Source organism: Rhinoderma darwinii, chromosome 3, assembly GCF_050947455.1.
Source record: "Rhinoderma darwinii isolate aRhiDar2 chromosome 3, aRhiDar2.hap1, whole genome shotgun sequence".
NCBI classification, from domain to species: Eukaryota; Metazoa; Chordata; class Amphibia; order Anura; family Rhinodermatidae; genus Rhinoderma; species Rhinoderma darwinii.
Window position 1 is genome coordinate 54,130,633 of NC_134689.1, and position 144,179 is coordinate 54,274,811.

The window sequence follows — 144,179 nt, forward strand, 5'->3', positions numbered from 1 at the left end:
GACAGGGTGATGCAGAGTTGTTTTGATCCTTTAATTCAAAAGGGTACTTGGTTAGACAGGCAGATACCGGGCACACACAGATGTGGTAGTTGTAGAGCCTGTGATTTTATCCAAAGTGGGAAAAAATTCAAAAGTGTTACCACCAAGGTTGAGTATGATATCCGAGATTTTGTGAACTGCAAAACGGCTGGTGTAGTCTATTTAATTACATGTCCGTGCCCACTGAATTATGTGGGCAAAACGATACGGCAGTTTCGGCGCCGGATTAGGGAACATGTTGGAGAAGTTACAAATTTAAGAGATACTTCCATATCAAAACATGTGCATGCAAAACATCAAGGCAGGGCAGAATGTTTAAAATTTCAGGCAATTGAATTGGTACGTCCTCCCAAACGGGGAGGGGATTGGGATAACCTCATTCTGCGTAAAGAGGCCCAATGGATTTACAAACTGTCTTGCGTACAGCCTGAAGGTTTAAACGAGCAAACAAATTATACCTGTTTTATTTAATATACAATCCAAACAAAGTCACAGGGTTTTGTCGGTCCTCTGGGTAGGGGTATGGCAAATTAATCCTAGTCCAAGCACAGTTACTTGCAGTATACCATTCAATAGTAACAGGCTTGGCAATTTAGTCCAGGAGTGGTTCAAATGTCCTAAGTGTGGTTGACATTAACATCGTTTTTCCATTCATACAGTATGTATTTCCAGGGTAGGTGCTCCTATCGTGGTAGTCCAATTGCGGTCTTGAGCTGATCCGCAATATGTATCCAACCTAACATTGTTATACTCCGTCCTTGAATAGTAATAGGCTTAGTGTGGCAAGCAGATACTTCTACAGCCTCCCATTTAGTCTGCACGCTCTGTGGTGTTTACAGTGTTGCTTCCGGGTATGTCAGCTGACGGCTGGGAGTCACATGGTTGAGCGTCACGGATGTGGTGGGCTGGTGTGATTGGCTGGTTCGAAGTATGCCGCCGAGGCCAGGGGGAGGAGTATTCAGTTCATAGTAACTCAGAGTCCCCTAGTGAAGCATGCCGCTGACATCTATGCGTGCATGCTTCCGTGTTGTGCAGTAGAATACCTGCTGCTGAAGAAATATCGCTGGCATCCTGGCCAGACTGACAGACCCCTAATGATAAGTATAGAAACGCGTAGGGTCGGGTGAAGTGAGGGAATTTTGCGTAGGGGGCAGTGGCATTGTTGTGCATCTGTACATTTGGAGATTCAGGTGCGGTTTACGCAGGCTCCTGTGTGTACGAGGTTCTAAACCACTGCTACACCAATGTTCAAACGCTGATTCCACAATTTGATATCCATGTTTATATACCCAGTCATAGAGGGTTCGCAAACGAATTAGGACTTGGAGTATTTTGTTTAATACGTTTTTAAATACACGGTTGGGCTTTTCACAGTGGTAATTGTACCCCTGTTTTTAGATAGCTATGAAATAAAAGTTATATATTTTACTCATTTATCACTTCAATAATAAATGAGTTGAACCCTAAAATAGTGTAAAAAACAAAAAGAACAAACAAAAACCCTAACGCCTCATTCATGTGACGCGTTTTGGGCCATTTTTCCCGGCCGGTTTGCATCCGTTTTGCATTCATTCCGATTCTGTTCCGGGCCGTGTTGCCGTTTTTAACGGCCGATTTTGACCCGTTTTGCATCAGTTTTTTTCCCTGTCCATTTTAAAATCGGATGAATTCCATTTAAATTTGTTGCCACACACAGGTCTCTGTAGATAATGCCACATAGTCCCCTGCTGGTAATGCCACCCAGCCCCCTGCAGGTAATGCCACCCAGCCCCCTGCTGGTAATGCCACCCAGCCCCCTGCAGGTAATGCCACCCAGCCCCCTGCAGGTAATGCCACCCAACCCCCTGCAGGTAATGGCACCCAGCTCCCTGTAGGTAATGCCACCAAGTCCCCTGTAGGTAATGCCACCAAGTCCCCTGTAGGTAATGCCACCCAGCCCCCTGCAGGTAATGCCACCCAGCCCCCTGCTGGTAATGCCACCCAGCCCCCTGCAGGTAATGCCACCCAGCCCCCTGTAGGTAATGCCACCCAGCTCCCTGTAGGTAATGCCACCCAGCCCCTGCAGGTAATGGCACCCAGCTCCCTGTAGGTAATGCCACCAAGTCCCCTGTAGGTAATGCCACCAAGTCCCCTGTAGGTAATGCCACCCAGCCCCCTGCAGGTAATGCTACCCTGCCCCCTGCTGGTAATGCCACCCAGCCCCCTGCAGGTAATGCCACCCAGCCCCCTGTAGGTAATGCCACCCAGCTCCCTGTAGGTAATGCCACCCAGCCCCCTGCAGGTAATGGCACCCAGCTCCCTGTAGGTAATGCCACCAAGTCCCCTGTAGGTAATGCCACCAAGTCCCCTGTAGGTAATGCCACCCAGCCCCCTGCAGGTAATGCCACCCAGCTCCCTGCAGGTAATGCCACCCAGCCCCCTGTAGGTAATGCCACCCTGCCGTCTGTAGGTAATGCTACCATGTCCCCTGTAGGTAATGCCACCCAGCTCCCTGTAGGTAATGCCACCAAGTCCCCTGTAGGTAATGCCACCCAGCCCCCTGTAGGTAATGCCACCCTGCCCCCTGTAGGTAATGCCACCTTGCCCCCTGTAGGTAATGCCACCCAGCTCCCTGTAGGTAATGCCACCAAGTCCCCTGTAGGTAATGCCACCCTGCCATCTGTAGGTAATGCCACACAGCCCCCTGTAGGTAATGCCACCCTGCCCCCTGTAGGTAAGGCCACCCAGCTCCCTGTAGGTAATGCCACCAAGTCCCTTGTAGGTAATGCCACCAAGTCCCCTGTAGGTAATGCCACCCAGCCCCCTGTAGGTAATGCCACCCTGCCCCCTTAGGCAATGCCACCCAGCCCCCTGTAGGTAATGCCACCCAGCCCCCTGTAGGTAATGCCACCAAGTCCCCGTAGGTGATGCCACCAAGTCCCCTGTAGGTAATGCCACCCTGCCATCTGTAGGTAATGCCATGCAGCTCCCTGTAGGTAATGCCACCAAGTCCCTTGTAGGTAATGCCACCAAGTCCCCTGTAGGTAATGCCACCCAGCCCCCTGTAGGTAATGCCACCCAGCCCCCTGTAGGTAATGCCACCCTGCCCCCTTAGGCAATGCCACCCAGCCCCCTGTAGGTAATGCCACCCTGCCCCCTGTAGGTAATGCTACCATGCCCCCTGTAGGTAATGCCACCCAGCTCCCTGTAGGTAATGCCACCAAGTACCCTGTAGGTAATGCCACCCAGCCCCCCTGTAGGTAATGCCACCCTGCCCCCTGTAGGTAATGCCACCCTGCCCCCTGTAGGTAATGCCACCTTGCCCCCTGTAGGTAATGCCACCCAGCTCCCTGTAGGTAATGCCACCAAGTCCCCTGTAGGTAATGCCACCCTGCCATCTGTAGGTAATGCCACGCAGCCCCCTGTAGGTAATGCCACCCAGCTCCCTGTAGGTAATGCCACCAAGTCCCTTGTAGGTAATGCCACCAAGTCCCCTGTAGGTAATGCCACCCAGCCCCCTGTAGGTAATGCCACCCAGCCCCCTGTAGGTAATGCCACCCTGCCCCCTTAGGCAATGCCACCCATCCCCCTGTAGGTAATGCCACCCAGCCCCCTGTAGGTAATGCCACCAAGTCCCCTGTAGGTGATGCCACCAAGTCCCCTGTAGGTAATGCCACCCTGCCATCTGTAGGTAATGCCACGCAGCTCCCTGTAGGTAATGCCACCAAGTCCGTTGTAGGTAATGCCACCAAGTCCCCTGTAGGTATTGCCACCCAGCCCCCTGTAGGTAATGCCTCCCAGCCCCCTGTAGGTAATGCCACCCTGCCCCCTTAGGCAATGCCACCCAGCCCCCTGTAGGTAATGCCACCCTGCCCCCTGTAGGTAATGCTACCATGCCCCCTGTAGGTATTGCCACCCAGCTCCCTGTAGGTAATGCCACCAAGTCCCTTGTAGGTAATGCCACCCAGCCCCCTGTAGGTAATGCCACCCTGCCCCCTGTAGGTAATGCCACCTTGCCCCCTGTAGGTAATGCCACCCAGCTCCCTGTAGGTAATGCCACCAAGTCCCCTGTAGGTAATGCCACCCTGCCATCTGTAGGTAATGCCACGCAGCCCCCTGTAGGTAATGCCACCAAGTCCCCTGTAGGTAATGCCACCCAGCCCCCTGTAGGTAATGCCACCCAGCCCCCTGTAGGTAATGCCACCCTGCCCCCTTAGGCAATGCCACCCAGCCCCCTGTAGGTAATGCCACCCTGCCCCCTGTAGGTAATGCTACCATGCCCCCTGTAGGTATTGCCACCCAGCTCCCTGTAGGTAATGCCACCAAGTCCCTTGTAGGTAATGCCACCCAGCCCCCTGTAGGTAATGCCACCCAGCCCCCTGTAGGTAATGCCACCAAGTCCCCTGTAGGTGATGCCACCAAGTCCCCTGTAGGTAATGCCACCCTGCCATCTGTAGGTAATGCCACGCAGCTCCCTGTAGGTAATGCCACCAAGTCCCTTGTAGGTAATGCCACCAAGTCCCCTGTAGGTATTGCCACCCAGCCCCCTGTAGGTAATGCCACCCAGCCCCCTGTAGGTAATGCCACCCTGCCCCCTTAGGCAATGCCACCCAGCCCCCTGTAGGTAATGCCACCCTGCCCCCTGTAGGTAATGCTACCATGCCCCCTGTAGGTATTGCCACCCAGCTCCCTGTAGGTAATGCCACCAAGTCCCTTGTAGGTAATGCCACCCAGCCCCCTGTAGGTAATGCCACCCTGCCCCCTGTAGGTAATGCCACCCTGCCCCCTGTAGGTAATGCCACCTTGCCCCCTGTAGGTAATGCAACCCAGCTCCCTGTAGGTAATGCCACCAAGTCCCCTGTAGGTAATGCCACCCTGCCATCTGTAGGTAATGCCACGCAGCCCCCTGTAGGTAATGCCACCCTGCCCCCTGTAGGTAATGCCACCCAGCTCCCTGTAGGTAATGCCACCAAGTCCCTTGTAGGTAATGCCACCAAGTCCCCTGTAGGTAATGCCACCCAGCCCCCTGTAGGTAATGCCACCCAGCCCCCTGTAGGTAATGCCACCAAGTCCCCTGTAGGTGATGCCACCAAGGCCCCTGTAGGTGATGCCACCAAGGCCCCTGCAGGTAATGCCACACAGCCCCCTGTAGGTTGCACCCATCCCCCCCCTTCCAGGAGAAGTAACTGACTTCAATGTCCATATATGGACAGTTTAGTCACTGACTTTTCCTGGAGAGGAATCCCCGGCCATAGGGTCGAGGATTCCGCTTCTGAAGTGAGTGACGTCACTGTGTCCATATATGGACTGTGTAGTCACTCACTTCTCCTGTAGCGGAATTCCCTGCCACAGGGTCGGGGATTCCGCTTCTGAAGTGAGTGACGTCGCTGTGTCCATAAATGGACAGTGCAGTCACTCACTTCTCCTGTAGCGGAATCCCCTGCCACAGGGTCGGGGATTCCGCTTCTGAAGTGTGACGTCACTGTGTCCATATATGGACAGTGTAGTCACTCACTTCTCCTGTAGCGGAATCCCCGGCCATAGAGTCGGGGATTCCGCTTCAGAAGTGAGTGACGTCGCTGTGTCCATATATGGACAGTGTAGTCATTCACTTCTCCTGTAGCTGAATCCCCAATCCCCGGCCGGGGATTGGGGATTCCGACTCCTACAGGGAGCAAAAAAAGACCCTCCTCCTCCTCACATGCACTCTGAACTGTGAGGAGAGAGAGAGCGCGAGCGACGGAATACATGGCCATCACTCGGGACACACTCCGGTGATGGCCGTGTATTACCCGGCCCCATAGACTTCTATAGGAGCCGGGCGGCCGGGTAAACGGACAAAAATAGGGCACGACCCATTTTTTGACGGCCAGGTTTCTCGGGCCGTCAAAAAATCGCTCGTGTGAATAGCCCCATTAGGGGTCTATTATTCCTAATGCAGCCGGATGACGGCCGATTTATGAACGGCCGTCACCCGGCCGGGAAACCCTGTCGTGTGAATAAGGGCTAAAACTCGGCCTGCAAAAAACAAGCACCCATTCGGCTATGTTGATAGGAACCAAAGAAAAAAAAAAAAAAAGTCTCGGGTCTCGGAATGTGGCGACACAAACATTTATTTTTTTATAGCAAAAGCACTAAACCCAGAAAAAAATATATAACTTTGGTATTGCTATTATTGTACCGACCCATAGAATAAAGTAAACATATTATTTATACTGCACAGAGTATGGCATAAAATAAGCGCAAAGCACAAAGGCAGCTTGCAGTTTTTCCACTCTCTCCAACAAAAAACTAATAAATATGAATAAATAATATGTAGCCCACACAAATAATAACTACGACTCGCCCCACAAGAAACAAGCCCTCATACATCCTTGTAGACTGAATAATGAATACAAGCTATTTCTCTTGGAACGGATCAGTAGGGCAGTAAAGATGTGTCTGTAATCTAGAAAAATCTCCATTGTACAGTAGTCGGCACTCTTTTCTAGCTTGGCGAGGACAGTCTGCAGAGGGAGCGCCTCCTAGATCCATTCCATGCTATCATATCCCCCTAGCAACAAAACCCACACCGTCCGCCTTGCTATTTATGATCATGTGATGCGTACGTCATTACGTCCTTGCGTCGAGCTTCCGCCTGCTTTTGCTGCGTTTCTCGGGGTGGGGGGAAGGGGAGACTATCAGCTTCGGTGTTTGAGATCATGGAGCCTGACTCAGTGATAGAGGATAAAACCATTGAACTAATGGTAAGTAAAGGACACGCAACTTCTACCGCTACGGTGGCGCTTTATGTTCCCTGTCGTTATGTTCCGCCGTGTAGTGTCAGTGACTTCATCCACAGCGGTTCGCTTGTGCTCAGGGCGCTTCTCCAAGGAAGCAGACAGTTTCCGCCTTCCTCCATCTCTAAACAGCCGTCATGTCTCCGGACTATGTTACTGGCGCTCAGTACTAGAGCGGAGTAGAATAGAGAGGTGAAGTAGATAGACTGGGAGCCATCCTTCAGGCCCAGGCTGAGTAGCCATACTCCTAGAGGAGGGGCCGAGCTCTCCTGCCTAGATTGCCGCATAGCGTCCACAATGGATGGCGTCTAGTGACGCCACTTGCGGTTCTACTCGGTGATTTGATTGCTCTTGAGCTTGTTTCTTCTATCGGTACAGAACCCGCAATAGTGTGTATTATGGATCCTGAGTCGTCTGGCTGTTGAAATGAACAAAATAAAGTAGAAGAAAAAATGTCTTTCGTCCCATTATCTGCTGTGGTGCGATGTAGATGTCTATTTGCTAAGATTGACATGGGAAACGCATCAAGTCTCAATGTTGGAGCTGGTGTTTAGTGTTGTGGTGCCTGATGTACATGATGTCTGCTCTACTTCCACACTGGAGGTGCTTTACCTTATGTATCTGAGTAATAAATAATTCCTTCATGTATTACTGACTGAATCCCCCTTTTCGCATCAGCAATCCAATATATAGTAAGAGGGCGGTCTTGTAAACTAGCTGGATGACGCAAAATTGAAAGGCTATGTGCACCATTGAAACCGTGTAATGTTTTTTTTTTTTTTTAATAAAAATGTCGGTGTGTTTGGTGCAACTTCCTAAATACTTTGTATTGATGTTTTTCCTGTATCTAGCGGTGGAACCTGTATCCGTCAGGTCAGCGCGACTGACAGTATCCGTGACCGTGTGATACGCAGAATCAAGCAGTTACCGATCACATCTAAGTTCACAACTAAGGCTATGTTCACATCTGCGTTGGAGGCCCTGTTAGGGGTTTCCGTCGCAGATCCGGTAGAGTTTACCGGAAAAACAATAGTGTAGCATGATGCGCTATTGTGTCCGGTAAAATCTCGGACACACTGGAACCTATTAAAGTCGATGGGTTCAGGCGGCAACCGGCAACATCTGTTGTGCGACGGAACCATTGCTTCCATTATTCCCTTGTTCTGCTCCTCTGACGGAGCAGAACAACGGAACACACAAACGCAGGTGTGAACCCAGTCTTAAAGAGGCTGTCGCCAGATTATAAATGCCCTATCTCCTACATAATCGGATCGGCACTGTAATGTAGATAACAGCAGTGTTTTTTTTATTTTGAAGAAACGATAATTTTTTAGCAAGTTATGAGCTAGTTTAGATTTATGCTAATGAGTTTCTCAATGGACAACTGGGCGTGTTTTTACTTTTTACCAACTGGGCGTTGTACAGAGGAGTGTATGAGGGTGACCAATCAGCCTCATACACTTCTCATTGTTCCAGCCCGGCTTCTTTCACTGCACAAATCACACTGCTGTGGATCATGCTGGGCTGGAACAATGAGAAGTGTATGAGACTGATTGGTCAGCCTCATACACTCCTCTGTACAACGCCCAGTTGGTAAAAAGTAAAAACACGCCCAGTTGTCCATTGAGAAACTCATTAGCATAACTCTAAACTAGCTCATAACTTGCTCAAAAATGATTGTTTTTCAAAATAAAAACCACTGTTATCTACATTACAGCGCCGATCAGATTATGTAGGAGATAGGGCACTTATAATCTGGTGACAGAGCCTCTTTAAATGTGATCGATAACAGGTGGACAAGCAGGACCCCGCTGTCACTGGATCTGTCAGTGCCGCTGACCTGACAGATTTAGGTCTCTGCGCACGTTACAGCTGCTCTGTATACAGGATACAAAGCAGCTGTATCTCCAAGTAAAAAATATTTTTAATAAAAAGGTATTTAGAAAGTTGCACCAAACATACATTTAAAAAAAAAAAAAAAAAAACACCCGAGAAAAACCCCACTATTTCAAAGGCGTACGTTGTCTTTAAGAAAAATGCTCGGTTGACACTTGGGAAAATGTGACTGAAAGGGGGCAAGTTGTCATTTTAGAGAAGATTTCTACTGCATCTCGTGTGAACATTTCTTATTATTAGGTTTACCTATTAAATTATCTGCTAGCCATTTTGAAGTATTCCAGTTTTCACACTAAGCAGTCAGAATAGGCTGACTCTTTCTTGTCAGCTTTGCTGTATAGACTAAGGCCTCGTGCACACAATCGTAAAAATCGTCCGTAATTGGGGACTGCAATTATGGATGCATTCCGGCCGTAGAAGTGTACCGCAAAAGATAGGACATGTCCAATCTTTTGCTTTTTACGGTCCGTGCTCCCATACATTATGGGAGCACGGGCCGAAAATGCGTCCGGCCTTGCCCACAATCGCGGCTCATGATTACGGGCAAGGCCGTGTGCATGGGGGTTAAGACAGGATGATTAGTCATCAAATTATCATCAGAGGACACGCCATGACCCTTTTTATGACTTATCGATACAGTTAAATGTATAGTTTTGTGGAACCTTCTGGGATCCACACAGAGACTCCCCCGTCTGCACCGCGACCCTATTGCACCTTCTAAGCAGCTGAGGAAACCAGCTAGTTTCAAAGCAACGGAGGCCTGTGACGGATGCCATGTAGTAACATCCATCACACGTATGCCCCATGTAAAAAAATAATATATATATATATATATATATATCACACATACACACCGTGGGATGGAAAAGCGATTCCAGGCTATTTTATCCTTAGATAAAACAAATAATTTCGGGATAATGTAGCTTTCCTACATGCTCACTAAACGTATGGCATAAATGCGATGTGAACGGGGCCGAGTTGGTAAGGACTGTCCATAGCAAGCCAAACTATAAAATTATAACACCATTTAAGGCCTCATGCACACGGCTGTGCCCGTAATCCCTGCTCTCTATTGCGGGCATAACAGACGTCCGCAGACAGCTACCCACGTTTTCGGCCCGTCCTCCGGTACAAAGTCTGTAAAAAGCAAAAGATAGGGCGTGGCCTATCTTTTGCGGAGGCTTTCTACGGCCTTGACACCTTCCTGTAAATATACGGGAAGATGTACGTGGTCAATAGAAATTAATAGATCCATAATTACGGTCAAATTCTACGGTCGTGTGCATGGGGCCTTACCTGCACAGTCAACGCTGCAAAAAGAAAATAAAAAATCGCCTGAGTTTAATTCTTTGGTTTCTCGCCTTCTAAAAAACAGAATAATGTATAAATTGTATCCCAAAATGGTATAAATAAAAAACGTCAACTCATCCTACAAAGTCATGACTCTCAAAATATGGCGGCACAAATACAAATGACCGCTTTTAAAAAAGTTTTTATTGTGCAAAAGTTGTAAACCATCAAAAGAAACGATATAAATTTGGCATTGTACTGACCTGCAGAATAAAGTTAACATGTCATTTATACCGCATGGTGGACGGCGTAAAAATAAACCGCCCTCCCCCCCCCCCCCAAAAAAAGAAATGCTTGAATTGCCGTTTTTTTTTTCACCCCTCTCAAACAAAAATGTATAAAAGTTCTTAAATACGTTATATGTACCCCAAAATAGTGCCATTTAAAAATATAACTCGTCCCGTGAAAAAAAGTCGTCCTAGAGACTACATTAAAGTAAAAATAAAAAAGTAATGTCTTTAGGGACTGTGTCCTTATGGGGTTAATGACCACCATTGTACTGCTGGTGGACTAGATAAAGCAGGACAGCGACACTATATACACAGATAAGGCCCCATGCACACGAACGTGCTTTTGTGGGTGGAATTCCCCGGAAAATCCACGGGAGAATTGCGACCCCATTCATTCCTATGGGCCCATGCACACGACCGTGGTTTCCACTGTCCGTGCATGGCCCAGGAGCCTGGACCGCAGAAAGAACGGATATGTCTTATTACGGCCGTGTTCTGCGGTCCAGGCTCATAGAAAATAATGCGGGCGGCTCGCGGGTGTCACTCCGCTGCCGGCCGACCCGAAAATCACGGCCATGCACATGGCTAAGGTCGTGTGCATGAGGCATAAGGCTCTATGCATCTCGCCTGTCCTTCTCTGGGGCAAGGGGCTGTACTCCATTTTTAAAGTATCCGTCTCCCTTGAGATCAATTGTGATTCAAATGGAAGCTATGGTTTCCGTCTGCCTTTCCGTTGAGGGGTTCCCCCGATGGAAAGCTCCGACAGAACCCCTCAAGGGAAAGTTAACGCTGATGTCGACAGGCCCTTACGATGTAAATTTTTTTTTTTTTAAATCTTCCACATACTTAACCCCTTGGCGCTGCAGCCATTTTTGAACATAAATTGCTGTTTGGGCACACAGTAGGGCTCAGAAGGGAAGGAGCACCATATGGAGCACGGATTTTGCTTGGTAGTACTTATTTTTGGGGTTTTACTGGAATTTGAGTTGATAATGTGGAGGCATATGTAAGCTGGGCAGAGTACATCAGGGTATAATAATAGGGTAAATTATTAATCTGTGGCATTTCGCACTGATAAATAATCTTATTCCCCTTTTCAAACATACTCGACGTTTTGTGTCGCCATATTCTGAGATCCAGAATTTTTCATTTTTATTTTTTATTTTGTCAGAGCATTGTAAGGACTTATTTTCTGTGGGACAAGCTGTAATTTTCTTGGTACCATTTAGGGGTACATGCATGTTTTTTTTTTTGTTAACCCCTTCCAGCAAATGGGCGTAACTGTAAGTCCTGATTAACAGTGCATTCTGGCAATAGGGCGTACAGTCACGCCCTGTAGATGAAGCAGGCACAGGAGTTGTGCTTGCTTCGTCTTCAGCGGGCGTTCGCTGTAATATACAGCTGACATCCCGCTGCAACAGTGGTGATTGAGGTTACCGCCGATCACTGCTGTTTAACCCCTTAAATGCGGCAGTCAATAGTAACTGCCGCATCTAAGTGGTTGACAGAGGGAGGGGCCTCTCTTTGTAACCCCCGCCTCCTCACGAGCTATCGCGTTTTTGGATGGTTGCTATGGCAACCAGGAAGCCTAGCAACGGCTTCCTGGTTGGCCAGGTACGGAAGCCTATTAGGTCCTGCACAAGGCAGAACCTAATGGGCTAACTGTCAGATGAAAAATTACAGGCTGAGGCCTCATGCACACGACCGTATTTTTTCCCACCCGTAAATACTGGCGTACATACGGGTCCGGTGTCACACGTATTCCACCCGTTCTGCACCAGTATTTACGAACCCGTGCCAGTAAATATGGGTCCGGTGTCGCACGTATTCCACCCGTATTTATGAGCACGTTTTTGGCGGCAAAATAGCACTGCACTAATCGGCAGCCCCTTCTCTCTATCAGTGCAGGATAGAGAGAAGGGACAGCCTTTTCTGTAATAAAAGTTAAAGAAATTCATACTTACCCGGCCGTTGTCTTGGTGACGCGTCCCTCTCTTCACATCCAGCCCGAAATCCCTGGATGACGCGGCAGTCCATGTGACCGCTGCAGCCTGTGATTGGCTGCAGCGGTCACATGGCCTGAAACGTCATCCAGGACGTCGGGCCGGATGTCGAGAGGGACGCGTCACCAAGGCAACGGGCGGGAGACCGGACTGGAGGAAGCAGGAAGTTGTCGGTAAGTATGAACGTCTTTTATTTTTATTTTTTACAGGTTTATACTGATCGGTAGTCACTGTCCAGGGTGCTGAAAGAGTTACTGCCGATCAGTTAACTCTCTCAGCTCCCTGGACAGTGACTATTTACTGACGTCGCTTAGCAACGCTGCCATAATGACGGGTGCACACATGTAGCCACCCGTTATTACGAGAGCTCCATAGACTTCTATGGACTGTCCGTGCCGTTATTACGGCCTGAAATAGGACATGTTCTATCTTTTTCAACGGCACGGGCACCTTCCCGTGAGAAAACGGGAAGGCACCCGTCGCCAATAGAAGTCTATGAGCCCGTTATTACGGGTCGTGATTACGACCCGTAATAACGGGAGTTTTTACGGTCGTGTGCATGAGGCCTTAGTTGTTTGCCGCGTTTTTCGCTCGCACCCATTGAGTGCCACGGGCAAAAACGCAGCGAAATACGCTTTCTCTGAAATAAAGTATTTGCAGAGGTTAAAAGTTGTGAAGTTACGTACAATAATTATAGCAATATATGTTAAGTTATTTATATAAAGAAAATGTATTTAATTATCTCTTGGTATTACTGTTAAACAGAAAAAAAAACAAAAACCGTCTGAAAATACGGAGCTGTGTTCAAGGGAAAACAGCTCCTCATTTTCAGGCGTTTTTTAAACAAACTCGCGTTTTTTTGCTTCGTGTTTGACAGCCGTTTTTTTATGCTGTTTTTCTATAGTCAATGAAAAACTGCTCCAAAAACATCCCAGGAAGTGACATGCACTTTTTAGCGAGCGTATTTTTACATGCTGTTTTTGTAAAACGAGGAGTAAAAAAACGCCCTGTCGGGACAGAACACCGTATTTTCCATTGAAATCAATGGGCAGATGTTTGGAGGCGTTCTGCTTCTGATTTTTTCAGCCGTTTTTCGGGATGCTTACGGCCTGAAAAACATCTGAAAACACTGCGTGGGCACATACACATACATTAAATGCCTTGCCTGAGCATAAAGGATTGGTTCAAAGCGTACCACACCAATCCATGGATTATACATTTTTATTCATTCATCCCATTATTACATCATCCTATTATGCTCTGATGCACTCCGCCCAGTTTACGTGTACCCTGATGCACTCCGCCCAGTTTACGTGTACCCTGATGCACTCCGCCCAGTTTACGTGTACCCTGATGCACTCCGCCCAGCTTACGTGTACCCTGATGCACTCCGCCCAGCCAAACAAAACTTCTACCAAGCAAAATCTGCGCTCCAAAAGCAAAATGGTGGTCCCTCTGAGCCTGGCAGTGTGCTCAAACAGCAGTTTATGACCACATGTGGGGTATTACTGTACTCTGGAGAACCCGCTGAACAATTTTTGGGGTGTGTCTCCACTGGTACAAGCTGGGCACAACACATTGGGCACTAAAATGGCATATCTGTGGAAAATGGCTATTTTCAATCTGCAACATCTTTTGTGTACTAATTTTTGCAAAACAATTGTGATGTGAAAATGCTCACTACACTTCTAGATGAATTCCTTAAGGGATGTAGTTTTTGAGGGTTTCAACTGTACTGGTACCTCAGCATAATGCAATATGGTGTCCGAAAACTAATCTTGTAAAAGGTCCACTCTAAAAACCAAATAGCGCTCCTTCCCTTTAGAGCCTTGCTTTGTGTCCATATAGCAGTTTATGACCACATATGGGGTGTTTTCTTACTCCGGAGAAATTGCGTGACAAATTTTGTGGTGTCTTTTCGCCTGTATTCCTTGTAAAAATTAAAAATGTTGAGCTAAAACGTCATATTATTAGTAAAAATTTAGGTTTAAATTTGCATGGTCCAATTCTAATAAAATCTATCTGTGGGGTCAAAATATTCACTACAACCCTAACTGAATTCCTTGAGGGGTACAGTCTCGAAAATGGGGTCACATTGGGGAGTTTCTACTGGACTGGTACCTCAGGAAGCTATGTGACCTGGTGCCGAGAAACCAATTCAGCAAAATATGCGCTCAAAAAGTCTAAGCTCCTCCCCTTCTGAGCCCTGCCGTGTTTCCAAACAGCAGTTTGCAATCACATATGGGGTATTGCTGTACTCAGGAGAAAATGCTTTACGAATGTTGAGGTGCTTTTTCTCCTATAGTCCTTGTGAAAATGCTAAATTTTGAGTTAGAACTACATCTTTCTGGAAGAAAAATGTGTATTTTTTTTATTTTCACATTCTAGTTCAGCAAAAACCTGTAAGGTCAAAATGCTCACTACTCCCCTAGATTAATTCCTCAAGGGGTGTAGTTTACCAAATGGAGTCACATTTCTGTTTCTTTTTTTTTTTTACTGAACTCGTAGCTCATGGGCTCTGTAAATGCAACATGGCGCCCAGGAATCAATCCAGAAAAATCTGCGCTCCAAATGGTGCTCCTTCACTTCTGAGCCCTGCCGTGTAGCCAAACAGCAGTTAATGACCACATATGGGGTATTTCCCTGCTCTGAAGAAATTGCTTTACAAATGTTGGGGTGCTTTTTTCTCCTTTATTTGCTGAGAAATTGAAAATGTTTTAACTAAATTTACGTCTTACTGAAAAAAAATTAAATTTTTCATTCTCACTGCCCATTTCTAATAAAATCTATGGAACCCCTGTGGGGTCAAAATGCTCACTACACCCCTAGATGAATTCCTTGTGGCGTGTAGTTTCCAAAATGGGGTCTTTTTGTGGAGTTTCCTTTGTTTTGGCACCGCAAGACCTCTTCTAACCTGACATGGTTCCTAAAATATAATCTTCTAAAAAGAAGGCCCCAAAATCCACTAGGGCCACATGTGGGATATTTCTAAAAACTACAGAATCCTGGCAATAAATATTGAGTTGCGTTTCTCTGGTAAAACCTTCTGTATTACAGAAAAAATGTATTCAAATTGAATTTATCCCAAAAAATAATTAAAAATGAAATTTATAAATTTCAAATTGCTTCAATTCCTGTGAAATGCCTAAGGGTTTAGAAACTTTATAAATGCTATTTTGAATACTTTGAGGGGTGCAGTTTTTTTTAAAATTGGTGATTTATGGGGACTTCCAAAAATATAGGCCCCTCAAAACTACTTTAAAACTGAGCTGGACCCTATAAAAAAAGGCTTTAGAAATTTTCATGAAAATGTGAGAAATTGCTACTAAATTTGCAGGCTCCAAAGGGAAACTTTGTTCTATTCCTTGTTCAGGAGATCTTTTGTTTGGCCCTCCACTGGATGATCTCCTGGAGATGGCATCTGATAGGAGGAAGGGGTTTCCTACCCAGGGCAAACTAGACTCCTTTTGTCCCAGGAAATTTAATAGAAAACCCATTCCCAAGGGACAGGAATTTAGAACAATGACGCCAGAAGGAGTGGTGTAGGAGGTCGCTTATCCCTTTTCTACCAAGAATAGGAAAAGATCTCCTCAAACAAATGGGTTCTAGATATCATAAAAACAGGATACAAACTAGAATTCATGTCCCCTCCTCCAGACAGATTCCTCCCCCAAAGACGCAGAAGGATTCGGAGAAACAGCGGGCTCAAGAATCAGAGGTTATTTCTCTTATCAGGAACGGGGTTCTGGTACCAGTGCCGAGACCAGAAATAGGGAAAGGCTACTATTCACCCCCACCCTTTTTTCTGGTGAAGAAACGAGGTCCGATTCAGGGTCATAATAAACCTAAAGCAGCTTAACTCCTTCCTGATTTACAAAAAAAGTGTATCCCCCATTTTTTTTTTCTTCTTTTGATTTTATGATGGATTGATCTGGAGGATGCTTATTACCATGTTCCTGTCTGTACCACCAGAAGTATCTGAGGGTGACAGTAGTTCTGAACGACTCCCTAATCCACCTCCAATACAGCACGCTCCCGTTTGGCATCTCTCAGGCCCCGAGAGTCTTTACCAAACTTCTATCAGAAATGACATCGTATATACGAATGAAGGACGTTCTGATCATTCCCTACCTAGACGACTTTTTAATAGTGGCACACACCGGCCAGACTTTGACACTCCATCTACAGTCCGTACAATCGACTTTAATAAATCTGGGATGGAATATAAGCAAGTCAAACTTAATACCATCCAACAGATGCATTTTTTGGGGGAATCCTTCTAGATTCCTCGAGACAGATGTCTTTTCTCCCTCAGTGAAAGATCCAGTCTTTCATAGAGAGGGTCTCAGTCCTCTTTTTGGATCACTTGACTTCTTTTAGAAGGACTATGTTGGTCCTGGGCCTTTTGACCAACTGTATCCCGGCCGTAATGTGGGCTCTGTTCAGGTCCAGACCTCTGCGGAGGGACATATTCGAGAGGTGGGACAAGAGCAAGCTCTCACTAGATCAATCCCTACTCCTTTCCTCTGTAGCCAGACTGTCTCTCAGGTGGTGGATGAAGGTAGAAAACCTCAGGAAGGGTGTTTCATGAGAAATGTCCCCAACCCTGAACATTACAGCGGATGCCAGTCCTTGGGGGTGGGGAGCCCATGGCGAATCCTTCTGTCTTCAGGGTCAGTGGGATCCTCAAACCTCCATAAGATCTTCCAGCTACAGGGAGCTGGAGGCAGTACTTCAGACGATGAAAAACACAATTCCTATACTTTCGGGAAGAAGGATAAAGATTCTTTCAGACAGCACGACTACAGTAGCATACATGAATATTCAGGGAGGTACAAGATCAGGGCTTCCGATGAGGTTAGCTACAGAGATCTTTTCCCTAGCTGAGCTACATCTATTGTCCCTTTCAGCTGTCCAACTAAGGGGAAGGGACAATCAGGTAGCAGACTTCTTGTGCAGAAGGATGTCTTCCAGATGGGGGAATCCTTCCATAGACCTGTTCGCTACCAGGGAGAACAAGGTGCCCAGATTCTTCTCCCTAGACCCCAGGGAATATCCAGTAGCAATAGATGCTCTCTCGCAGTGTTGGAGCCAGGAACAGGGTTATGCCTTTCCCCCCTTTGTCTACTCCCGAGAGTTTTAAAAAAGATCAGAGAAGACAAAACCTCGGTAATCCTGATTGCTCCATTTTGGCCAAAGAGACCATGGTTCACCTGGTTGGGGAAGTTGTCCATGACCCAACCATGGTTCCTTCCAGACAGATTAGATCTCCTGTCCCAGGGCCTAGTAGTTCATCCAGACATCTCCAGGCTGCACCTTACAGCATGAAGACTCAGCGGATAATCCTCAGGAAAAGAGGTATCTCCGAAACTGTCATCTCTACTTTACTGGCAAGTAGGAAACTGGTTACCTCTAAAATATATTTAATGGTCTGGAAAGCTTTTCTTACCTTTTACAGGAATTGATATAGATCCATTAGCAGATCCAGATATTCCCCTGATATTATACTTTCTCCAGGCAGGGCTAGACCAGAACCTCAAGCCCAGTACATTAAAGGTACAGATTTCTTCCCTAAACTCCTTCTATGATTCCAGATTAGCAGAACACCACTGGATTAGAAGGTTCCTGATTCCTCCAGGATAAGACCCTTAGACTGGATTCACACTTGACAGCTCCGTGTGGCAGCATCATATGATGCGCGGCTGCATGGTTTTCGCGCAGCCGCCATCATTATGACACTCCGTTTGGATGTTTGTAAACAGAAAACACGTAGTGATTTACTGGTTTCATTCATCCTTTTGACAGCTGTTGCGCGAATCATGCTGTTCGCACGGAAGTGCTTCCGTGTGACATGCGTGGTTTTCACGCACCCTTTGACTTCAAAATCACGTACATGTCTACACGGCCCCATAGACTAATATAGGTCCATGCGACATGCGTGAAAATCATGCGCGTTGCACGGACGTATATCCCGTCCATCTGAATAAGCCCTTACACTTTAGTATTGGACGATAGAGTAATTAGGAAGACCTTACCAGGTTTTTTGCCAAAGGTAATTTCCCCGTTTCATAAAGACCAGGAGATTATCCCCTCCAAACGTGCCAAATATGGGGCTAAACTATATAAGGTGTGCGAGAGCACAACAGGGTACACCTGCGGTTTCTTGATTTATGAAGGCAAGGACTGCCAAATCCCCCAGGCTGCCCAGACAAAATTTGCACATCCAGCAAAGTTGTGTGGGACCTAATGGTGCCATTCCTGCACCAAGGGTACCACGTCTACACTTGCATGATTACATAGGTTGGAAGAAGACATGGGTCCATCAAGTTCAAACTTACTCAATAAATTACCCGTCATTCATTGCTTGATTAACTATAAGGGTATGTGCACGCACAAAATCAAAAACGTCTGAAAATATGGAGCTGTTTTCAAGGGAAAACAGCTGCTGATTTTCAGATGTTTTTGGAGCTGTTTTTCTATAGAGTCAATGAAAAACTGCTCCAAAAACGGCTCAAGAAGTGACATGCACTTCTTTTTCGCAGGCGTCTTTTTACGCACCGTTTTTTAAAAAAATGTGGCTTAAAAAAAAAAAAAGCCCCCTTGTAACAGAACGCCGTATTTCTCATTGAAATGAATGGGTAGGTGTTTGTAGGCGTTCTGCTTGCGTTTTTTGAGGCATAAATGCCCCGAAATACGCCTGAAAACACTACGTGTGCACATACCTTTACCCTCAATGCCATTCGTAAATAAGCATCTAGCCATTTTTTAAATGCTGACATAGTATCTGCCATCACTACCTCTTGGGGGAAGGGCATTCCATAGCTTGACCACTTTAACTGTAAAGAACCCTCTTCTATATTGATTCCTGAAACGTCTTTCTTCCACACGCAATGGGTGTCCCCTGGTCCTTTGTAGAGTCCTTGGAATGAACGGATCATGTGCTAGCTCTCTGTATTGACCACACATATACTTATATATATTAATATTTATTTTTCCTTCCCCTTTCCCGTCCCTTGGTTGAACTTGATGGACATGTGTCTTTTTTCAGCCGTACGTACGTACGTACGTACGTACTAACTAACTAATAAGATAACCCCTAAGACGTCTCTTTTCCAAGCTGAACAAGCCCAATTTTTCTAGCCTTTCATTGTAAGCGACACCTCCCATCCCATTTAATAATCTTGTTGCTCGTTTTTGTCCTTTTTACAATGTGGAGCCCAAAACTGAATTCCATATAGTAGATGTGGCCTTACAAGGGATTTATAGTGGTAATGTTACATTTGAATCCCAGGTTTTTATCTCTTTTTCTTCACCCTAAAATCCTATTTTATTTTGCAGCTGCTGCCTGACATTGAGCTGCTTTAGCTTATTTGTTACCGGAATAACCAGGTCCTTCTCCTGTTCAGTTATCCCCAGTTTTATTCCATTTAACGTATATGAATTAATACTATTATTGCGGCGGAAGTGCATTACTTTACATTTATCAACATTAAATTGATCTACCATGTTTTTCACATGCTGCCAACTTATCTAGTTCTTTCTGTAATATTTTAACCAGTTCAGGACTGGGCCATTTTGCGCCTTCAGGACCAGACGCCGTTTAGCCATTTTTAGCACGTGTTAGTTAAATGGCTATAACTTTTTTATTTGTTGGGCTAACGACGTGATTTTTGCGACGTTTTTTCCGTAGCAGGTTTCTTTTTTTTTAATCGTTTTTATACACACCTTTTTGCTATTTTAGAATTTTTATTCATAAAGTTTGAAAATAATAGTAAAAAAATAAGCTTTTTTAAGTTTCAGCTATTTTTTTGGGTAATAACATAGTTTTACCCTAAAATAGACCTTTTATTTGTGATCGTCATTGTCTACCGTAAATGTTAATATATTACATGTCTATATTAGGGTAATTGGGTCAGCGCTAGCATTACAACAATGATTGGCAGGGGGGGGACGTTTTTTTTTGGGGGGTGGGTATTTTGTGTATTTATTATTTAGTTTTTTTTGCACTTTACTTTACTATTTTTTTTATTACTATGGTCTGTCCCTCAAAGGTCAAAAAAGGTCACAGCAGCCCCAGTTACAGGGGTAAATCAGCCCTCTCATAGTGACGATTGTCACTAATAGGGCTGTGCTGTCACTAATAGGGCTAGTAAGACCCAGCAGCAGTTTGTCACTAACGGCACCCGGTGATCATGTGACCAGTCACATGATCACCGGGAGGAATAGACAGCGCCGCTGCTGCGGTCTCTATTCCTATACACAGCATTCATTGAACGCTGTGTAAAAAGACATCGGAGAAGACAGAAGCAGCGAAAGCTGCTTCTATCCTCTCCTCAGGGTCCCCGGCAGTCACTGACAGCCTGAGACCCGACATTCAGCTGCCCGATCGCGCGGGCAGCAAGTTAAAACCCGAGCCGTAAAAGCAAAAACTGACACCTTGCTATCAATCCCATCCACAAGGCCTAACGCCAATCCTTGAGGTACCCCGCTGCTGACTTTTTGATTAAGTTCCATTTATAACGACGCTTTGTTTTCTGTTCCTTAACCTTCCCACAGTCTCTGTCTGTAGCTTCAGAACAAGACTTGTGTGGAACACTATCAAATGCTTTTGCAAAATCAAAATAAATCACATCCACCGCATGACAAACATCCAGATTTGCACTTACCTCGTCATAGAAACCGAGCATGTTGGTTAGGGTTTGTTCAAACTGCTTATTTTCGGTCTTTTTTCTGTCCGCAAACGGCTGAAAAATCTGAAGCAGACCGCCTCCAAACATCTGCCCATTGATTTCAATGGGAAAACGGCATTCTGTTCCGACGGGCCATTTTGAAAGAAGAGCATGTCTCTTCTTGAGCCGTTTTCCATTTTCCCTTGACTATAAAAAAAAACAAACGGCTGCGAAAAACGCGAGTTGCTCCAAAAATGTCAAACTCTGGAGCTGTTTTCCCTTGAAAACAGCTCCGTATTTTCAGACGTTTTTGAGTTTGCGTGTGACCTGTTCATGATTCTATGCTGGTTATCAGTTAGACTTTTCTCCGCTATATACTTTTTGTAATTCATCTCTTAAAATATCCTCAAATACTTTACATACCACAGATGTCAAACTTACTGGACGGTAGTTACTCTGTTCCACCTTTTTCCCCTTAAATATTGGTATGTCAGCCGTCCTCTAATCCCGTGGCACTGATCCTGTTACAAGAGAGTCTAAAATGAGATACAATGGTCTGTCCAATACTGAGCTTAATTCCCTAATACTCGTGGATAATTTGAATTACTCCATGCTGCAAATACAGGGGCCTGTAGGACAGTCCGTATAAACGGGATGGGATTCCCAAAGCAATTGGTGTGCAGACGTGTGGAAAGGGGGGTGTCATTCGCACTGGCAAGCGAGCAGTTGCAGTGAAGTGGAATGACGAGAAGGACGTCTATATGTTGTTCACTCTGCATCCAGACATCACGGTGGCAGTTAGAGGGGGGGGGGGGGCACAGGTGGAAAAGCGTACGCCTATTTGTGCGACAGGCTACAATATATTCATGGGGGGGGGGGGTGTAGATCTGTCGGACCAGGTGCTTCAACCTTATTTGGTGGAGCGTAAGACGCCCTTTCATATTTTTGATCATTTTGTTTCTTTTGACTGTTTTTACGACTGTCCTGCCGAACAAATCTGTTATTTTTAGTAATATACATATTTATGTATGTATATGCTTTAACCGATTGGTTGCTTTGTGCACATAGCGGTTCCTACCTTGCCGGGCAGGGGCCTGTTATGGTGTACCGCGTCACTTCGCATGTTTGTCCCTTATATAGGGATCGATGGAGCTAAAGAGACGTTGTACAACCAGTCACTGAAAAAAAAGTAAAGCTTATCATGACAGCCCTACAGGTGTTCTTTCTTGTGAACACTTGAGTTTGCCACATAGTTGGATAATTTTCCTCCATTATTTTTTAAGATCTTGCTAGTAACTCCAGTACAGTTTATTTTTTTTCTTTCTAACTCATTTTATATTCGGACAGACTGCTGTCCACAATGACAACATAATGGCACAGATGCGGGACAACTGCTTCTTTAGCAAGACATAGTCATGAGTACAGGCAAATTGTATATAGCGACATGCATCCATTATGAATACACGGCTTCACTTCTCTTCTGTACGCCGCACAAATGTATTAATGTGGCATATTTCTAGCAAAATAACCTTTTACCACATGTCTGTATTTCATGTGGAAATGTAATAAGAATTTGAAGAAAACATTATATACCCATAGTGTCTGAAATAATACCCATTATTTCCGCCTTTAATGTTTATTTGTTTAGCATGCTCACTACACCACTAGATAAATACCTTTAGGCCTCATTCACACGGCAGGGTTTCCCGGCCGGGTGCCGGCCGTTCATAAATCGGAAGGGAACCCGGCTGCATTAGGAATAATAGACCCCTAATGGGGCTATTCACACGACCGATTTTTTGACGGCCGGGAAATCCGGCCGTCAAAAAATAGGACATGCTCTATCTTCGCCCAGGTACCCGGCTGCCCGGCTCTCATAGAAGTCTATGGGGCCGGGTATTACACGGCCATCACCGGAATGTGTGCCGAGTGATGGCCGGGTTTCCCGGCGCTTGCGCTCTATCTCCTCCTCCTCCTCAGCGCAGAGTGCATGTGAGGAGGAGGAGTTGATGCCATTCTGACGAATGGCATCGCTGTACACTGTGTGGCAGGGCCGGGGTGTACAGCAGGTGGAAGGGAGCGCTGCGCTGGCTCCGTTCCCCTGCTTGAAAAGCACCCTGGCCCGGCGACACCTTCGATGGCTCCGCTAGCAGCTGCTGCTGCTACTACCGTAGCGACGCCACTAAAGCAGAGCGGGGAGGTATCTCCCCGCTCTATGTGCTAGCCGCACTTTAGCTCCTTGAAGGAGCGGAATCCCCGTGTTTTCGGGGATTCCGCTCCTGGACAGAGCGCTTGATGTCTCTGTCCATATCTGGGCAGTGACATCAGGGGAAACTCCTGAAGCGGAATCCCAGAACACATGGGGATTCCCCTTCAGGAGTTGCGGCTGATGTCACTGTCCGGATCTGCCCGGCCCGGCACGGATGCAAAACTTTATGCAAACCGGCCGGGCAGAATGGACGATTTTACCGGCCGGCACTCGGGCTCGGGAACGACCCGTTCGTGTGAATCCCGCCTTAGGTTCATTTCTTGGTGTGTTGTGTTTTTTTTTTTTTTTTGTGTTCAGGCAGCTCAATACCTCTAAATGCATGATATGGGGCCTAAAAGTTATTCAATTGTGCCCTGAAAGCCAAAGGGTGCTCCCTCTCTTTATGGCCCAGCCACACATCTAGCAAGCAGATCGAGGCCACAATGGGGATATTTTTTGAACACAGGAGAAACAGGGGGATAGATTTTGGGGTGTGTTACTTCATTTTTATGTTTGCTTTACAAAGAAATCTGTCTTTACAATGACACGTTTGTGAAAAAAGTGGAATTTTTTTTTATTTTTTTTCACCTGCTTTGCATGAATTCTTACCTATAAACTGTGGGGTCAAAATACTCACTACACCTGTAGATAATTACCTTGAGAGGTGTAGTTTTCAAAATGGGGTAGTCATTCTGACACCGATGAAGCCCTGAAAACCTGGCTTGGTGCAAGAAAACAAAATGTACTTCAAAATGTATAAAATTATTACATTTTGTCTTTTTTTTTTTTTTAGCCGAAATTAATTTGTAATAAAAAAAAAATTCTGTAACACAGAAGTTTTTACCAGAGAAACGCAATCCAATATTTATTGCCCAGGTTCTGCAGTTTTTAGAAATATCCCACATGTGGCCCTAGTGCCCTAATGGACCGAAACACCGGCCTCAGAAGCAAAAGAGCACATAGAGGATTTTGGGGCCTGTTTTTTTTTTTTAGATTATATTTTAGGCACCATGTCCGGTTTGAAGAGGTCTTGTGGTGCCAAAACAGTGGAAACTCTCCTAAAGTGACCATTTTGGAAACTACACCCCTCAAGGAATTTATCTAGGGGTATAGTTAGCATTTTGACCCCACAGGTATTCTGTTATATTTATTGGAGTTAGTCTGTGAAAATGAAAATCTACGAAATTTGTTATATTTATACAAGGAACAAAGAAAAAAATGCACCCCAACATTTGTAAAGCATGTTCTCCCGATTACGGAAATACCCCATATGTGGTAATAAACAACTGTTTGGACCCACAGCAGGGCTCAGAAGTGAAGGAGCGTCATTTGGATTTTGGAGCGCAGATTATGCTGGATTGGTTTTCAGTGCCATGTTTGCAACGCCCTGGAGGGACCAAAACAGTGGAAACACCCCAAAAGTGACCCTATTTGGGAAACTACACCCCTGAAGGAATTTTTCTAGGGGTATAGTGAGCATTTATATCACACAGGTTTTTTGCAGAATTTTGTGGAATTGGGCCGTGAAAATGAATATGAAAATGTTTGTCCAGTTAAATGTTGCATTTTGTTTTTATTTTCACAAGGGATATAGGAGAAAAAGCCGCCCAAAATTTGTAACGCAATCTCTCCCGAGTATGACAATACCCCACATGTGGTAATAATAGTTTTTTTTTTACTAGAAATTAATTAACCTTTACAGGACTGATCCTGTTTTGCTTTTCCATTTTAGTTTTTCACTCCCCACATTCCAAACGCCATAACTTTTTTTTATTTTTCTATCAATAGAGCAGTGTGAAGGCTAATTTTTTGCGGGACGGGTTGTAGTTTCTATTGACACCATTTAAAGTACCATATAATGTACTGGCAAACTGAAAATAAAATTCTTTGCGTTGTGAAATTGGAAAAAAACGTGATTCTTCCATTATTTTTTGGGTTTTGTTTTTACCGCTTTCACCGTGCAGTAAAAACGACAACTTAAAGGGAATGTTTCGCAAATTAAACCTTTTTTTTTTTTTTAAGTGTCACTTATTTCTACTATATTTTTTACGATTTTTGCTGTATTTTTTTTTTTTCCGTATGGTGGAAAGTATTAAAAATTAAATAATAATTTGACATGTTTTCCAATGTTGGCCACCAGGGGGAGCACTTCCCAGAATTACAGCAAGGTGAATAAGGCAAAGCAACCTGACTCACAGCTGCTGTAAATGTGGGAGGGAACCTCACCCCCCCCTCTCACAAGCCAGGTAAAGGTGTCTTCAAATTGCTAAGCAGTGTCTGGCAGCCATATTGGGTGTGATTCTGCAGCTGGAAGAAGTTCTAGGACACACCAAAAGGCTAAGTGTATGTTCACACGCTTACTAAACAAAGGGAAAACCGATCCTGATTTTCAGCCATTTTTTAATCAAACTCGCGTTTTTTAACGGCCGTTTTTGGAGCTGTTTTTCTATAAAGTCAATGAAAAACGGCTCCAAAAACGTCCCAAGAAGTGATGTGCACTTCATTTTGGTCGGGCGTCTTTTTACGTGCCGTTTTTGGAAAACTACCACGTAAAAAACGCCCTGTCGGAACAGAACGCCGTATTTCCCATTGAAACCAATGGGCAGATGCTTGTAGGCGTTCTGCTTCCGATTTTTCAGCTGAAAACATTGTGTGTGAACATACCCCTAGGGTATGTGCACACGCTAACTGCATTTACGTCTGAAATGACGGCGCTGTTTTCAGGAGAATGAAATATGTTTGCCGACGTATTGGAGCCGTCTTTTCAGGCGTAAATCGAGGCGTAAAATACCTTAACAACGCCTGAAAATAGGTCGTGTGAACCCAGCCTTAGAATGATGAAAGTGAAGTGAATGACTTTTCAGTTGACCGGTTCACACGCCGTGTATTTGACATGTTTTTTTTTTTTTTTTTTTGCACATTTTACGTGCAAAAAAACGACATAAAAAAACGCTTGATTACACTTGATTTTGCGTGTTTGGGGGATGTGTGTGTGTGTGTGTGTTCCCGCCGCTGATTCTTCAAAACAGCTGATAAGCGGCTTTGACGTATCAGCGGCGCCCATGCACACTCCGCTCTGCCACACACACGGGAAAAGTCTTAAAGGGGTCGTCCAGGAAAACATGGCGCCGCACCTGTCCTCAGGTCGTGTGTGGTATTACAGCTCTGTCCTATTCACTTCAATGGAGGTGAACTGCAATACGAGACAAAACCTGAGGACAGGTGCGCCGTTGTCTCTCCAATCCGGACACCCCTTCTGTCCTGAGATGACCATGACGGGGGAGGCGGGTGTCAGAGCCACCCACCGCCATCACCGCAGACAGAACCACACAACTACGGCATGAGGGCAGGGCTTGTCCTGAGTGCACTGTCTCTTGTTATGGACAGAGTTATAGTCACATGAACCCCGTCTGATGAACCGGTAACCTAGGTCCGATCACATGACAGAGGGGGATCACCAAAAACCCTGTGCACCCTCAGCCCGTCCATCCAGCCCTTTCCTGGTTATATCTGCGTCTGGGACAGCTGGGTGACCACCATTACCCCTCATACTGGAGTGTTTAGGGATGTGACTAATGAACCTCTTCACACTCCAGTAGGAGGGGTAATGGTGGTCACCCAGCTTTCCCAGACCCCTGAACGGTAAATTTCTCTAGTTGTCCTGAGGCTGTTTGGGGATGTGACTAATGAACCTCTCAGTCTCAGCACAACTAGAGAGATTTATCATTCAGGGGTCTGGGAAAGCTGGGTGACCACCATTACCTCTCCTAGTGGAGTGTGTTTGGGGATGTGACTAATGAACCTCTCACACTCCAGTAGGAGGCGTAATGGTGGTCACCCAGCTTTCCCAGACCCCTGAACGATAAATCTCTCATTGTGCTGAGACTGAGGTTCATTAGTCACATCCCCAAACATTCTCAGCACAACTAGAGATTTATCGAGGGAGGGGGGGGGCCGTCAGGGGAGGGTGGGCCGTTTGGGGGGGGGCGTCGGGTGGGGGGGCCCGTCGGGGGTCACGAGAGCGGGGGTCTGTGAGGTAGAGAGTGGGACATGCAGAGACACACATCTTACCTGCAGTGCAGCTGGTCTTCAAGATGGCGCCTGCTCTCTCCCTGCAAACAGCTGCTCTGCGTGACTCTGACCTGCGTCTGCGCAGGACAGAGCCATAGTGCAAAGTCAATGGGACGGCTCCCGTTCATTGACTCCTATGCACTGTAGCTGCCGTATTCCATCTCTGTATGTGTCGTTAATCGACACATACAGAGATGAAAAACAAAATGGCAGCCCCATAGAGAAGTAAAAGTTAGAAAAAAGTAAAAAACAAACACACACAAATAAAAGATTTTATAATAAAACACTAAATGCAAATTGATATCAAAATTTTTTTTTCGTGACACCTTTCCTTTAACTTGATTCTGTGGTTCAGTACGATTACGGTGATACCAAATGTGTATAGTTTTTTTGTTTTTTTTTTAAATATATATATTTTTTACTACTTTTAGAAAGAAAAAACTATTTGTTAAAAAAAAATAAAATTATTTTGTTTCAACACATTCTGAGAGCCATAACTTTTTTTTTAATTTTTTGGTTGATTGAGCGGTGTGAGGGCTTATTTGTGGCGGGACGAGCTGTAATTTTTATTGGTACCATTTTTTGGTACATACAGCTTTTTGATCACTTTTTATTACATTTTATTTAGAGCTAAGGTGACCAAAAAACAGTGATTTTTGGCGGTTTAAATTCTTTATTTCTTACGGCGTTCATTATGCGCTAAAAATTTACTTTATTCTGCGGGTTGGTACGATGGTGATACCAGATGTATATAGTTTTTTTTTTTTTGTTTTGCAGCGTTTGCACAATAAAATCACTGGTTTATAAAATAATTTTATTTTCTGTCAACCAATACTGAGCTAGAACTTTTTTCAGTCAAAAAAGCTGTGTAAGGGCTTTTTTTTTATTTATTTTTTTATTGCGGGACGGGTTGTAGTTTTTATTGGTACTATTTTGGGGTACAAGCGACTTTTTGATCAATTTTTATTCTATATTTTGGGAAGGGTGGTGACCAAAAAATAGTGATTCTGGCATTCTGTTTTTTTTTTTTTCGTTTTTTTTTCCCTATAATAAGAGACTTATAGGGAAAAAAATATTTTATTTTTACACTTTTTTGTAAAACGTTTTCATCAACTTTTTTTTCACTTATTATTTTTTTACTTTTAACACACTTTTTTTTTACCTGCAGCTCTGATCTATGCTACGGACCTATGCTAGTCTATGGGGCAGTGCAGACTGTCAGTAATTTTTGCGCAGCGTGAGTCCGCTGCGAGAAACTCATGACAGGTCCTATATTTCTGTGTTTTTCGCGCATCACGCACACATTGAAGTCAATGGGTGCGTGAAAATCACGCATGCCCCACGGAGGCACCTCTGTGGGACGTGCGTGATTCGTGCTACAGCAGGCCAACTATGATTGCAAACAGAAAAGCACCACGTGCTTTTCTGTTTACAAACATACAAACAGTGTCATAATGATGGCGGCTGCGCGAAAATCACGCAGCCACGCACCATATGATCATGACACACGGAGCTGTTAAGTGCCTTTTGCGCGCGCAAAACGCTGTGTTTTTTGCGTGCGCAAAACGCACACGCTCGTGTAAATCCGCCCTAAGTCTACGAGGCTGGTCCTCATAGGTTTCCATACATGGCAGACCCGGAGCCTCTGGCTGCCATCACAAGCATCAGCAACCCCCACAACTGCACGGGGGCTGCTGATGTGCTACAAACCCCCGAAATGCAGCGATCGTCATCGAGCGCTGCATTTAACGGGTTAATTGTCGGTCAGCGGTCTTGAGCCGCTGATCGGCAACAGTGGAGGGACAGCTGACCTCCCGATCCCGATGCACACTGTCACCGACGATGTGCATCGGGAACGACACCGTGACTTCCTGTCGCTCTGACAGGAAGTCTATTAGGAAGCTGGTCCTGATAGACTTCCGTACATGGCAGACACGGAGGCCATTACTTGGCCTCCGGTCGCCATGCTAGCCATCTGCAAACCTCACGATTTCATTGTGAGGTCTGCCGATGTGCTGGAAACCCCTAAAATGTGGCGATTGCAATCAATTGCCGCATTTAAGGGGTTAATTGCCGAAATGAGCCGCTGATCGACAACAGTGGAGTGTCAGCTGTCGGGGACAGTTGGCCCCCTGGTTCCCGATGCACACTGTCACCGACAGAACCACAGTAACTGTGCGTTCTTGTGCACGAAGTCACTGGCCACCAGGACGTACAGTTGCGTCGTGGTGCGCCTAGGGGTTAAGGAACATTCAGAAAATCCTGTAGACTGACAGTCTTTAAGAAATAACTAGTATTCAGGTGTTAATTTCCTTCTGATCCCTTCAGTTTTTGGCTGTGAAGGTCCTTTTAGACAGTCAGGTTTTCTTTCCATTCATCGAACGCCGATCAACAATACAGCATGTCAGGAGGCACTCTTGCTGCATTGAAATGGAGCAAAACTTAGCTAGTCAGAAGTTTGTCGAACGTTTAGCTACACTATGTCACGATACCAGAATTTGGACTTTGATACCGATACTTGGTTTAGTATTGCGATTTCGATACCAAATTCGATACTTTTGCCAACATTAAAAAAAATTTCTGATGTGAGGCGCGACGTGTGATGAATTTTGAACGCGCCTCACATTAATAGTAATTAATCCCATCATGTTTCTCAGTCATAATGGGTTAATGTGCGAGGTACATGATGGGGTTAATTACTATTAATGTGAGGAACATGGAGGGTAAATTCATCGCACCTCACATTAATAAGTGAATGAAAGCCATGTTTATTTCATTTTTTTTACAGCGTACACATCATAAATGATGCAAAAAAATTGTTGTGCGCGCCATTACTGAATGTGTGAATATTTTATGTATTGAGACTTATTTTAATGTTTATTGTAAAAAAGGTGTATGTGTATTTTTTTTTTTTTAATTTAACAATGCTTTGTTTTTACTTTATTTTTAAATTTTAATGTACTGACATATATCAGATATGTGCCAGTACATTAGCCTGTATATGTCCTAACAACAAGAAATATGGTAAGACAGCCCTGGGGTCCGTCAATAGACCCTGAGCTGTCTGCCCATATATGGTATGGCCCTCGATCGCGTCACAGGAATTCCCTGTGACGCGATCCAGGGGCTTCCCCCCCTTCTCATTTTCTGATCTCCGCCGTTATAGAGCGGGGCTGCGGCTGTGTAATACAGCCATTGCCCCGCTCCTGACAGGAAGTGCGCGCGCGGTCAGCATGAGGAGGTGCGGCCGGCGCTGCACTGATGAGCGGCAGTTCAGGCACTGAGGACAGAACATGGGGGTGTTTTGTAGTGCGCCCGCCATGTTCTGTCTCCAGTGCCGCCGCTCATTAGTGCAGCGCCGGCCGCATCGCATCATCCTGACCCCGCAAACTTATCATGACTCAGGAGCGGGGCTGTGGCTGAATTACACAGCCGCAGCCGCGCTCCCATACATTCATGTATTACTATACTGAGCTGTGCGGCTGCGCAGCTCAGTATCGAAATACAGGAAATAGCGGTATCGAACCGTTTAGGGATGCACAGTATCGAAACAGTATCGAAGTTTCGATGCACCGTGCATCCCTACTTCTGACATGTTATAGTGAAATGTCAGAAGTTTGGATTGGTGGTGGTCCAAGCACTGAGACCCCCACCAATCGCTAGAACGAAGCAGCTGAAGTGCTCGTGTGAGCGTTCAGCTGCTTCATGTCTGTTTGCGGAAATAAATGTATCGGTGTACGGACTCAATACAAAGTCTATGAGCCCGTACTCCAATACATCGCCTTTCCGGAAAAGCCGAACGAAACTAAGCAGATGAGCGCTCACACGAGTGCTTTAGCTGCTCCGTTGTAGCAATTAGTGGGGGTCTCCGTGCTCGGTCCCCCACCAATCCAAACTTCTGACATGTCACTATGACATGTCAGAAGTTTGTCAAACGTTTAGCTACACTTTAAGTGAGCTGCCTAGAAGTGACTCCTAAAAAATGCGATCCGCTGATGAACAAGCGCTTGATCGTTCATAGACTGATCACTGCCCTTGAAAAAAGGTCCTTAACCCCTTAATGACGCAGCCTAGTTTGGGCCTCAAGGCTCAGAGCCCATTTTTAAAATCTGATATTTCACTTTGTGGTAATCACATCAGAATACTTAAATCTATCCAATCGATTCTGAGATTTTCTCGTGAGACATTGGGCTTTATGTTAGGGGTAAAATTTGGTCGATATATTCAGTGTTTGTGAAAAATTGCACAATTTTGAGAATTTTGAAAAAATAGCATTTTTCAGAATTTAAATGCATCTGCTTATAAATCTGATGGTTATACCACCCAAAATAGTTACTAGTTCACATTTCCCATATGTCTACTTTAGATTGGCATCGTTTTTTGAACATTCTTTTATTTTTCTTGTACGTTACAAGGCTTAGAACATAAACAGCAATTTCTCATATTTTTAAGAAAATCTCAAGCCTTTTTTTTAAGGTATCTGTTCAGTTCTGAAGTGGCTTTGAGGGGCCTATGTATTAGAAACCCCCATAAAACACCCCATTTTAAAAACTAGACCCCTCAAAGTGTTCAAAACTGCATTTAGAAAGTTTTTAACCCCTCAGGCATTTCACAGGACTTAAAGCAAAGTGGAGGTGAAATATGCAAATTAAATTTTTCTTGTTGAAATTTCAATTTTATAAAAAAAAATTCTGTAACACAGAAGGTTTTATCAGAGAAACACTACTAAATATGTATTGTCCAGATTCTGCAGTTTTTAGAAATGTCCCACATGTGGATCTAGTGTGCTTGTGGACTAAAACACAAGCCCCAGAAGCAAAGAAGTACCTAGTGCATTTTGAGGCCTCTTTTTTATTAGACTTTATTTTAGGCAGCATGCCAGGTTTGAAGAGCTATTGAGGTGCCAAAACAGTAGGTATCCACAAAAAGTGACCCCATTCTGGAAACAACACCCCTCAAGGAATTCATTTATGGTGGTTGTTACCATTTTGAACCCACAGTTTTTTCACAGCGTGTATTTGAATTGGGCTGTGAAATAAAAAAAAAATGAAATTTTTTCCAATAAGATGTCAGTTTTGATCAAAATGTCTTATTTTCACAGGGAACAAAATGCCCCATTTTGTTGCCCAATTTGTCCTGAGTGCAGCAATACCCCATTTGTGGTGATAAACTACCGTTTGGGCCCATGGGGGGGCTCAGAAGGAAAGGAGAGCGCTATGTGTTTGTTTGGAGTCGAGATTTTACTGGATTGGTTTTCGGGTGCCATGTCGCATTTGCCGAACCCCAGAGGTATCAAAGCAATGGAAACCCACCAGAAGTGACCCCATTTTAAAAACGACACCCCTTAAGACGCTCATCTAGATGTGTAGTGAGCATTTTGACCCCACAGGTACGGTGTAAAAGATAATGCGCAGCAGATGGTGCAGAGTCAGTGTCCGATATATTGTGCCCAGCATGTGCCACCGGAGATATACACCCGATAAACTGTAATGTGGGTACTCCCGGGTACGGCAATACCCTACATGTGGCTGTTATCTGCTGCCTGTGCACACGGCAGGGCTCCGATGGGAAAGATGAGGAGGATAAGCTGTGCGGAGTGCATCAGGGTAAATAAAAAAATCAATGTATGATAAATTCTAAAACAATCTTTCTTACAGGGCCCTGGTTTTCCGGGACACGTGTTGCATTGGTATATTGTATTCGTCCTTATCCCCCTCTTATAGCAGACTTTGCACCTCTTTTGACTCTCTCTTCTTGCCAGTTTGGGGATCTTCTCCTGGTGTCACGAAGGGTCTGTGGACCCACTGGGCCGTACCGCCTTGTTGGTAAGGCAGCTGGCCAACAGGGAGCAGGTGAATGTCTATAGTTCTAGAGTTACCTGTGGCTTCTCAGAGAGCAGCAGGGCAGGCTCGGCTGGGACTAGATAGGAGGACGTCAAGCGAGGTGAAGCAGGTCAGACGTGGATGTAGCGCAGCACGACTTTGGCACAGCTCCGTGCTAGACCAGGAATGTATGGATTGCTAGGAAAAGGAACTGGAAACAGGTATAGGTACAGGGACTGGAACAGGAAACACACTAGGAGACCATCACATAAACAAACTAGGGAACACAACAACACTCAGGCATAGAACTAGGGGGCTGGATACTCACGGGTCAAAGTTCATCCACGAGGTCCTACGGGATCCGGCTGAGGTGAGTGGACGCGGGCGCTGGCGTCTCCTGAGGAGGAGGCTGGGGCCAGCCCTTGACGACTCGTGGCTGCGGCTGTCAGGGGGAGGTTGGAGCTAAGAGCCCGCAGCCACGGACATTACACCTGGATAGTGTTGCCCTGGTACGATACGTGTGGCCTCACTTCCAGAAGTACTGGGTGCTCCCTCTTCTTGATCCCTAATGATTAGGTTCTTGATAACCACCTCTTGAAATTCCAGGAAAATTCCCTTCTGGCCTGCATATCGACATAGCACGTACGCATTGTATAATGCCATCTGTATGATGTGCACGGCCAGCTTCTATACCACACCCTAGATTTCCACATGGCATTCTAGCGCTTCAGGACTTGATCTGACAAGTCCACCCCTCCCATGTACCTATTGTAGTCCAGGATGCAGTCTGGTTTTGGGGTCTTTGTACTGGAACCTCGTTCTGGTACATGGGTACTGGTGTCTCCATGTATTGTCAATACAAGGACATCTCTCTTGTCCTTGTACTTGACACACAATATGTTGCTGCTAGAATGTGCCCTGCTCTCACCCCTTGTGAATGTTTGCCCAAGCAGTGTTTTAGGGAGGCCTCTCAGATTTATTTATTTTTCTAGCAGTGCCGCATGCCGCAGTACTTCTGGAAGCGAGGCACTTGAAGAGTTGGACGCTGGTATAAAAATTATCCAGGTAGAGGTGGTAATCCTGGTCCAGCAGTGGGTGCACCAGATCCCACACAATTTTTGCATTAAAGAGGCTCTGTCACCAGATTTTGCAACCCCTATCTGCTATTGCAGCAGATCGGCGCTGCAATGTAGATAAGAGTAACGTTTTTATTTTTAAAAAACGAGCAATTTTGGCCAAGTTATGACCATTTTTGTATTTATGCAAATGAGGCTTGCAAAAGTACAACTGGGCGTGTTTACAGTAAAAGTCCAAGTGGGCGTGTATTATGTGCGTACATCGGGGCGTTTTTACTACTTTTACTAGCTGGGCGTTCTGACGAGAAGTATCATCCACTTCTCTTCAGAACGCCCAGCTTCTGGCAGTGCAGACACACAGCGTGTTCTCGAGAGATCACGCTGTGAAGTCACTCACTTCCGCCCCAGGTCCTGCATCGTGTCGGCACCAGAGGCTACAGTTGATTCTGCAGCAGCATCAGCGTTTGCCGGTAAGTAGCTACATCGACTTACCTGCAAACTCCGATGCTGCTGCAGAATCAACTGTAGCCTCTGGTGCCGATGTGTCCTCGCTCGTCCGACACGATGCAGGACCTGGGGCAGGAAGTGAGTGACGTCACAGCGTGATCTCTCGAGAACACGCTGTGTGTCTGCACTGCCAGAAGCTGGGCGTTCTGAAGAGAAGTGGATGATACTTCTCGTCAGAACGCCCAGCTAGTAAAAGTAGTAAAAACGCCCCGATGTACGCACATAATACACGCCCAGTTGTACTTTTACTGTAAACACGCCCAGTTGTACTTTTGCAAGCCTCATTTGCATAAAAACAAAAATGGTCATAACTTGGCCAAAAATGCTCGTTTTTTAAAAATAAAAACGTTACTCTTATCTACATTGCAGCGCCTATCTGCTGCAATAGCAGATAGGGGTTGCAAAATCTGGTGACAGAGCCTCTTTAACTCCCAGTAAGGGGGGGCATTCTGGGGGATGAATACTGCTGTCCTTCCCTTCATATATTCTAAATATGTACGAATACCCTGATTCACTCTCGCACAGCTTATATATCTTCACGCCATAACTTGCCCTTTTACTTGGCAGGTACTGGCGGAATTGAAGCCTCCCTTTAAAATGTACCAAGTACACATCAATAGATATACACTTCTCTGGGGTGTATGCGTGGGCAAACCGGGCACTGAAATGGTCTAATAGGGGTCTCCGTTTATACAAACTGTCAAAACTGGGGTCATCTCGGGGTGGGCACTGCTCATTATCAGTATAATTTAAGAAGTGAAGTATTGCCTCATAACGCATCCTAGACATGGCCATACGGTACATCGGGGTGGGGTATAAGATGTCCGTGCTCCAGTATGTTCTAATGGATGGCTTTTTCAGAAGCCCCGTGTTCAAGTGATGTCCCCAGAACTTTCCCAACTCTGCTGCGTCTACAGGGGTCCACCTGTGGGATTGGGCATAAAATTATGTTGGCTGCTTAGTAATATACTGTTGGGCATATAAATTTGTCTGGGAGACCATAAGCTCTATAAAGTCATCAGTGAAGAAGAACTTGAAAAAGTCAATTTCACTGAGCCCTGCCGTATTAAATTTTATCCCTGAGCTGCCAGTGTACTCGGGGATTTGAGGCTCATAAATGTCTGGTGTGGGGGTCCAAAAGGGGTCACTTCGCTCGGGGGTTTCAACTGCGGCAGGGTCATTTCGCTCGGGGGTTTCAACTGTAGTTGTGGTCCTGGGGCGTCTCCTAGGGGGTTCCTCTTTTTCATCACTGGATGAGGAGGTGGATAAATAAAACAGTCTCACCATCCGACAAGTCTGTGTCGGAGGCCAGAAATGAATACTCCTCTTCGGCAGTAAATGTCCGTTGGAACATGTTTGTTGTGCTTAGACAAAATGTATATACAGAAAAAAAAAAGCACAACTAGCACAAAAGCATGTTATGTTTTGTTTTTGGAGAACAAGTGGACTTCCCTGATCGTTGGGACATGTTTGTTTGCTTCCCTAACTAGCCCAAAAAATTAGTGTTTTTATAGAACGATTGTGCTTCCCTGAGACTAAACCTAACTAGGGCGAGGGTTCCTAACACTAAACCTAACTAGATTATTCCGAGCTTCCCTGATGCTAAACCTAATTACGGTGATGGACCCCTAACGCTAGATCTAACTTCGGTGACCGATTCCGGACGCTATATTCCCTCACTACGCTTTTTGATGGTTCTGTGACACTAACTAACCCGAATACTAAACTAACCAGTTAAATTGCCTAAATGAACTGTTTTTTTTAAAGTGTGTATATATATATATATATATTTATTTATTTTTTTATAATTTTCATAAAGAATAAAATAATCCCCAGTGACCAAGAAATCGTGAAGACGTGGTCAGTGATAGGTCACTGACCAAAAACGTGGGGGAACACAAGAAGGAAGGGTACAGGAGTGGGTAGTGGATGGGAGAGGTGGGATGCAGAAAAAGTTTTTTTTTTTTTTTTATAGACCTTTTTTTTTAGGACCTTGCTCTTCTCCCTCTCTTCTCACAACCGCTCTGAACGCCTCGCTATCCCCAACAGAGGCGTTCAGGGCAGGTGCGGCAGGATGTGATGTCAGGGAGAGGAAGTTTAGACATCGATCGCCGTTATTGGACAGTTACTCACTGACTGACCAATAGCGGCGATTGTAGAGGCGGGACCATCGCGACAGGTCCTGCCGTATTGAGCTGTGATGGTCTGCTATCCGAAACAGCAGCTGTCACAGCTCGTGCACGCGCCAGCGGAAAATGGCGCTGCATTTTCCCTGTGATGTACTATTCCGTCACTGAATGGGGCGGTCAGCATGACGGAATAGTACGTCACTGAGCGTTAAGGGGTTACAGGCCCATTTACACCGGCCGGTGCAGCGAGCGCAGATCAACGAGACGTCATTGATTGGCGCTCGTTTGCTCCTGTCACACGGAGCTATGGATGGGGATGAGCGGTCGTTATTCCGATCTCTCGTCCCCATACGTTATCATGTCGGCATCTCGTCTCCCGGTTTTCGCAGGGAGATGTGCTGCTCACAACGATATTTCACTTTTTTGAAACGATACGACCAGCGGATGTTTGAGCGTTTGCTTGCTCATCTGGTGATCGTTTCCCTGTTTTAACCCCTTAATGACCGGGCATGTTTGTACCTTAATGACCAAGCCAGATTTGTCAAATCTGGTATGTCCGACTTTATCAGAGAATAACTCTGTGAAAGTTTTGAATATCCAAGTAATTCTGACATTGTTTTTTCGTCACATGTTGTACTTTATTTTAGTGGTAAAAGTAGACTGATACGATTTGCGGAAATTAATAAAAAAATAGAAAAATGGAAGAAATTTTGTAAAAATTACCATTTTCCCCTATTTTTAACTGCAATATGTCACATATGTACACACATACTGTACAATTTTTTTAATTAAATATATATTTCTATCTCTTTACTCCATTTTGGCAGCACTTTTGAAAAAATAAAATACATTTTCAGCAATTTAGAGGACTTACAAATTGAATAATAATTTTATAAATTTTGAAGTACATTTTGTTTTCCTGCACCAAGCCAGGTTTTCAGAGGCTCATAGGTGTCAGAATGGTGGAAACCCCCACAAATGACCCCATTTAGAAAACTAGACCCCTTAAGGTATTTACCTAAGGGTATAGTAAGTATTTTGACCCCACAGTTTTTTGCTAAATTTAATACATAGCAGGTGAAAAAAAAAAAAATTTCACTTTTTTTCATAAAAGTATCAGTTTGAAGACCAATTTCTTTGTAAAGCGACCATGAGAATGAAGAAACACACCACAAAATCTATCACCCTGTTTCTCCTGTTTTCAAAAATACCAACATTGTGGCCCTAATGCGCTGCCTGGACACACGGCAGGACCCAAAAGGAAGGGAGCACCCGGAGGCTTTCAGGACTCATATTTTGCTTGAAAATGTTTTAGGCCCCACTGTACATTTGGAGAGGCTTTGAGCTGCCAGAACGATAGAAACTCCCCATAAACGACCCCATTTAGAAAACTAGACCCCATAAGGTATTTATTTAGGGGTATAGTAATTATTTTGACCCCACTGTTCTTTGCTAAATTTAATGCATATCAGGTGAAAAAAATAATAATTTCACTTTTTTCATAAAAGTATTTGTTTGAAGACCGATTTCTTTGTAAAGCGACCATGAAAATGAAGAAACACACCCCAAAATCTATCACCCTCTTTCTCCTGTTTTCAAAAATACCCACATTGTGGCCCTAATGCGTTGTTTGGACACACGGCAGGGCCCCAAAGGAAGGGAACACCCGGAGGCTTTCAGGACTCATATTTTGCTTGAAAATGTTTTAGGCCCCAATGTACATTTGGAGAGGCTTTGAGCTGCCAGAATGATAGAAACTCCCCATAATCGACCCCATTTCGAAAACTAGACCCCTTAAGGTATTTATCTAGGGGTATAGTTAGCATTTTGACCACACAGGTTTTTCGCTAAATATATTGAAATTAGTCTGTAAGAATTAAAATGTACTTTTTTTCTGAAACAACATAGAAATTTTTATTATTTACAAGGAATAATGAAGAAAATGCACCCCAACATTTGTAAAGCAATGTCTCCTGATTACGACAATACCCCATATGTGGTAATAAACTGCTGTTTGGACCCACAGCAGGGCTCAGAAGGGAAGGAGCGCCATTTGGATTTATGATTTTGCTGGAATGGTTTTCGGTGCCATGTCGCATTTGCAATGCACTGGAGGGACCAAAACAGTGGAAACCCCCCAAAAGTGACCCCATTTTGGAAAAACCTTCAAGGAATTTTTCTAGGGGTATAGTGAGCATTTAGACCCCACGGGTCTTTTGCAGAGTTTATTAGAATTAGGGCGCGAAAATTAATATCAAAATTTTTTCCACTAAAATGTTGCATTTTCTCATTTTCACAAGGGATAAAGGAGGAAAAAAACAACCATTTTTGTATAAAGCAATTTCTCCCGAGTACGGAAATACCCAACATGTTGTCATACGTTTTTTTCATTAGAAATGAATTAACCCTTTCAGGACTGATCCATTTTTTGCTTTCATATTTTAGATTTTCACTCCCCGCTTTCCAAGAGCCATAACTTTTTTATTTTTCCATCAATAGAGTGGTGTGAAGGCTTATTTGTTGCGGGACAATCTGTAGTTCTCATTGGTTCCATTTTGGGGTATATGCGTTTTTTTTTTTTGATCACTTTTTATTAAATTTTTTTGCAATCCTGAGCAAAAAACAGGAATTCTGACACCGTTTTTTAGGTTTTTTTTTTTGCGGCGCTCACCGTACGCTATAAATGACATTTTTACTTTATTCTGTGAGTTGGTACGATTACGGCTATACCATATGTATATAGGTTTGGTCCTTTTTTTTTTAGCGTTTGTGCAATAAAATGACTTATTTATAAAAAAAATAAATTCTGTGTCACCATATTCTGAGAGCCATAATTTTTTAATTTTTTAGTCAAAAAAGCTGTGTAAGGGCTTGTTTTTTGCGGGACGGATAGAAGTTTTTATCGGTATTATTTTCGGGTACATGCGACTTTTTGATCACTTTTTATTCTTTATTTAGGGAGCGGTGGTGACCCAAAAAATTGCGATTCTGTCGTAGTTTTTTATTGATTTTTTTTGGGGTGTTCATCGTGCGGGAAAAATAACATTACAGTTTTATAGTTGGGTTCGTTACGAACGCGGTGATACCAGATATGTGTACTTTTTTAACGTGTTCATTTTTTTCTATAATAAAAGTCTTATTATAGGAAAAAAAGCATTTAGTGTTTATAGAACTTATAACTTTTATTTTTACACTTTTTTTAAAACATTTTTATTACTTTTTTTTTACTTTTTTAACTTGTCCCACTAGGGGACACTTAGTCTTGCAGCTTTGATCGCTGCTAGAGTACATTACACTACACACGTAGTGTGATGTACTCTAACTGTCATTGTGACGTGACTGTCACACTGACAGGAAGCAGAGGAGGAACGGCCGGAGGCTGTTCCTCCGAGGCTTCCGTGCATGGCAACCCGGAGGTCATTATCTGACCTCCGATTGCCGTGACAAGCATCGGTAGCCCCCACGATCACTTCGTGGGGGCTGCTGATGTGCTTCAAACCACTTAAATGCGGCGACGGCAATCCGTCGCCGCACTTAAGGGGTTAACTGCCGAAATCAGCGGCGATGGTCCGCTGTCCGGCAAGACTGATGTCTCAGCTGTCGGGGACAACTGTCAGCGCGCGTCTGTCACTCTGTGTTTACACAGAGTGACAGTTTGAAATGCAGACGAAAATGAACGTCATGGTGCGGGAACTAGCAGCCGACCATGACGTTCATTTTCGTCCTTGGTCGTTAAGGGGTTAAACCAGGCAATTATCGGGAACGAGCGTTATATGAACGCTCGTTGCCGATAATTGTCCTGTGTAAAACCCCCTTAAGACTGCTGAAGTAGTGAGGCTTGGATAAGGGGTTGGCCTTCAGCTGTATATCACCTATATTTAGTGGTTCTTTAACCCTTTCAGGACCAGACAAATTTTAGTTTTTAATGCTTTTTATTTTGCTCCCTGCCTTCAAAAGGTCATAACTTTTAATTTTTTATTTTTTTTTATTCTTTTTTTTTCGTTAACACCGCTATATGAGGGCTTAATTTTTACGGGACGAGATGTACTATTTAATATTGTGTGATGTACTGCTAAGCTGGAAAAAAATTCAGAATTGGGTGGAATTGGAAAATCAGCAGTTCCTCCATTGTTTTATGTGTTTTGTTTTTACATTGTTTACTGTACGGTGAAAATGATACATTCTCTTTATTCTGTGGGTCCGTACGATCATGGTCATACCAAATTGATATAGCTTTTGTTATGTTTTAGTACCTTTTTAAAAAAAACATTTTTTTGCGTTGCCATATTGTGACAGCCATAACTTTTTAATGTTTCTGTGTACAGAGCTGTGTAAGGCGTCTTTTTGTATGTGAAAAGATGTCATTTTTATTAATACCATTTAGGGGAATGGCGGGCATTTCGATCACTTTTTATTCTAATTTTTTGTGGGAGTTGACCTGGCAGCCTGCGATTTGGCCATTTTTACCTTTTTTTTTTTTTCTTCTCCCCGCTACGGCGTTCACCGTATTGGATAAAAAAAATAATTATATGTAATTTGGGGTAAGGGGGGTGATTTTGAATTTTTATATATTTCTTTAAAAACTTTTTTTACAATTATTATTATATATTTTTTTTTTCCCTTTTATTTAGCCCCCCCTAGGGGGCTTGACCCTGCAATCATTAGATCGCTTATGCTATAGACTGCAATATCACAATATTGCAGTCTATGGAAAAATTAGTGCATTGCTATTGAGACCTGCCGCAGGCAGGTCTCAATAGCAATCTTCCTCTAGCAGGGCTGGGAGCGTTCACAAGCTGCTAGAATAGTACACCGGCTCCCGCGATCTCACTGCGCGGGAGCTTGTGAAAGGGGCTGTAAAAACCCCTCAGATGCCGATGGTCATGTCTGACACTGGCATCTGAGGGGTTAAATGATTGCGATCAGAAATGTTTCTGATCGCAAGCATTGCCGCTGTGTCCCTGCTGTGCAACACAGCAGAGACCCGGCAGCTATGGCACCCGCCCAGCCATATTTAAATACACTTTCACAACGTAGATGAAAGGGTTAAAAAGGATCTGTCACTAGTTTAGACATTCAATATCTCCTAGCTAATCTAACAGGTGCTGTCACACTGATAATGCTAGTGAAAATTGTGTCCCAAAACTTTTATCTTAAAAGTTATGAGCTTTTGTCCAAATATGTAAGTGAGCCTTTATTAGACAACTGGGAGGTAACAGCAGCGATTCTAGATATGAGCCTTTATTAGACAACTGGGAGGTAACAGCAGCGATTCTAGAATGAGCCTTTATTAGACAACTGGGAGGTAACAGCAGCGATTCTAGAATGGGCTTTTATTAGGCAACTGGGAGGTAACAGCAGCGATTCTAGAATGAGCCTTTATTAGACAACTGGGAGGTAACAGCAGCGATTCTAGAATGGGCCTTTATTAGGCAACTGGGAGGTAACAGCAGCGATTCTAGAATGAGCCTTTATTAGACAACCGGGAGGTAACAGCAGCGATTCTAGATATGAGCCTTTATTAGACAACTGGGAGGTAACAGCAGCGATTCTAGAATGAGCCTTTATTAGACAACTGGGAGGTAACAGCAGCGATTCTAGAATGGGCCTTTATTAGGCAACTGGGAGGTAACAGCGGCGATTCTAGAATGAGCCTTTATTAGACAACCGGGAGGTAACAGCAGCGATTCTAGAATGAGCCTTTATTAGACAACTGGGAGGTAACAGAAGCGATTCTAGAATGAGCCTTTATTAGACAACTGGGAGGTAACAGAAGCGATTCTAGAATGAGCCTTTATTAGACAACTGGGAGGTAACAGCAGCGATTCTAGAATGGGCCTTTATTAGACAACTGGGAGGTAACAGCAGCGATTCTAGAATGAGCCTTTATTAGACAACTGGGAGGTAACAGAAGCGATTCTCCTGAGGTGGAGCCGCCTCACAGCCTCTGACCTGTCCTATCAGCATGAAGCTGCTTCACACACAGTGTGAGAGAGAGTCTAAAGGGAAGGGGAGATTTAGAAAAAAGCTCATAACTTTTAAAAAAATAAACATTTTGGGGCACAATTTTCACTAGCATTATTAGTGTGACAGCGCCAATTATATTAGCTAAGAGATAGGGCATTGCTGAACTAGTGACAGATTCTCTTTAAGATTAGGCTGTGTTCACAATAGCGCTAGTTTCTGTTCATAAGTTCCGTTGCAGCTTTCCGTCGGAGGAGCCCACGCACGGAAAGCCAAACGGAAACCAAAAGTGACGTTTGCATTACCATTTATTTCAATGGTAAGGTTTCCGTTTTTTGTTTTTTTGCAGTGGAAACCATAAGTCGACTACACTACGGTTTCCGTTTGCCACTCCCTTCATGGGTTCCTCCAACGGAAAGCTGCAACGGAACCCATGAATGGAAACCAATGCTGATGTGAACGAGGCCTTGCAGAGATTTGTCTAGACTGGATACAATTGTAGCAAACTCTTAGTAGTTAGAAGTATTATGTGTCTTGGTTGTTTTCCTCTGGATGTTATCAAGAATGTTTGCATTACCTGACAGCAAATGGATGAAACCAGTTATATTAGAACGTTTATATAACTTATAAAATTGCCACCTCTTCTACTGTCTGCATGTTGGCAAGAAAAGAGGACCTAATGAGTAGGCTAACATGTCTGCAGGGTCAGACTACACAGGGTTTGTAGTCTGTAACCATGGCGACACACAGGTCTGCAGACAAGCTGTAAACACAAATTGGTAGAATATTTTTAATCAAGACCATTTGTAAAGTTGCTTCATTTTCTTGTTTTTTTTTAGATGCATTAGAACAATAAGAAATTGGTTGGAAGGGTTCACTTATTCTTTAGTTTATTTCTTCAGCCAAATTGATCACTGCAAAAAACAACCTACCGAAAGAAAAATATATACTCCCCTCTCCTGACTTTTCCTTAGCAACGTGTCCGTGCTGCTCCGGCCGGTCTCTGTTTAGCCGCCTTCTTGTGATGATGTTTCATTCTGTGATCAGCTGTGGCAGTCACATGTGATGAAGTGTCATCACAGGAGGCCGCCAATGAACAGACAAGGTGGAAGAACAGGAATGTTTAGCTATGAGGAGCGCTAGGAGATGGGAGTAGATTTTATAGGTTTTTAATTTTTTTTTTCAGTTCTCGTGGAATTTGCTGTGAAAATGCAGCATTTTTTTTTTCTTCCCCATTGATCTCAACGGAGGAATATCTGCAGTGAATCGGCGAATAAATTGACATGTGCGGATATAAAATTGGCACTGCAGGTAAATTTATGAACGTTTTCTCTGCGTTCTTTTCCCCCCGCAGCGTGTGGATGAGACTCCTTCACATCTACGTGTGAACATACCCAAAATCTGAACACATTGTCAGCGATTTATTTTAAGTATTTACAATTCTTTATCTGTGGATATGAAGGTAGTAATGACATGCGATTATTAAAGGCCATTTCTATTTAATTCTAAAAGCATGCGTTGCCTGTCCATTCTTACACACATTTAATATACTCATAAGTTGCCTGCCTGAAAAACTTTTTGTGGCATCTAACGGCTTCTTTTCTCCTTCCTTTTTGTCACCCTGCAGTGTTCTGTGCCAAGGTCTTTGTGGCTAGGCTGCTCCAACCTGGTAGAGAGCATGTGCGCACTGAGATGCCTGCAGAGCATGCCCAGTGTCAGATGTCTCCAGGTGCCTTTCTTCTTTCTTGTTGTACTGTATGCCTGTATGCTTTGTCTTGTGCACTACCCATCACTTTTTATGTTTTGACTTGGTGGCCTGAACAGTAAACTCATTTTGCATGTTTTGTTTTTTTTTGTTTTTTTTAGTGTCAATGTGAAACCTGTAGAGCATGTTGGTTTTATATAATCTATATATGCCTCGTTTTATGTGGCATGATTTCAAGAACTGCCTTGGTTCCGTGCATGAGAATTACTTGAACACCAATTTGTTTAAGAAAGAATCTATTGTGTGTTTGCGCTGTGAAATGACGGTCCTTTCAGACCTTATTACTACCTTCCTTCTAATTACGTTACATCTTGTCTCTTTCACTTACTAATTATTCGCTTTCATTTTAACTGCTTACAGTGGACAGATACGGGCCATTCTTTGATTTAAGGGGGGTAGTCTATCAGACAGCCCACCTTTTTATGCTTTGCTCTGTACTGGTCAATGGGGTTGTCAAATTGGTTCCCCTTTTAGAGTTTGATATCATCGGTTGCTTGAATGTTGTGCTTGAGACCAAAATATTTAGAAAATCTGGTGCCTGATTACCTTTTTTATTCATTTTCTTCTCTTTATTTCTTTCAACTACTGGGTCACTTGTGACCAAATATTTTTGCCTTTTTACCATTGTCTACATGTGAATTAACGACACCACAAAATAAGGTTGATTTTAAGTAGCCAACATAACTCTGCCTCTGTAATTGTATGTGCTCTGCTCCGAGTTGATATACAGTATCTGTAGTCTGCAGCAATATACTTGCTATCAAAAAGGGAGTCTATGGGTCTTGGATCCCTTTAAAAATAGATCTGGCATATCCCTCAGGGCTCTGTTATAAATGCAAACCATGACACTAGTGTGAACAGAGCCTACAACAGCTGGATGCCCTTGCATAATACCAACATGGTGACCACTATCATTGTCTTCGGGTTTTATGTAATGTACATGCTTCTGCCTAAAATATAATTTAGGCAGAGATGACATTTCCTCTTTCGATCCCTCTGGTACGCCATGCGGCAGCTTTTTGCATTTATTCGTACAGCATTAGGCAAAGAAAAGTAGGAACTTTTGGATAGAGAAGACAGTGAGAAGAACATGGCTGCTAGGTACTTCAGAAAATAAGTACATTTTACTGGAGATAGCAGCGTGTTGTGTATCAATGTGTAACTGTGTGCCATAATTTTTGAGGAGTGCTGGAGTTTTCTTATGGATTCGTTATCCCTTGATGCTAATTGTTTAACGTTGTCATGTAATTTCTATTAGGTTGAATCATTTTGTGGTGTTTAGCAACTATCCTGGCCTGAACTAATTACTGTAGATTAAGGCCCTGTTTACACTGAGTTTTTTTGCAGGTGGAAAAATCTGCCTCAAAATTCCTTCAGAGATTTTGACCTGCCTGCACTCTTTGCAGCGTCGTTTGGCCATTAAGCGCCTCGAGCAAAAACGCAGCGAAAACCACTTTCTCGGCTTCCCATTGATATCAATGGGAGGTCAGAGATGGAAACATCCCAAAGAAAGGGCATGACGCCTCTTTTTCCCATGAGCGTTTTTTTGGACATAATGCTTCCGCCTTCCATTGAAATCAATGGGAGGCGGTTTTGGCGCAGTTTCCGTGTCAAAAAAACCGCCTGAACCGGGCCTTTTAGCATATTTAGACCTCTCCAGGAGCCATTATTTATCTTAGTGGTCAGCAATATGAACGCCCTTCTTCCACAATAGAAAACATAAAGTACCTTTAATGTTGACACACAGGAGACCTATTTGTCTATACTGGCCATACACTGTAGATTGTTGCTGTATTGCCCTCCGCTATGCCATTTGAAACCTCTATAAACCATCAGCTTGGTGTGCGCGTTTATTGCCCTACGGAGTGGATGATGAGCAACTGCCAGGTAGACCTGTGGCTTCTACTCTTCAGGGAGCAAAGCATCAGGCATGTTAAAAAGTAAGGGCTTGATAACTCAAAACGGCGACGTGTGAATATCTGTCAGGGCATGCAAGCGTTCTTGTTTACATCCAAAGACCTAATACAACTGAGAGTTTTCTACAAAACCATGATGTGTGAATAAGCCTCAACGAGCAGGCTTTTTAGTGGAAAGAGCAGTCAGACTGTTTCCATACATATTTGCCTGTCTGCAGATTTCATCAAAATGATTGGGATCTCTCAACCTTTATCTTCTGTTTGGCTAGGTTCACACTTGCATTTAAATGATTAAAAAAAAAATCCCTGTATGAGTATCTTTTTTTGCTGTGACCTGGACACTAAATCTTTATTTATTTGTATACAGGACTCCCCAGGTGTCTGTGCTGCAGGTTTTCAACTATATAAGCGCTTGTCCACACATGGCAGAATTGCTGCGTATTTTACATATGGAATTGCGGACAAGAAATACGCAGCAGACTATAGTAGCAGCATAGTGGATGACATTTCTCAAATCTCATCCACACGCTGCGTAAAAATTCCGACCAGAAATTGACCTGCGGTGCATATTTTTCTTACCACAGCATGTCCATTCCTGCCGCGGAAAGTGGACTGAATTGCTGCGTTTTTCTGAAGAGATGTCTCCATGTTCTAACATTGGGAAAAATGCCGCAAAATAAGCACCAATTTCTTCAGTAAAAAAACACGGGAAATGGTGCGTTTTTCCTCAGCTGAAAGTCTGCTACTTTCAATGGAATTGCTGCAGAAGTTTTCTGCAGAAATTCCGTTCCGTGTTGACAAGCCCCAAGTGTTGACACGCCTGTTATTTGGGGCCTTCGAATGCAGCTCCTGCCTCCAACAAAGGGGCACACATGCTCAGGCCGGGGTGGGAATGGGACTTAGGAATACAAATACATAAAGGGCTCGTTTTCATCATATTCCTATCAAGTAGTTCACATAAGGCAAAATCGCCACCACTGTAGAAAACTGTGCCGGGATCTACAGCAAAGCCCAAATCACTTGAATGGAGATCTGTTGCAATTCTCTTCTTTGCAGGTGGTCAGGAGCGCTGCTGTGCAGTAAGGAATGCTGAAGGGACCTCGATCCCTTCGTTTTCAGGATTGGTGGGGATCTCATCGGTCGAATCCCCACTGATCAGAATCTTATGGTGTATTTTAGCGATTCCATCACATCCTGGGATTACTTTTTTTTAATGAAAATTTTCTTTGACTATAAAAACTGTATTTCCAATACTCATTGTTGCTGCAATTACAGTTCTTTTTTTTCCCTCTGAAGCCAGCAGCGCAGAGTTTTTTCTAATATATTTTATTTGACAACGTTTCACAATTCTGTTCTTTCATACACGTGCTGGTAAAAAAATTAAAACCCCCCCCCCCCTGCCACCATTAACCCCTAACTGAAGGTGGGGGTATAGAGCTAGTCCACGGACTGGGCCGCTCCATAAGTTGAGCCATTACACTTCAGTGCAACGAGCTGGATCACAGTAGTTTAACCCCTTAGATGCTGCTGTCATTAACAACCGCAGCATCTAAGCCATTAAAAAAAGGGGGGTGACCCCCTCTGATGTCACATGGTCCTCCCACGACGCAATCGAGGGGTCTTTATATTTGTCATGGTAACCTGGGGGCCTAATGATGACCCCCCCAGGTCTGCCATCTTTGTGCTTCTATTAAGCCCTGCCTAATGCTATAGCAATATAACATGCAAGCGAGCCAATGATCGCTAGTTCAAGTCCCCTGGGGGGGGGGGGGGCGTAATAAAAAACGTTTTGTTTTTTTATGTATAAAAATATTAAAAGTAAAAAAACTTTTTTTCCATTTTTCCCCAAAAGTAATATAAAATTATATAATTTAAATGTTAGAATCACTGTATTTTTATCAACCCCTCTCCCATGAAAAATGGAATAAAAAGTGATCAAAAAGTCATGCACCCCAAAACAGTACCAATATAAACTTGAGCTCACCCTGCAAAAAACAAGCCCTCTTGAAAGAATATGGCGAGCTATTTAATTTTGGTTTCATCGTATTGACCTGCACAACAAGGTTAACATGATGCATGGTGCACAGTGTAAAAACAAAACTCAAAATAACAATGTAAGAATCGCAGGTTTTTTTTTTCTCATTCCACCCCAGAAAGATTGTACATTATGCTGTACATTAAATGGTGCCGTGAAAAACAATAGCTCGTCCCGCAAAAAAAACAAGCCGCCATACGGCTATATCGACGGAAAAATAAAAAAGTTTGAGCTTTTGACAGGTGGGGAGAAGAAAGCGAAAATAAAAGCATGAAAAATGGCTGTGGAGGAGAGGGGTTAAGGGGTGATCAGCCCCCTGCTAGTAGCATCAAGCAGCCAGGAATTCTACTAATGTGTCTTTGGGAATGGCGCTCTGTACTGGAAAAACTTTTGTGGAAGGATGTAGGTAAATCATACGTAATTTTAGATTTTCTCCGGTTTTGTTATCCAGCTATTTGCGGATGAGCATTTGATATTTGAGAGAAATGTGTAATGAGATGTTTTTTTTTTTGTTTTTTTTATTGTGCTTCTTTTGCATGCTGTTTTTCTGTATCTAAAATGTAATGTGAAATGTAATGACATGAATTTCTCTTTATTAGACGACTTCTGTTATGGATGATCAAAATGAAGATGAATCTCCAAAGAAAAATACTTTATGGCAGGTAGGAAGAGGGAATTCCTTTCTATCGTATTTATTTAGTGTTCAATTTAGATTTCCTATCCTGTGTCATTCTCCGCTTACATGAAACAGAACTTTATTGCTGGGGTGTTTAACCCCTTAGTGACTGGCCTAGTTTATGCCTTAATGACCAAGCATTTTTTTTAATTTTTTTTTTCGTTTTTCCATTGTCATTAAAAGAGCTATAGCTTTATTTTCTTTTTCAGTCGGCATAGCTGTGTGAGGACTTCTGCAGGATGAGTTGTATTTTACCATGACACAATTTTGGGGTGTATATATAACTTTTTTGTTAACTTTTTTTTTGGGGGAGGAAAATAGAACAAAACAGCAATTCGGCCCTCGTTATATGCGGTTTACATTTACGCCGTTTACCATGCATAGTAAATATCATATTACCTTTATTCTATGGGCGGGTACAATTTTGTTACATTCCGAGAGCCTTGTGTATTTTTCCATCTGTCTCCATATGAGGGCTTTTATTTTGCGCAGCGATTTAGTTTTTATCTATCATTTTGGGGTTCATGTGACTTGATTAACTTTTTTTTTTTTTTTTGAAGGGACAATGAAAAAAATAGCGATTATGCAGTTTTTGGTGCATTTTTTTTTTTTTATGGCGTTCACCCTGCATTTGAATTAACATGTTAACTTTATTGTTCAGGTCATTACGATCGCGGTTATATCTTACATGTATATTTTGATTTTTGTGTTACACTTTTATGGAAAATATTTATTTTTTGTACTGTTCACCATTTAAAAAGAAAAATTCACATTGTTGAATTTATACTTTTATATTAGGAAATGGCAAATACGGAAATTCTATAATATAATACATTAAGGGCTAGTTCACACAGAGTTTTTTTCAGGAGGAAAATTCCTCCTGCAAAATCTGCTCCAGGCGTTTTTTGTACAATGGTCTGACAAAAACGTGTCAAAACACTCGTCGGGGCGTTTTTTTTTTCCGTCTCCCACTGATTGAAATGGGGTTTTGGAGGCGGAAACCGCCGCAAGATAGGTCATGTCGCTTCTTTTTACCGCGAGGCAGTTTTTCCGCTCGCGGTAAAAATCCGCCTCCGCCTTCCATTGAAATAAATGGGAGGCATTTTCGGGTGTTTTTTGACGAGTTTTGCGGAGCGGTTTCCGCGCCAAAAAAACGTGTAAAAAAACTGTGTGAACAGGGCGTTACTAATGACTTCTTTTTTAAGTGGGAGCAGGAAATTAGCTTTGGAAACATCTCAGCCCTGTCTGCTGCTCGGTCAGAATGCAGCCGACGTCTGTTAAATGACTCGCTGGGCAGTGCTGGGAGATTAGATTTGAAATTTGGGTAATAAAAGTATACAAGGGAATTGTATACAATAGCTTTCTATGGCAAATTCTATAACACTTTAGCAAAAAAAATGGAAATAAGATTTTCTTTTTACTGAATAATTATTATTTGCCTGAAAATAGTATACCCAATACATGTTGCAACTGTTAAAATGATACATGTTAGAACATGTTTTAGCATTTGCTTTTGGTGTTTGGCTTCAATGTGGACCGGCGGCAGCTGAAACCCTCGTCCACCATAGGAAATGTGGTTTTACATGGCACCCATTTAACTAAATGGGAGACCATGTAATACATGCTTGCGCCCACCTGAACGTGAGACATTCTTTGCATTAACTTTCCTCTCAGACTAAGGGTATGTGCACACGTAGTGACCAAAAACGTCTGAAAATCCAGAGCTGTTTTCAAGGGAAAACAGACCCTGCTTTTCAGACGTTTTTTGACCAACTCGCATTTTTCGCGGCGTTTTTCGCGCCGTTTTCGCTGCGTTTTTTACGTCCGTTTTTGGAGCTGTTTTCATTGGAGTCTATGAGAAAACAGCTCCAAAAACGTCCAAAGAAGTGTCCTGCACTTCTTTTGACGAGGCTGTATTTTTACGCGTCGTCGTTTGACAGCTGTCAAACGACGCCGCGTAAATAACAGGTCGTCTGCACAGTACGTTCGGCAAACCCATTCAAATGAATGGGCAGATGTTTGCCGACGTATTGTAGCCCTATTTTCAGACTTAAAACGAGGCATAATACGCCTCGTTTACGTCTGAAAATAGGTTGTGTGAACCCAGCCTAAGGCCTTATTCAGACGAATGTGTTTTGCGGCCGCAAAAAATTACACGTTTGTCATGCGTTGCAGTTCCGTGTGTGTTGTTTGGCACCCGTCTGTTTATGTACACGTTTTCTTTATTTCAAATTTTTTCCCATGACACTCTTCCTTTAAATGAATCATTTACTTATATGGGAGAGTGTCGCGAAAAATTTTTTTTTAATATCAATTTGCTTTTAGTGTTTTATTACATTTTTTTTTTTATTTATTTGTGTGTTTGTGTTTTTACTTTTTTTTATTTTTTCACTTTTTCATGTCTATTGGGGCTGCCATTTTTTTTTCATCTCTGTATGTGTCGATTAACGACACATACAGTCATGGAATACGGCACATACAGTCCGATAGTGAATGCGAACGGGGCCTGTTCCATCCACTATGCTGTACGCCGTCTGTGTGGGAACGGCGCATTCGCCGCTCCCACACAGTCCAAATTGAAGGGCTTCGGCCGAGCGACGTCTGGCGCCATTTTCTTGTGGACCGGAAGCCGCGGCCGGACAGTAAGATTACTACTTCCGGTCGCGGCTTCCGGACTTGTGCACTTGGAGCAGAGGGAGCGGCGGCGGCAGGAGCAGGTAAGTTAGGTCTGTGTATGTACGTGTTTTTCTGTGTGTTTACTACTGTATCTAAACCTACTACACTGTGTGTTAGCTCAAAAAATGGCGACACACAGTGTAGGAGGTTTGACCGTTCAATCCCCTCCTTTCTCCTGGCACTAGCCAGGATAAGGGAGGGGGGATTCTGTGAGCTCACTAGAGCGAGTGTGTGTTCTCAAATTTTGCAGCATAAAGCAATGTGGTTGCTTTACCACATGCCAATGCTGCAAGTTTGGGAATTGCTCCATCTAGTGACCAGCACTGGGAAATGTTATAAATTAGAATCTAATTTGTAATATTTCCTGACTCGTGAAAAAATGTAAAAAATTAGAACAATGTTTAATCACTTATAGACTAACTGTCTAGCGACACATTACCTTTAATGACATAGGGTACAAGTGCTTGCTGTAAAGCAAATCCCTGGTGCAGCTGCTCACAAGATGGCTGCTCACATAGTCATGTAAAGAAATGAAAATCTACAACCAGAATGTTATTTGAAAAAAAAACAGTTTTTAGTATAGTTTTTGGCTATGTTCACACAGTTTTTTGCCGCGGAAGCCGCGCCGCAAAACTCGTCAAAAACGTCCCGAAAATGCCTCCCATTGATTTCAATGGGGGGCGAGGGCGGTTTTCTCCCGCGATCGGTAAACCCGCCTGGCGGGGGAAAGAAGGGACATGCCCTATCTTCGGGCGTTTACACCTCTGACCTCCCATTGACTTCAATGGGAGGCAGAGAAAGCGTATTTCACAGCATTTATACTCGCGGCGTTCAATGGCTGTTGGTGAAAAACGCAGCGAAAATCGGCATGCAGGCAGAGGAAAATCTGCCTCAAACTTCCAAACGGAATTTTGCAGCAGAAATTCCGCCTGCAAAATACTCCGTGTGAACATAGCCTTTAGTTGGCAAAACTCGGTAATAGATACCTGCAAGCTTCTTCTGTTGAGGGAGAGGAAAAAACTGCACCAAATAGGTAAATGTTGCGATTTTTGTGGCGCAAAAGCTGAGATTCCGTTGCAAATCAGTAGGAAAAAGTCTTCATTTTTTGGTTTAAAAATAATAAAAAGGTTCATGCTTACCACCTGGTGTCATAGCAGCCCCGTCTCCTTGGATGACATTTCAACCCATGTGACTGCTGCAACTAATCAGAGGCTTCAGTGGTCACATGGACTGCAGCGTCATCCTAGTAGGCTGGGCTGTGCTCCGAGCAGTGAGACCCAGCACTATGAAAACGGGGTAAGTATTAAATAATTTTTTTTTTTAACAGCATTTCCACTTCGGAAATTCTGTACGAAAAACTGCACCACAATTTGGTGTGGAAATCTGTGTGGCTTTCAGGACTAATACGCTCTGTACTTTTATGCAGCGTATCCGCCCTGTGTGCACTTAGGCTGGGTTCCCACAGTGTATATTTGCTGCAGATTTTGCCTGCATTTTGTAAACCAGCCTTTCTTTATATATTCTGTTTAGGTTCCGTTCCTGGTTTTGGCTTAAAAAATGCATGCAAAATCTGCACTGTGGGAACTCAACCATAGGGATTGTTAACACGTAACTGAATTGCTGTAGATAATTTCTGCAGCAATTCCGTTGAAAGTAGCAGTCATTCCTCTGTGGAAAAAACGCACCATTTCCTGTGTTGTTTTACTGCAGAAAATGGTGCGGATTTTGCAGCGTTTTTCTTGCAGCAATTCTATCCGCTTTCCGCAGCAGGAATTGTCATGTTGTGATACGAAAAATGTGCGCTGCAGGTAAATTTCTGATAGGAGTTTTTACGCAGCGTGTGGATGAGATTTGTTAGGTCTCACCCACTTTGCTGCTACTGTATTCTGCTGTGTATTTTCCGTCCGCAATTCCAATACGTGTGGACAAGCCCTTAGGGTGCAGTCACATGCGGCAGATTTTGTTACAGAAATTTCTGAGAATGAAAGGTCCTGTTCACACACACTTTTTTGGCGCTGTTTTTGATGTCGAAACCGCGCCAAAAAAATGGCTGAATATGCCTCCTATTCATTTCAATGGGAGACGGAGGCGTTTTTTTTCCCTTTCTTCAGGTGTCTCCGTCTTTAACCTCCCATTGTCATTAATGGGAGGTAGAGAAAGCGGTCTTCGCTGCGTTTTTGCCCACAGAGCTCAATGGCCGCTGCCGAAAAACGCCACAGAAAACGCGGCAAACGCAATGCAGGCAGATAGAAAAATCGGCCTCAAAATTCCTGAAGGAATTTTGAGGCAGATTTCGGTCTGCAAAAAACTGTAAGTTAGGACAAAATCTGTTTTATTCATCTGAATTGGGTTGTTTCTGCAGGGGGGGGGGGGGGGGGATGGGTTTCTAAGAGTTTCATTCAGATAAATGGAGCTGAGTTTCATTGTTGCAGAAATTTTTACAATGTATTGCGTGTGACTGCACCCTGATAGTGTAAGGTAATGTTTGTATTCAATAAAACAGTTTTTTTTTTTTCTTCTTTTTTTTTTTTTTCCTTGGCGTATGTCTGTCTTTAGTATTCGTTGCAGATCTCACTTGAATATTTTTTTTCGACAGATAACTAACGGAACTTCATCAGTGATTGTATCTCGGAAGCGCACATCTGATGGAAATTATGACAAAGAAAAGGACTTGTGTATAAAATTTTTTGATCAGTGGTCTGAATCAGATCAGGTTGAATTTGTTGAACATCTTATTTCGCGAATGTGTCACTACCAGCATGGACATATTAATTCTTACTTGAAGCCCATGTTACAACGGGACTTCATTACGGCACTACCAGGTAAATGGAAATGTACTTTCAAATGCTCCATAACAGCATCCGTAGCAAAAAATTAGAAATGGCAATCATACTAATAAAATTTGTCGGTTTTCATATTTTTACCCTGGTTTTTATGTCTCATGCACACGGCCGTGTTTTTGCGTCCGCAATTCATGTGCAAAAAATGAATTGCGGACCGTGTGGGGGCTGCAATTGCGGACCGCAGTTTACTCAGGACCAGTCATTTTACTGTCTGCCATTGGGGTCCGGGCCCATTGATATAAATGCACAACTTCCGTGTGCATGGTCCGTGATTGCGGACGGCCCGCGGGTGACACTCCACTGGCCGTCCATGACATAATCACGGACCGTATACACTACTACAGCCGTGTGCATGATGAATCAATGTTAGGAGCTGGGCTAAAAGACTTCATAAAAAAAAAAAAAAAAGTAATAACTTCTTTAATAAATTCTAACTTCTACATTAGCTTTTAAGTGTCCTGGGTTATGTATTTCTGGCCTGTTCTTTCACTAATCGTTCATAATGTAATTATACCGTCTCATTTGAGTGGAGCTTTCTGCAGTTTCCTGCTCAGTTGTTTGCCAGGAATGCTGCTGTGCAAGAACTGCAGCACTTAACCAGCAATGCGGCGCATTCATTCTCTGGATTAGTCCAGGTCCCAGCGGTCGGTCCCCCATTGAACAGAAAGTGATGGCATATCCTAGCGATATGCCATCACTTTCTGAGATAGGGAAACACATTTAATACTTGCACACTAGTGTCTGGAATTCTACAAGATATTTAGTAATCAAATCTACTTATTACAATTTTATGTAAAAAATGTTTCCCCTTTTCCCCCTTGCATATGCCAGGAGTCAGGTGGCCATTTTATTGCAGAAGTGGTTTCAAAGGAATGGGAAATTTTAAAGGAAGATCTTTGAACTTCTCCTTGATCCACTTATGGCTTTTGCTCAATCATCTGCATTAAAATCTGCAACAAATCTGCAATGTATGAATCCAGCCTTAACGTTTTCCGCTGCATATTTGTACTCTTCTGAAAATGCGAGCCAAAAACGCCATGTGTGACTGCACCCTTAAAGGTAATGATGGGCAGGTACGTGGTCTGTCATTCTTACCCCTTAATGACCGCCGATAAACCTTTTCACGGAGGTAATTTAGTGGCTTTATTCTAGGCTGCTGCCTTTTCACCGCTGTCTAATCAATGGGTGTCCCGTGCAGGCTGGAGCGGGGGTTCGGCTGTCTGACAGCCGGGCTCCTGCTCAAACGCTAGTGTTCGAAGCTTACTTAGATCGTGACCGTTCAATGCCTCAAATGCCGCGCTTACAGAGGGAGTGAGCTCCCTCTGTCCTCCATCGGCGGCCCGCAAATGCAATTGTGGGCATTCATGGCTATATAACGATTAGACTGTGCCAGATGCATGGCCTAATAGATGCCTGTCCGTTTTATACTGGCATGCAGTAATGCTTTGGTATACGAAGTATACCCAAATCTTTATGTCTGCGATCCAAAGATCGCATAGTGAAGTCTCCTAGTGGGACTGAAATAAAAATTTATAAAAGGTACACATAAAAGAACAAACATTTTTTTCCCCCCATAAAAAATAGTTTTATTTAGTAAAAGTGTAATAAAAAAAACCACAAACTTTACATATATGGTATCCCCTCAATCGTAATGACCCAAAAAATAGTTAGCATATTACTTAAACCACAAGGTGAACGCCATAAAAAGAAAAGGCAAAATTGCTCCCCCCCCAAAAAAAATAAAATAATAAAAGGTTAATCAATAAGTCCCATATACCCCAAAATGGTAGCAATGAAGTCCAGCAAAAAACAAGCCCCCATATGTCGACATGGACGGAAAAATAAAGTTATGGCTCTTGGAAAGCAGCAATTTAAAATTATTTTAGTTCAAAAGTATTTATTCTGCAAAAGTAGTAAAACATAGTCTATACATATTTGGTATCGCCGAAATTGTACTGACCCATAGAATAAAGGTAGCATGATGTTTACGCTGCATGGTAAACAGCATAAATGTGAAATGCAGAGAATAATGGCTTAAAGAGACTCTGTCACCACATTATAAGTGCCCTATCTCCTACATAAGGAGATTGACGCTGTAATGTAGGTGACAGCAGTGCTTTTTATGTAGAAAAACAATCTATTTTTACCACTTTATGAGCGATTTTTAACTTTATGTGAATGAGTTGCTTAATGCCCAAGTGGGTGTGTTTTTACTTTAGACCAAGTGGGCGTTGTACAGGGGAGTGTATGACGCTGACCAATCGGCATCATGCACTTTTCTCCATTCATTTACACTGCACTAGCGATATAGCTATATCGTTATGTGCAGCTACACACCACACCACACACACCACCCCCACCACACATCCATTACTGCAGTGTCCTGATAATGAATATACATTACCTCCAGCAAGGACGTGATGTGTATTCAGAATCCTGACACGTCTGAATCTTTTCTGTGAGATTCCAGCAAGCCACGCGTAATCTCGAGAGATTACGATGTAAACGAGATTACGTTTGTCTTGCTGGAAATCTCACAGAAAAGATTCAGACATGTCAGGATTCTGAATAAACATCACGTCCTGGCTGGAGGTTATGTATATTCATTATCAGGACACTGCAGTAATGTTATAGTGTGTTTATGTGGCTGCACATAGCGATATAGCTATATCGCTATGTGCTGTATAAATGAATGGAGAGAAGTATATGACGCTGAATGGCCAGCGTCATACACTCCTCTGTACAACGCCCACTTGGTCTAAAGTAAAAACACGCTCACTTGGGCATTAAGAAACGAATTAGCATAAAGCTAAAAATCGCTCAAAGTGGTAAAAATAGTTTTTCTAAATAAAAAGCACTGCTGTCACCTACATTATAGCGCCGATCTCCTTTTGTAGGACATAGGGCACTTATAATGTGGTGACAGTCTCTCTTTAATTGCATGTTTTTTTTAATACCCCCCCCCCCCCCCCAAAAAAAAAAGTTGTTAAAAAAATTCTATATACCCCAAAATGATGCCACTGAAAAATACAACTCATCCCACAAAGAAAAAGTCCTCATACAACCATGTACACATGAAAATCAAAAAATTATAGCTCTTTGAAAGTGACAATGAAAACATTAGGGCTCAGAATGTATGCAGGGGGAAGGGGTTAAAGTACATGCTGATACGTTAGGTGCCGGCCACTGATTGACTACATGGGTGCTGATGTCCTATTGCAGTTGTCGGGCCTCAGATATTCTTCGATTGCTGTTCAGTGTTTTTCACCTATGCACGACTATGCAAGTTGATGCATTAACCAGATGATTAGGATTTGCATAAACGACCAGGCAACCTAATAAAGTGAGTGCATATTCTATATGGTGGTTCTCATTTATGTATTGAGAACATTCTGTCCTGCCCCCGCCCCCCCCCCCCCCCCCCCCCCCCCAATGTATGGTGCTATTTCAGTAAACCATACCAGTTTGCACCACACTGGTACGGTTTACTGAAATAGTTGGAATGGTATGCATAAACAAGCATACAATGTTATTTCAATAGCACAAAAGAGTGGAGACGTGCACTCCCAAGGGGAAGGAAAAAAATTATGGAAAATTTACATTATGGGCAGAAACAAGTGCACATCTCCACTCTTCTTTTGTTCAATTGAAAGAACATGTGTGCTCATTTAACCCCTTGACAACATCTCATGTACAGTTACGTTGCTGCCACCAAAGGGTTAGCGCATAATGTTGCTGCCTCCAAGGGGTTAGCCCGTTGTCACGTTGCTGTACATGACTGTGATGGAGCCTGCACCATCACCAGCGGGTGTCAGCTGTATATTACAGCTGACACACTTCTGTAACGTCAGGGACCAGATTGGGGTCCAATCCTTGCTTATTAACCCCTTAGATGCCATGGTCAATTGCGACCGCGGCATCTAGGTCGTTGTAGCCGATCAGCAGCCCGCGACACGATCGTGGGTGTGCCATGTTCTAGGAGCCGTAACTTTTTTTTATTTTTGTGTCGACAAGACTGTGTAAGTATTTTACAGGACGGGTTTTACAGAGGCAGGACCTAATAGTCTTGCTGTTCGTGTATAACTGACCGCTCTAATACACTTCACTAGGTAGTGCAGTGTCTTAGAATAGCAATCAGGGCTTCATGCCTTCAAGTCCCCTAGTGGGACAAAAAAAGTTTAATAAAAATATACAAAAAATAAAATTTCCTGTTAAGTGGGGAAAAAAGCATTTTTTGTTTTTTTTAAGTCTTTTTTATTACAAGAAAAATACTGAAAATGTTAAAGTACACACGTGGTATCGCCGCGTCCGTAAGGCCCAAAACCATAAAAGTAGAACGTCATTTTTCCTGCACGGTGAACTGCATCGAGAAATAAAATAATATACCAGAATCGCTGTTTTTTGGTCACCTCGCCTCTGAAAAAATGGAATTAAGTGTGATCAGAAAGTCACATGTACCCCAAAATGCTACAAATAAAAACTAAAACCTGCCCTGTAAAATACAAGTACTTAGTCTTGTTGACACAAAAATAAACAAGTTATGTCTCTTAGAATATGGCAACACAAAAAATAAATGTGCTAACACTTTAAAACCTAAAAAGAAATACTTTTGGTATCGCCGTTATCGTATCGACCTACAGAATAAAGTTAATACGTAATTTATAGTGCTCGGTGAACGCCATAAAATAGAAAACGATACCAGAATTGCTGTTTTTTGGTCACCTTTTTTCCGAAAATAAGAACAAAAAGTTATCGTCGCATGTACCCCTAAATGGTACCAATGAAAACTACAGATTGTCCCGCAAAAAAATAAGCCCTCACGTGGCTTAGTCTATGAATAAATATAAAAATGTATGGCTCTCAGAAAATGGTGACGCAAAATGTTCAGTATATGTTCCAAAAGGGGGATAAGATTGGGCAAAAATTCAGTGCAAGACTGGACATAGATCTATGGATTATTTTTTATTTACACTGAAATTACATGTGAATTTTTTTTTTCGTTTTCGCTGTTCTCCATTCGCTGTGGATTAATTTCTAAACAAAACAAAAAACCTCCTGTCCTGTCAAACTGCTCACTACACCCCTTAAAAATTTCTTTAAGGGGTGTAGTTTACAAAATGAGGTCACTTCTGTGTTGTATTTTTTTTAATTTGCTTTAATTTTTTTCCCCAAAATGGAGTCCCCTCCGTGGTTTCTACTGTACTGGTACCGCAGGGGCTCAGCAAATTCGATATGGCACCAAAAACCAATCCAGAAAAATCTACATGCCAAATATTGCTCATGCCATTCTGAGGACTGCCGTGTGTCCAGACAGCAGTTTATGGCACATATGTAGTATTGCTGTCAACTTAGAATTAGGCAGTGAAAATCTAAGTCTACATTCTAACGTTCTGCAAAAGACCTATGGGGTCTAGATGCTCACCATAGCCCTAAATAGATTTCTCGAGGGGTGTAGTTTTCCAAATGGTCACTTTTGGGGGGTTTTGGCACCTCCGGGGCTTTGTAAATGCGACATTGCACCCGATAACCATTCCTTCTAAATTTGAGCTCCAAAATCCAAATTGTGCTTCTTGCCTTTGAGCCCTGCCGTGTGCCCAAACAGCAGTTTACTACCATGTATTGGGTATTACGATACTCGGGAGAAATTGCTAATACAAATGTTAGGGCACTTTTTCTCCTTTTTGTCCTTATAATAATGAAAAAAATTAATTTTATGTGAAAAAAAAAATCGGTTTGGATTTTCACGGCCAATACAATTATCAAAAAAACTCACTTTACCCCTTGATAAATTCTAGTTTTAAAGTCGTTTGTTTTAACACCACAAAACCTCTTCAAACCTGACATGGTGCCTAAAATATATTCTAATAAAACTGTGGATTGTGTTTTCAGTCCAGTAGCACACTAGAGCTACAGATTTCTAAAAACTGCAGAATCTGGGCAATAAATCTTAAGTTGTTTCTATGGTTAAACTTTCTGTGGAAAAAAAAAATGGATTCAAATAGATTTTCTGCACTTTACTTTAACCTCCTTCACGCGCTGCGCCGCAACTGTACGTCCTGCAGAAGGCTTGCTTCCCTGCATCAGGACGTACAGTTGCGGAGTGGTTCCCGGCGCACACTGCGCTAACTTACAGTGTCCGGGAACCGGGAGGTCCGCTGTCCCCGACAGCTGACACTCCTATCTTGCCAGTCAGCAGACCATCGCCGCTGATTTCTGCAATTAACCCCATAAATGCGGCGACTGATTGCTTTTGACTAAATAATAAATTTGTCATTTATAGCACACTGGAACGCCGCAAAAAAATAAACTAAAAAACATTGTCAGAATTGCTTGTTTTTGGTCACCCGGCTTGCAAAAGAATTGAATAAAAAGTGCTAAAAAAAAATTGCATCTACCCCAAAATGGTAACAATGAAAAGTACAGATGGTCCCGCAACAAATAAGCCCTCACGCAGCTCCGGTGGTGAAAAAATAAAAAAATTCTGGCTCTCAGAATATGGCGATGCAAAATGTGTAGTGTCCATAAAGCGGATAAGATCGGGCGCCATTTATCAGTGCGACACTGGCCACATATCTATGAAATATTATTTATTTACCCCATTATTATACCCTCTTATTATGCCCCGATATACTCAGCACAGCTTACATATACCCTGATGTAGTCCGCACAGATTACATATGCGCCCACATTATAAACTGAAATAGCAGCAAGACCCCAAACAGAACTACTACCAAGCAAAATCTGCGCTCCAAAAGCAAAATGGTGTCCCTCCCTTCTGAGCCTTGCAGCGTGCCCAAACAGCAGTTTGCGCCCACATGTATGGCATCACCATACCAGAGAGAACCTGCTTAATGTTTTATGAGGTATTTGTCTTCAGTGGCACAAACTGGGCACAAAATATTATGCACTAAAATGGCATACCAGTGGAAAATTGCGATATTCACACCATCCGCTGTGCCTTAACCCCTTTGCGCACTATGACTTAATAGCACGTCGCGGTACGAGGGGTGATGTATGGAGCGGGCTCACGTACTCAGCACGCTCCATACGCTGCGGGTGTCAGCTGTGTATTACAGCTGACACCCAGGACTAACGGACAGAAACGGCGATCGTGTGGTTACAGAAGCCTGTAAAAATAACAATATACTGCAATACATTAGTATTGCAGTATATTGTACCAGCGATCCAGTGATCGCTGGTTCAAGTCCCCTAAGGGGACTAATAAAATGTGTAGAAGAATTAAAGTTGTTAGTAGTGATCGACAAAAGTTAAGTTTAAAAAAAAACAACTTTTCCCATTTTTCTTCTAAAGTAATGTAAAAAAAAAACACCGCTACGTCCGTAAAAGGCTGAACTATTACAATATACCATTATTTAATTTGCACGGTGAACACCGTAAAAATCTTAAATAATTTAAACCGCCAAAATCGCTGTTTTTTGTTACCTTCGCTCTCAAAATAACAATGTAATACAACTTTTTGATCACTTTTTATGTACCAAAAATGGTACCAATTTTAACTACAGCTCGTCCCGCAAAAAATAAAACCTCCCACCGCTCAATCAACCAAAAAATAAAAAAATTACAGCTCAGAATGTGGTGAAACAAAACAATTTTTATTTTAACACAGATTTTTCTTTGTAAAAGTAGTATAATATAAAAAAAACGATATAAATTTGGTATCCCCGTAATTGTATTGAGCCGCAGAACAAAGTAAAGTTTTCGTTTTTACTGCACGGCCAAAGCTGTAAAAAACAAACTCAAAAAATGGAATCAGATTTTTTCCCTGTATTCGCTTGCAAAGAATTTATTTTCAGTTTCCCAGTACATTTTATGGCACTTTAAATGGTGTCAATAGCAACTACAGATCCTCCCGCAAGAAATAAGCCCTCACACCACTCTATTGACGGAAAAAGAAAAAAGTTATGGCTCTAAGAACTTGGGGAGTGAAAAACGAAAATAAGAAAGTAAAAAATGGATCAGTCCTGAAAGGGTTAATTCATTTCTAATGAAAAAAAATGTATGACCCCATGTGGGGTATTTCCGTACTCAAGAGAAATTGCTTTACAAAAATTGTGTTTCAGTCTATTACAACACTGGGGCCACATGTGGGATATTTCTAAAAACTGCAGAATCTGTGCAATAACTATTGAGTTGTATTTCTCGGGTAAAACCTTCTGGGTTACAAAAAAAATAAATTTATTCGATATGACTTTCGGCAAAGAAAAAAAAATTTGTAAATTTCACCTCTACTTTGCTTGAATTCCTGTGAAACGCCTAAAGGGTTAAAACACTTTGTGAATGCTGATTCGAATATCTTGAGGGGTGATTTATGGGGACTTTCTACTATATAAGGCCCTCAAAGCCACTTTAAAACTGAACTGGTCCCTTAAAAAATGGCCTTTTGAAATTTTCTTTAAAATATGAGAAATTGCTGCTAAAGTTCTAAGCCTTGTAACATCCTAGAAAAATAAAAGGACATTCAAATAACGGTGCAAATATAAAGTAGACATGGGAGATGTTAACTAGTAACTATTTTGCGTGGTATTACTATCTGTTTTACAAGTGGATACGTTTTAAATTTAGAAAAATGCTTATTTTTGCAAAATTTTTTCTACATTTTGGTGTTTTTCAGAAATAAATACCAAAATTATCGACCAAATTTTTTCACTGCCATAAAGTACAACATGTCACGAGAAAACAATCTCAGAATCGCTTGGATAGGTAAAAGCGTTCTGGAGTTATTACCACAAAGTAACACCTGTCCGATTTGAAAAAATTGGCTGTGTCCTGAAGGCCAAAATAGGCTGGGTCCTGAAGGGGTTAAGTCCTGTGAAATGGGGTGATTTATGGGGGTTTCTAATGTATGGCCCCTCAAAGCCCATTCGCAACTAAACTGGTCCCTAAAAAAATTGGGTTTGGAAATCTTTTTGAAAATTTGAGAAATTGCTGCTAAGCCTTGTAACATCCTAGAATAATAAAAAGGCGTTAAAACAACGATGCCAACATAAAGACATATGGGAAATGTTAACTAGTAACTATTTTGTGTGGTATTAGGATCTGTCTTACAAGCAGATACATTTAAATTTAGAAAAATGCACATTTTTCAAAATGTTGGTGTTTTTCATAAATAATCGCTGAATTTATCAATCAAATTTTTCCACTAACCTCAAGTACAATGTCACGAGTAAAGAAATCTCAATCACCTTGGATACGTAAAACCATTCCAAAGTTATTACCATATAAAGTGACACTTGTCAAATTTGAAAAAATGGGCTGTGTCCACAAGACCAAAATTGGCGGTGTCAACAAAGGGTTAAAGGGGTTTTCCTGAGAGAAAATTGATGGCCTTTTCCTCAGGATAGACCATAAATATCTGATCAGCGGGCGTTGAACCCTTGGCACCCCCACCGATCAACTGTTTTGAAGGGACCATGGCGCTCGTGTAAGCACTTCACGTTCCTCGCTCACTCTGCTCAATACTGTCAAACGCTAACACACTTGTAGCCGCTGTTCACAGTATTGTAGCCTTCTATTCACTTGAATGGAAGGCAGTAATACTGTTATCCTGAGGATAGGCAAGCCATTTTCTCTCTGGGAAAACCAGTTTGAGATGCATTTTAATGATGAATTTGTATCTGATAAGTCAGTTGACTTGTCTGTTTCCACGTTATTGCCTTCAGCACATGCAATATTGAGCCATAGAAACTGCCTGTGCTACCGCATGATGCTTCGTACATCTCCTTGTAATTATTCTCTCCTAAAAGGAATGGCATTAGTGAAGAAAACTTCTGTAATAAGCGATCTCATGGCACAACTTTTTATACTGTTGGATTTATTTGTAATCCAACAGAGAAATCTTCCATATGAAATTAAAGGCATGTGGAGGGCATTTAGTAGGGACCCATAGATGTCTATGGCTGTTTGTATTACCGCTTCGTACAATTGATCGGTTGCAGAATTGTAAATGGTTTAGTCCTTGAAATGTTAAACAGCCTGACGTTTCTTGATGGCTCTTCTCATTTGTAGAACAGGGCTTGGAGCATATTGCAGAAAATATACTGTCCTACTTGGATGCTCGATCACTGTGTGCAGCAGAACTTGTATGTAAAGAATGGCAAAGAGTGATTTCAGAAGGCATGCTGTGGAAAAAACTTATTGAGAGAATGGTCCGTACTGATCCATTGTGGAAGGGGTTATCAGAAAGAAGAGGATGGTAAGATGTTGGCTCCTGAGTCATTCAATTCAGTGACTGTCCTGATGCCTTTGTACTGGCTGTAACTGATATTTGTTTTTGTTTCTCAGGGATCAATATCTTTTTAAAAACAGACCTACTGATGGCCCACCAAATTCCTTTTACAGATCACTTTATCCTAAAATTATTGAAGATATTGAGGTACCTAATGTTTGTGTTGGTGTGTTTTTATGTTTTTTTGTTTTTCGTTTTGTGTTATAGGTATAAAAGTCAGTTTCTAATATTTTCATAGAATTACTGTAGTAAAGTATTACAAACATGTGACCGTCTCTTGACTGATTTCTGCCTATTTTTCTCCCACGTGTCGTATGCATATTAGGTTGCAAGGTTCCACCATGTCTCCCTTCCTGAGCTCTTAGGCGGGATTCACACGACCGGGTCGTGCCCGAGTGCCGGCCGGTAAAATCGGCCATTCTGCCCGGCCGGTTTGCATAAAGTTTTGCATCCGTGCCGGGCCGGGCAGATCTGGACAGTGACATCAGCGGCAACTCCTGAAGGGGAATCCACATGTGTTTGGGGATTCCGCTTCAGGAGTTTCCCCTGATGTCACTGCCCAGATATGGACAGAGACATCAAGCGCTCTGTCCAGGAGCGGAATCCCCGAAAACACTGGGTTTCCGCTCCTTCAAGGAGCTAAAGTGTGGCTAGCACATAGCAGAGCTGGGAGATACCTCCCTGCTCTGCTATAGTGGCGTCGCTGCAGTAGTAGCAGCCGCAGCAGCAGCTGCTAGCGGCGCCATCGAAGGTGTCGCCGGGCCAGGGCGCTTTTAAAACAAGCAGGGGAAGGGAGCCAGCGCAGCGCTCCCTCCCACCTGCTGTACACCCCGGCCCTGCCACACAGTGTACAGCGATGCCATTCGTCAGAATGGCATCAACTCCTCCTCCTCACATGCACACTGCGCTGTGAGGAGGAGGAGATAGAGCGCAAGTGCCGGAAAACCCGGCCATCACTCGGGACACATCCCGGTGATGGCCGTGTATTACCCGGCCCCATAGACTTCTATAGGAGCCGGGCGGCCGGGTACCCGGCCGAAGATAGAGCATGTCCTATTTTTTGACGGCCGGTTTCCCCGGCCGTCAAAAAATCGGTTGTGTGAATAGCCCCATTAGGGGTCTATTATTCCTAATGCAGCCCCTGTCGTGGGAATGAGGCCTTACCCTTCCCTATCCACTACCCTCTGCAGTTGATGGACTGCTACAGGTCTTTAGTGTCCTATGCCATTCCATTCAGAGCCGTCAGTCAACTGCAGAGGGGATGATGCCGGACATCGCAAACACTTGAAAAATAATTTGCATGCTGCGCGTGGGAGAATAAAACTACTTGCTGTGCAATAGTCCACGCTGCCTGCAAATAGTGCATCAAGTTAGTCCCTAGTGGTTTCTGATATACAGAAGTGGTTTGTTGCTTATTCCTTTGATTATACTAGAATTAAACTATTTTTGTTCTTTAGACAATAGAAGCAAACTGGAGATGTGGAAGGCATAATCTGCAGAGAATTCAGTGCCGTTCTGAAAACAGTAAAGGGGTTTACTGTCTTCAGTATGACGATGAGAAGATCATCAGTGGACTCCGAGATAACTCCATTAAAGTAAGATTGTCATAGTTAACATTGCAACTGCAAGAGATATTTAGGTGTTATTCTGGTGTCTGAAAATAAATGTGGTTTTGTTTTTTTGTATGAAGAAAAGTTCGAATATTTTTTTTAAGAACTTCTAAATCAATTACTCACGGTTTTCAAGATTTCGGCTTGCAGTCATTCAGTAGGAACCTTTATTACTTCCAGTGGATACAAATTTATTACCATCGTGTAACCATGGACAGATTTTTTTATTTTTGTTCAATTTGTATTACGTTTTGTACAAGAGCAAATGTCAAAAATGGAGACAGAACAATCTACGTATATCCGCAACAATAAGGCAGAATTCACACTGCGTTTGCAGTGTCTGCTCTGCGTATGTGTCGGGAAACCTCCAGATTCATCTTATGGAGGCCAAAAAAGGGTCCTTTTGACCTGTCAGGCTGGTATAAGATGGAATACCTTTTTTTTCAACTGCAGAGAAAATCCATACGGGGGCATCTTGCAAAAAAAGTATACCGCTTGGTATGTTTTTCAATATGGGAGCGTATGGGCGACTGATGCCACTGTATGGCTATACAGCTGCAGCCGTCTGAGGTATATGCCAGGAGTGTTTCCCGACATATATACCTCCAACATGCACTAGGAATTGACCCTTAAATGAAAGCTTGTTCAGTTGGGTGATTGCCAGCAGGGCTACATTCACAATTCGGCAGGTCTAAAGTAACCTGGCATGGCGCAACGCACTAAGCTTGTATGGCTTCTGTAGTGTGGAGCCGTGCAATTCCATATAGACTCTGTTGCACTCAGTCTGTACAGAGATATTCTCCCCTAGAACTTTCCAATGGTTCCCGTATTCCTCTCCTTACTTGAAGAAACATAAATGGGGATTCCCCTCTTCTTTTTATCCAATTCTAGCATGAAACTGTACCCTTAATGAGAACCTGTGCCTCTGGCAACTGACCAATACACTGGTATGCCTCGCGCAGTGCCTGAGGGGGCAGAATATAACACCGGGCATGGATGTTCCTTGAGTTCTTGTCATGTACCGTGCCATAAGACCGTTCTAGGCGTGACCATGTATCAGTCTTGCCTGGAGTGTGCCTTGGAGTCCAAAGTACTCCCAGATATAAGCAAACGAAACATGTCTTTAAAGGGAATGTGTTGCTAGCAAAAAATTATTATTTTTTTTTAGTTAAACAATTAGTGTGTAGGTGATTAAACATTGTTCTAATTTTTTTTATTTTTTTCACGAGTCAGGAAATATTATAAATTAGATTCTAATTTATAATTCCCAGCACTGGTCACTAGATGGAGCAATTCCCAAAATTGCAGCATTGCATGTGGTAAAGCAACCACATTGCTTTATGGTGCAAAATTGGAAAAAAATCCATCGCTCTAGTGAGCTCTCAGATTCCCCCCCTCCTTTATCCTGGCTATTGCCGGGAGAAACTAGGGGATTGAACGGTCTAACCTACACTGTGTGTCGCCATTTTTTGAGCTAACACACAGTGTAGAAGGTTTACATACACTAGTAAACACACACTGAAACACGAACATACATAGAAATCACTTACCTGCTCCTGCCGCCGCCGGTCCGTCCGCTCCGTCTGCTGCCGCTGCTCCAAGTGCACAAGTCCGGAAGCCGCGACCGGAAGTAGTAATCTTACTGTCCGGCCACGACTTCCGGTCTACAGGAAAATGGCGCCGGACGGCGCTCAGTTCAACTTAGACTGTGTGGGAGCGGCGCATGCGCCGTTCCCACACAGACGGCGTACAGCATAGTGGATGGAACGGGCCCCGTTCGCATTCACTATGGGACTGGAGCTGCCGTATTCCATGTCTGTATGTGTCGTTAATCGACACATACAGAAATGGAAAAAAAAATGGCAGCCCCCATAGGGAAGAAAAAGTAAAAAAAAGTAACACAAACACACAAATAAATACAAAAGTTTTTAATAAAACACTAACATCAAACTGATCTAAAAAATTTTTTTTGGGTGACACTGTTCCTTTTAAGTTCTTTGCATGTTGTTTTGGAACGGAACTGGCTTTTTCTTGTATAATGTGACATGTCAAATGTAGTCCAAGTATTGAACCATCGGGCACTAATTGCTCTTTGCATTGGATAAGATCCAGTCTTTAAAGAATCCATGTGAGTGATATAGGGTATGTCCTGAAACTGGTGCTTACTCGACTATGCCATAAGTTAAGGGTCTTAAGATTTGTTGTGTGTAAGTGTTCTTTGCGGTTTTCTTGTCCGTGTTTTTTTTTATTTTTTTTATTTAGGAATCGAGGATTTTTAGACTAATGTGCAGGACATCCTCATTTTTTTTTTTTTTTTTTAAATTGGCATGCAATATAAAATAATTGTGTGTTGTTGTTTGGCCTAGCAAGCAGGGTAGCCCGCTCTATGAATTATCAAGGCGTCACAAATAGGCTTCTACCTGGCTAGACACGTTGCGCCTCATGACTTACACACTATCCCTCCATGTTTCACACACTTGCATCCCATTATTCATTTATTTTTTAGGCACTTTACTCATTACTGCCCCCTATATTTCACTTACATTATTACACTTGCACATACACTATTCATTTATTATTTCTTACTACACATCCCATGCACCACATACCACTCCCCTCAAGACTAGTGGGAGTGGCTATTATTATTTAAAGCACCTGCTCACTCGCCTTCATCAGCGTTTCTGACCTGGCTGTGTCCATTTGTAAGTATGGCCTTTTTCGGTGTTTCTGCATAAATGTCCTTGTTTTTATCTGTTTTGTCAATATAAAATAATGTTTAGGCTGGGTTTACACTGCATTTGTAACATAATTTTTTTTATTTAGGTTGATAAACTCCCATGCCTTCATGCAATTTTGAATCAAAGCGCAACATTGTGTAAAAACATCATTTTTGTGGCTAAAAGTTCATATGTGCCACTTATGCCTATGTCATGCAAATAGCTTTACATAATCACCAGAACTAGATAGACCAAACATCTCTTAGGGTATGTTCACACGATAACGTCATTTCAGACGTAATTGCTCATACTCGCGTTTTGTGAGGCGTCAATTACGGACGTAATTTGGAGCTGTTCTTCATTGGATTCAATGAAAAACTGCTCCAATTACGTCCCAAGAAGTGTCCTGCACTTCTTTGACGAGGCTGTTATTTTACGCGCCGTCTTTTGACAGCGTCGCGTAAAATTACAGGTCGTCGGCACAGTACGTCGGCAAACCCATTGAAATGAATGGGCAGATGTTTGCCGACGTATTCGAGGCTTGTTTTCAGACGTATTTCGAGGCGTAAAACGCCCCCAATACGTCTGAAAATAGGTCGTGTGAACCCAGCCTTATGATCCAGATGCAGTAAACATCCAAGTCGACAAATGACCTGATTATGTACAGGAGGAGTAAACTGCTAATATTCTCACCTCTGATGATTTACTGCAAGCCGAGATTTTGAAAACGGTGTGAGGATTAGATACAGAAGGTATATTAGAAAGTTTTGTAACTTTTCATTATGCAACGAATAAACTTTTATTCTGAAACCGCAAAAAAAATAAAAAAAATCCCTTTAAAGAGCATTTCCACTTTGAATAAAAAAAATAACCAGTTAATTTGACCTCTTCTGTTATTTTATCCTTTCGTGGTTTTAAAAAAATTTGTTCAGCCGTTTCTTATTTGTAACTGTTTTTCTTCTCTTTACGTTTTTTTCAAAAGTGATAGCAGGAAATGGCAGCCATTAACACCCCTCTGCTCCCCAGTTTGTGTTTCCAAGAGGGAAAACAGAGGGAAGAAACAGTTACAACAACTGAATAGAAAAACTAGAGGGGAAAGAATTACGCAACTTTATTTACTGGTGATTTCTTTTATTTATTTTAGATGGAAATGCTCTTTGAGTATTTACACACAAAATGAAAAATATATAGTGAATCGTAGATTAGCACAAAAGCCTAATTTTGGTAATTTATGTTTGCTTTTTTTTTTTTACTGGAATACTGGCATTTTTCTATTCAGTTACACCAGCCGTTTATGCGAAAGTGACAGCAGGAAGTGCAGCCATATTGGTTATCCCTTGCATTAGCTTCTCATCTCTGCAACTGATAAAACTGTCACAAGCTGACAAAATTGAGTTTGTGAGAAGTACATTCAGAAGTGACAAGAAATATGGCTATGTTGTCACTTTTGCAAAAATGTCTACAACAAAATAGAAAAATGTCTGTAAATAAAACCAGCAGAATTAGGCTTCGTTCACATCTGCGTTGACATTCTTTTCTGCTCTGTCAGGTGCAGAACAAGGGAATAACAGAACCAACGGTTCCGTTGCACAACAGACACCGGCTTTCCATCGGGGTGTCCGTGATTTTAGTGGACCAAGTAGCACAGCATGCTGCGCTATTGTCTCTGATCCCTGCCAGATCTGCGACTGAGGCCCCTAGCGGAGCCTCCAACGCAGATGTGAACAAAGCCTTACCAAACTTTGGCTGATGCTCTAACTAATGGTTTACTAGTATATGGTTAATTTTTAATTTTGAGTGGAAATCCTCTTTAGGACAGGGCTCTATGGCACTTATGTATGCACTATAACTGTGCATCCCTTAGAAACGTATTGCGTTATTGTACAGAATGTATTCCTATAATTTTGCGTGACATCCCACGTCTACACGTAGTCATGCGGCCGCAATTTTCAGATATAAAAAATATCCAACAGTGTTTTCTTCTTCTGCAATTGTCATACAAAACTAATTGATACCCCCAACTAACAATTATTGCAGCTAGCAAATCACATGTGAGTTTGCACAGCACTCTTGCATAAGATCGCAACACATTACATGTGATATGTTGCCCTGGAACTCCAGGCTTAAAGTGGTCACTGGTTTAGTAGTGCCCAATCTTCTAGCTAATCTAATAGGCGCTGCCACACGGATAATGCTAGTGAAAATTGTGTCCCAAAACGTTTACTTTAAAAGTTCTGAGCTTTTTTCGAGATATGCAATTGAGGCTATACTAGACAATTGGACATCCACACAGTGATTCTCCTGAGGTGGAGCTACCTCACCGCCTCTGAGGCTGTCCTATCAGCATGAAGCTGCTCCACGCAGCGTGAGAGACTGAGGCTGGAGGGAAGGGGGATCACTTCAAATAGCCATATCTTGGGCTGTGGACCACCTAGAACAGTGGTTCTGGTGGCATATGAAAGATGAGATTCTAATATTTAATATGCCAGGATCGCAATTCTAGCTATGAAACAACGGAGGTGTCCTCCGTTAAAAAGTCAGGAATGGGAACTGTATATGCATTTAGTATGCAGCTTCAATTCCCGACTGTGTTTTCAACTGGTGATCTCTCTGGTTGTGTCACAGCTAGAACTGCGCCCTGGTGGCATATGAAATATTTGAAGCTCATCTTTCATCTATCATATGACACCAGAACCACTGTTCTAGGTGGTCCACAATTTCCACTAGCATGATCTGTGTGGCAGCGCTTATTATATTAGCTAGGAGATTGGGCATTACTAAACTAGTGACAAATCATCTCTAAGCTACTTCTCATTTCTGTGCACTTCTGTGAGACAGATTTTATGATTGTAATAATTCACGTGAAAATAAAGGCCCTTTTACACAGGCCAATTGTCGGGCAAACGCTCGTTCATCGGTTGATCTGCTAATTTATGCGGCCGATTATAATGGTCGCTATTCGGTAGCACATCTGTGTAAACTGGCAGATGTGCTACCGACATAATGGAAATGTATGGGGATGAAAGATTGTAGTAACGATTACTCGTCCCCATACATAACCAATCAATGCTCCTTGTGAAAGGCGCAACCCATCGTTAATCAACGACACGTCTCATTGATCGGGGTTCGTTTTTACTGCCCATATTGCGCCATGTAAAAGGACTCTAGAGCAAACATCCTGAGCAACTGCTATGTATATTTGTGTTTATCACTGTACACCGGTCATTGTGTTTTGGCTGTCTGTTGAGTACATTAGAAGTCAAGATGCCTATTTGTTTTCCATTGTTTAAAATAAATAAATATATATATATATATATATATATATATATATATATATATATATACATACAGTTGACGGGAAAAAAAAATCTACACTATGTAGATGAGTGCATTACAGTTAACATTTAAGCTGCAAATAGGTTCTTATGTTAATATTTTCCACAGATATGGGAAAAAACAACCTTGGAGTGTCTAAAAATCCTAACCGGACATACTGGGTCAGTGCTATGTTTACAGTATGATGAAAGAGTCATAGTTACTGGTTCTTCAGACTCCACGGTCAGGTATGTTCTCACAACTAAGACATTCAGTTCTTTTAAGTTAAAGGTTTTTTCTGGTTCTTCAAAATTGACAGCTTAGTGGGAGTCCTATCTGATTGGTGGGAATGCCTAGAGTTGGACCCCCACCAATCTAATGTTAATGACCTATATTAAGGATAAGCCATCAATTTTAAGGAACCAGAGAACCCCTTTTAATAAGTATAAAATATGGAAGCAATGACCAACATTTGCCATACAGCAATATACAATGATATATTTCTTTAGTTGTATAATAACTGTTTTAGTGTACTGCATAAAAAATGGTTGTAACAATTAAGTCATCGGGGTAGCTACTAGTTGACTAGGCACTAAAATTACTTTTGATGTCTTTAATATTAGATTTAACCAGATTTGTTTTTATATTGTAGAGTTTGGGATGTTAATAGTGGAGAGGTGCTAAACACTCTCATTCATCACAATGAAGCAGTCCTTCATCTTCGATTCTGCAATGGTTTAATGGTTACTTGTTCAAAGGATCGATCGATTGCTGTCTGGGATATGGCTTCTCCCACAGATATCACACTGAGGCGTGTTCTGGTTGGTCATCGTGCAGCCGTTAATGTTGTTGACTTTGATGACAAATATATTGTTTCAGCTTCTGGTGATCGGACAATAAAGGTGAGTGAAGTAATCTGCTTTCGAGTCATTGGATGAACTTTTGAGTTTTGTGTCATGTCTACTGCTATTGTGCCATTATTGGCTCCCTGCACTGAGCTGCTCACGTGACAAGTTTCACTATTCAGCCCTGCTAGAGAGAGGCAAAAAATTTGCCGGTTTTGCCGGTTTGCCATTACATAGATCCAATGAGGGAATCTATTAGCCTATTCCCTTAAACTGGCCAAGAGTGAATCTCAAACCTGGCGCTTGATTTGCCGATTTCATCCTTATAGCCAGCAAAATAATCATGACTCAACAGATCTCTAAGGCCTCGTTCACACTTGCATCACCGTTTTCATGGTAGTTTTTCACGGATCCGTGTGTCTGTTATGGTATCTGTGTGGTTTCCGTGTGTACTCAGTTTGCGTTTTAAACGGACGTTGTGCTTCCGTTTTTCACGGATCTGTTAAAAATATGAAAGGTATTAAACTTCATTTGAACTTGTCACATGTCCCAGGAAACACCCATGGTGATCATGCACCATACTTATGAGTCTCAACATCCATCTTCAGGAATGAATGTGTACTGTAGTCTGAACTTTGGCACGTCCTGCCGTTGCTAGGGCAACGGATCTGTCAAAAAAGGACGGCACACGGAAGCCTTCCGTGCGCCGTCCGTTTTTTTTTTTCACGGACCCATTGACATCTATGGGCCCCACGGTCACGAAATCACTGACAAAAGTAGGACATGCTCTACTTTTGACGGAACAACGGATCCGTGGAAATAGCGAAAGTTTGAATGGGCCCATTGAAATTAATGGGTCAGGGTGCTATCTGAAAAAAACAAAACGGATAGCACCCTGAAGGAAAAAACTGAATCCGGTGAACAACGTGCTCCTCTTCTGAATATAGTATGTGTGTAAAATCTGTGTGTGCATGGAGGTATCGGATTGTAGCAGGACAGCTAATTGTATGCATATAAATAAGAATTCGCCCTTATTCACACGACAGGGTTTCCCGGCCGGGTGACGGCCGTTCATAAATCGGCCGTCACCCGGCTGCAGTAGGAACAATAGACCCCTAATGGGGCTATTCACACGACCGATTTTTTTGACGGGCCGGGAAAACCGGGCGTCAAAAAATGGGACATGCCCTATTTTCGGCCGTTTGCCCGGCTCCCATAGAAGTCTATGGGGCCGGGTAATACACGGACATCACCGGAATGTGTCCCGAGTGATGGCCGTGTCTACCGTCGCTCGCTCTCTCCTCCTCACAGCGCAGAGTGCATGTGAGGAGGAGGAGTGTATCCCATTCAGAAGAAGCGCTGTATGCTGGAGGTAACACTGTGGGGGTACTGCTGTAGCGACGTCCCCGCTCTATGTGCAGGGGTACTGTATGGCAGGGCTGGGGTGTACAGCAGGTGGAAGGGGGCGCTGCGCTGGCTCCCTTCCCAAATCGCCCTGGCCCGGCGAATCAGCCTCCTTTCCACCCTGGCGCTTCTTCAGGCATACAGCTATAGCGGCTGCTAGCGGCGACACCTACCATGGCCGATGGCGCCGCTAGCGGCTGCTACTGCTGTAGCTTCGTCCCTGCTCTATGTGCTAGCCCCACTTTAGCTCCCTGAAGGGGCGGAATCCCCGTGTGTTCGGGGATGCCGCTCCTGGACAGAGCGCTTTATGTCTCTGTCCATATCTGGGCAGTGACATCAGGGGAAATTCCTGAAGCGGAATCCCCGAACACTCTGTGACCGGGGATTCCACACCAGGAGAAGCCAGTAACGTTCAGTGTCCATAAATGGACACAGACGACAGGGGCTTTTCCTGAAGTGGAATCACCGGCCACATGGGGATTCCCCTTCAGGAGTTGCCCCTGATGTCACTGTCCAGATATGCCCGGCCCGGAACGGATGCAAAACGAATGCAAACCGGGCGGGAAAAACGGCCGATTTTATCGGCCGACACTCGGGCTTGGGCGGGACCCTGTCTTGTGAATAAGGCATTACCATAGATGAGATTAACCCTGGTTATTTACAGAATTATGTTTTACTTGCTATCTGTGTTAATGTATGTGGATAAATGTTCCCACCTTTTCCAAATATTTACTTGTATTTGTTCTCAGCCAATGATCAGTAAATATTTTAAAAGTAATAAAATAACAATTGCTCAGATGTTTTGTTTTAGTGCTATATACATCGGGTTGTCCATGGCACACAAACCGATTCAATGCTTTGAGTTCATTTAGCCATAATGTGGCTGTGGCCACTGTGTATGCTCCTTCACCTTGCCCGCTAAGGCTATGTTCACATCACGTATATGTTTAACAGTGACTGAAGTGGATGCTTAAAGGGAATGTGTCGCGAATTGCCCGTTTGGGGGAGGGGCCCGTCGGGGGGGGGGGCGTCGTGGGTCACGAGAGCGGCGATCTGTGAGAGATAGACGGAGACACACACCTTACCTGCAGTGCAGCAAGTCTTCAGTATGGCGCCTGCTCTCTCCCTGCAAACAGCTGCTCTGCTGTGTGACTCTGACCTGCGTCTGTGCAGTACAGAGCCAGAGAGCAGAATCAATGGAACGGCTCCCGTTCATTGACTCCTATGCACTGTAGCTGCCGTATTCCATCTCTGTATGTGTCGTTAATCGACACATACAGAGATGAAAAACAAAATGGCAGCCCCCATAGTGAAGTAAAAGTTAGAAAAAAGTAAAACACAAACACAATAATTTATTTTAATAACATCCTAAAAGCAATATTTCTATAAAAAAAAAAAATCCACGACACCCGTCCTTTAACAGTGGCATCCGTCATCATTGGCTATGATGGCATCCGTTTAACGGATATGTCATGAGCTTTTCATGATGTATCCATTTAATGGATGCCGCTGTTTAATGCATCTGTCACCTGTAGGCTAGAATGAGGATATGGACAATAAAGCGCAATGGACACCTTTAGTGTGTACTTCGTGAGCTTTCCTGATGTGCACAAAAAAAGGTGATGTGAACAGGGCTTTACAGATCCACTTTGAAAAAAGTTCCCAGGATGGACAAACTATGTATGAAGTTTGCGAGTAATTTTCGGATTCATTTTATCTTGATTGATAAAACAGTACCTATAAGCATCGCATCCGTTGTGTGTGTGGATTATGGCATACAATATTGTGGTTTGAAGAATCCTTCCACAGAGCCCCACAAATATATCCGGGTTCTATACCATTGTTTGAGAATAATATACATAGTGATTATCATTAACCTGTTCAAACTCCTGGGTGGAAATGGACATTATAGGGGGAGGTAGTTTCTGCAACAGGATAAAATGGGAATTTTGGCCTGTGCCATGAACGCCAGGCATCCTATATATGGGTGGGCAGTCTTTTGATAGAAACTCGAGGAATGCCTCATTAGATCACCTGTAAGAGCCAATAAACACATATGCCAGTGCAATACAGTGTATAAAAGTCTAAAAAGGAAAGGTGAAAATGCCTCAGTTGTAATGTTAAAAGGCAGAAATTAAAATCTTTTTGGTAGTTTTGTCATTTTATAGTGATTTTATCTCCGTGGACAGGTGTGGCATTTTATAGTGAATTGGATTTTTACAAATCCCATTCAAACAATGCAGTCAAAATTTCTCAGGACATGCTGCTACATTTTGAAGCCACAAGCGTTCCCAGTCATCAAGGTTTATCACCGATTTTCCCAGTATATTTTTCCTCATAATATTACTGTAGTATATGAGTACCTTTCAGAAAGCAGAAGCAAAGAAAATATAAAGTGCATGTCTAACAGTGTGAAGGTTACCGATGAGGCGGTGCTAGGGTAGACGTGATCGTGAAGTGTGGTGGAGTAATCTACTTGTTTTATATCACATTTACCAGATTATTTCAAAGACAGGAAGAATAATTGAGGATGCAGGAATCGAGCCTCGGTGACAAAATTACTCAAAAGCTATGTACACCTTTTAAAATAGTTTTTAATACCGGATCCACTGACACTGAACTAGTTAGTGCCGCTGACTTATTCAGTGAATAGCGCTAGATACATTTGCTCTGTATACAGGATACAAAGCAGCTGACTAAAAAAAGGAGAAAAAAAAAGAATTGAAAAAGTTGCACCAAACACACTGATACCCATTTTTATTTTAAAAATAAATAAATCCAAAGGTGTACATAGCCTTTAATTCTGTAACAGAGAAGCCTGCTCAATGCATTATATTTATCTGCAGATTATTTTTTTTTGTCTTTATACCGATGTTCTCTGCCCTTTAGTAAGTCTACCTGTAAACCGAGAGAGGCACTAACATTGGCTCTAATTTCTGATTTACTATTGTGTGTTTAGTTAAAAAAAAAAAATTAAAAAAAATATAGAAATCCTGTTTAACGGTTTCACTGCCAGGGGATTTGGGAGATTTTAGTAACCGGAGCAGCAGACCATACACTTTGGGGAGAATAAAAGGGCTGTACTCTGATCTAGCCACGCGTCCCCAGCATCCAGGAGCACTACTTCTGTGGAACGTCCTGTGTTCAGCTGTACATTCCCTGTGGTTATGCACCCAGCCCTACTGTCCATGCCATATTCTTGTGGCATTAAGAAGCCCTATAGACCGGCACTTAAGTGCAATAAAGTCACAGTAATCAAAGCTATTGGTACAGTGGGATCACGACTGTCCAAACAAACTTGACAGCTGAATAATCCTTTTAAGCGCCTCGCTGATCGTGGTACTTTTATGGCTGGGAGGGCATAAGTGGCCAGTGAAGGTGTGGGGCTCCAATTGAATCTCATCCCCACTCCTCCCTGGTTGAACTGCTAATCCTCTGTCGTTCTGTCCGTGCACACAGAAAGGAAGTTGAAGCTACAAGACGGGAAGTAGTCGACTTGCAAACAATTGAAAAACAGATTTTTTATTTATTTTGTTAACAATTCCATATAATAGGCACATATTGCTTGATTCATTATTATTTTTTGTATGGACTTGTCCCTTGTAAATATGTAAGCCACACAAACACTGCAGGTAGGAAAATAAGTAAAAAAAAATAAAAAACAAACACCGTAATCTTGCTCTTTCAGTCAGTGACAAGTGTATACTATCACTGATATAGCCGTGACCATATAGTGGCCAGATACCAGGCCTAGACAGGCTGTCTGCATAGTAGCCTCTCTAAATTAGTTTTATGTTAATTTATATAAATTTGGTTTAATTAAACGTTTTCTATTAGATTAACCTATTAACCCCTTAATGACCGGGCCTGAAAAGGTCTTACTGACCATATACATTTTTCAGTTTTTACCTACCTGCATTTTAGCAGCCATAACCTTTTTTTTTTTTTTTTTCATTGACGTGGCCATATGAGGCCTTGTTTTATTCAGGAGAATTTTTTTTTTTCATAGTTTGGAGGTAAATAAAAATATTTTTACGCCGTGAATATGAGAAAAAAGCGATTCTCTGCATTGTTTTTCTTTTCTTCTTTTTTTTTTTTTTATCCCGTTCACTTTTCACACTATGTAACCCGTTAGATTAATTCTTCAGGTTATTACAGTCGTTTAGATACCTATATGTGTGTTTTTTTGTTTTTCGTTTTATTTAATGTAGGGGCAATAAAATATTTTATGCAAAATTACTTTTTGGGGACTTCTTTAATTTTATTAATGTTTTAACCTTTTTTTTTAATCCCATTAAGGGATAACTTTATACTTTTACTTGTAATGTATTCGCATACTCCTGTATTAATACATTATACTGCGTTACTATGACACAGGCTGCTGATAGGGCAGCACATAGTGTGCCAGAACAGCAGACTCAGGCCTCATGCACACGACCGTATTTTTTCCCACCCGTAAATACTGGCGTAAATACGGGTCCGGTGTCACACGTATTCCACCCGTTTTGCACCAGTATTTACGAACCCGTGCCCGTAAATATGGGTCCGGTGTCACCCGTATTCCACCCGTATTTACGGGCACGTTTTTGGCGGCAAAATAGCGCTGCACTAATCGGCAGCCCCTTCTCTCTATCAGTGCAGGATAGAGAGAAGGGACAGCCTTTTCTGTAATAAAAGTTAAAGAAATTCATACTTACCCGGCCGTTGTCTTGGTGACGCGTCCCTCTCTTCACATCCAGCCCGACATCCCTGGATGACGCGGCAGTCCATGTGACCGCTGCAGCCTGTGATTGACCTGTGATTGGCTGCAGCGGTCACATGGCCTGAAACGTCATCCAGGATGTCGAGAGGGACGCGTCACCAAGGCAACGGGCGGGAGACCGGACTGGAGGAAGCAGGAAGTTGTCGGTAAGTATGAAAGTCTTTTATTTTTATTTTTTACAGGTTTATACTGATCGGTAGTCACTGTCCAGGGTGCTGAAAGAGTTACTGCCGATCAGTTAACTCTTTCAGCTCCCTGGACAGTGACTATTTACTGACGTCGCTTAGCAACGCTGCCGTAATGACGGGTGCACACATGTAGCCACCCGTCATTACGAGAACTCCATAGACTTCTATGGACTGTCCGTGCCGTTATTACGGCCTGAAATAGGACATGTTCTATCTTTTTCAACGGCACGGGCACCTTCCCGTGAGAAAACGGGAAGGCACCCGTCGCCAATAGAAGTCTATGAGCCCGTTATTACGGGTCGTGATTACGACCCGTAATAACGGGAGTTTTTACGGTCGTGTGCATGAGGCCTTACTGAACAGACAGCCCCGGGGTCATTTGTAGGTCCCCAGGGCTGACTGCAGAGGGATTCCCTGGTGTTTGATCACGTCACCGGGTTTCCCATGACGAGATCAAAGCGGTGAGTTCCCTTTTGGACTGCAGCGCTCAAAGGGTTAAATAGCTGGGGTCTGAATGTTTTCCGACCCCCAGGCTGCTCTAAGATCAGGAGCTGTATGTAAGTTACAGCTCCTGCTTAGAGGATCAGCACTCACAGGAGCGCTCATCAGCCTCTTCTACAGCGACGCCAAAAGACGTCGTCGTATACGAAGGACGTGAACCGCCTGCCGTCAAATGACTGTGGTCGGTCGTTAAGGTGTTAAATAACGGGTGATTCCGAATACAAAAACGTAGGAGAATTCAGTTGTTTTTTTGGGGGGGGGGGGTGATTGCGACATCGAGTTTACCCCCTTGCTCCAAACACGCCCGCATTTTGTATGCGAAAACCAGAATTAGATCCAGGAAAGCAGACCCGTAAGGCTTTACTTGATATATTCTGTTTTTGGTTAAAAAAAAAAAAAAGTACATGCAAAATCTGCAGCACGACTGCACTGTTGGAACGTGGCCTAAATGTAAAAAATTAGACCGCACAAATACTAACTAACTATTAAGGGGAATGACAACTTGAAGAAAGGTTCATGTATAACCGCTGCGGTACCTGGAAGGCTGCAGAGATGAGCAAAACAGACTTTGATTTTTCTTCCTGCTATCGGATTGCAAATATCCTTGGCAGTGAAAACATTAAAATAACTCTTTAAACTAGGGCATCTGTTAGATGCAGAATTTCAGAAGGAGAGGGACACGCTGCCTAGTGTACCCCACCACACCGTTCTCACACATTTTGAGTTTCTCGTGACAAATTGTCTTGTATGCACGGTCTTTAATATTAGTGGTTTCAGACTTGTCATTGTTGGCTTGTAGTATTTTCAAACCAGTTCATAGACCTGAGTAACAATTATACATGCCTTAGGGCCTGTTCACATCAGCGTTTGCTTTCCGTTCAGGGGTTTGTGTTGGAGGTTTCAGTCGGGTGAACCCCTCAATGGAAAGTGAAACGGAGACCTTAGCTTCCGTTTGCATCACCAGTGATATCAATGGTGACGGAAACATTGCTAATGGTTTTCTAAGAAACGGAAGCCTGCCAGAAAGGTGACAAACGGAAACCATTAGCAATGTTTCCGTCACCATTGATACCAATGGTGATGCAAACGGAAGCTAAGGTTTCCGTTTGATTTTCCGTTGAGGGGTTCACCCGAGGGAACCCCTGAAGGGAAAGCCAACGCTGATGTGAACAGGCCCTTAATGGGAGAAGTTTAAAAGTAACATTCCTTGTTCTACTTCAGAATTTTACCGCCTCCCTTTTTTTAAAATTTATTTATTTGTTTTTTAGGTTTGGAGCACTAGTACTTGCGAATTTGTTCGCACACTGAATGGGCACAAACGTGGCATTGCTTGTCTACAGTACCGGGATCGTTTAGTTGTAAGTGGCTCTTCAGATAATACCATCCGGTAAGTTGCTGCAAACACTAGCAATATTTGGTTGGTAATGACTGTGAATGTCATGTATTTAGTTTCATTGGCTAGATTTAACTATATAGATGATAAATAATGTGTTCTTTTTTTAAAGCGTTGTAGCGGTTTATTTTTTTTTGTTTGTATTACCTTCCCTGGGGGTGGGCATATTGAAGACACGCACTTCCTTCCTGTACTTCCTGTGTAGTCAGTACAGCAGGGTGTGTGTGCTTTATAGCAGCTGAAATTAATGTGAGTCAATTGACAGAGATCTCATAAATGTTTGCAGACTGCAGGATGTGATGGAGTACAGCCCCCTCCTGCCTAGAACATGGTAGATGCATACGGAGCCTTATCTGTGTATATTGACTGTAATGTTTTTCTACCACATCTAATTCTCCAGCAGTACAGTAGAGCGGTCAATAGCTAGCCCACCCTCTAATGTTGATTTGACTCATTCTGTGCCTGTACTTACAGCAAAGATGACAGGTGAGCTACAGAAAACCGGAAATATCAGCTCATTGTGACTTCTCTTGTGGCCAGTGTGAAAACTGCAATATTTCAAGCTTTTTTTATTTTAGATAGTGAATTAAAAAATTAAACACTGCGGATTGCTTTCACAAATTTAACTCTGATCTTAATAACCTTCGACCCTCCACTGGCTCTTCCACCTCGGACCGAGCCTCTCTCCCCTCTCCTTTCACGCCCTTATCTAGCATGATGGCTGAGGAGATGGATGCTGATTCTACCTTGCCGGAGATCCCTGCAGTTATTAAGGATCTTCCGGGAGGTGGGGGGGGGGGGTTGGAAAGTGTCCTGGACCGGGTGGATATACTGGCCAAATTTTATGAAACATTGACGGACTGTTTGGCGCCACTTCTTCTCCAGGCCTTTAATTCTATTTCCCCTGAAGCCTTGTTCCCCGCGGGCTCGACCTTGGCACATTTTACGGTCATTCCTAAACCGGGCAAAGAGCCTCAGCTCTGCTCAAGCTATCGCCCCATCTCCTTGCTCAATGTGGACTTAAAAATCTATGCCAAATTGCTTGCTAACAGATTGAATACACATCTTCCCAACTTAGTCCATCTGGATCAGGTGGGCTTTGTGCCTGGGCGGGAGGCATGCGATAACACCCTGAAAACCTTAGATATCATTCATTATGCCTGGTCCCATCACATCCCTCTCATGATCCTGTCTCGAAAAGGCGTTTGACAGGATATCCTGACCCGCCCTTGACCATTTAGACCTAGGACCTTCCCTTATAAGTAAAATAGCCCTCTATCATGCTCCATCTGGCAAATGAAGTTTAATGTAGATAAATGTAAAGTTATGCATCTGGGTACCAACAACCTGTATGCATCATATGTCCTAGGGGGAGCTACACTGGCGGATTCACTTGTTGAGAAGGCTCTGGGTGTACTTGTAAATCATAAACTAAATCACAGCATGCAGTGTCAATCAGCTGCTTCAAAGGCCAGCAGGATATTGTCGTGTATTAAGAGGCATGGACTCGCGGGACAGGGATGTAATATTGCCACTTTACAAAGCATTAGTGAGGCCTCATCTAGAATATGCAGTTCAGTTCTGGGCTCCAGTTTATAGAAAGGATGCCCTGGAGTTGGAAAAAGTACAAAGAAGAGCAACGTAGCTAATTAAAGGCATTGTGTTGCCAGAAAAACATTTTTTTTTTTTTATTAAACATTTAGTGTGTGGGTGATTAAACATTGTTCAAATTTTTTTTATTTTTTTCACGAGTCAGGAAATATAAATTAATTCTAATTTATAATACTACCCATTTTTGGTCACTAGATTGGGCGATTCCCAAAATTGCAGCATTGCAACATTGGGTTAAAAGCCCTCGCTCTAGTGAGCTCTCAGCATCCCCCCCTCCTTTATCCTGGCTAGTGCCGGGATAAACGAGGGGTTTGAACGGTGTAACCTCCTACACTGTGTGTCGCCATTTTTTGAGCTAACACACAGTGTAGTAGGTTTACATACAGTAGTAAACACACACAAACACGAACATACATTGAAATCTCTTACCTGCTCCTGCCGCCGCGGCTCCCTCCGGCCCGTCCGCTCCGTTTGCTGCCGCTGGTCCAAGTGCACAAATCCGGAAGCCGCGACCGGAAGTAGTAATATTTCTGTCCGGCCGCGACTTCCGGTCCACAGGAAAATGGCGCCGGACGGCGCCAATTTCGAATTGGACTGTGTGGGAGCGGCGCATGCGCAGTTCCCACACAGACGCCGTACACGGAAGTCAATGGGACGGGAGCCGTTCGCAGTCCCTATGGGACTGTGGCTGCCGTATTCCATGTCTGTATGTGTCGTTAATCGACACAGACAGAAATGGAACAAAAAATGGCAGCCCCCATAGGGAAGAAAAAGTGTAAAAATAAGAAAAAGTAAAACACAAACACAAATGAATATAAACGTTTTTAATAAAGCACTAACATCTTTAAAGGGAATGTGTTGCCAGAAAAACATGTTTTTTTTTTAAAAATTAAACATTTAGTGTGTGGGTGATTAAACATTGTTCAAATTTTTTTATTTTTTTTGGCACGAGCCAGGAAATATTATAAATTATTTCTAATTTATAATACTACCCATTTTTGGCCACTAGATGGGGCTGTTCCCAAATTGCAGCATTGCAACATTGGGTTAAAAGCCCTCGCTCTAGTGAGCTCTCAGCATCCCCCCCTCCTTTATCCTGGCTAGTGCCGGGATAAACGAGGGGTTTGAAAGGTTTAACCTCCTACACTGTGTGTCGCCATTTTTTGAGGTAACCCACAGTGTAGTAGGTTTACATACAGTAGTAAACACACACAAACACTAACATACATTGAAATCTCTTACCTGCTCCTGCCGCCGCGGCTCCCTCCGGCCCGTCCGCTCCGTTTGCTGCCGCTGTTCCATGTGCACAAGTCCGGAAGCCGCGACCGGAAGTAGTAATATTACTGTCCGGCCGCGACTTCCGGTCCACAGGAAAATGGCGCCGGACGGCGCCAATTTCGAATAGGACTGTGTGGGAGCGGCGCATGCGCAGTTCCCACACAGACGCCGTACACGGCAGTCAATGGGACGGGAGCCGTTCGCAGTCCCTATGGGACTGTGGCTGCCGTATTCCATGTCTGTGTGTGTCGTTAATCGACACACACACAAATGGAACAAAAAATGGCAGCCCCCATAGGGAAGAAAAAGTGTAAAAATAAGAAACAGTAAAACACCAACACACAAATGAATATAAACGTTTTTATTAAAGCACTAACATCTTTAACATATAAAAAAATAATTTGTGATGACACTGTTCCTTTAAAGGCATGGAGAATCTAAGTTATGAGGAAAGATTAAAAGAATTAAACCTATTTAGCCTTGAAAAAAGATGACTACGGGGGGACATGATTAATTTATATAAATGGCACATACATAAAATATGGTGAAATCCTGTTCCATGTAAAACCCCCTCAAAAAACAAGGGGGCACTCCCTCCGTCTGGAGAAAAAAAGGTTCAACCTGCAGTGGCGACAAGCCGCCTTTACTGTGAGATCTGTGAATCTATGGAATAGCCTACCGCAGGAGCTGGTCACAGCAGGGACAGTAGATGGCTTTAAAAAAGGGTTAGATAATTTCCTAGAACAAAAAAGTATTGGCTCCTATGTGTAGAAATGTTTCCCTTCCCTTTTCCCATCCCTTGGTTGAACTTGATGGACATGTGTCTTTTTTTCAGCCGTACTAATTATGTAACTATCTCCCCAATTAAAAATAAACGGTTCCCTCTCTGCACCCTTTGCTATTCATAATGGTACCAGGCAGGGTTGCCCTTTATCTCCATTGTTGTATGTCCTCGTCATGGAGCATCTCATGGCCTCCATCCGGAACAGCTCGGATATTAAGGGTATTCTCATAGGTGGGACGGAATATAAGTGGTCTACGTTTGACCTATTGGTTTATCTCACAAACCCGTATGTATCTCTTCCATCGTTGATGTCCGAGCTGTCCCGTTTTGGATCATGGTCCAACTTTAAGATCAGCTTCTTCTCCAAGTCTGAGGCTTTGTATGTGTGTCTCTCGCCCTCGACACGATCACTCCTCGAAAGTAATTTCCCTTTCTCCTGGCCTTCTAGGGGTGTAACTTATTTGGGTGTGGGTGTGCGCCTAAGCTCTGATCTCTCTCTCAACTGTTTACTAATAACTTTGCCCCTTTACTAGACAAATTTCGCACAGATCACGCCTCTTGGCATAAAAGGGAATTCTCCTGGTTTGGCCGTATTAATATTATTAAAAGGTCACGTCTCCCTAGATTGTTGTACTTCCTGCAGACGATCCCTATCTTTGTCCCATCCTCTTATTGGCTACGTATCCAACAATGTTTTGGATCCTTCATATGGCCAATAGGTCGTCCCCGCCTGAGTAGGACAATTCTTACTCACTCCAAGGAAGCGGGTGGGGTTGGTCTGCCAGATTGTCGTCTTTATTATCTGGCATCGACTCATACTCGTGTCCTCGACTTCTTTCATAATCATGACTCTAAACTCTGGGTTTGTTTAGCCCAACAGCACTGTACCCGTACCCTATCTACTTTGCCATGGACCCTACCTGGGAACAGACTGAAACCTGCCTCCTTTGTTTTTCAATACCCCCCTGGCTTTGCGTTCCTCTGGGACAAGGGGCTCACTCGTGGACCCACTTGGACCACTGACCCCTTTTACCGACAACCCAGCATTTCTTGCTGGGGAGGCACGTCTCTCCTCCATGGGTAGGTCTTCCACCAATCCCATTTACTTCACTCAGGTCCTATCCGATTCATCCTTGCTCCCATTAACCACTATCTGCCCTCTGAAACGCCTTCACCACGTCACATATTTGAATATTCCCAGTTAAAACATTTCTATAGTGCTACTAAGCGCCAGGCTCCTCTTCACCGACCACTTACTGACTTTGAACGCTTATGTGTTGCCACCCTGTCCCCTGCACATGCCATCTCCACACTCTCTAAATTACTTCTCTCCCAGCGATCCCCTCATCTCCCATCCTTTTGCAATGCTTAGGAGACCGAATTTAACATGACATTCACTGACGCACAATGGAGACGATGTTTCAACATGTCCCAGAAAGCCTCGATAGCCATACGAGCCCAGGAAACTAGCTACAAAATTATCCATAGGTGGTATCGGGTCCCTTCTGTTCTGCATAAATGGTACCCGTCTTTACCTGACACGTGTTGGCCCTGCGGGGTTTGGGGGGGGGGGGTACATGTCTCATATTCGGTGGAGCTGCCGCTCCTTGCAGAGTTTTTGGGAGACCGTTCTTAAAATTATACTGGAAGTTACTGGGGTCTCGGTCCCTAGTTCTCCCAGGGCTTCCCTATTATTTATGTTCAATATGCCACTACCCATTTACAAACGCTCCCTAATTAGGCACCTCCTTCAGGCTGCCAAATCGGTTATTCCCCGCAAGTGGGAAAACTGCAGTTCCTGCACTGTTGGATGAATGGTTTCAGGAGGTTGCCTTAATACAGCGTATGGAACACCACCTGGCTCAATCCTCGGCTGCCTCTACACGATACACACACACACTTGGTCTCAATGGCTTCTGTTTCTCTCTTCTCCCACCTACTGTACGGTTTGTGGCTTGGGATTCAGTACCCCTCCTTACAGTCCCCTCTCAGATGAAGTCTCATGGGTATCGTAGGGGTTTGCTTGCTCCATCCAGGTTTTTATCAGGTGCATAGCTGCATTTTCTTATTTACCCATGCTTTTCCAGAACTGGAGTCCAGGTTCACCATGAACTCTCCTCGTCTCTCCCTTGCCCTTGTTTGTCTCCAATTCTATCTCTATCTTCCTTTCTTGTGTCTATTTTGAGGGGTAATTTGCTTCCTGTGAGTGCGCTTACCTACTATGGCCACAGCATTTTAGGATGTGTGGGAAGTTGAATTATTGTATGTTTCTTTCCCTTTTAAGTAAGGCTGCTTTCCATTATGATTTCTCAGATAGCTGTCGTACTTTGTGCTCTTCATGGGTTGTGATGCTTACCCTCCTATTTGGGCTGTGCCCTTATTTGTCATGTTGTTTTTATTATGGGGACACATCTTTTACGAATATTTTTGTACTTGTTTGTGTTAAAGCCAATAAAAAAATTTGAATTGGAAAAAAAATAAAATTGAACACCAAATCTTTAAAAAAAAAAAGTATTGCATAAACATTCACTTTAAAAAAAAGTTTCAGTTTTGCCCAGAGTCTGGCACTTATTATCCATCATGCGGTCAACACAGCACCCTGGCACCCTCACAACTTGCTCTAGTATGACTTTACCAGGTGCTGTGTGTTAGGAATCCTGCTGTAAGATTTAAATATTGCAGGAACGGAGGGGAGGGATAATCTGGGGTTTGGGCAAGACTCAAATTTTAAATCTAATTGGAGCAAAAAAGCAGCGCCTGTAAATCTAGCCAACAAATTGTACCCTTGCGTTTAATAGTTAATTTAGTTTATTAAATTCTTGAGGCAGCATATTTTTTATTTTTTTTCTTCTTTGGAAACTGGATATCTATGTTAAAGAGAACCTTTCACCTCCCCATACATGTTCAGCTGAGTGCAGCATGTAATGGGGAGGGCTGCACAACCCCTGGGGCACTTTACATTTTTTTTTCTACCTCCCACCGTTACTTAGATATTGGTGCTGTTTTATTTGGCGCCCGATATTTAAATAACCCCCTGAACAGTCAACAAGGCGTGTGCTGTCAAGGGGACGTGTTACTATGGCTGTGACACTGTCCAATCAGATATGGACAGTGCCACAGCATGTGTGCTATTGCGGTCTTTTCATCCGAACAGGCAAGGGGGTGTGTCAGTGCTACGGACAGAGGTGTGGAGAGCACGCTCTCATCTCTTTAGCTCTTGTGAGAGATCAGTCTTGTATTTTGTCTGACGAACTGGCAAGGGGGCGTGTCACTGCTACGGACAGTGTAAGAGCTAGGGAGAGCTTACACTGTCAGTAGCAGAGACACGCCCCCTTGCCAGTTCGGCAGACCATACAAGACTGATCTCTCGCAAGAGCTGAAGAGATAAGAGCGCGATTGCTCGCTCTCCTCTCCACAGCTCTGTCTGTAGCACTGACACACCCTCTTGCCTGTTCGGGTGAAAAGACTGCAATCATACACTCCTGCTATGGCACTGTCCATATCTGATTGGACAGTGTCACAGCCATAGTAACACGCCCCCTTGACAGTACACGCCCTTGTTGACCAAGGGGTTATTTAAATATCGGGTGTCAAATATAACGGCACCGATCTCTAAATAACGGAGGGGGGTAGAAAAAAAAAAAGTAAAGTGCCCCAGGATTTGTCCAGCCCTCCCCATTACATGCTGCACAGGTGAAAGGTTATCTTTAAAACAATTGAACTGTAAAACAATGTTTAATTATATTTTTTTTCTTTCCTAATTAGATTATGGGATATTGAATGTGGAGCATGTTTACGGGTTTTAGAAGGCCATGAAGAACTTGTCCGTTGCATAAGATTTGACAACAAGAGGATTGTCAGTGGAGCATATGATGGGTACGTGTCAAGATTGTATATGTGTATATACTGATGTATATAGAGTGCCCACCAATAGTTCTGGAACACCCTCGAGGTAGAGGGTTGAAATTTAATGGGGTCATAAAATCTACCAGTTAACGCCAAAAAAAGAAAAAACACCCCCACCCCCTTGGGTGCAGTGGGGTGGGCAGGGGCAGCAAAATCTTAAATGGCACGGGGGGGTTGAGTGGGGGCTCCTTTAAAAGCTCTTTTCAATACAAAAACGATGCTGCAAACAATTTTGATAGGATTTTTTTTTTCGCTGAGATATTTAACGTTAAATTTATCTTCATTATCGGCTACCGCCTGTGTTAGCATTACCCAAAATGTACCGTGCGGGTAAAATCCGAAGTGTGTGTGTGTGTGTGTGTGTGTGTGTGTGTGTATGTCACATCAAGGTGACTTTATTTTTTTTCTTTATCAAAGATTTTTATTTTGAAAATATAACAATACAGAAACATTTCACGGTTTGTGCAAAAAAAAAGAAATTTGCACGCAGTGCAATACATTTAAATGAAGTATCATAGTGTAACAACAGTATGCATATATATACATGTATAAGAACAACAGTAAAAGGTAGCCTCCCACCTATCAGAATTGAGTGATAAGAGAGATATAACAGCAATAACTGTACCATGTTCGCGTCAAATCCGTGCAATAGTCAGGGAGACCACCCCCCCAGTAAAGTGAAAAGTGACACATATAAGAGCACTTTTGAATATATGGACACACAACACATAACACCAGACAACAAAGGGAAAACACATACAGACAAAGCGCCTCCGGTAGGTAATATAATTTGTTCAGAACATTCCATCCAGCCAGAGAGGCAAATCAGCACCATCCCGGAATCCAGACCACACCATCCAAGTTTGGACGAAGAGCCCTGATTTGTCCCTATCCGCGGACAGCAACTCCTCCATCCTCATAATCCCGTTCACCTCCGTTACCCATTCCGCCAGGGACAGTACAGTATGCGACTTCCAGTGACGAGGTATCACCGTTCTCGCTGCGGTCAAGAAATGTCGAAAAAAGTGATCCAGGAACCATAGAAAGCAAGCCTATGGAAGCCAAGGTTGGAACCTCAGTATGGAAAAGCTTGTTGCCTAGATCAAAAATCTTTCCCCAAAAGGGACGTAGCATGGGACAGTCCCACCAAATATGCAACATAGTTCCAGGAGCCCCCCCACACCTCCAACAATCAGCAGACACATCAGGGTATAGCCTATGTAACAAGGTCGGACAACGGTACCACCTGGTAAGTATTTTGTAATTCTTTTCCTGGGCAAAAGAAGACATCGGTAACTTATGGGCTAGAAAGAAGGCAGTGCCCCACTCCTCTTCAGAGTGTCTAACCCCCATTTCCTCGTCACATGCGGCAGTGAAGGATAATTGAGAAAAAGAACATTTTGGCAGGAGGATCCCATGTAGGTGGGACAACACATGAGAAGGGGCTGTGGGCAAGGACAAGTAGAGTTCCAGAGGAGTCTTATCCTGTAGTAATACCAGACAGTCACCCATGGAGGAGAGATAGGACCGCAACTGAAAATAGGACCACCAAGTTGACCGCCTCCCCGGGCAGGCAGCAGATACATCAGTCATTGGCAATATGGCACCGTCTGGAGTAAGAGTCTCAGACAAACATCCACCATTTCCTCTCTCCCAACAGAGGAATGTATCAACACCCTCCGCCGGAGGGAAAGGGTATGTTCACACGGCCTATTTACGGACGTAAATCGGGCGTTTTTGCCCCGAATTACGCCCGAAAATAGCGCCTAAATAGCGCTGACAAACATCTGCCCATTGAAAGCAATGGGCAGACGTTTGTCTGTTCACACGAGGCGTATATTTACGCGCCGCTGTCAAATGACGGCGCGTAAATAGACGCCCGCGTCAAAGAAGTGACCTGTCACTTCTTTGGCCGTAATTGGAGCCGTTATTCATTCACTCCAATGAATAGCAGCGCCAATTACGGCCGTAATGGACGCTGCGTTCAAGCGCCTGCACATGCCGTTACGGCTGAAATTACGGGGATATTTTCAGGCTGAAACATCCCCGTAATTTCAGCCGTAACGGACGCCCTCGTGTGAACATACCCAAAGAAGGATTATCAAATAGAGGAATCAAGGGACCCGGGCGATGGACAAGGCCCGTAGTACCCAGGATCCGTTCCCATACCATGAGAAACTGACGTGTGAGGAAAGGTAGAGAGAGAGTTTGTCTCTGAAGGACTGATAGCCACGGCAGAGAGGACAATGCAAGAGGAGACATAGCCTTTTCAATGCACACCCATTGCTTACCTGTTTCCGAACTGAACCAATCCACTACTCTCATAATTATCGCTGCTTGATGGTATCGTTTAAAGTCTGGGAGACCCGCGCCCCCGTCTATTTTTGGCCGGCTACGGACAGCAAACCGGATACGAGGCTTAGAGGAGCCCCACACAAACTTGGTTATGGCCCTATGTAAAGCCTGGAAAAAACTGGATGGTACAGCAATAGGGACGGTCTGGAAGATATATAGAAATTTGGGCAAGATATCCATTTTAACCGCATTGATACGCCCAAACCACGACATGCGGTTCCCGCCGTTTTCCGCCAAGTCCTTCATGGTATGCTGTAGAATGGGTGTATAATTCAGAGCATACAAATCCGACTGTTGTGTGGTGACAGGTATTTTAAAGATGTAGGTTGCCACCTGAACGGAAAAACCTGAGCGAGATGGGCAGCTAGAGGGTGATCCAAAGAGATATTCAAGGCCTCCGATTTAGAGTAATTGACTTTAAAGTTACTTAAATGACCAAAGCACTCAAACTCCTCCGTCAAAGATGGCAAAGAAATCATGGGAGTTGTAATGTATAATTCACTGTATTTTAACGATATATATTGTGCTCCCACAAATATGAACAATTGGAATTTCACTGAAGTGATAAATGAGTTAAATATATAACTTTTATTTCATAGCTATCTAAAAACAGGGGTACAATCACCACTGTGTAAAGCCCAACCGTGTATTAAAAACGTATTAAACAAAATACTCCAAGTCCTAATTCGTTTGCGAACCCTCTATGACTGGGTATATAAACCATAGATATCAAATTATGGAATCAGTGTTTGAACATTGGTGTAGCAGTGGTTTAGACCCTCGTACACACAGGAGCCTGCGTTAACCGCACCTGAATCTCCAAATGTACAGATGCACAACAATGCCACTGCCCCCTACACAAAATTCCCTTACTTCACCCGACCCTACGCGTTTCTATACTTATCATCAGGGGTCTGTCAGTCTGGCCAGGATGCCAGCGATATCTCTTCAGCAGCAGGTATTCTACTGCACAACACGGAAGCATGCACGCATAGATGTCAGCGGCATGCTTCACTCAGGGACTCTGAGTCACTATGAACTGAATACTCCTCCCCCTGGCCTCGGCGGCATACTTCGAACCAGACAATCACAACAGCCCACCACATCCGTGTCGCTCAACCATCTGACTCCCGGCCGTCAGCTGACATACCCGGAAGCAACACTGTAAACACCACAGAGCGTGCAGACTACAGGGAAGGCTGTAGAAGTATCTGTTTACCGCACTGAGCCTATTCCTATTCAAGGATTGAGTATAACAATGTTAGGTTGGATACATATTGTGGATCAGCTCAAGACCGCAATTGGACTACCACGATAGGAGCACCTACCCTGGAAATACACACTGTATGAATGAAAAAACGATATTAATGTCCACCACACTTAAGACATTAGAACCACTCCTGGACTAAATTACCAAGCCTATTACTATTGAATGATATACTTCAAGTAACTGTGCTTGGACTAGGATTAAATTGCCATACCCCTACCCTAGAGGACCGACAAAACCCTGTAAATTGTTTGAATTGTATACTAAATAAAACACGTATAGTTGGTTTGTTCGTTTAAACCTTCAGGATGTACGCAGGCCAGTCTATAAATCCATTGGGCCTCTTTACGCAAAATGAGGTTATCCCAATCCCCTTCCCGTTTAGGAAGACGTACCAATTCAATTGCCTGAAATTGTAAACATTCTGCCCTGCCTTGATGTTTAGCATGTACATGTTTTGATATGGAAGTATCTCTTAAGTTTGTAACGTCTCCAACATGTTCCATAATCCGGCGCCGAAACTGCCGTATCGTTTTGCCCACATAAAGAGGCCCAATGGATCGAGCGTAAGCACATCGGTATCTTACGGGTTTGGCAGTATGACGTCAAAAGGAGAGTTTTGTTCGTGTTATCCCGCGCTTCCCGACCACACACAAACCCAACCTGATCATCCACGATCAAGCCAGGCAGTAATGGCGATAAACGAGAGGCAAGCAACTTTGCGAAAAGCTTCACATCTACATTGATTAGCGATATGGGCCTGAAGTTTGCGCACACCGTTGGGTCCTTGGCTGGTTTTGGTAGGAGAGTTATATGAGCCTCGAGGGATTGAGGCGCAAAGGGACACGAGGAGGACACCGAATTAAAAACTTTAGTCAGAAAAGGAGCCAATTGATCTTTAAATGCCTTATAAAATGTATTATTAAACCCATCGGGCCCCGGGCTCTTGCCCAAGGGTGACTCTCCAATAGCACGCTCCACTTCGGCTTCCAAAAAATCCTCCTCAAGCTCCAAAGCCACCCCCTCCTCCAAGGTTGGCAACGCAGTATCATGAACATAACGGTCGATTTTATCCCGTAACGCCTCCGCCTGCATATCATGAAATTGGCCTTTAATATTGTATAGCGCCGAGTAATAGTGTTTAAAGCAGTCAGTAATACCAACCGGGTCATGAACCTCACCGCCCGAGGGAGATGAAATTTTAGGGATATATAACGCTTGTGTGCGGGGATGCAGCATCCGTGCCAGAGACCTACCGCATTTATCCGCATGTTCGTAGGAGTGCTTACGCATCCGATCCCTGAACCGAGCGTGAGACTGGTCTATCAAAGAACGCAAGTATTCTCTCGCTGTAGTGAGCTCCGCAAAAATCTGTGAGGGTGGGACCTGTTTGTCAGGATTCCAGATCCCGTATCTGAATCAAGAGACGTGCAATAGCAAACCCCTTTTCACGCTTCCTCCACACGTCAATCAACTGCATGGAATGCATCACAGTTTTCAGTGCCCCCAAATGCGACTTAGGGACAACAGACCTGCCCGAGGAGGTGTCAAGTCTGGAATCGAAAGTCAGATTAAAATCACCTCCAACAATTAAAACGCCCTCAGTGAACTCCTCCAATTTCCTTAAATACAATCGGCCCACTCGTGCCTGGTCCTTATTGGGGAGGTACATATTAGCCAGAGTGAAAATCTTATTACGTATGGATAGCTTGAGAAAAACATATCGACCATCCGGGTCAACCAGAACATCAAGAATTTTATGAGAGAGTGACTTATGAATACATATACTGGCACCCTTGGACTTGGATTCCGGATTGGTACTGTGGAACCAGGCCGGAAAATATCGATTCGTGAACTGTGGCATATGGCCCGCCTGAAAGTGGGTCTCTTGTAGGAACAAAACATGTACCCGCTCTTTATGCATGTTATATAAAATTTGTGAGCGTTTTTCTGGGACATTAAGCCCCCTAGCATTAAAGGTACAAACCTTCAATTGTGCCATCGCCACCTCTCACTGAAGGAACTCGTAGAGCAATGCACTAAGCAGAGGCGAGACGGACAGCATCAGGACAAACAAGGAAGGGAGACACGACAACAAAGACAAACAGACAGGTGAAATAATCGCCCACTCCTTGAGCTACTCAAGGAGAAACAACCCAATATACACCGGATATAACCAGTGAGTCCCTAAGAGGAGAAGTGTCAGGACAAGGTCTAGCCAGCGCCCCGCACCCCCCAACCCAGTGCAAATATCACACATCTTAGAACCAAAACATGAATGGAAAGAGAATCAAGGCCGATATTAGGTCAGGATCGAACAGAGATGCCAGCATAACAATACATTCCCAGAAATGTACACAGTTACCGCACGAGTATACAGGCATGTAATTAGTAAAAACGTAGATAATCACATAACATACATAGTGCAGTAGGACTGGCAGCTGAGGAACATTAATCACGGGCAAATGGCCAATCTGATCACCTGCAGCCCCTGCCCAGAGCGAAAGAACCAGTATAACGGAGTATTACATGAAACACATCAGACTTTCGCCTCCCAAGATATAAGCAGTAACAATTGAACTTAACAGGCCTAAGCCGACTGCTGGCCTACAAAAAAAAACATCCAGACGAAATCACAGCGGATCAGCACGTCCACGCCGGCGTGGCCTTGGACGCTGTGGTGGTAGAGGAACATACGGCCAATGAGGCAAGGAAACTCTCAGCACCTGTAGGGCAGCACAGAAGTCCGGGACATCTCCTGGGTCTCGAACACTCAGCAATGTCCCGTCCATGCGAACCTGTAGCTGAAAGGGGTGACCCCAGGAATAGGAGATCTCATGCTCTCTCAGCACATCCAGTAAAGGACGAAGCACTCGGCGTTTGTCCAGGGTCATCTTGGACAAATCGGATAACAACTGGATCTTGACCCCTTGTAATAAGACTTCTCCTTTATCTCGGGCCTTCCTCGTGATCTGCTCCTTTAGAGAGAAAAATGGACACGGCATAGCACATCTCTAGGCCTATCAGGATCCGGATTACGAGGGCCAAGAGTCCTGTGAGCCCTATCCAGCTCCAATGGATCATCAGCAGGACGCTCCAGCAGGGAGTTAAACAAGGACTGTAAGACAGGTATGAGTTGCCCCGAAGATATATCCTCAGGAATATCCCGGAGCCGAATATTGTTACGGCGATTCCGAGTCTCATGAGTGGAATTTTGCAATACAATGATGACACAATTTGATGATGATCATCAGATTTTCAACTGGACCTGTTTTTCGGATGAAGCTACATTTGAACTAAACGGTTCTGAAAATCGACAGAACATGAGGTATTGGGCACACGAAAATCAACATTGGATGATAGACAGTCCGACCCAGTCTCCTCAGAAGGTTAACGTTTGGGTCGGAATATTGCTCAATCATATTGTAGGACCGTTTTTCATTAACCCCTTAGTGACCACTAATACGCCTTTTCACGTCGGTCACTAATGGGCTTTAGGCTAGGCTGACGCCTTTTCACGTCAGCCTAGTCTAAGTCCTGCACGGGTCTCCCGTGCAGGCAGGAGCCGGGGCTCTGCTGTCTGATGACAGCTGAGCTCCTGCTCCAACGCCCGCGATCGAAGTTTACTTCGATCGCGGCCGTTTAACCCGTTAAATGCCGCCGTCAATAGCGACCGCGGCATTTAACTTGGTTTACAGAGAGAGTGCGCTCCCTCTGTCACCCATCGGCGGCCCGCGAATGAAATCGCGGGTCTCCGATGGGGTGTCATGGCAGCCGGGGGCCTGATAAAAGCCCCCAGGTCTGCCCTGGACATATGCCTGTTAGGACGCGCCGGAGGCACGTCCTAACAGATTGCCTATCAGATTTACACTGACAGGCAATAATGCTCTGGTATACGAAGTATACCAGAGCATTATAGCAGCGATCGGAACATCGCACAGTAAAGTCCCCTAGTGGGACTAATAAAATCAGTCATCAAAGTGAAATAAAGATTATTAATAAAAAGTACAGTAAAAAAATAAATAAAATCATTTTTTTCCATAAAAAGTGGTTTTATTTAGTAAAAGTGTAACAAAAAAAAAAAAAAAGTACACATATGTGGTATCGCCGCGACCGTAATGACTCCATTAATAAAGTTAATATGTAATTTAAACCGCAAAGTGAACACCGTAAAAAAAAAACGCAAAAAACCATGGCGAAATTGCAATTTTTTTCCATTGCCCCCCAAAAAAGTCATAATAAAAATGAATCAATAAGTCCCACGCACCCCAAAACAGTACCATTCAAAACTACGTCTTGTCCCGCAGAAAACAAGCCCAAAAAATCACTACATTGATGGAAAAATAAAAAAATTACGGCTCTTGGAAAGCGACGATGCAAAAGCAAATAATTTTAGTTCAAAAGTGTTTTTATTGTGCAAAAGCCGTAAAACATAAAAAAACCTCTACACATGTGGTATCGCCGTAATCGTACCGACCCATAGAATAAAGGTAACATGTTAATTACGTCGCACAGTGAACGGCGTCAATTTAAAAACGCATAGAACAATGGCGGAATTTCAGTTTTTTTTTATAATCCCCCCCAAAAAGGTTGTTAAAAGTTAATATAAAAATTATATGCACCCAAAAATGGTGCTATTAAAAAGTACAACTAATCCCGCAAAAAACAAGTCCTCATACAGCTATGTAGACGAAAAAATAAGAACGTTATAGCTCTTTGAATGCGACTATAGAAAAACGAAAGAAATAGCTTGGTCATTAGGGCCTAAAATAGGCTGGTCACTAAGGGGTTAAAGGAAACATAAATGCAGAAAACGACAGCAATTTGCTAAGAAACCAAGTGATACCAGCTATTCAAAATATTGCTGGAGAAGCTTTCCGCAATGTTTGGTATTTGCGAGCTTGAAATCTTCTGAACGATAATTTTCCTGATCAGTGGATTGGTAGAAGAGGCCTGGTAGAATGGCCACCGAGATTACCACTTTGGAGTTCTTAAATACCGGGGGGGAACAAAAACACCGGCCTTATCTTGGGACACACGCACACGCATCTCACACACACACACGCATCTCACACACACACACACGCATCACACACACGCATGTTTTGTCTGTAATTCTGGAGTTCTGTTGCGTTTTTAAAGGAAATCATGATGGACATAGTTTTCACCCGTGTTGAAGTTTGTTAGGTGATTTCTGTATATAGTTCATTACAATGCATTGCAAAACTGTTAGCAAAAACGCAAGCAGTTCAGCAACAACTTTGGCAGCGCGGTCATTAACTAGATATTATGAAGATGCACCGAACTGCACAAAAAACACATTGTAATAGAATAGCAGCAGTCTGTCCATAACAGAAATTTCACCATTGACTTCTATTGAAAAATGACTTGCTGCAGTTTAAAAACGCAACATAAACGCACCGTGACTGCCTTAGGCCAGTATCATCGCGTCATGCACTGGAGAACAACTTTTTGAGGTAAATAATATTTATTGAACAAACTACCTTAAAGAGGCTCTGCCACCAGATTTTGCAACCCCTATCTGCTATTGCAGCAGATAGGCGCTGCAATGTAGATTACAGTAACATTTTTATTTTTAAAAAACGAGCATTTTTGGCCAAGTTATGACCATTTTTGTATTTATGCAAATGAGGCTTGCAAAATTCCAAGTGGGTGTGTTTAAAGTAAAAGTCCAAGTGGGCGTGTATTATGTGCGTACATCGGGGCGTTTTTACTACTTTTACTAGCTGGGCGTTCTGACGAGAAGTATCATCCACTTCTCTTCAGAACGCCCAGCTTCTGGCAGTGCAGACACAGCCGTGTTCTCGAGAGATCACGCTGTGACGTCACTCACAGGTCCTGCATCGTGTCAGACGAGCGAGGACACATCGGCACCAGAGTCTACAGATGATTCTGCAGCAGCATCAGCGTTTGCAGGTAAGTAGCTACATCGACATACCTGCAAACGCTGATGCTGCTGCAGAATTAACTGTAGCCTCTGGTGCCGATGTGTCCTCGCTCGTCTGACACGATGCAGGACCTGGGGCAGGAAGTGACTGACGTCACAGATCAGCACTGCCAGAAGCTGGGCGTTCTGAAGAGAAGTGGATGATACTTCTCGTCAGAACGCCCAGCTAGTAAAAGTAGTAAAAACGCCCCGATGTACGCACATAATACACGCCCACTTGTACTTTTGCAAGCCTCATTTGCATAAATACAAAAATGGTCATAACTTGGCCAAAAATGCTCGTTTTTTTAAAAATAAAAACGTTACTGTAATCTACATTGCAGCGCCGATCTGCTGCAATAGCAGATAGGGGTTGCAAAATCTGGTGACAGAGCCTCTTTAAAGCATAGCATTAAAAATTATGAAAAACAGTATTTCTCTTGCCTGTTTTTCACCTTTTTCCCTAAAAAAAAACACTAAATGAATAAAAGCTCCCATTTTTAATTATAAGAAAGCCCGCTGTGTCCCAAATAAAATAGTTGGGGTAGACTGAGAAACAAAAAAAAAATTCCCTTTTTAGAATGCTGCGATCTAAAAGGTAAAGTTTTGCTCCGCTCATGAAGGCCCAAAACACCCCCGGTTATAAATCTGTTAAAATGTATTTCCTGTTATCTCTTCTAGAAAAATAAAGGTTTGGGATTTGCAAGCTGCCTTGGATCCACGTGCACCGGCCAGCACCTTATGTTTGCGTACTTTGGTGGTATGTATAATTGACCGTAAATAGATTTTTACATATTTAAAGAGGTTTCCATTTTCTTAAAATTGTTGGCCTATCCTTGGGATAGACCATCAATATTAGATGAGTTGGGATCCAGGACTCCGCACCACCCTTGCTGATCAGCTGTTTAAAGAGGGCGAGGCTCTCCGGCGAGTGTCGAGTACTCTTCAAGACTGTTTCCACTGATCCGTACAGCTCCAGTATTTTAAGAAGTCACTCCAAGGCCCCTTGCACACGGCCATACCCGTAATCATGGTTTGTGATTACAGGCACGGCCGGCCGCAGACCGTCACCTGCATTTGTGGGCCGTGCTCCCATTATAAAGTATGGGAGCATGGTCCGTAAAACCAAAAAATAGGACATGTCCTATTTTTTACGGAAGCTTTCTACGACCCGGACACCTTCCTGTAAATATGTGGGAAGGTGTCTGTGGGCCATAGAAATGAATGGAATTGTATTTTGATCTGCAATTAAGGTCCGTAATTGCTTACCAAAATTCCGGTCGTGTGCATGGGGCTTGTACCATTAACTTGAATTTGATTAAGCTGTAGCAAATTGTATAGCCGCTACTAAAAGTACGGGGCTGTGCCTGGTAAACCATGAAGGGGCAGACGCTGCAGCCCTTTCAAACAGCTGATTGGCCATATATTGTAATGAACGTGAGTAACCTTGCAGTATTTATAAACCTTAAAAGAGGCCTACCAGAAGCAAATAATATTATAAATTATAGACCAGAGAAAAGACGGGTTGTCGGAGGGGGTCGCCACCATTTTTCTAACAGCCTAGATGCTTCAGTCGCTATTGACCGTGGCATCTAAGTGGTTAAACAGCTGGGACCAGAGTATTTTCCTGATGCCAGCATTTAGATCAGGGTGTCGGCTGTAATATACGTGTGAGCTCAGCCCGTCAATCCCTATAGAACCCTCCTCCCTCTAAGGCCTAATTCACACGAGCGTGTTCGGTCTGTGATATACGGTCCGTATGTCTGCCGCATTTCCTGGACCGAACACACTGCAGGGAGCCGGGCTCCTAGCATCATGGTTATCTCCGACGCTGGGTGTCCCTGCCTCTCTGCGGAACTACTGTCCCGTACTGAAAACATGATTACAGTACGGGACCGTTTTCCTGCAGCGAGGAGGTGACACCTAGCGTCCTAGATAACTATGATGCTTGGAGCCCGGCTCCCTGCAGTGTGTTCGGTCTGGGAAATGCAGCTGACATACGGACCGAGCACGCTCGTGTGAATTAGGCCTAAGGCATAAATACCTGATGGGTGGTCGTAAAGGGATTGTGTTTCCATAGTTACAGACTCCAAACAAATTAATTCTCTACTCAGTCAGTAGCTTATTCCACAAATTTGGGGAAAACGGCCCATTCTAGAGTATAATTGGATGCTGGTTACTGCTCGGCAGTACACTAGTGCTGGTAAATGTGCCTTTGTGTCACTTGTTACCTCACTTTTGATGAAATGGTTGCCGTATTCTATTTTGATACATGTGCTCAGATTTCATTTCAGAAGAAGGTTCTTTAATGCGAACATGTTATACTTAACATTTCTGTTTACATTTTCTTTAATTTCGCAAACGACATAAATCTTTAATCCTTTTTAGGAACATTCAGGACGTGTGTTTCGGCTTCAGTTTGATGAATTCCAAATCATTAGCAGCTCCCATGATGATACCATTTTGATCTGGGATTTTTTAAATGTTCCTTCAAATGCTCCTAATGAAACGCGCTCTCCATCTAGGACATATACCTACATCTCCAGATAGCATCATGCACTTTTATTTCCTTACCAGGTAAGTTTTTTTCGTTTTAGTTGAGACAGGTGTAAATTCTTTACCCAGTCGTAAACCGTTTCATAACCTTGAGTTTTTCCTCTATGTTGCTGGGTTTTTACATGGCATGTACAAAATTACTGTGACTTGAGTAACTTTGCAAATATTTTGCTTTGCTGTTTTGTATTGATATCAAATTATTGCATGTTTTCTTCTTTCATGTACATAGCTGCTTTGAATATCACTGGTTAAGGCCCTGTTCACACTGACTTTTTTTTTTTTGCAGGCAGAAAATTCTGTCTGGGAAAAATCAGCTCTGGTTTTTTTTTTTTTTACGTGGTTTTGCACCACCTGCGTTTTCTGACACAGTATTTTTGAGGCGTTTTTTCCCTATTTCTTCCACAGACAGAGGGAATAACCGCGAGCGTTTTTTGCCGTCTAACGCGTCAAAAATCGCTGCAAAAAAAACGCGTCAAAGAAAGTGTTTATTTCCGCCTCCCATTGATTTTAATGGGGTTTTTGAGGCGGAAAAAAACGCCTCAAAATAGGGCATGTCGCTTCTTTTTCCCACAGATTTTTTTTATTTCTTTATTTTTTTGCTCGCAGGAAAAAAACTCCTCCACCTCCCATTGAAATCAATAGGAGGCAACTTCGGCCATTTTTTGCCGCGGTTTCCGCAGCAAAAACCGCAGAAAAAAAAACTGTTTGAACAGGGCCTTAATTTAGACCAGACAGCAGTTTTACTCCATTACGCTGTCAGAAATAAGCTGTAAGGTCACAGGACAAAGTGCGTAATTGTCATATGAGCTCCCACAATGCACTGCTTTCTGGTAACAAGAGTCCAACAATTCTGAATGTAGCTTTATCTGAACTGTCACAAAAGAATATGGTGTTAAAAAGTTGTGTAGGTACAAGTAAAGCCAATGATTTACAAAATTACTTAACTTTCTTTATAGAATTAAACTAGAATATTATCATTCAAGAGCGGTTTTCCCTTAAATGGAATGTATCGTTAGAAAATTAGTTTTAATCAAGATTATATATAGGTGACATTCCCTTTTTAAATGTTAAGTGTTACTTAGGCTCTGTTCACATCGGCACTTGCTTTTCCATCATAGGAACAGAAAACTGTATGCGCCAGGTCTGTCTCATGACCTTTTTCTATTTTTCTGGGCAAAATAGCACTGCATGCAGATATGAACACCGCCTTAGGCCTCATGCACACGACCGTATTTTTTCCCACCCGTAAATACTGGCGTAAATACGGGTCCGGTGTCACACGTATTCCACCCGTTTTGCACCAGTATTTACGAACCCGTGCTCGTAAATATGGGTCCGGTGTCACACGTATTCCACCCGTATTTACGAGCACGTTTTTGGCGGCAAAATAGCACTGCACTAATCGGCAGCCCCTTCTCTCTATCAGTGCAGGATAGAGAGAAGGGACAGCCTTTTCTGTAATAAAAGTTAAAGAAATTCATACTTACCCGGCCGTTGTCTTGGTGACGCGTCCCTCTCTTCACATCCAGCCCGACATGCCTGGATGACGCGGCAGTCCATGTGACCGCTGCAGCCTGTGATTGACCTGTGATTGGCTGCAGCGGTCACATGGCCTGAAACGTCATCCAGGACGTCGGGCCGGATGTCGAGAGAGACGCGTCACCAAGGCAACGGGCGGGAGACCGGACTGGAGGAAGCAGGAAGTTGTCGGTAAGTATGAACGTCTTTTATTTTTATTTTTTACAGGTTTATACTGATCGGTAGTCACTGTCCAGGGTGCTGAAAGAGTTACTGCCGATCAGTTAACTCTTTCAGCTCCCTGGACAGTGACTATTTACTGACGTCGCTTAGCAACGCTGCCGTAATGACGGGTGCACACATGTAGCCACCCGTCATTACGAGAACTCCATAGACTTCTATGGACTGTCCGTGCCGTTATTACGGCCTGAAATAGGACATGTTCTATCTTTTTCAACGGCACAGGCACCTTCCTGTGAGAAAACGGGAAGGCACCCGTCGCCAATAGAAGTCTATGAGCCCGTTATTAGGGGTCGTAATTACGACCCGTAATAACGGGAGTTTTTACGGTCGTGTGCATGAGGCCTAAGTCGTGTGTGTGTGTGTGTGTGTGTGTGTGTATGTATGTATGTATATATATATATATACACATACACATACACACACACATACTAGTCCTTCCCAATGAATGGAGTATCATCAAAAAGTTAATTTAGTTGAGTAATTCAATCCAAAAAGTGAAACTTATGTTATATAGATTCATTACACACAGTGATCTATTTCGAGCATTTTTTTATTTTAATGTTGATGATTATGGTAACGGTTAATGAAATCACAAAATTTAGTGTTTCATTAGAATATTATATAAGCCCAATTTCAAAAATGACTTTTAATACCGAAATGTAAAGTACGTACAGTATATACCTGGTCGGGGCTCCGACTCTGCATGAATTAACTCATCATTGCGGCGTGGCATGTGATCAGCCTGTGGCCAAGAGGAAGTTGAGAGACACCAGACCAAACAATGCAGATGAGCTGAAGGCCGATATCCATGCAACCTGGGCTTACATAACACATCAGCAGTGCCACCGGCTGATCCCCCCTCCATGCCACGCCGCATTGATGCAAAAGGAGCCCGACCAAGTATTGAGTGCATATACTGTAATACTTTTCAGTAGGCCAACATTTCGGAATTCCTAATTATGAGTTTACATACACCAATTTACAGACCTAGAGATCTACTGGTAGGCTGTATACTCCAGAGACTATGAATTTGAAAAAAGGGGGGAAAAAAAAGAGACAAGGTTCTCTTGTAAGGTGATATCGTAGGGAAACTGTAACGAACAGACGAGATTGCAAACAGTATAATGCACGCTCCCCTTTTTTGGATGTGCAGTCGGCACAACACAAACTTAGAGCGTATTGAGTACGTAGACTCAGTGGATATGCAGTCTGCTGGCGTAGTAGGCTGTTATATATATCACATCATTGTGAGGAAGCTTTTTCATCACCAACCACCTGGTATCTGAACACCGTGGAGGAGCTCCTTCATCAAGGAGTATTTCTTTCTCCCTTGTCCTTTAAGCACTCCAGAGACTATGGCTGAGTTCACTTGTTGCGGTTTTTCAACGCAGATTTTATCCTTTGCGATGCAAAGGGTGAGATTTGCAACAAATTCACAACGTGTGAACTCCGCTTTACTATCAGAACGAAGAATGAGCAGGGTTTATACAGCCTTTCGGTGGAGCTAGAAGAGTGTGGGAGGTCAATTTATTTGGCCTCCACCTTCAGCAGAGCAGCAATTTATATTGAATTGTTCGATCCCTAAACTATCACTCGTATTTTGGGACCTGTAATATCTTAGAGCATAAAAGAAGATCTCTAAAGAACATCACACTATGACTTTACAAAATGTATTTGCTGGGTATTTTCAGATTTTTTTAAAATGTATTATTTATTAAACTTCTTAAAACAAAATGATTGCGCTTCATATTTAAGTTTTTGTGAGATGATAAAAGGCAAAGTAATTCTTATTAGTATTACATATTTTTTGTTTTCTAGGGATTAGCTATACTGAACTACTGTACTGGATATGTGGATACTGCGAGAAGCTCATGTACCAGTAATTATTGGTAATTGTTACTGGTACCATTTCCAAGAAAAGTTTAAATTATATTGTGTCTCGTTCTTATTACTATGAAGTTACAAGCCACTTCAAAAGATGCACATTGAAGTTCTGTTCCATAATCTGCATCTAGATTCCAAAGCTGAAAATGTAAATTTTCTATAAGAACTGAACATTTGCTGAGGGGAATAAGTACAAAAGGATGCAACCTCATTTGTTTTGCACTTAGTGACTCTGAAGGAGAATGTTTCCCAATAGTTTTTGGGTGCCAAACATATCCAAATGTTCTGTGTGCTTCTTATTCATTTTTTTTTTTTTTTTTCCAACTTCGAACACCGCGAATACTTTGTTTAGCATGTATGTGGTAGGAAACGTAACTGTATATGCCAATTGTTGCTCTGTTGGAATACTTTTTCACTCATGTACACTGATCTTTGCGTTTCATTGATGACCGCAACTTGTTTGTTTTTGTAGCATCTCTTCTTTTTCCTCCTTACTTGTTTTTCATGAATTGACACAACCAAGCATAAAACATAAGGATTAGCCATGCTCTGTTGCTATGCTGTAACCCGGAGCACCAGCTCCAGTATTGTATTCTAAAAGTTTAAACCTGTTACGTAAACTGGAAAAATAAGTCATCAAAACTTTTCTATAGGTCTGGACTGTTACATAACCATCTTTTATCTCCTATATTGTGACGTTCGATATTCAGTGCACATATCCGATATTTCTAATCCAACGCTTGAATAAATACCTACATATCGCAGGCAGCTCTTACTGCTTGTCCCACTTTCCTCTATGGTACAAAAAGGATTTATTGTTGGATCAAAGTAATTTGTGTTTTCTTTTTTCCCGGGGGGAGGGGTATAATCATTCCAAGTGGGATTTCTAAAGCTTTCCAGTACTATAAACAATTTTTCTTCAGTACAATTCTAATAAATTAGACTCCACTGATGGATTTGGTTGGCATGTGCACTTAAAAGAAAATACTTGCAGTCAGTATTCAGATGTAACGAAACAGGTTTTAATATTGAATTCCCCACTATTTTAAAATTGTACAATTTATGTTCCTTATTTGTGCCAAAGTAACACTTGTAATTTTTCTTTTCTGGGTGATTTTTGTTTTTTATTTTAATTTGCAGTTATATTGAAAAATGCATTTGGGCTTAATGGGTGACTGTCATTTCATAAAAACTTTGACATGTTCTAGTGAAATGTCAGAAGTTTTGATCGGTGGCGGTCCGGGCGCTGCGACCCCCACTGATGGCTGAAACAAAGGGGCAGTAGTGCTCAGCCTAGTGCAGTGCTCCTCCGGCTATGATGGATTCACTTCAGCTCCTCTCGGATAGAGAGGGTTAGCTGTAGACCGCTCATAGACGTCTTAGCCCCTCCTCAGCTATCCCTGCCTCTTCGGGAACAGTCTAAGTGATCCCATCACAGCCGAATGGGCACTATGCTCGGGTAAGCGCTACTGCCCCTTAGTTTCAAAGATCAGTGAGTGTTTCCACACCTGGACCCCACCTATCAAGTCTGACTTTTCACTGACGTTAAAAGTTTTATGAAATGGCAGCTACTCTTAAAGATTAACTCTAGTCACATCGGACATACTTAACTTTTGATTATAACTTGCCTGGTAATGCTGTTCTGTTTGTATTTGATTAAAATGTAAAATAAGTTTACGTGCGAATGTGTATAGAATATTATGCCATTTAATGTGTAAATTTGCATTATTAAACATGACTTCAGCAGTCTAAAATCACTCTAGAGGTGTACTGTAGTTGTCATGGAACTAATCTGTACAGTATGGTTCCTGTGGGTCACACAATGTATATAAGCACAAATCTGTAAGATGCTTTGTTCCGTGTTTGATCGTTCAGTCAGTGCTTATGTTTGCCTAACATTAAAGTCTCCAAAAGGAAATGGTCTGCCATTTATATACAGAATGATGGGATCTCAACTGTTACTTAAAAATTATTGTAGGTTGAGTTATTTTTTACATTGAATGCACCAGAAATGTTTAATGAAACTGTTTAGCTGTGAATCATAGAAATAATTTATAGGCAATCCTATTCTGACCGTTCCTTTTCTTATGAAACAATCCTTAAAGTGAAGCTCCACTCTATAGCTGTAGCTTTCACTAGTTTGTTGGGTATTGCCTAAAAAACCTCTTACCACTGGTGTCTCTGCTAAAGAAAATATCTTATAGCAAAAAGGTCTGCGATCTCACACCGCTCCATTTCGGAAATTTATCACTTGGGAACATAATTGTATTATGGAATTATGTAAGCAATTCTCTAGTAGCTGTAATGGGGCTTCATTTTAGGGTCAAAACATTTGTTCCCTTTTAATGGCTTAGAACCAAATTTCTTATTTTTCAAGCCCTACCAAACCCCAAAAGTAACATATTTGCTCAAAATATAGGTGTTTTTTTTTTTTATAGGTAATTGCTTTCTGTGTGTTTTTTTTCCTGCTTTTCTATTTAATAAAGTCTGTAATTGTTACTTTACATGAAGATACATTTGAATCCGGTAGTATCAGCCTTGCTCTAACAGTGATGACAATGTCGTCCTGTCAACCCTATATTCGTGTACAATTTTTAGTAGAGAGCACACGTTGCTTATTCTATTTACCCGGCATTACTGCTCATTTAAAAATGTGTTTAAAGCTTATATGAAAAATACGTGCCCCCTAAAACTTGCTGTTCTAAAATTATATTTTGTAACTCTATGTAGTGTAATTTTCAGGTGAAATATCGTCCCCATAGAAACTCCGAAATACACTAACTTTCTGGCTTTGCTCTTGACATTATTTTGCTAACAATTACTGGACATGTGTACATTAATACTATTTAATTAGAAGCACTGGGAAACTTTTTAGTTATGTGTATCGTTTATTTGAGCATATGTGTATGAATAGCTTGTTGAAACTGTAAATATATTGTTTATGAAAAGCTTTGTACTGTGGAATGTGCTTAATAAAAAAAAACAAAAAATCTGATAGTAGTAAGCATTCAATTATAGATGTGTAATATGACAGAGAAGAATAATGGTTGTAGACTACACATCAGCAGGAACCTGAACATTAAAGAGAACCTGCTGACTAGATAATTGCATTATCTCTTTCCTAATGTATTACTAACCCGTTAGTGACCGCCAATATGCCTTTTCACGGCAGCAACTAATGGGCTTTATTCTGATGCATACGCCTTTTCACGGCGCTGCATCAGAATAAATAAACAGATCCGGGAGCCGTTAAATCTCCCTGCTTTCAGCTACCAGATTTAGGGCATCCCTGCTCGGATGGGTGAGATCTCTCGCTCTCACTCTCTCGCCCTCTCTCGCCTAGTGTCTGGGTCTAATAAAGGCCCCCATGTCTGCCTGTAGAGGATGCCTGTTAGGTCATGCCAGATGTAGTAATACACTGGAATACAAAAGTATTGCAGTGTATTAGAATAGCAATCGGATGATCGCATATTAAAGTCCCGTAGTGTGACTTGTAAAAAAGTTTATTAAAGTTAATTTTAAAAAAAAAAAACCCACTTTTTCGCCTTACAAAATGCTTTACTATTAAAAAAAAAAAAAAAAAAGTAGAAAAGTTACACATATTTGGTATCGCCGTGTCTGTAACAACCCCAACTATAAAGTTATTACAGAATTTAACCCGCACAGTGAACGCCATAAAAAACATGCAAAAATTGCTGTTTTCTATGAATGCTGCCTTAAAAAAATGTGATCAAAAAGTCGCATCTGCTCCAAAATGGTAGCAATAAAAACTACAAGTCGTCCCGCAAAAAAAAAGCCCTCATACAGCTGCATCAGCGGAGCAGTAAAAAAGTTATGGCTTTTCAAATATGGAGACGCAAACAAATAATTTTGAGAAAAGTGTTTTTACTGTGTAAGTAAAACATACAAAAACGACACAAATTTGGTATCGTTGCAATCGTAAAAACCTGCTGAATAAAGTTTTTGTTTGTTTATACCACACGGTAAATGACGTAGATTTAGGCCGCAAAAAAGTGGCAACATTTCATGTATGCGACGATGGAAAAACGTAAAAAATTGCTTGGTCATTAATCCCTTAAAGGGAATGTGTTGCCAGAAAAACATGTTGTTTTTTTAAAAATTAAACATTTAGTGTGTGGGTGATTAAACATGGTTCAAATTTTTTTTATTTTTTTCACGAGTCAGGAAATAGTCAGGAAATATTATAAATTAATTCTAATTTATAATACTACCCATTTTTGGTCACTAGATGGAGCTAGTTCCCAAAATTGCAGCATTGCAACATTGGGTTAAAAGCCCTCGCTCTAGTGAGCTCTCAGCATCCCCCCCTCCTTTATCCTGGCTAGTGCCGGGATAAACGAGGGGTTTGAAAGGTTTAACCTCCTACACTGTGTGTCGCCATTTTTTGAGGTAACCCACAGTGTAGTAGGTTTACATACAGTAGTAAACACACACAAACACTAACATACATTGAAATCTCTTACCTGCTCCTGCCGCCGCGGCTCCCTCCGGCCCGTCCGCTCCCTTTGCTGCCGCTGTTCCATGTGCACAAGTCCGGAAGCCGCGACCGGAAGTAGTAATATTACTGTCCGGCCGCGACTTCCGGTCCACAGGAAAATGGCGCCGGACGGCGCCAATTTCGAATAGGACTGTGTGGGAGCGGCGCATGCGCAGTTCCCACACAGACGCCGTACACGGCAGTCAATGGGACGGGAGCCGTTCGCAGTCCCTATGGGACTGTGGCTGCCGTACTCCATGTCTGTGTGTGTCGTTAATCGACACACACAGAAATGGAACAAAAAATGGCAGCCCCCATAGGGAAGAAAAAAGTGTAAAAATAAGAAACAGTAAAACACAAACACACAAATGAAAATAAACGTTTTTATTAAAGCACTAACATCTTTAACATATAAAAAAAATTATTTGTGATGACACTGTTCCTTTAAGGACGCAGCCTAGTTTTGGCCTTAAGGCTCAGAGCCCATTTTTCAAATCTGACCTATTTCACTTTATGTGGTAATAACGTCGGAATGCTTAAACCTATCCAAGCGTTTCGGAGATTGTTTTTTCGTGACACATTGGGCTTCATGTTCGTGGTAAAATTTGGTCGATATATTCAGTGTTTATTGGTGAAAAATGGCAAAATTTAGAGAAAATTTTGAAAAAATAGAATTTTTCAGAATTTAAATGCATCTGCTTGTAAAACCAGACGGTTATACCACCGAAAATAGTTACTAGTTCACATTTCCCATATGTCTACTTTAGATTGCATAGTTTTTTGAACATTATTTTATTTTTCTTGGACGTTACAAGGCTTAGAACATAAACATCAATTTCTCATATTTTTAAGAAAATTTCAAGTCTTTTTTTTTTTTTAAGGTACCTCTTCAGTTCTGAAGTGGCTTTGAGGGGCCAATGTAATAGACACCCCCATAAAACACCCCATTTTAAAAACTAGACCCCTCAAAGTATTCAAAACCGCATTTAGAAAGTTTTTTAACCCTTCAGGAATTTCACAGGAATTAAAGCAAAGTGAAGGTGAAATTTGCAAATTTCATTTTTCTTGCTGAATTTCAATTTTATTCAATTAGTTTTTTTGTAACACAGAAGGTTTTACTACTAAATATGTATTGTCCAGATTCTGGCGTTTTTAGAAATATCCCACATGTGGCTCTAGTGCGCTCGTGGACTAAAACACAAGCCCTAGAAGCAAAGAAGCACCTAGTGCATTTTGAGGCCTCTTTTTTATTAGAATATATTTTAGGCAGTATGCCAGGTTTGAAGAGGTGTTGAGGTGCCAAAACAGTATGAATCCCCCAATAGTGACCCCATTTTGGAAACTGCACCCCTCAAGGAATTCATTTATGGTTGTTGTTACCATTTTGACCGCACAGTTTTGTCACAGCACCTATTTGAATTGGGCTGTGAAATTAAAAAAAAATTATTTTTCCAATAATTTGGGATCAAAATTTCTTATTTTCACAGGGAACAAAATACCCCATTTTGTTGTCCAATTTGTCCTTAGTGCGGCAATACCCCATTTGTGGTGATAAACTGCCGTTTAGGCCCATGGGAGGGCTCAGAAGGAAAGGAGCGCTATGTGTTCTTTGGAGTCCAGATTTTGCTGGATTGGTTTTCGGGTGCCATGTCGCATTTGCAGAGCCCCAGAGGTATCAAAGCAATGGAAACCCACCAGAAGTCACCCTATTTTGGAAACTACACCCTCAAGGAATTCATTTATGAGTAATGTGAACATTTAGACCCCATAGTTTCTTCACAGAACTTATTTGAATTGGGCTGGGAATTAAAAAAAATTTTATATATATATATATAACATGTCGTTTTAGCTAAAAAATTTCTTATTTTCACAAGAAATAAAATACCCCATTCTGTTGCGCAATTTGTCCTGAGTGCAGCAATACCCCACTTGTGGTGGTAAACTGCCGTTTGGGCCCATGGGAGGGCTCAGAACGAAAGGACCACCATTTGGCCTACTCGGGATTTTCTGCTGCGAAGTCATGAAGGCAGAAGCCCCTGAGGTACCAGTACAGTTGAAACCCGCAAGAAGTGACCCCATTTTAAAAACCTACACCCTTAAGACATTCATCTAGAGGTGTAGTGAGCATTTTGACCAGAGACATACACCCCATAAACTGTAATGTGTGTTCTCCTGGGTACGACAATACCCTACATGTGGCTGTTATCAGCTGCCTGGGCACACAGCAGGGCCCAGAGTGGAAAGACGAGGGGGGATAAGCTGTGCGGAGTACATCAGGGTAAGTAAAATTGGGGTAAATTATAAACCAAGGGATGTGTGATAAATTTTAAAACTCTTTCATACAGAGCTCTGGTTTTTCGGGACACGTGTCCCTTTGATATATTGTGTCATCCCTTATCCCTCTCTTATAGCAGACTTTACACCTCTTTTGACTTTTTCCCTTCTTGCCAGTTTGGGGAACTTCTCCTGGAAAGAGCTGCCCTTCTACGATGCGTGTGGCCTCGCTTCCAGAAGTACTGGGTGCCCCCCCCCCTTCTTGGTCCCTAAAGATTAGGTTCTTGATAATCACCTCTTGAAATTCCAGGGAAGTTCCCCTCTGGCCTGTACATCGACGTAGCACGTACACATTGTACAAAGCCATCGGTATGATGTGCACGGCCAGCTTCTTATACCACACCCCATGGCGCTGTAGGGCTTCAGGACTTGATCTGACAAGTCCACCACTCCCATGTACCTATTGTAGTCCAGGATGCAGTCTGGTTTGGGGGTCTCTGTTCTAGTACCCCTTGTACAGGTACATGGGTACTGGTGGGACATCTCTCTTGTACTTGACACACAATATGTTGCTGCTGGATTGTGCCCTGCTCTCACCCCTTCTGAGTTGGTGCCCAAGCAGTGTCGTAGGGAGGCCTGTCAGATTTCTTCTAGCAGTGCCGCAGGACTTCTGGGAGCGAGGCAGTTGAAGAGTGGGTAGCTGGTATAAAAATTATCCAGGTAGAGGTGGTAACCCTGGTCCAGCAGTGGGTGCACCAAATCCCACACAATTTTTGCATTAACTCCCAGTAAGGGGGGGTATTCTGTGGGCTGAATACTGCTGTCCTTCCCTTCATATGTCCTAAATCTGTAGGTATACTCTGATGCACTCTCGCACAGCTTATACATCTTCACGCTATACCTTGCCCTCAGCAGGTACTGGCTGAATTGAAGCCTCCCTTTAAAATCTACCAAGGACTCATCAATAGAAATACACTTTTCGGGGGTGAATGCTTGGGAAAACCGGGCACTGAAACGGTCTAATAGGGGTCTCCGTTTATACAAACGGTCAAAACTGGAGTCATCTCGGGGTGGGCACGGCTCATTATCAGTATAATGTAAGAAGCGAAGTATTGCCTAATTTATTTATTTTTTTAGGTTACAGTTCAGTTCTGAAGTTGCTTTGAGGGACCTATATATTAGAAACCCCTATCAAACACCCCATTTTAGAAACTAGACCCCTCAAAGTATTCACAACAGCATTTAAAAAGTTTATGAACACTTTAGGTGTTTCACAGGAATTTTAGCGCAAAGTAGAGGTGACATTTACATTTTTTTTTTTGGTCCGAAAATCCTCTTTATACCATTTTTTTTTTTATAACACAAAAGGTTTTATCAGAGCAACGCAACACAATACTTATTGCCCAGATTCTGCCGTTTTGAGAAATATCCCACATGTGGACCTAGTGTGGTAATGCACTGAAGCACCGGCCTCCGAAGCAAAGGAGCACCTAGTGGATTTTGAGCCCTCCTTTTTTATTACGCACCATGTCCGGTTTGAAGAGGTCTTGTGGTGCCAAAACAGTGGAAAACCCCCAAACGTGACCCCATTTTGGAAACTAGACCCCTTGAGGAAGTCATTGCAGTTTTCTTGGGGTGCATTTGACTTTTTGATCAGTTTTTATTCTATTTTTAAGTGGCGTGGTGACTAAAAAACAGCAATCCTACTATTGTTTTTTTTATTCTATTGTTTTTTACAGCGTTCACCGTGCGCTATAAATGACATTCACTTTATTCTGCAGGGCGATACTATTACAGCTATACCATATGTTTATAGTTTTTTTTTTTATGTCTTATGGCGTTTGCACAATAAAATACTTTCTGTAAAATATCATTTACTTTTTGTTACCTTATTCTAAGAGCCAGAACTTTTTTATTTTTCCATCAAGAAAGCCGTGCGAGGACTTATTTTTTGCGTAACGAAGTGTAGTTTCGATCAGCACCATTTTTAGGTACATGCGACTTTGATCTCTTTTTATTCCATTTTTTGGGAGGTGAAGTGACCAAACAATTGTGATTCTGGTACGGTTTATTTTCTTTTACGGCGTTCACCGCGCGGGATAAATAACGAAATAATTTTGTACTTCAGGTCGTTACGGACGCGGCGATACCGATTTTATGTATAGTTTATTTGTTTGTTTATAGATTTTTATTAATAAAAGGACTGATAAGGTAAAAGGGGGGATTTTTACTTACTTTTAAAACTTTTATATTTTTACACCTTTTTTTTAAACTTTTTTTAACTTTATTACTTTGTCCCACTAGGGGACTTAAGGGAAGGAGGCCCTGATCGCTATTCTAATACACTGCACTACATGCATAGTGAAGTGTATTAGAGCTGTCCGCTACTCACTGATAGCAAGCCTAGTGGGTCCTGACTTTGTCAGGACCCACTAGGCTTCCGTCGATGGCATAGCCGGACGCCATTGTTTGGTGTCCGGTTGCCATAGTCACCATCACCGGCCGCTATCGTGTAGCAGGCCGGCGATTGTAGCTTAACCCCTAAAAAGCCGTGATCGCTATTGAACACTGCTTTTAAAGGGTTAATCAGCGGGGACACAGCGATCGGTGCCCGCTGTAGGAGCTGCGGCAGCTGCTGTACGAGACAGCAGCTGTCACAGCTCCTGCATGTGTCGGGAGGACGGCCAAAATGGCCGTTACTCCCGGGACTTAATATTCCGTCGCTGAGCGCGAACGTATTGGTTAGCGCGACGGAATATTACGTCGCTGAGTGCGAAGGGGTTAAGGTTTAAAATAGGCTGGTCATTAAAGGGTTAATTACTTTGCTGGAGTGATCCAAAAACTAGAACCAGGCAGCCGATAAAATGTCATATTCTTTGAAGATGGCTTCCCTGTTATAACCCATCAATAGACTACAGGCTATTTTATTTCAAGGTAGAACGGGAGGGCCCATTTGCTGTGACTGTGATACTCCGTAAAGGCCCCGACAGCTGACTGTGTCATTGCATTAACCCCTTAAAGACACAGCCTATTTTGGCATTATGGACCAGGCCAATTTTTTCAAATCTGACAAGTCACTTTATGTGGTAATAACTTTGAAATGCTTTTACTATTTTCAAGCGATTCTGAGATTTTCTTGTGACGCATTGTGCTTTGTTAGTGGTAAAATTTGTTCGATCCATTTAGTGTTTATTTGTGAAAAACACCAAAATTGAGAGCATTTGCAAAAATGGACAGTTTTTTTCTACATTTAAATGTTTCTGTAAGACCGATAGTAATACCACACAATATAGTTACTGGCTAACATTTCCCATATGTCTTCCTATAAGGCTTCTAACTTTAGCAACAATTTCTCACATTTTCAAGAAAATTTACAAAACCTATTTTTCTAGGGACCAGTTCAGTTCTGAAGTGGCTTTGAGTGCCCTATATATTAGAAACCCCCATAAATCACCATTTAAAAACTGCACCCCTCAAAGTATTCAAAACCGCATTTCTTAAAGGGTAACAACTTTTAAAAAGCTTCTGACATGTCCTAGTGACATGTCAGAAGTTTTGATCGGTGGGGGTCTGAGCGCGGAAACTTCCACTAATCGCTGAAACAAAGCAGCAGAAGCGCTCAAGTGAGCGATGAGCTGCGTCGTTTCTGATCAGCTTTTCTAACTATGACCTGTCAGAAGTTTGTTGAAAGGGTAATTTACAGGAACTAAAGCAAAGTCGAGGTGAAATTTTATAAGGTTTTTTTTTTTTGTCTTTTTTTTGCAGAAAACCTATTTTTTCCTGTAACTCAGAACGGTTTACCAGAGAAATGCGACTCAATATTGCCCAAATTGTGCTAAAGGACCGAAGCACTGGCCTCCGACGCAAATGAGCACCTAGAGGATTTTGGGGCCTCCTTTTTATTAGAATATATTTTAGGCACCATGTCCGGTTTGAAGACATTTTGTGGTGCCAAAACAGTGGAAACACCCCCTAAAAAAAATACATTTGGCAAACTACACACACACACACACACACACACACACACACACACACACACACACACACACACACACACACACACACACACACCCCAAAGAACTTATCGGAGTATAGTGAGCATTTTTGACCCCACAGGTTTTTTGCTGAATTTAGTGGAATTAGGCAGTGAAAATTAAAATCTAAATTTTTTTCCCATATAACAGACATTTTCAATTTTTGCAAGGAATAAAGGAGAAAAAAACAACTCAACATTTGAAAAGCAATTTCTCACGATAAGGGCAATACACCATATGTGGTGGTAATCTGCTGTTTGGACAATTTGGCAGGGCTCAGAAGGGAAGGAGGACCATTTGGCTTTTGGAGCTCATGTTTTGCTGGAATGGTTTTCGGTTGCCATGTCGCATTTGCAAAGCCCCTGTGGGACCAAAATAGTGGAAATCCCCCAAAGTGGCCCCACTTGGGAAACTACACCCCTTTTAAGGAATTTTATCTAGGGGTATAGCGAGCATATTGACCCCACAAGTTTTTGCTGAATTTATTGGAATTAGGTCATGAAAATCAAACTTTTTTCCACTAATGTCGAATTTTTTTTCACTTTCACTAGGAATAAAGAAGAAAAATGAACGCAATGTTTTTTAAAGCAATTTCTCCCGAGTATGGCAATACCAGATATGTGGTCATAAACTGCTTTTTGGACACGGCAGGGCTCAGAAACACAGGAACGCTGTTTGTCATGCAGATTTTGCTGGTTTGGTTTTTGGGCGCCATGTCGCATTTGCAGAGCACCTGAGAAACCAGTACAGGGAAACCCCTTAAATATGACTCCCATGTTGGAAACACCCCTCAGGGCATTCATCTAGGGGTTTAGTGAGGATTTTGACCCCACAGGTGTTTAATAGGTTTTATTCGAACTAGGCAGTGAAAATGAAAAATTACATTTTTTCCACAAATATGTATTTTAACGCCCAATTTTTTATTTTCACAAGGAGTAATAGGACCGAGAATGTCACGTATTTTGTTACTATATTTTTTCCAAGTATAGCAAAATCCCATGTGACCCTAAACTGCTATTTGGCCGCAGATTTTGCTGAATTGGTTTTCGGGCGCCATGTCGCATTTGCAGAGCTCCATTAGGTACAGGAGTACAGTGGAAAGCCCCGAGAAGTGACCCCATTTTGGAAGCTACACCCCTCAAGGCATTTATCATTTGCCTGGACACATGACAGATCTTAGGAGTGAAAAAGCACTATGCGCATTTGAGGCTTATTTTGGTGATTTTCGCAATACTGGACCACAATTGCAGGGCTCTGAGGTTAAATAGTATAGCAAACCCCCAACTAGTGAATCCTATTTTGGAAACTACACCCCTTAAGGCATTTTAAGGGGTATAGTGAGCATTTTAAACCCACAGGTGGTACTTCAGAAGAAATAAATGTGCAGAGGATGGTGCAAAGTGAAAATTTTTCCCTGATATACCATTTTAGTGCACAATATGTTGCCCCCAGTTTCTGCCACTAAAGACAAATACCTCAAACTGTTACGCGGGTTCTCACGGAAATGGCAATGCCATGTATGTGGAAGTAAATAACTGGGCACTCTGTAGGACTCAGAAGGTACGTTTGGCTTTTGGTAGTTCTGTTTGGGGTTTGAGGCCCCATGCACACGAACGTAAAAACGCCTGTAATTACGGGCCGTAATTACTGCACGTTTTTACGGGCCCATGGACTTCCATTGGCCACTGGTACCACCTCGTATGCTTACGGGGAGGTGCCCGTGCCGTTGAAAAATATAGAACATGTCCTATTTCAGGCCGTAATTACAGGAGCGTTGCTAGGCGACGTCGGTGAATAGTCACTGTCCAGGGTGCTAAAAGAGTTAAACGATCGGCAGTAACTCTTTCAGCACCCTGGTCAGAAACTACCGATCACAATATAGATCAACCTGTAAAAAATAAAAAAAAAAGACATTCATACTTACCCAGAACTCCCTGCTTCTTCCTCTAGTCCGGCCTCCTGGGATGACGTTTCAGCCCATGTGACCGCTGCAGCCTGTGATTGGCCTGCCGCGTCATCCAGGGAGGTCGGGCTGGATGTCGAAAGAGGGACACGCCACTAAGACACTGGCCGGGTAAGTATGAATTTTTTACTTTTACTGCGAAAAGGGCTGTCCCTTCTCTTTATCCTGCACTGATAGAGAGAAGGGCTGCCGATTAGTGCAGTGCAATTTTGCAGCGAAAACGTGCCCGTAAATACGGGTGGAATACTGGTGACACCGGACCCGTATTTACGGGCACGGGTCCGTAAATACTGGTGCAATACGGGTCGAATACGTGTGACCGAGGACCCGTATTTACGGGAGGAAAAAAATACGTTCGTGTGCATGAGGCCTGACTGGTATTTCTGATCTGGGGCAAATGTAAGCTGTGCGGAGTACATCAGGGCATAATAAGGTGGTATAATAATCCATAGATGTGTGACCAGTGTCGAACTGGTAAATGATACCTGATCTAATCCCTCTTTTGTAACACACTGCACATTTTGTGAGAGCCAGAGCTTTTTATATATTTTTTTTGTCCACGATGTGTGAGGACTTATATTTTTCCGGACAAGCTGTAGTTTTTATTGGTACCATTTTGGAGTACGTGACTTTTTGATCACTTTTATTATTTTTCTTTAATTCCTTTTTTTGGCAAGCAAGATGACTGTGTATTATTTATTTATTATTGTTAATTTTTCTACAGTGTCCACCGTGCACTATAAATGACATTAACTTTGATATGCTTATGGCGATACTAAATGATAGTAGATCGGCTTTTTTTTAATTATTTTTAACAGCGTTTGCACAATAAATTCAATTTTTTTTTAAAAACGAAAAAATTCTGTGTTGCCATGTTCTAAGAGCTATAACTGCTTTTATTTTTGCGTTGACAGCTGTGCAACGGCTTGTTATTTTGCAGTGCGGGCTGTAGTATTTATTGGTATCATTCAGGTGTACATGCGACCTTTTTGATCACTTTTTATACCTTTTTTTTTTTTTTTGGGGAGAGGAGGTGACGAAAAAACAGATTCTAGCATGGTTTTTTTTGTTTTGTTTTTTTTTTCCGGATTCACAGTGCGCTAAAAATAACAGTTTTTTAGTTGAGGTACTTACTGATGCGGCAATTTTTCCTATAACAAGATTTATTGTGGAGGGAAAAAGGCGTATTTTTTTTTTGGTTTTGTTATTATTTATACTAATACACGACACTACCCACATAGCACAATGTATTAGAGCTGTCAATTATACACTGGCGGCAAGTCTGATCGGTCACACCTCTGGCAGGGCCTAATAGGCTTCCGTGTTTGGCAGACCAGGAGGCCGTTGTTAGGACTCCTGTTTCCATAGCAACCATCTACGCAATCATGTCGTGAGGTTGCGGATCGGCTACAAAGATAACAGTATCGACTGCAGCATCTAAGGGGTTTGTTGCCAATCGGCACCCCCTGCGATTGTGTCTTAGATAAAGTGGTCAATAGCGACAGTGGCATCTAAGGGGTTATTTGGCTGGATCGGAGTCTAGCTCCTTTCCTGACAGCACGGTGTCAGCGACTTAATTGTACGTGGATTTGCTCCAAGGGGTTAAAGACAAATATGCTTCCATAGTTAAAGAGCCTCTGTCACCAGATAAGTTCCCTATATTGTACATGAGGGAGCTCTCTGTCACCCCATTGGCGCCCCCGCAAAGAAATTGCAGGGCGCCGTCGGGTGTCCATGGCATCCGGGGGCCTAACAAAGGCCTCCAGGTATGTCTTCAGCAAATGCCCGTTAGGCCTAAAAGATTGCCTGTCAGTTTTACACTAACAGGCAATAATGCTTTGGTATACGAAGTATCAGCAGATCGCATAGTGAAGTCCCCTGGTGGGAGATAAAAAAATAATGTAAAGCAGTTAAAGTATCAGGGGGAAAAAAAAAGTAGTCAAAATAAAATAAAACTGAGTTGAACAATAGAAATGAACACAATAAATTAAACCGCCGGAAGAACGGCGTCCAAACAAATCGCAAAAAACAATGGCAAAATTCCCTTTTCTCTCATTTCCCCCCCCCCCCCCCATAAAAAAATTTTTAATAAAAGTTAATCTATAAGTCCTATGTACCCCAAAATAGTACTAATGAAAACTACACCTTGGCTCGCAAAACTCAAGCCCACATACGGCCACATTGACGGAAAAATAAAAAAGTTACGGCTCTTGGAATGCGGCGATGCAAAAACAAGTAATTTTTTTCAAAAAGCGTTTTTATTGTGTAAACGTAGGAAAACCTATAAAACCTTTACATATTTGGTATCCCCGTAATCGTGCCGACCCATAGAATAAAGTTAACGTTATTTACGCTGCATAGTAAACGGCGTAAATTTATAACGTGAAAATCAATGCTGGAATAGCTGCATATTTTCAATTCTCTCCTAAAATAAAGTTAATAAAAGTTAATCGATATATTCTAAGCATCTAAAAATGGTGCAATTACAAAACACAACTCGTCCCGCAAAAAACAAGCCCTTATACGGCCATGTCGACGGAATAAAAAAAAAGTTACGACTCTTGGAATGCGACCGTGAAAGTCAAAAAATAATCCTTGGTCATTAACGCGCAAAATGGCCTGGTCATTAAGGGGTTAACTTTCCTTTCAAGTTTTCACTTCGTTTCAGAAATGTGATTATTTGACATGATTTGGGCATTTTTATTTTCATTGTTTTGTAACAAAAGGATCTCTTTATCCTGTTGTCTATTTCTCCCCCAACCAATTTAGTCTGACCCCTCTCTAACCTAACTACCCATTTATTTTCTACATTGACCTCCCTCATCCCTAGTTTAAATACTCTGCCACTCCAGCTAGAATTCTCCCCCCCCCCCCCAGCACAGCGGACCCCCTTCCATTTAGGTGCAAATCTGCAGAATACAGTTTGTACCCCAATGAAAACTCAGCCCAGTGCTCTAGGAACCCAAAGCCTTCTGGTCTACACCAAGACTTAAAAAGGCTGTCGCCACATTATACGTGGCCTATATTGTACATGATGTGATCGGCACTGTAATGTAGATTACAGCAGAGTTTTTTATTTAGAAAAATGATCATTTTTGACGGAGTTGTGACCTTTATTCGCTATATGCTAATGAGTTGCTCAATGGACAACTGGGCGTGTTTTTTATTTTTTGACCAAGTGGGCGTTGTACAGAGGAGTGTATGATGCTGACCAATCAGTCATACACTTCTCTCCATTCATTTAGTGTATGACGCTGATTGGTCACTGATTGGTCAGCGTCATACATTCCTCTGTACAACGCCCACTTGGCCAAAAAGTGAAACACGCCCAGTTGTTCATTAAGAAACTCATTAGCATAAAGCCAATATAGGTCATAACTTCGTCAAAAATGATCGTTTATCCAAATAAAAAAACACTGCTGTAATCTACATTACAGCGCCGATCACATCATGTACAAGATAGGGCACTTATCATGTGGTGACAGAGCCTCTTAATTAAAAATCTACTATTGATTTGTGTACAGCTTCTATAGATACTTTTGTGTCTCCATGGTCATAGGCTGCAATCAAACCTTGTGTTGTCTTATCCTGCGGTCATACTCCCTTACTAACATACAATTGGTAAATTAACAAGGAGGGGACAGATGGATGGTATTATGACTGCAGGATCAGTCTACGAAGGGTTTGTTTTTAACCTGTTACCATGGAAACAGATCTCCATATGTATAAATACATAATGTAGAAAATAATGCATTTTTATAGTTAAAGGGTAACTAAACGTTTGACAAACTTCTGGCATATCATCGTGACATTTAAGAAGTTTTGATCTGCGTACTGAGACCTCCACCAATCGCTACAACGAAGGGGCAGAAGCGCTCGTGTGAGCGCTCAGCCACTTCGTTTGTTCGGCTTTTTCGGAAAGCCGATGTACCGGAATACGGGCTCATAGAGTTTCTATTGAGCCTGTACTCCGATACATTGATTTCCGGAAAAGGTCGAACAGAAACTAAGCGGCTGAGCAAACACACGAGTGTTCTCCTGCTTCGTTTTAGCAGTTGGTGGAGGTCTCAGTGCTCGGACCCCCACCAATCAAAACTTATGACATGTCAGAAGTGTGTCGAGCGTTTAGTTACACTTTAAAGGCTCTGTTTTGGTTAAGTGGGGCAACTGTACTCTTATAGTGCGGTTAATATACACCATTTATTGAGTTTACGTATCTCTTAGCGAAGCTGTAAGAAAATTTCACAAACCAGTTGGGGAGAAAAAATATATCTATGTATTGTGATCAGTATAACATTATTTTATTAGTTTGCCTACATTCTTTGTATAATCACAAATGTGTTCCAACGCCAAAGTATGTATTAACCCAAATTGTAAACATATGAAAATCTCAGCTCTCCACTGACTGCAATTTTCTAAACAATTGGAAAGAACAACCGGAACAGGTAAAAACTTGTGAAATCCTAAACACCACAAAATCATAATTATAGTAATACATTTTACCACTCAGACGTTTTGCAAGCACAAGGTCTGAAGTGTTCACGGAGCATTCCCTACTCCCCCAGCCTGCATTCAGAAAAGAGAATTCCAACTTCCACCTGTTTTTCTATAGTACTGGTTCTTATAGTTCCACGAAACAATATAGCAGCGTGCTACACAAGTTCTTACAGTCTCTGATCTTTATCTCCAACAAGGGAGAAAAAAAAAAACCAGATAGTTCACCACCTTTTGGGGAAGTACAAAATCCACGTTTTTAATCCATGCTTACAAGACAAACAGAATAAAAGGCATATATCAATCTCATGCGGCACGCCAAGTTCTGCAGCCCGATCCTGGGTTTCGCCCTCCCGGCTTCCTTAGGGGGCACATAGGCATGTACCGTTCGTATGTTTAAATAGTCGCCAAGACTACACTCATAGAATTACTTAAAATATAAATACACATTTGTATAAAATCATTACGTTTAAATAAAAAGAAAATGCACATAGCAAGTATAAAAATCTAATTTTTCACATACATTCTAGCGTGTAATTCTCTTACTCCGTGCTGCTAGGCTTAATTTCTCATTTACATCAATATAGTAAAAAAATATATATTTCAAACTTATTGCACATTATATAGAATAAGCATATCAATGCAATTGTGTTATAAATGAATGTGGTTTAATCCAAATATGTGCCCCATTCACCTCATTGATAAAAAAAGAAAAATAACGAATCCAAATGCATTATTTCTGGACCAATAACTGAGTACTATATCGTGACACATTATTTGGTTCATAGTAAGCCATATGAAATACCTGTTAAAGGCTACTAAAAAAACCTCCACTGAAAGAAGTAATCTGCCCTCCCACTACTGCACACACAATGACTCAGCGACACACCATAGATTAGTACACTTAGGCTGTATACCCACTAATTTATAGTTATCCTAATCAATTTGGTGAAAGTGAAATGCATAATTGGCATTTGGATAAACATTTGTACAATAATAACTTCAGAAATAATTATCAACACAGGCATTTTGAGAAACAACAATGAGGCTATCTTAATGTGGTCTATCAGTTTAGAGCCCATCCCCCAGTAAAACAACAATTTTATAATGATCGTCGATTGGGGGTTGAATCACATTTTTCTCCATCACCACCAGTTACGAATCCGTTTCCCCTATTGAGGATAGGAACCATATTAGTAATCAAAAACTTTTCCCCACCAATTAATGAGGTCGCAAAATATAAGTCTTCAAATAGAAACTATTCAGGTAAAAGACGGTGACACAAGGGAGACAATATGGCCCCAAAGAAACCAAAGGAAGTCTAAGTACACAAGGTGTTTTCAATTTGAACGACAAAATATTAACAGATGCACACTACAGAGTATTAAATAAAGGTATTAAATTTGCCCCCACTCAGTCTTTGGATAAATTTACTACCTTTATAGATGTTCATAACTTTATTCATACACACTATAAATGATTTTCTTTTTCAAAGCAGCAGTGCAGAGATCTAGTATTCCATCTGTGATGGATTATGGAGATCACTATATACATACGGGTTTGAGGTATAAGTCTGAATTCATGCCAATTGTAATGATCATTGTATTGACTTTTCAAAAAAAATATTTTGTCAACAAACTAGATATTTCATGGTAAAATAAAGAGAGAATTTTAACATTTGATGAAAAAATGGCCCTAAAAATATAATATAATTATAAAATCATCAGATAAAGGGGGGGTAGTTATATTAAATTTGAAAGATTATGACATTGAAATGATGAGGTTATTATCGGATGAGAATACACACAAAAAATTGAAAAATAATCCAGTTGAGGTATATAAAAAACAATTGTGCTGCCTTCTTAAAGAGGCGAACATCAAAGGCATACTGAATAAAAAGGAATTTGAGTACTTGAATATAAAATATCCCAAAGTTCCAGTGATTTACTATCTCCCAAAGATTCATAAAAACAAAACACATCCACCTGGACAACCCATTGTGGCAGGGATTGATACCCTAACCAGCAGAATTTCTGAATATATTGATTCTTTCCTTCAAAAATTTGTTATAAACACTAAGCCGTATCTGAGAGATTCTACCCATTTGATTAAAGCAATAGAAAGGAAAAACCTCAATGATAGCAACATTTTATGCACATGTGATGTATTGTCATTATATACTTGCATCATTTTGGTCTAGAGGCAACACAACAAAAGGAATTTATTCTAAAACTGATTAAGTTCAGCTTGGGAAACAATTATTTTTGGTTTAATTTTTATTATTATTTACAAACTGCAGGTACAGCTATCGGGGCTAAATTTGCTCCCAGTTGTGCTAATTTGTACCTGGCAGTTTGGGAGGATAATGATTTCTATTCAAATAAAAACCTCTTTTTTGGAGAATAGCAAGGTATGTAAATGTTATATAGGCGATATTTTTATTATTTGGGAGAGTAATGACGGTAGTCTGTTTATTAAATATATAAACATGAACGTCCATAATCTAAATTTCACTTCGGAACATAGCCAGATACATTTTGGATTTAGAGGTCTTCCGAGATGGGAACAAAAGAGTACGAAAAACTACTTTTAAAAAACAGACTGCAATAGCTATATTGAGTAGACCAGTTGCCATTATAAACCATGTCTTCATAACCTACCAAAAGGACAGTTCAAAAGAATAGGAAATAACTGTACAAAAATAATGGATTTTGATACTCGGTCTGGTATTAAGTTACGTCTCAAAAAACGTAACCACGATATACAAATTATCAATAATGCCTTCAAAGAGGATGAGGGAGAACGAGGTAAATATAAACAAATGGGTAAAATAAAAGGGGAATGTGTAAATGTACCTTCTATTACTTTATTTTTCGTCAGGGGCACCAATGGTTAAAAACATTAAACAAAATTGGCATATACTTAGGAGCGATCCTATTCTGGGATCATTATTGCCAGCAAATCTCACTGTTCTCTATCGTAGAGCGAGAAACTTTAAAGACCCAATAACCACCAGTTATATAAAATCTAGATCTGTCTGTCATCTCTGCTGAAGGTTATTTTTCCTGCTATAAATGCCAAGCTTATAAAGAGGTCGGCTACAATAGAGTGAAAGGTTTGTAAAACATTTACAAACACGAATAGGACATAAAATTATAATATTAATCACTTTATTACCTGTAATACCAAAGGAGTTATCTTTATGTTGATTTGTACGAGTGGACTCGCGTATGTGGGTAGAACCGCAAGAAAATTAAAAACGCGGATGGTCGAACGTTGTAACAATGTTCGGAATGGTAAAAATTGGCCACAGTGTGTCTTCACATTATGCTAAATTTCATAATAAAAATCCAAATGGAACTAAGTTTTTTGGTATTGAGGTAATTCAAAACCATTGGTGAGGTGAAAATTATATTAAAAGAATGAGTCTGAGCGAATCCTATTGGATATATCATCTGAAAATGTTGTCCTTTGGGATTAAACTCAGATTTTGAATTAAAATGTTTTCTTTCACTAAGTTATCGCTGTTAGAGGATGGCTTAGAGATGGCGGTTTAAGGATATTTCTAACTATAAATTAGTGGGTATACAGCCTAAGTGTACTAATCTATGGTGTCGCTGAGTCATTGTGTGTGCAGTAGTGGGAGGGAAGATTACTTCTTTCAGTGGAGGTTTTTTAGTAGCCTTTAACAGGTATTTCATACGGCTTACTTTCAACCAAATAATGCGTCATAGTACTCGGTTATTGGTCCAAAAATAATGCATTTGGATTGGTTAGTTTTTAATTAATGTGGTGAATGGAGCACATATATTTGGATTAAACCACATTCATTTATAACACAATTGCATTTATGACACAATTGCATTGATATGCTTATTCTACATAATGTGCAATACGTTTTAAATATATATATATATATATGTGTGTGTTTTTTACTATATTGATGTAAATGGGAAATTAAGCCTAGCAGCACGGAGTAAGAGAATTACACGCTAGAATGTATGTGGAAAATTAGATTTTTATACTTGCAATGTTTATTTTCTTTTTATTTAAATGTAATGATTTTATACAAATTTGTGTATTTATATTTTAAGTAATTCTATGAGTTGAGTCTTGGCGGCTATTTAAACATACGAACGGTACATGCTTATATGCCCCAAAGGAAACCGGAAGGGCGAAACCCAGGGTCGGGCTACAGAACTTGGCGTGCCGCATGAGATTGATACATGCCTTTTATTCTGTTTGTCTTGTAAGCATGGATTAAAAACGTGGATTTTGTACTTTCCCAAAGGTAATGGCATGGATTAAAAACGTGGATTTTGTACTTTCCCAAAGGTGGTGCACTATCTGTTTTTCAGAGACTGTAAGAACTTGTATAGCATGCTGCTATATTGTTTCGTGGAACTATAAGAACCAGTACTACAGAGAAACAGGTGGAAGTTGGAATTCTCTTTTCTGCATGCAGGCTGGGGGGGGGGTAGAGAACGCTCCGTGAACACTTCAGACTTTGCTTGCAAAACGTCTGAGCGGTAAAATTTATTACTTTATTCTGACTTTGTGGTGTTTAGGATTTCACCTCTTTTCACCTGTTCCGGTTGTTCTTTCCAATTTCTTGGAAAATTGCAGTCAGTGGAGAGCTGAGTTTTCATAATATTACAATTTGGGTTAATACATACTTTGGCATTAAACAAAAAACTAGGCAAACAGTGTTTTTATTGTGTCTTAGGGCTCTTTGGAGCATTGTAATCAATCTCCGACACCTGTGATAATTCGTTTTCCAGGTGTGCCCAATCAAAGGAAAACTACTTAAGAAGGACATTCCACATTATTAAGCAGGCCACAGGTTTCAAGCAGTATGGGAAAGAAAAAGGATCTCTCTGCTGCCGAAAAGTGTGAAATAGTCCAATACCTTGGACAAGGTATGAAAACATTGGATATTTCAAGAAAACTTAGGCGTGATCATCGTACTGTGAAAAGATTTGTGGCTTATTCAGAGCACAGACGTTTTCGTTCAGATAAAGGCATAATGAGGAAGGTTTCTGCCAGACAAATTAATAGGATTAGGAGAGCAGCTGCTAAAATGCCATTGCAAAGCAGCAAACAGGTATTTGTAGCCGCTGGTGCCTCTGGAGTCCCGCGAACCTCAAGGTGTAGGATCCTCCAGAGGTTTGCAAATGTGCATAAAGCTATTATTCGGCCACTCCTAAACAATCCTCACAAGCAGAAACGGTTGCAGTGGGCTCAGAGATACATGAAGACTAATTTTCAAACTGTGTTGTTTACTGATGAGTGCCGTGCAACCCTGCATGGTCCAGATGGATGGAGTAGTGGATGGTTGGTGAATGGCCACCATGTCCCAACAAGGCTGCGACGTCCGCAAGGAGGTGGCGGAGTCATATTTTGGGCTGGAATCATGGGGAGAGAGCTTTTAGGGTCCCCGATGGTGTGAAAATGAGCTCTGCAAAGTATGTAGAGTTTGACTGACCACTTTCTTCCGTGGTACAAAAAGAACCGTGCCTTCCATAGCAAAATTATCTTCATGCATGACAATGCACCATCTCATGCTGCAAAGAATACCTGTCATTGGTTGCTATGGGCATAAAAGGAGAGAAACTCATGGTGTGGCCCCCATGTTCCCCTGACTTCAACCCTATTGAGAACCTTTGGAGCATCCTCAAGCAAAATATCTAGGAGGGTGGGAGGCAGTTCACATCAAAACAGAAGCTCTGGGAGGCTATTCTGACATCCTGCAAAGATATTCAAGCAGAAACTGTCCAAATACTCACAAATTCAATGGATGCAAGAATTGTGAAGGTGATATCAAAGAAGGAGTCCCCTGTTAACATGTAACTTGGCCTGCTAAGTTTTTTTGATTGAAAGAGCTTTTGATTTCTGTAAATTATGACCTCCTGATGCTGCAAATTCAACAAATTACCATTTTAGTTCTCTTTACAACCTTTAAAATGTTTTGATCTCTGTTGTGCATAATAATTTGAAACAGTCATTTTGAGTTTTTTACTTCTAAAAAAAAAATGTATTAGATTTTTTTCAATAAAATTCGTATTATATTTCAACGGTTGATGGCTTGAAGATTATACTGACTGTCATTTGCATCAACTATTTAGGAAAATCAGCGAAAAATAACGTTTGCATAATAATTTGGAACGCGGTGTATATATTTTTTTTCTACCCTGGTTTGTGAAATCATTTTCTTACAGCTTCGCTAAGAGATACGTAAACTCAAGAAATGGTGTATATTCACCGCACTGTAAGAGTACAGTTGCCCCACTCTGTTTGTCTTGTTAGTATGGATTAAAAATGTTAATTTTGTACTTTCCCAAAGATGGTGCACAATCTGTTTTTCAGAGACTGTAAGAACTTGTATAGCATGCTGCTATATTGTGTCGTGGAACTATAAGAACCAGTACTACAGAGAAACAGATGGAAGTTTGAATCTTTTCTGCATGCACGCTGGGGGAGAAGGGAACTCTCAGTGAACACTTCAGACATTGTGCTTGCAACCGTCTGAGCGGTAAAATGTATTAACCCCTTCCCTCACCTTGGCGTACATGCACGTCCAGGTGAGCAGTAGCTTCGCGTACCTGGGCGTCCAGTTACGGCCACGCTTTAACAGTTAACCGCAGTGCGACGGTTAACTTTGCAGGGTGTCTGCCCTGCATCTCCCTGTTGTCGATCAGCGGCCCGTCGCCACGGATTTCGGCAATTAACCCCATAGATGTGGCAATCGATTGCGATCGCCGCATTTAGGGGGTTTGTAGCACATCGGCAGCCCCCAAAATTTGGGGGCTGCAGATAGTTGGCATGGCAGCCGGAGGCGAGACAATGGCCTCCGGGTCTGCCATATACGGTAGCCTATGACGTCCGTGTCAAACTACACTACGTAGTGTAATGTATTCTATTTGCCATCAATCAGAGCTGCATGTCTTCAAGTCCCCTAGTGGGACAAACAAAAATAGTTTTAAAGTTCATAAAAATGTTTTATAAAAGTTATAAGTTATAGAAAAAAACAATTTTTTGTTTATAGAAGTCTTTTTATTGTAGGAAAGAAATGAACACATATTTGGTATCACCGAGTTCGTAACGACCCAAACTGAAACAATAATTTTTCCTGCATAGTGAACACCGCAAAAAAAAAAAAGTAAAAAACAATGCCAGAATCACCATTTTTTTTGTCGCCACCCCTCCCAAAATACAGAATAAAAAGTGATCAAAAAGTCAGATGTACCCCAAAATAGTACCAATAAAAACTACAACCCGTCCTGCAAAAAACCAGCCCTTACACAGCTTTTTTGACTGAAAAATGAAAAAGTTATGGCTTTATGCAAATGCTGCAAAACATAAACTATATACATATGGTATCGCCATAATCATATCGACCCGCAGAATAAAGTAAAATGTCAATTATAGCCCACGGTGAACACTGTAAAAAAAAAAAAAAAAGAATAAAAAATATTGTCAGCATTGCTGGTTTTTGGTCACCTTGCTTGCCAAAAAATGGAATAAAAAGTGATCAAAAAATCGCATGTACCCCAAAATGGTACCAATGAAAACTACAGATTGTCCTGCAACAAATAAGCTCTCACGCAGTTCCGGTGGAGAAAAAAATAAAGTTCTGGCTCTCAGACTATGGCAACGCAAACTGCAGAGCGTTCCAAAAGCGGTTAAGATCGGGCACTACTTATCAGTGCGACACTGGCCACATATCTTTGAATTATTATTTATTTACCCCTTTGTTATGCCCTGAAGTACTCCGCACAGCTTACATATGCCCCCACATTATAAAGTGAAATACCAGCAACACTAAACTTCTACCAAGCAAAATCTGCGCTCCAAAATCAAATGGTGCACCCTCCCTTCTGAGCCCTACAGTGTACCCAACAGCAGTTTATGTCCACAGTTATGGCATCGCCATACCCGGGAGAACCCGATTAACATTTTATGAGATATGTGTCTTCAGTGGCACAGACATATAGTGCACTAAAATGGCATATCAGTGGAAAATTTAAATTTTCACTTTGCACCATGCGCTGCGCAATAACCCATTTGTGCACCACGACTTAATAGCATGTGGTGGTCGGAGTGATGTATGGGGCAGGCTCACGTGCTGAGGCCGTGCCATACGCTGTGTATTATAGCGGTCACCTGGGACTAACTGACTGGAACAGCGTTCGCGCTGTTCCAGAAGTCTGTAAAAATGACAATATACTGCGATACAATAGTATTGCGGTGTATTGTACCAGCGATCTAATCGCTTTTTCCAAGTCCCTTAGGGGGACTAAGAAAATGTGTAAAAAAAAAAAATGAAGTTATTCGTGATAAAAAATTATAAATTCTACAGAATGGTTTGCTGTCTCCCTGGTGCGGCATGTGGTGAAACGGGAGCGGCTGGTGATGATCCAGCTGTCGTGGTCCATGTGGGAACTAACGACATAACAAATGGTAGGTGGAGGAGCCTTAAGAATAATTTTAAAAACTAGGCTACAAGCTGAAGGGAAGGACCTCCAAGGTTATATTCTCAGGAATACTGCCTGTGCCATGCGCATCGGAGAAAAGACAGCGGGAGCTCAGGGAGTTAAATGCATGGCTTAAAGCGGCGCTGTTACCACATTATAAGTCGCCCTATATTGTACATGATGTGATCGGCGCTGTAATGTAGATTACAGCAGTGTTTTTTTATTTTGAAAAACTATCATTTTTGACGAAGTTATGACCTATATTGGCTTTATGCTAATGAGTTTCTTAATGAACAACTGGGCGTGTTTCACTTTTTGGCCAAGTGGGCGTTGTACAGAGGAATGTATGACACCGACCAATCAGCGTCATACACTTCTCTCCATTCATTTACACAGCACATAGTGACATAGCTATATCACTATGTGGAGCCACATAAGCACACTAACGTTACTGCAGTGTCCTGACAATGAATATACATTACCTCCAGCCAAGACGTGATGTGTATTTATTCTCCTGACCACTTCTGTAGCGTCTCTGTGATATTTACAGCAAGGCAAGCGTAATCTCGTTTGAAATGACAGGTTACATCGTAATCTCGTGAGATTATGCTTGCCTTGCTGTAAATATCACAGAGACGCTACAGAAGTGACAGGATTCTGAATACACATCACGTCCTGAAGACCGACCTGGAGACCTTTGTTAGGCCCCCGGCTACCATGGACACCCGACGGCGCCCTGCAATTTCTTTGCGGGGGCGCCGATGGGTGACAGAGGGAGCTCCCTCCCTCGGTCAAACACATTAGATGTCGCTGTCTCTATGAATCGGAGCGCGCTTTCATTCCGGCAGTTGCGGCAGGAGCCAGGCTGTGTATAACAGCTGTGCTCCAGCCGCTGATCGCGTGGGTACACTGGCAGTACCCGCATGATCAGAGGACGGATATATCCGTCCTTTTGCGGGAACTAACTCCTGCACAGGGTGGATATATCCATCCTTCGTCATAAAGGGGTTAAAGTGTGTGTTCACAAATGGCAGAAGTCTTGCAAGCAAAATGGTGGAGCTAGGCGTCTTGGTATTGGAGGAACACATAGATATAGTTGGTGTTGCTGAAACATGGCTGGACTCTTCTCATGAGTGGGCTCTAAATCTACTGGGTTTTACACGGTTTCGGAAAGACAGGACAAATAGGTGGTGTATGTCTGTATGTGAAAAGTGATATGAAGGTGAGTGTGAAAGAGATAATAGTGGCTGAAGATTCTGAGGAGATTGAATCCTTGTGGGTGGAATTACAAAGGCAGGTAAACACTGAAAAAAATTACTTTTGGTTTAATCTATAGACCGCCCCCCACCCCCAATATAACTGGGGAGATGGAAGGTCCGCTATAGAAACAGATGGAGCGGGATGCACAGGCTGGTACTGTGATAATGGGAGATTTTAATTACACGGATATTAATTGGTGTCATGGTTCGGCTTCAACTGCAAAGGGGAGAAATTTCCTTAACCTGTTGCAGGAAAACTTTATGGGCCGGTTTGTGGAAGACCCGACTAGAGGTGAAGCTCTGTTGGAGCTGGTCATTTCAAATAATGCAGAGCTTGTTGGGAATGTCAACGTTTATGGGTACAGCTGTAGCCTTTGTAAATGATAAAGAGCTTAATAAAATCCGCAAGAATACAAAATGAAAGGCAGGTGGCCAATGATAGTAAACACAAATCCCAAAAAATTGTTCAAGTATGTAAATGCAAAAAAGCCAAGATCTGAACATGTAGGACCTCTAGATAGTGGTGATAGAGAGTTGGTCACAGGGGATCAAGAGAAGGCAGTTACTAAATAGGTTCTTTAGCTCTGTATATACAACAGAAGAGCAGCTGATCTAGCCGGCGCCAGTGCTGTTAATACCTCAGTTGATATACTAAATTGGCTGAATGTAGATATGGTCCAAGCTAAGTTAAATAAAATAAATGCACACAAGGCCCCGGGACCAGATGGGTTACACCCTAGAGCTCTTAAAGAGCTTAGTTCAGTTATTAAGTCCCCCTCTTCATAATATTCAGAGATTCTCTAGTGACTGGTATAGTGCCAAGTGACTGGCGCAGGGCAAATGTGGTGCCTGTTTTCAAAAAGAGCTCTAGGTCTTCCCTAGGTAATTATAGACCAGTAAGCTTAACATCCATCGTAGGGAAAATGTTTGAGGGGCTATTGAGGGACTATATACAGGATTATGTGACAAAAAATAGTAGTATAAGTGACAGCCAGCACAGAAGTTGTCAAACCAACCTGATTTGTTTTTATGAAGAGGTGAGCAGAAGGCTAGACAGAGGGGCCGCTGTGGATATAGTGTTTTTGGACTTTGCAAAGGCATTTGACACTGTCCCTCATAGACGTCTAATGGGTACATTAAGGACTATAGGTTTAGAAAGTATGGTTTGTAATTGGATTGTGAATTGGCTCAAGGACCGTATCCAGAGAGTTGTGGTCAATGATTCCTATTCTGAATGGTCCCCGGTTATAAGTGGTGTACCCCAGGGTTCTGTGCTGGGACCACTATTATTCAACTTATTTATTAATGATAGAGGATGGGATTAATAGCACTATTTCTATTGTTGCAGATGACGTCAAGCTATGTAGTATTGTTCAGTCTGTGGAAGATGTTTGTAAATTGCAATCTGATTTGAACACACTAAGTATATGGGCGTCCACTTGGCAAATAAAGTTTTAATGTAGATAAATGTAAAGTTATGCATCTGGCTACCAACAATCTGCATGCTTCATATGTCCTAGGGGGAGCTATACTTGGGGAGTCACTTGTTGAGAAGGATCTGGGTGTACTTGTAGATCATAAACTAAATAACAGCATGCAATGTCAATCAGCTGCTTCTAAGGCCAGCAAGATATTGTCGTGTATTAAGAGGCATGAACTCGTGGGACAGGGATATAATATTACCACTTTACAAAGCATTAGTGAGGCCTCATCTAGAATATGCAGTTCAGTTCTGGGCTCCAGTTCATAGAAAGGATACCCTGGAGTTGGAAAAAATACAAAGAAGAGCAACGAAGCTAATAAGGGGCATGAAGAATCTAAGTTATGAGGAAAGATTAAAAGAATTAAACCTATTTAGCCTTGAAAAGAGATGACTAAGGGGGGACATGATTAACTTATATAAATATATTAATGGCACATACAAAATATATGGTAAAATGCTGTTCCATGTAAAAAAAAAAAAACTCAAAAAAACAAGGGGGCACTCCCTCCGTCTGGAGAAAAAAAGGTTCAATCTGCAGAGGCGACAAGTCTTTACTGTGAGAACTGTGAATCTATGGAATAGCCTACCGCAGGAGCTGGTTACAGTAGATGGCTTTAAAAAAGGCAAGGATAATTTCCTAGAACTAAAAAATATTAGCTCCTATGTGTAGAAATGTCACCTTCCCTTTTCCCATCTCTTGGTTGAACTTGATGGACATGTGACTTTTCAACCGTACTAACTATGTATGTAACGTCCATTTCTAATCTAAAGGTAAAAACTAAACAAAATTGGTATTGCTGCATCCGTAAAAGTCTGAACCAGTCTAGCATTATTTAACTCGCACGGTGAACGAGTAAAAAATAAATAATTTAAAACTCCAAAATCGATATTTTTTTGGGCACCATAGCTCTAAATTTTTTTTTAGGGAAAGTGATCAAAAAATTGCATGTACCAAAAAATAATACCAATAAAAACTACAGCTCGTCCCGCCAAAAATAAGCATGTGGTGAAACGTAACAAGTTGGTTTTTTTTAACAAATATTTCACTCTTCGTAAAAGTAGTAAAATATTTATATATATATATATCTAAATTTGGTATCACCGCAATCGTATTGAGTCACAGAAAAAAATGTAAGTCGTTGTTTTTACTGCACGGTGAAAGCCGTGAAAACGAAACACAGAAAACCATGGGGAAATCGCAGCTTTTTCCCATTTCAGCCTGCAAAGAATTTTATTTTCCGTTTCCCAGTACATTAAATGGTGTCAGTAGAAACTATAACTCCTCCATCAAGAAATAAGTCCTCACACCACTCTATTGACAGAAAAATAAAAAAGTTATGGCTCTTGGAAAGGGGGATGGGAAAAAAGGAAAAGCAAAAAATGGATCAGTCCTGAAAGGGTGAATTAATTATAGAAAAAACATTTATGTACTCGGGAGAAATTTCTTTACACATGTTGGGGTGCTTTTTCCTCCTTTTTATCTTTTTGTGAAATTGAAAAACTCAACAGTGGAAATAATGTTGATCTTCATTTTCACGGCCTAATTCTAATAAATTCTGCAAAAGACCTGTGGGGGCTAGCTATAACCCCTATATAGATTCCTTAAATGGTTTAGTTTCTCAAATGGGGTCACTTTTGGGGTGTTTCCACTGTTTTGGTCCCTCAGGGGCTTTGAAAATGCAACATGGCACTCGAGAACCAATTCAGCTAAATTTGAGCTACAAAAGCCAAATGGCGCTCTTTCCCTTCTAAGCAGTGCTGTGGGTCCAAACAGCAGTTTATTACCACATATGGTGTATTGCTGTAATCGGGAGAAATTGCTTTACAAATTCTGGGGTGTTTTTTCTCCTTTTTATTTCTTGTAAAAATGTCTAATTTTTTTCAGAAAAAATGTTAGATTTTCATCTTCACAGAGTAATTCAAATAAATTTAGCAAAAAAACTGTGGGGTAAAAATGCTAAGGCCTCATGCACACGACCGTAGCCGTGTGCACGGCCGTGATTTTCGGGTCGGCCGGCTGCGGACTGTCAGCCGCAGGCCGCCCGCACATGCACATGGCCGCGGCCATTGTTTTCAATGAGCCCGGACCGCAGAACCGGGCCGTAATAAGACATGCCCGTTCTTTCTGCGGTCCGGGCTCCCGGGCCGTGCACGGACCGCAAAACCTACGGTCGTGTGCACGGCCCCATAGAAAAGAATGGGGCCGCAATTCTCCCGTGGATTTTCGGGGGAATTGCGGCCGCAAAAACACGGTCGTGTGCATGAGGCCTAACTATACCCCTAGACAAAATCCTGGAGGAGTGTAGTTTCCAAAATGGGGTCACTTTTGGGGTGTTTCCGCTGTTTTGATACCACAAGACCTCTTCAAACCTGACATTCCTATAATATATTCTAAAAAAAAAGGAGGCCCCAAAATCCACTAGGTGCTCCTTTGCTTCTGAGGCCTGTGATTCAGTCCATTAGCACACTCGGGCCACATGTGGGATATTTCTAAGAACTGCAGAATCTGGGTAATAGATATTGAGTTGGGTTTCTCTGGTAAAAACCCTCTGTGTTAAAAAATTATTACAAATTTATTTTGGCAGAAAAAAAAAAATTAAATTTGTAAATTTCACCTCTACTTTGCTTTTAATTCCTCTGAAATGCCTTCAGCGTTTAAACACTTTCTGAATGCTGTTTTGAATACTTTGAGGGGTGAGGGGTGTTTTCAAAATGGGGTGATTTATGGGGACTTTATAATATATAAGGCAGTTCAGAACTGAACTGGTCCCTGAAAAAATAGCCTTTTAAAATTTTCTTGAAAATGTGAGAAATTGCTGCTAAAGTTCTAAGCCTTGTAACGTCCTAGAAAAATAAAAGGACTTTCAAAAAACGATGCAAACAAAGTAGCCATATGGGATATGTGAAATAGTAACTATTTTGTGTGGTATTAAGATCTGTTTTACAAGCAAATACATTTAAATTGAGAAAAATGCTAAAAAAAAATTCTCTAAATTTAGTTTTTCACAAATATTGAATTTATCGACCAAATTTTTTCACTAACAAAGTACAATATGTCACAAGAAAACAATCCCAGAATCACTTGGATAGGTAAAAGCATTCTCATGTTATTACCACATAAAGATTTGAAAAATCTGCTTTGTCCTCCAGACCAAAACAGGCTTAGTCCTGAAGGGGTTCAACTTTTCGTTGCCAAATGTGTCTACGAATTCTACACGTAGGAGCCGAGACCTTTTGCACACCCTTAACCTTTTTACAGTTTATTATGTAAAGTATTTATGAAAGTAAACCAATATTAATCTAGTTAGTATCTGTATCCATATACAAGATTCATGTTTTTGACTTCTACAGTTTTTACCCTCAGAAAGCCTTATAAAAGGATTACTTTAGTTTGTGGAAGTACATATATAACACAAGCGGATGTGAGGCCTGAACTCTTGCTTGGTGGAATGCCTCACCATTTCCAAGGATGTACATTATTGCTATTTTAATTCATTACCTGCAATTGTTGATATGGCGACAGAGTATAGCTACTGTATCTCCATGGTGACAGGATAGAAACAAACTCTGTGTAGTCTAAATCTGCAGCCATACTTCTTTCCATCTGTCTCCTACTATTTACTAACATGCAGATGAGCAAGAAAAAGGGGACAGATGAATGGTAATATGACTGCAGGAACAGACCACAAATGGTTTATAGACTGTTACCATGCAAACATGTAGGTCTCTATGTGGCGGAGCTGTACTTTTTTCACAGTGTGATTAATGTGAATTAGTATAGGGCATATTATAACCTATGGGCTAATGCACACGACCGTGGTGTCCACGGTCCATGCATTGCCCGGAGCCCGGACCGCAAAAAAAAAAAAATAGGATGTTATTTTATGGGCCGCATTTGCGGTCTGGGCTCATTAGACTCAATGCACTCTTGTGTGTGCAGGGTCTGTGATTGCGGACGGCCCGTGGATGACACTCCTCGGGCCGTCTATGCCGTAATCATGGACTGTGCGCACAGCTACAGCCATGTGTATGAGGCCTTGGACTTAATAGCGCAATATATTTAGGGAGAATCCCAGTGCACCAGGCGGAGTCATAGCTTGGGCTGGGCAATTAATCGAAATTCAGCACAATTAATCGGTCATCTTGCAAATTTTGGTTTTAACAATTATTTTTCCTCGGTCTGAACTATCTGCATCTTCAGGATGCAGATACAGTAGAACCCAGTGGTAAAGCAGGGGACCGTAAGGTCTTTGCTCTACCAGTCACTATGTATTGCCGGATGCGAGGCAGTGACGTCCTCTCGCATGTCTGTGCAATGCCGTGCCGCACAAAACAGAGGGATCTCCTCCACTCGTCGTTGGAACGGGTTAGGTAAGTATGAATATTATTTTTATCAGGCAGTATTAGGGGCAGCTGTGGGGGAGTTGTACAGCATGGGGGAAGCTATGGTGTGCGAAGTCGTGGTGTGGTTAATGCACAGCGGATGGTGCAGAGTGAAAATTTCAATTTTCCACTGATATGCCATTTTAGTGCACTATATGTTCCACTGAAGACAAATACCTCATAAAATATTAAAATATTACCCGGGTTCTCTCGGGTATGGCGATGCCATATATGTGGACGTAAACGGCTATTTGGGCACGCTGTAGGGCACTGAAGGGAGGGAGTGGCATTTGGCTTTTGGAGCGCAGATTTTGCTTGGTAGTATTTCTGTTTGTCGTTTTGCTGGTATTTCAGTTTATAATATGGGGGCATATGTAATCTGTGCGGAGAACATCAGGGCATAATAAGAGGGTATAATAATGGGGTAAATAAATAATAATCCACAGATATGTTGCCAGTGTCACACTGGTAAATGGTGCCTGAGCTTATCCGCTTTTGGAACTCTGCACATTTTGCAAGACCATATTCTCAGAGCCAGAACTTCCTTATTTTTTCTTCACCGGAGCTGTGTGAGGGCTTATTTGTTGCGGGACAATCTGTAGTTTTCATTGGTACCATTTTGGGGTACATGCAATTTTTTATTTTTTTTGTATCACTTTTTATTCATTTTTTTTGGGCAACAAAGGTGACCAAAAACCATCAATTCTGACAGTTTATTTTTATTTTTTTATGGCGTTCACCGTGGGCTGTAAATGTCTATTTTACTTCATTCTGTGGGTCGGTACGATTACGGCGATGCCAAATTTATATAGTTTTTTATATTTTGCAGCGTTTGCGCAATAAAATCACTTCTTTATAAAATTTATTTTTTGGGTCACCATATTCTGAGAGCCGTAACGTTCTTATTTTTCAGTCAAAAAAGCTGTGTAAGGGCTTCTTTTTTGCGGAAGGGGTTGTAGTTTTTTTTAGTACTATTTTGGCATTCATGAGACTTTTTGATCACTTTTTATTGTATATTTTGAGAGGGGTGGTGACCAAAAAATAGTGATTCTAGCATTGTTTGTTTGTTTTTTGCGGTGTTCATCGTGCGGGAAAAATATTATAGTTTTATAGTTGGTGCTGTTACGAATGCGGTGATACCAAATATGTGTACTTTTTTTTTAACGTGTTCATTTTTTTCCTATAATAATAGACTTCAAGGAAAAAAAACATTTTTTGCTTATGTAACTTATAACTTTTATTTTTACACTTTTTTAATGAAGAACGGCTCAAATTACGTTGCAAAGAAGTGTCCTGCACTTCTTTGCCGAGGCAGTCATTTTACGCGTCGTCGTTTGACAGATGTCAAACGACGAAGCGTAAATGACAGGTCGTCTGCACAGTACGTCGGCAAACCCATTCAAATGAATGGGCAGATGTTTGCCGACGTATTGGAGCCCTGTTTTCAGACGTAAAACGAGGCATAATACGCCTCGTTTACGTCTGAAAATAGGTCGTGTGAACCCAGTCTTGCCCTTTTATTTATAACACCGATCTCTTCCATTCTTATGCAAATGGTCAACAATATAGAATTAAAACGTTCATTAACTGTAATACCACACATGTTGTCTATATTATATCAAGTGAAAGTTGCAGGTTACAATATGTAGGTTGCACTACAAGACCATTAAAGAGACGCATAGGAGAACATTTAACAGATATTTACCATCCAAAACAACGCAATGTGTCAGGTGCTTCAAAACACTTCGTTGATGTGCATGGTAATTCCAAAACCATTAAAGTTTTCCCTATAGAAAGAGTCCATTCAAATTTGTTTGAAATTCGTTTATAGCATTTTTATAATATATTTATTAATATCAAATTCTATTTAAATTAGTTAAATATTTCTATGTGATTAGTTGCTATAGGGGATAATTTTCTTCTCTTTACGGAGCCTTCTGAAATTAATTTTGTATTTCAAAATATCTTCATATTGACCTTAAAACACATTCATGCATTTATATACATATCTTGAGATGGCTTTATATTAAATACTACATATTTTCACAAATGTGTATGTATACTTTGAAATAACTTAATACCGATTTTGAATTGCATTTATGCCTATATTTCCAGTAAACTGTTATGTATTTTCTGGGATAGGATTTAGGCATCTATACGTGTAAAATATTTGCCTATGTATATATGTCTTTGTATACTTGTCTCTGAATCTTTTGTGTTTGATTCACATATAACAATGTGTTGGGACAGTGTGGAGAAACGGTTTGGTATTTTTCTGTTTGATATATCTTCCCTAGGTGATTATATGCCCGTTGCGACTTTCTTTAAAAAGGGTTGTATTCACACTTGCCATATAAAACCAAGTTAATGAAATCCCTAGCTTTATAGTTCATTGGAAATAGATACAAATTTAATTAATATTATGGAACATTACTATCTACAGCTTTTTACATTCGTCTATCTAAAGAACTTCCGTTTCCCTATAATCCCAATTCTCATAGATATCTTAAATGTGGTTTCAAAAAAAGTTTCATGATATTGCCTATATAATAATAAGTTTGTGTATCATAAAGGGTTAATCGCTTGATTTGGCAGCGCAAGCACCCTTTGCCTCACTATCCAAGCACCTGATTTATAAATGGACTAACTTTCCGGGAGATAGATTGTATCTTCTAAATCTATAGAGGTGATTTACATATTTATTTAATATAATATAATGCTTCACTTATATTGTTTATTCAATTGTTTGCATTGTACTTTTTCTCCTTTTTTGTGATTCTGTTTAGTATGCTGCTTAAAAATGTGTAAAGAAACTGTGTACCCAATAGCCAATCCACTTGAAGGGGTTAATTCTAAGCACTCCCACTTCCTTGCTTTTTCCAACATCTGATCAATAAAAGCAGATTCTATATACCAGAGAGTAGCTATGATTAAGAACTGAAACGTTCCAAATGCGTAGCAATTCTCTCCCCGGGATTTTTAAATTTCTTGTTTTTATTTAGACTCAAACCGTTATGTATTTTTTTTCTCTAAGATTGTCTCTTCTGTTAAAATTTTTAACCCCTTCACGCACGCAGACGTGCTATTACGTCTGGGTGCATAGGGTGATGTTTTGAGCGCGCTCCCTATACTGCGGGTGTCGGCTTTGTTTTATTACGGACAGCCAGGAGCAGCGATAGCGCTGTTCTTGGCTGTTTAACCCCTGAAATGCTGCGGTCAACCGCAGCATCTGAGGACTTAAAAAGAGGGGGGCGGCTCCCTCACACAGCTCATCGCCCCCCGCCTCCGCAGTGAGATCGGTTGGTTGACTAGAGGGTTGTTATGGCAGCCCAGGGGCCTAATGAAGGCCCCCGGGGCTGCCTTCACTCTGCCTCTGTTAAGCCCTGCCTGTGGCAGGGCTTAGCAGAAGCCGGTAAAAATGACGATATACTGCAATACGTGATCATTGGTTCAAGGGGGGCTACTAAAGTGTGTGAAAAAAATAAATATATATATATATGTAGTGTAAAAAAAAAAAAAGTAAACAAAATTGGTGTTGCTGCGTCCGTAAATGTCTGAACTGTTACAATATAGCGTTATTTAATGCGTTTTTTAACAAAAAGTTTATCAGTAAAAGTAGTCAAGTATAAAAAAAATACCTAATATAAATTTGGTGTAATCGTATTGAGCCACAGAATAAACATAAGTTGTCGTTTTTGCCGCACGGTGAAAGCCATAAAAACTAAACCGATACAAACAATTGAGGAATAACAGTTCTTTTTTCCAACTTCAACCCGCAAAGAATTGTTTTTTCAGTTTCCCAGTACATTAGATGGAACTATAAATGGTACCAAAAGAAACTACAACTCCTCCCTCAAAAAATAATCCCCACACTGTTGACGGAAAAATAAAAAAGTTAAAGCTCTTGGAATGCGGGAAGTGAAAAATTAAAATTCAAAAAATGGCTTTGTCCCAAAGGGGTTAATTGCATCAGTTGTTCTGTCTGTTTCTGATTTAGATTTTCAAGATTTTTCTCATGTTCATACAATACAACAATATGTCTGACATCTGTCTGACTTTCCTATCGGGCACACCAGGCACAAATCTAGTTCTAAGAGCGGAACTTAACTCCTTAATGACCAGCCTCTTTTTAAACCTTAATGACCAAGCAATTTTTAAATTTTTCCATCGTCTCATTCAATGAGCTATAACTTTTTTTATTTTTGCGTTGACATAGCTGAATAAGGTCTTGTTTTTTGCGGGACAAGTTGTAATTTTTAATAGCACCATTTTGGGGTACATGGACTTTATTTATTAACTTTTTATGAACTTTTTTTGGGGGGGAGATAGAAAAAAAAGCAGCAATTTCGCCACACCTTTTTGCGTCCTAAATTTACGCCGTTTACCGTGTGGTATAAATAACACTAACTTTATTCAGTGGGTTGTTGCGATTACAACGATACCAAATTTGTATAGTTTTTATATGTTTTACTACTTTTACGCAGTGAAAACACTTTTTTTTTCAAAATTATTTGTTTTTGTGTGTCCATATTTGAAGAGCCATAACTTTTTTTATTTTTTTCACCAATGCAATTGTATGAGGGCTTTTTATTTTGCGGGACGACTTGTAGTTTTTATCGGTACCATTTTGGAGTAGATGCGACTTTTTGATCACTTTTAATCACATTTTTTTTAAGGCTGGATTCAAAGAAAACAAAGCAATTTTTGCATGTTTTTTTATTTTATTTTTTACGACGTTCACCGTGCGGGTTAAACTATGTAAGTTTATAGTTGGGGTCGTTATGGATGCAGCGATACCAAATATGTGTAACTTTTTTACTCTTATTTTGTTTTTGAATAATAAAGCAGTTTGTAAGGGGGAAAAGTGGGTTTTTCATTTTTTATTTTTTTTCACTTTTTATTATTTTATTTTTTTACTAGTCCCACTAGGGGACTTCACTATACGATTATACGATCGCATTTATAATACACTGCAATACTTGTGTATTGCAGTGTATTATGCCTGTCCGTGTAAAACGGACGGGCATCTGCTAGGTCATGTCTCTGGAAAGACCTAGCAGGCATTCACTACAGGCAGACCTGGGGGCCTTTATTAGGCCCCCGGCTGCCATCGGAGATACAAACCCTCGGCGATTTTATTTCTGGGTGTCGGTGGGATCAGAGGGAGCTCCCTCCCTCTCGCCAAAACCACTCAGATGCGGTGCTCGCTATTGAGCGCCGCATCTGAGGGGTTAAACGGGTGAGATCAATACTAATATTGATCTCACCTGGTCGAGCAGGGATGCCCCCAGCCCTCAGCTGCCTCTGGTAGCTGAGAGCAGGGAGATTTTACAGCTCCCTGCTCTATTTACTTATTCCGATGCAGCGCCGTAAAAAGGCTATTGCATCGGAATAAAGCCTGTTAGTGGCCGCCGTAAAAACACTATGGGGTTGTCACTAATGGGTTAAACCATTTTCAAATGTCTGTACCAATATAACCGTAACATCAGGAATCTCCTACAAATCTCTAGCTTCACCCTTATCTTTAATCAACTTACAAAACCTGTCGTGGTATTTTCTAACTGTTTTATTCGCCTCTTGATGAATGGTGTGTATAGCACTCCAAATCTACATGTTCTTTGAACATGTGAACAAAATTTTCATGTATCAAATTCCATTCATCCTCTACTGCACCTTTTAAAACTAGGGGCTTACGACTATATCCAGTTTTCTCCAACAACCCTTCCACTTCAGCAGAACATCTTGACCACCCAGGTCTAGAGTGGAAACCATTGTATTGAGGAATTCTCATGCCGTTCCTGGGTGCTTTCTATAATCACCTACTTGTTTCAATAAAGGGAACATGTCAAGAATTTTTTTTTTATGTTATTGCTTTTAGTATGTCATTAAAATAATTTTTATTTATTTGTGTTTTACTTTTTTTCTTTTTTCTTTTTTTTACTTCTCTATGGGGGCTGCCATTTGTTTTTCATCTCTGTATGTGTCCATTAACGACACATGCAGAGATGGAATACGGCACATACATCCCCATAGAGAATGTGAACGGGAGCCGTTCCATTCACTATAGCGTACGCCATCTGTGTGGGAACGGCGCATGCGCCGCTCCCACACAGTCCAAAAGGAAGGTCTTCGGCAGAGCGACTTCTGGCGCCACTTTCATGTGGACCGGAAGCCGCGGCCGGACAGTAAGATGGAGGCTTCCGGCCATATGTTCAGACGCAAGGACTAGGAGCGGAGGCAGCGACGGCGGCAGGAGCAGGTGTCATGTTTGTGTGTGTGTGTATGTTCGTGTTATACTGTCTGATTACCACTGT

General features: G+C 42.2%; 1 protein-coding gene across 2 annotated transcripts; it reads left to right on the top strand.

Moving 5' to 3' along the window:
- Positions 1-6,649: 6,649 nt before the first annotated feature.
- Positions 6,650-107,996, top strand: FBXW11 (F-box and WD repeat domain containing 11). Of its 2 annotated transcripts, XM_075856346.1 has the most exons (14): positions 6,650-6,764; positions 44,390-44,491; positions 49,078-49,140; positions 54,427-54,652; positions 64,700-64,886; positions 64,976-65,066; positions 66,377-66,514; positions 72,691-72,809; positions 73,214-73,463; positions 81,530-81,648; positions 89,093-89,203; positions 99,484-99,562; positions 101,191-101,379; positions 104,938-107,996. In XM_075856346.1, exons 1-13 carry the CDS (start codon positions 6,720-6,722, stop codon positions 101,350-101,352), a joined length of 1,692 nt encoding a protein of 563 aa, XP_075712461.1. In that variant the 5' UTR covers positions 6,650-6,719; the 3' UTR covers positions 101,353-101,379; positions 104,938-107,996. The 2 variants fall into 2 exon arrangements, with proteins under 2 accessions (XP_075712461.1, XP_075712462.1); XM_075856347.1 differs by lacking the exon at positions 44,390-44,491.
- The last annotated feature ends 36,183 nt before the right edge of the window (positions 107,997-144,179 follow it).

Coding starts and splice junctions, on each gene's coding strand:
- FBXW11 (XM_075856346.1), top strand. CDS start 6,720: ATGGAGCCTGACTCAGTGATAGAGGATAAAACCATTGAACTAATG. Junction 65,067..66,376: donor AAATTATTGAAGATATTGAG/GTACCTAATGTT, acceptor TTTGTTCTTTAG/ACAATAGAAGCAAACTGGAG. Junction 66,515..72,690: donor TCCGAGATAACTCCATTAAA/GTAAGATTGTCA, acceptor TATTTTCCACAG/ATATGGGAAAAAACAACCTT.